Source organism: Nelumbo lutea, chromosome 1, assembly GCF_056320005.1.
Source record: "Nelumbo lutea isolate HS-2025 chromosome 1, American lotus-T2T, whole genome shotgun sequence".
NCBI lineage: Eukaryota > Viridiplantae > Streptophyta > Magnoliopsida > Proteales > Nelumbonaceae > Nelumbo > Nelumbo lutea.
The window spans coordinates 171,136,053-171,280,231 of NC_142684.1; the positions used below are offsets into that span (position 1 = coordinate 171,136,053).

Genomic DNA, 144,179 nt, shown 5'->3' on the forward strand with positions numbered 1-144,179 from the left:
TTGGTTCTGATTTTTACTAGAAAAATCAAATTTAATTCATGCTCACCATCCCTTGCTTGATCTTTGCTGAAGGATTGCAGTTCTTGTTGAAGAACTACACTACTAAACTTGTTTCATCTCAAGCTGCGTCATATTCAGTGGAAGCGGGTTTTGGTATCCTCTTTTAGTGTGAACACCTACTTTGGAAGCTACATGTGTGGATTCCGTATCAGGTATAGCCCTCCCTTTATTTTGGTTCCAAATTTGGTCCGATTTGTTTCAAAAACGATCCTTAAAAAATGTAATTTTTCTAAAACTGGGAATACAATTCCCAAAAGGGAGAAAAGAAATTTTTGAAATTTTGCATAGCCCTGCATGGTTCGGCCATCCATATGATGGATCTCCCTTCCCTTCAGTGGTATTAGAGCCAAGTTCAAGTCTTTAACCAAATTTATACCAGATTTGAAGCAGCACAAATTGACAGAAATTGTTCTACCTGATTTGCGCAAATTTGTAATTTTTCTGAGAATTCAGTTCTCAAATTTGGGTGTTTGATCTGAAATTAATTCTTTATTGTTCTGCAATAATTATGGAATGGTTCTATGATTATTTCTTGAATTTTGGTCTATTTGTGTGATGGAGATCAAATGCTTTTATGGCACCAAGATTTGTGCAGCCTGCAATTTTGTTCTATTCAATTTTGGTCTGTAAGTATTTTTTTTTTTTTTAGACAAAATGTATAGGATTCGATCTGATGTAATTAATAGAAAATTAGGTTTTTCTATTTTTTTACATCGGAAGACATGTTGGGGTGTGTAGAGGAAAAGAAGAAATTTTGCAGAAAAGAGATCTGCAATCTACAATTTGCAAAAAACAAATCTACTATATGTGATTAACCTTTTCTTATAGGTTTGCAGTTTGTCCGAATCATCACACTTACAGCCCCGTGATTATGTTTTCTTGTTGTTCTTGAATGTCAAATTCAGCTGTAATTAATTTTAATTCATAATCTTGAAAATTGCAACATGTTTTTGACAACAAACCCTAGGTCGAATTGACCTAGTTCGATCCAAATTTGTTGGATTGAACCCATGGCTCAATAGGGTCTGTTCTCAGACCCATGGGTCACGTTTTAGGTGACCCAAATTCGGTTATAGGCCAAGGGTTTGATGGCTCATCACATGATGCAATTTGGCCCACACCTGTAAAACCCTGTTTTGCTAAGTTAAAGCAGAATCAACCCATTTTCAGCATAAAAGCTATATGGGCCGAACTGCTTTTTGTAGTCTAGCCCATATACCTAGATGGTATTATTTGATAATACATGGACCTTAATTGGTTGATAATGTATTAACTTTAATTAATTAGGGTTTTATAGATTATTTAATTGATTGGATCAATTTATTCATGTGGATGTGTGTGGTGTGCTAAATGTGATTCGTACATGGGCTTTAAGTACTTGGCCCATGTTTAATCGTTAGTATCTCTCTACGAATACCATGGCTGAATGCACATCATTTCCATGGTGCCCTAAAGATCATTGGATAATCTTCATTTTCAATGTGCCCCAGATCAGCTTTCTCCCCAAGAGGAACCGTGTAGAACCCTAGCCTGTTTTGGGCCCATTTGAATCTAACTTTATGAAAGTCAGTGCAAGCCGCTTTGGTTTGACCTAAGTCAGATCTAGGGACATTTCAACTTGTTCCCTCCAATTATATAAGTGCAAGTGATAGGGAATTTCATATGATGAATTCTCTAAAGGCCTTTTATCATTAGCATGAAGATGGATTGTATTGGCAATGGGGAGATGCACCATAAAATTGAGTTATCCATTTGTTGGTCCAGTTCATTGGATTGCTTCATAAGATGATATGGGCATCATTGACCGATGTGGGAAGGGCCTATCTTAAAATGGAAGACTCTACCACGGTACCTTGGGATCCACAAAATGACGAGTTAGCACTTACTATACAGAAAGGTTTAACCTAAAATGGCAATGAACCTTGTCTAACAGAGGACAAAGGGAAAGCTCATAAGATGAGTGAATATGATCCTTCATAGAAAGTGGCGGGTCTTTGTAGTTGAAACAATTGGCTCCAAGCATCTATGTGATTTCCCACATTTCCAGAGACATAACCAAGTTTCCATCACTGAGATGGGAGAGAAATCACATAAATGAAGAACTGGAAATGGAACATAGATAAAAGACCTTTTTATGTAAATAACATGAATCAATTTTGGTCATGGACTAATTTATATTGTCTTTTATCAGAAATGGCAAATGGACAATTCACCAAATTGTTGGATGATAACAAGCTTAAGGGACCTAATTATGTTGACGGGTCTCGTAACCTTATGTTGGTTCTAACATCTGAGAAATTGGACAAGGTAGCCAAAAACCATGCTCCAAAATTTCTGAGTGACAGGGATTTCGAGGCCCGTAAGAAAGAGTATCAAGAATGGAAGGAGAATAACTCTCTTGCCAGGTGTTACATCATAGCATCCTTAGACAATCCAAAACAGAGACAATTCGATAAGATCGAAGTGTCCAATGATATAATGGATAGTTTGAGGACAATGTACGAAGAGCAAAATCGTTCTACTTGACAGAATCGTTCTACTTGACAAAGGGAAAGCTCATAAGATGAGTGAATATGATCCTTCATAGAAAGTGGCGGGTCTTTGTAGTTGAAACAATTGGTTCCAAGCATCTATGTGATTTCCCACATTTTCAGAGACATAACCGAGTTTCCATCACTGAGATGGGAGAGAAATCACAGAAATGAAGAACTGGAAATGGAACATAGATAAAAGACCTTTTTATGTAAATAACATAAATCAATTTTGGTCATGGACTAATTTATATTGTCTTTTATCAGAAATGGCAAATGGACAATTCACCAAATTGTTGGATGATAACAAGCTTAAGGGACCTAATTATGTTGACGGGTCTCGTAACCTTATGTTGGTTCTAACATTCGAGAAATTAGACAAGGTAGCCAAAAACCATGCTCCAAAATTTCTGAGTGACAGGGATTTTGAGGCCCGTAAGAAAGAGTATCAGGAATGGAAGGAGAATAACTCTCTTGCCAGGTGTTACATCATAGCATCCTTAGACAATCCAAACAGAGACAGTTCGATAAGATCGAAGTGTCCAATGATATAATGGATAGTCTGAGGACAATGTACGAAAAGCAAAATCGTTCTACTTGACAGAATCGTTCTACTTGACAAAGGGAAAGCTCATAAGATGAGTGAATATGATCCTTCATAGAAAGTGGTGGGTCTTTGTAGTTGAAACAATTGGCTCCAAGCATCTATGTGATTTCCCACATTTTCAGAGACATAACCGAGTTTCCATCACTGAGATGGGAGAGAAATCACATAAATGAAGAACTGGAAATGGAACATAGATAAAAGACCTTTTTATGTAAATAACATGAATCAATTTTGGTCATGGACTAATTTATATTGTCTTTTATCAGAAATGGCAAATGGACAATTCACCAAATTGTTGGATGATAACAAGCTTAAGGGACCTAATTATGTTGACGGGTCTCGTAACCTTATGTTGGTTCTAACATCCGAGAAATTGGACAAGGTAGCCAAAAACCATGCTCCAAAATTTCTGAGTGACAGGGATTTCAAGGCCCGTAAGAAAGAGTATCAGGAATGAAAGGAGAATAACTCTCTTGCCAGGTGTTACATCATAGCATCCTTAGACAATCCAAAACAGAGATAGTTCGATAAGATCGAAGTGTCCAATGATATAATGGATAGTCTGAGGACAATGTACGAAGAGTAGAATCGTTCTACTTGACAGAAGGTCCTCAAATTGTTAATGACTACATAGATGTCTGAGAGTTAACAAGTTCATGGCCACTGTCTTAAGATGATGGGCTACATTAACGAACTGGAGGTTCTCGGCTTAGGGCTAGATGATGACACTAAAATTGATGTCATCTTAAACTCTCTGCCACCCTCCTTCAATCAATTTATCATGAACTATAACATGAATGAGCTAAAGGTTAGCCTTCAGGAACTCAGTACTATGTTGCAAAAGGCCGAAGAACTGATTAAGAAGAATAAGATGATAGTCATGCTTGTTGAAGCTGGCAAGCCAAACAAGAAAAAGAAGAAGGTTAAGAAGAAGCCTCAGAAAAAAGATGGCAAGCCTAAAAAGCAAAAGAAAGACAAGGCATCAGATGCATGTCAATTCTACAAGCAGACCAAACACTGGAAGAGGAATTGTCCTCAATATCTAGAGACCAAGATTGTACTGAAAGTGTTGCAATACTGATACATATTGTTGTATGTGGTCCCATAAATATTAGAACACAAACCAACACTTTTATTTTACCAACCTTGTTGAGTTTATTTGGTCTCTAGATATTGAGGACAATATCTAGAGTTTTGCAAGTGTTGTAGCTACGGCCATAGGAACCATAGAGTTAATTTTCAGAGAATGAATAATTGTACTGAAAAATTGTCTTTATGTACAGAATTTGATAAGAAATTTTATTTCTGTTTCAAAATTGTGTGTGGATGAATATTCTATTCTTTTTGGTAATGCGATTACTATTAAAAGAAATAACAAATTTATCACATATAGAGAACTTGAGAATGGTCTCTATATTCTCCATCTTTCTCTTGAAACTAATATAGCCGAAACTATGTCGGTTGATAACCCCAAGAAAAGAATCCGTGATACAGTTAATCCCACATGCTTGTGGCATTATTGAATTGGTCATATTAATATAGATCGTATCATGGGGTTGGTAAATGATGGTTTTTTGGATTTTCTAACTGAAGAAAACCTTCCAACTTGTGAACATTGCCTTCAGGGTAAGATGACGAAACGGCCATTTATGAGAAAGCCTAAAAGATCTATGGTCAAACTTGACCTGATACATACTGTTGTATGTGGTCCCATAAATATTAGGACACGCAACCAACACTTTTATTTTATAACCTTTACAGATGATTTCTCTTGGTATGGTTACGTGTACCTAATGAGACATAAGTCTGAATCTTTTGAAATGTTCAAGGAGTTCAGACGAGGTTGAGAAACAATTGGGGAAACAGATTAAGCCCCTTCAACTAAATCGATGAGGCAAATATCTCTCCGACAATTCAGGGGCTACTTAAAGGACAATGGGATTGTATCACAGTTAACTACTCCTAATACACCACAATTAAACGGTGTATCGGAGAGGAGAAACCGGGCTCTATTAGATATGGTCCGTTCACTTCTTGTCCACTCAGAACTACCTATATCCTTTTGGGGATACACATTGGAGATTGCGACGTACGTTCTAAACCAGGTTCCAACCAAATTCGTTCCTAAAACTCCCTATGAGCTTTGGACCGATAAGAAATCAAATGTAAGCCACTTAAAGATTTGGGGTTATCCGACACATGTTAAAAGAACAAGTGTTGATAAATTGGAATCCAAGACCAGTTGTTGCCTATTTGTAGGTTACCCCAAAAGCTCTATAGGTTATATATTCTATAACCCAAAAGAGCAAAATGTGTTTTGCAGTCGAAATGCCTAATTCTTGGAAGAAGATTCCATCCTAGACAATCATCGTCAAGAAATTGTTTTTGATGAAGAAAGTACAGGAGTAGTGGGAAATGTCCTACAAGCTCCAGATCATACTCAACTTAGAAGATCTACTTGGGCTTCTAAGCCTCTAGTTCGTTACGACTATGATCAAGAAAGTTACTTGATGAAGCCCACGATCAGTGAAGAGGATCCCATGACTTATAAGGAAGCTATGTTGGACATAGATTCCTTAAAGTGGGTAAATACTATGAAAGCCGAGATGGACTTGATGGAAACCAACAAGGTCTGGACTCTTGTAGACCCACCCCCTGGGGTGAAAGCAATTGGCTGTAAATGGATTTACAAGAGGAAGAAGGGCCATGATGGGAAGATTAAGACCTATAAAGCTCGTCTTGTAGGGAAGGGGTACACTTAGAAAGAGATAATCGATTATGAGGAAACCTTTTCACTAGTGGCCATGCTTAAATCCATAAGGATCCTGCTAGCGGTAGTAGCATATTATGACTATGAGATTTGGCAAATGGATGTCAAAACTGCACTCCTAAATGGAGATCTTACTGAAGATATCTATATGTAGCAACCACAAGGTTTCATTGTTGCAAGTCAGGAAAACATGGTGTGTAAACTCAACCAATCCATCTATGGACTTAAGCAAGCTTCTAGAAGTTGGACCACCCGATTTAACTCTACCATCTATTAGTTTGACTTTGAACAAAATCCAGATGAACCCTGTATTTATAGGAAGATAGTGGGAGATAAGGTTATGCTCTTGGTTCTGTATGTAGATGATATTCTACTCATTGGGAATGATGTAGGAATGTTAACTACTGTGAAAGTATAACTTTCGCAGCAATTCTCCATGAAGGATCTTGGAGAAGCCTCTTATATCTTGGGACTTCAACTCTATAGAGATAGATCTAAAATGATAATAGGATTATCCCAATTTACTTACATTGACAAGATTGTCAAAAGATACAACATGGAAAACTCCAAAAAGGGATTTGTCCTTTTCAGACACAGAGTCACTCTCTCCAAGAGTATGTCTCCCAAGACTCCCGAGGAGATTGAGGGCATGAGAGAGGTTCCATATGCCTCAGTCGTAGGGTATGCCATGTTGTGCACTTGGCCAGACATTGCTCAGGTTGTAAGTGTAGTAAGTAGATACCAATCAAACCCAAGACAAGAGCACTAGATGGTTGTAAAGAACATACTTAAATTCCTTCAAAAGATAAAAGAGTTTTGTCTGGTATTCAATGGTAGTTCACTACTGATCCTAGGGTATATCGATGACAATTTCTAGTCAGACCCAGATGATAGAAAGTCTACATCTGGTTACGTCTTTACGATGGGATCTTATGTAGTTAGCTGAAAAAGCAACAAATAAGGGCCGAGTACATTGCCACAAGTAAAGATGCCAAGGAAGCAATATGGATGAAAAAGTTCATTCAAGAACTAGGAATAGTTCCATCTAGCACATCACCCATTCCACTGTTGTGTGACAACACTAGAGCCATTTCTCAGGATAAGAAGCCCTGAGCCTACTCGAAATCAAAGCACGTCGAGAGGAAGTACCATGTACTATAAGAGATTGTTGGTAGAGGGGACATCGAGATTCAGAAGATAGCATCAGCGGAGAATGTGGCAGACCCATTGACTAAGCCACTAACACAGAAAGTATTTGAGAAACACGTGGATAGTATAAAACTCCTGTTTGTACCAGATTAGACCTAAGTGCAAGTGAAAGCTTTGAAATTTTGCCCAATCACCCTGCATGGTTCGGCCATCCATATGATGGATCTCCCTTCTCTTTAGTGGTATTAGAGTCAGGTTCAAGTCTTGAACCAAATTTAGACCAGATCTAAAACAACACAAATCGGCATAAATTGTTCTACCCGATTTGCACAAATTTATAGTTTTTCTGAGAATTTGGTTCTTAGATTTGGTCATTTGATCTGAAATTAATTATTTATTATTTTGGTCTAAATTTGATTTAAGACTTGAACCTATCTCTGATACCATTGAAGGGAATAGAGATCCATCACTTTTTGGAGCTCACAAATAGAAGTTTGAAAGAGAGTCTTTGCACCTATAAAGCATCGAGGGCAATCTTCAAATGACATAATATTTTGTTGACGAAGGTTTCATTTATGGCTAAGTCATTGTTATAGGCTCTCCACAAAAAAGTTTCTCACATTGCAAAGACCTAGAGCTTCCATACGCTTTTCCACAAACTTTGCAAATCAAGGGGTGTGTCTGCAAGTAGCCATGATCTCCAAGAGACATCTCTTTTGCTACATGGTAAGCTGATTCATGGATCAAAATATTGACAATGATATGTCTTGTACTGGTGCACCTAGATATACTTAGATACATAGATATACCAATTTTTAAAATTATTTAAAACAACCCAAGACTATATTCCAACCCTCTAATGAATAAAAAATATAAAAAAATGTGACTATTGATTAATACACCTAATACCAACTTTGGGTATCAAATATATTGATATGTTAATCCTTGGCCTGACTTAAAGATGGCTTTGTCAACTTCCCAAACCTCCAAATGAGCCTTACTTGATTTTTCGTCCAGCTTAGAGGGATGCCAAGAATGGCATTAATCTTCTACCTTGAGAATAGCGACCTAATGACTCCTTAGTTCCATCTTTTGCTATGGAGAAGGATAAGTTAAGTAATGAAGTTATTGCAAATGAGATTTTATAATTAGGGATTACACGCACCCAAGCATGCATTATCCTAGATTTGGATGCTCCTATCGTCTTCAACTTGCTAGACGCAAGCAAGAGATTATATTTCCCAGCCCTAGAGCAGTCTTTTCCTAGCCCAATTTTCTTTGGTGGTAAGGGTGTCAATGGACTAGTTTTGGGGGGTCCAGTCCAAAATCAATTTGTAGGGACTGGATGGACCAACAAGGCATATTGGGTTGGACCATTCTGATCCAAAATATTTATTAGATTGGACTGGACCTAGTCCATTTATAACAAATTTATATTGAATTCGGTTGCATTAAACTAATATCCAGACTATTGATAAAAGATAGGAATATAGATGTTAATGGGCCGGGCTTTGGTTGAAACCAATCTAAATTAAAATGAATTTGAACAGATTGGACGGTCCGGATGTTGAATTAGACTAGTCCAAAATGGTCCAAAATATTCATTGGATTGGATTGGACCTGGTCCATTTGTAATTGACTCACATTGGACTAGTTCGAGTTTGACCAAATCCATTCCAATTGGCACCCTTATTTGGTGGAGGATATAATGTTCCAAAAATTGAGATTTGGCCCCGGCCACGGTGAATTTTCCTCATGCATTAACCTTTAAGCTTAGTGGGCAAGCAGAGTTGCATTGAAGATGTTGCAGTTTTACCAAATTGTTATAAGTTCAAATTTCATAGAAGTTTTTTATTTTTTGGGTAGAAATTTCAATTCATTTTGTTCATGAAATACAAAATCAAATTCACTTTGGATTCATTTTATTAATAAATATTTTGATATTTTTTGTTTAATGATACCTTTTTTATCTATATTATTATAAAGTAGATATTTGCCTTGGTTTTGGTCCATTCATAAAAGTTAAATTTAATATACAATATAAAAGTGTATCTTTATCATTTACTTATATACATGTATAGTATGTGCCCTTATAAAAAAAAACTATACGGTTCATATACTATTACAATCCAAATTTGAATGGATTAATTACTTCTATATACCCAATATATTTAGGAAACTAATTAAATGTATCCTGAACTTTTAAACCTATTTATATATACCTTATGGGATGTCCTCATGTAACATAAATAGGTCATATGTTAAAAAAAAATGTTAGAATTATTTGATAAGTCATTAAATTTTTTTATAATTCCATTTGACCCTTCTTCCTTCTTCTCCTCTCCTAATTGAATGAGCTACCTAGAGCTATAGCTCCACACTACACCTACAACGGTGCCATTGACAAATAGAGAGACTCTACAGCCTCGTACTGTGTGTACATTCTTGTTAGTGGAACAACACCCATTCCATGATTGTTGATGCTCAAGGTGCACTCTAAGCATTGTCACCACCATCTCCAACACTATGTGTAAGCTCTACCTTCATTAGGATCCAAATTGTCCAAAAAAAAGCATCACGACCCTCTTCTCTAGCATTTTGACTATCGTTCCAAACACTAGTCAGTGGAATTGGTGTTGCCGTCAACAACCCAACTGATGTTGCCATGGTTGAGGGTTAGAATGCAAGCTGATGGCCACCTTCCCCTTCCAATGGCACAACTACAAGAATGTATTTGATGCCATTGCGAGAATGCGGAGAAACAAGACGAATCACAAGTTTGTGAGGCGGATCATCTCTCATGATGAACCACACAATGATCATGACTGCAACATAGGATCAGATCAAGGAATCGATCTTGAACCACAGCTTAATTGATGAGGGATGGGCTTGAGGCCCACGTGATAGCAAGTTTAAGATGGACTTCGTGGCCGTAGTGTGCAAGGGCACTGTAGTCTTACCCCAACACATTAGATTGGAACAATGTGGACAGATGGATCCATGGCGTTGTACAAGGGATTCATCCCTATGATCTCGAAGCAAGGGCCATTCATAGTGGTACTGTTCTAACCTTGGAATAAATACGGAAAGATTCTCAAGGATTTTTAATTTGGAGATACGACCGAGGCATGGATAGATGATGAGGAATCCACCAAAATAAAGACGAGGTTAAATATGTTATCGTTACGTTGTTATGTGATTATATTTTTAAAACTTTATAGAGTGTTTGAAAATGGCATGTTTTGAAGATTTAATGAATAATTAGGTATATTTTTATCTTTTACATTTTATATGTTAGAATTAATCTTGAAAAAATCAACATGATACATATAAGTTATTTTTAAAAGTTAAAGGTATATATAAGTAGTTTCTCAAATGTATAAGGTATATATAAGTAATTAATCAAATTGGAATCTAATATAAAAGGAAAATTGTATATTAGTACTTTGTACTTTGGCCTAGTCTATTTTTGATACATGAACTTCATAACATGCCAATCAAGCATTTGAACTCCCAAAATGTCCCAATTAAATCCCTGTCATTAGCAATCCTTCAGTTATTTGTATCACATGATGACATGTGCAACTTACAACTTTTGAAAATGTCAAAATTACGTTTCAAAATAAGACATGTTTATCATCTTCTTCCTCAAGAATCAAGATTGAACCAAAGCAATGGTTAATGATAAAAGGCTTGATGAGAGACTGAGAAGTCCCTCGTAGATTTCTTATTATCCATCTAAGGGCAAGAACAACAAAGATAGAGAGAGCAGTAGAGGAGGGGTAAAGAAATGGAAGCAAAATTCATAAGATTATCAACCAATGTTTTTAGTGGGTGTTTGGCATCGATGTCGTTTTATGAGAAAATGACACCATAGAGGCACCACATTAGAAAAAGCGGTGCTTCAAAAATGACCTTTATTTGGTACCATTTTTTTTTTAGAAAAAAAATGTTGCTTCAGACCATGCCTTGGAAATCGGGAAAGTATAGTCTAAGGCAACACCAGATGTGATGTTTTCTTGGAAAACAACTTGTTGTTGCATGATGTGACATCAATGTGGCATCATCTTGGATGTGGGATAATATGAAAATGCTGAAAATGGTTCTACAACATTGGTACCAAACAAAACTAGTGTTGTTTTCCTAGAAAACACGCTATGTGGCATAATTGCTTTCAAACAAAAAGTAAGCAGTGTTTTTAGCACTGATGCCAAAAACCTACTTAAAAAATGACCAAAAACCAGAACCGTTATGGCCACTGGTTTATGGGTCGACAATTTGGTCGTCTGATTCGAACAGATAATTCATTATGACAAAAAAAGGGGACTAAAAACCATTGAACGGGTCAACGGTTTGACTGCCTGGGTCAATGGATCATTGACTGATTCAACAGTTTTTGGCCAATGACTAGGTTTGGGGTAAAACGAAACCTATTGCCAAGACAATTCCTGGGTCAAACAATCTGACTGTCTGAATCAATGGCGATTCAACAATATACAGTTTCCATGGCTCGCGGAAATAGAGAGAAGGGGGAAGTTGTATGTCTTATATAACAACAACTTTCATGGACATTTCTTTCCTTCTGGGCCACGTTCACTTTGCAAATAGAGAGAAAGGGGGGAAGTTGTATGTCTTATATAACAATTAGCATTGCATTAGACTAGCGTTATGATTCTTGGGTCTTAAATGAAACCAAGTTACAATTGTGATGTTTCCAAAATTGGAGTCAAGGGTAGCAAAGTAATTTCTAATGTTCAAAGGTTATAAATCCTGCTTGCCAAGAGTGAAAAGTCGTTAGAAGCCCCAAGAGTGTTCATAAGGACTAGGACTCCAATGATCAAATTAACCTAGGGCTCAAAATAAGTTAAGGTCACCACAGAAAAATAAGCGATAGATTGTACTTTTAACTGCAGTGTCCCTTTTATAATCAGAGCCTAGGTGACTCTGATGTAGAAGGGACTCGGAGCCACAAAAGTAGCTGTCCTGTACATTGCGGTATGTAGAGGGACTCGCAGAGGCGTTAGACAACCACGACCCCTTAATTAGTGACTCGGGAATAAATGCACGAGGATCGTGTGTATACATTAAATGCTATGGAGGGGAAGTTACCCCGTTGCTCTTGAGGACAATCAACTAATAAAAGTGCCTTTAATTAATGCCACGTGTCAAGATCTAGTGAACTCACCAAATATACCTACATCAAATTGTGTTAAGGGTTTTGTGTTTAAGGACTTTGTTTTGATGGGTATTTGAGTTATAGGGGTGAAGCTTGGCCACCTAGTTGGTCAAAATCCACTATTATGTTATGAGTATCTTTTACCTTCCTCTTCCATGTTTCAATAATCACCAATGGAAACTTTGAGTAAATTCTTTAGTTTTGGATTTTAATTTAATTAATTAATTAATTAATTTTGGTTGAAACAAAGTTTTAGGAATGGTACTCCTAGTCTACAACAAAACTTACTTTCTCCAATCCCCCTTTTCCTCCTTGTTTAAGACCTCGATGCATTATCATCATAATTTCCATTTTTTTACCTATTTTTTTAATTTAAATAAACTTGTTGACATGTCTTTCTTCCCCCATTTTTTGGATTCAGTGGAGATTGTCTGAAAATATGTGAGATAAGGTAGGTAACACAGAGTTGTGTATTTGCTGAAGTCCTTTTGATTGAAGGAAGCTAATCGTATAAGTTTTCACCCCATCATGCTCATAAGACAAATGAAAGAGAGCTCAGAGCATCACCTTGTGATCAAATCCCAATTATAGGAATCCATGAATCCAATTTTGGATATCCCAAAGGTCCATCTCGTCAAGAACCTCATATTACAAACGGTGAACATCACTCTACAACTCTTTCAAGGAACAGAGGTATGTGGAGAGGAAAAAGTGGCCGAAAGGCCGACCAAGGTGATGTTGTTATGCGACCAACTTTCAGGCCCTGTACCATTTCCCATGAGATGATTGTAGCCACTTTAATGGTTGAAGCTTCTAAGTCCACAACAGATCATGAAACAAGACGAGCAAATTGGTCTTCATATCTGGGCACTTGGATGACTGATAAATAGAATTAAATGACACCCGAAGGCATCTTATCATATGCCACTTAACGATAATTAACCATTATGGACTAAATTGGGATGTTTTGGGAGTTTAGATGTTCAATTGGCATATTTCGAAATTTGGATACCAAAGTGAGTTCAGCCCCAAAATATAAGAATATTTTGAAAATTTAGTGGAGTATTTAAACATGATATATTTTAAAATTTTAATAAATAATTAAATATATTTTTATTTTTTACATTTTATCTATCAAATTTAACCTTGAAAAAGGTTAAAGAAATATATATAAATAGTTTATCAAATGTACTAGTTATACAATTAACCCAATTCGAATATAATATAAATCCTGTATATGTTGTGGTTAAGATCCGACTCGAATTGAATATAAATATAATCACATTTGGATCCACCTATATCCGACTCGATCCGATCCGTCTGTACTTCGTAAGCACTAAGCAGTAAGCACAAACGTGTACGCGTGGTAGAGTAAATTGCGGGTCCGGGCCGTCCGGCATCTAACCTTCCGTCACACGACTCACACTGTATTCTTTCTATTTGGTACTTGGTAGGCTTCCATCACACTGTATTCAGTCAGTAATCAGTATTCTTTCTCCTTAAACCCTGCCGGCTAAAACCCTACTACTACTGCTGCTGCTGAACTCCACCAAAGCAGAAAGCCTAGTTATGACAACCCTCGAAGAAGCAGACGTCGGCATCTACAGTTACATCTCTCAGCTTCCTGGATTTCGTGGCGTTTTGAAACAGAGGTCTCAATCTCCTTCATAAATATATTTTTGTTTTTGCTCATTTTTTTTTCTCTTTTTAATTTAATTGTTCAACTTTTTGTACGAAATTTTATGCCAGGTATTCGGATTTTATCGTGAATGAAGTAGATTCCGATGGAAATGTTGTTCACTTGACCTGCTTGGATGCCCCTCAGGAAGTAATTTTAACTTCTTTTGTTTTCTCACTCTTTGATTTTGCGCGTGCAACGGTTTTCATTTTATTTATATATTTCTTGGCGCTGCAACATTCATTCTGTTCAAATTTCCAGAATGAAGAAGAAAAGCAAATGATAAAGGAAAAGGAAGATTCCGTTCAAAAAGAAAAAAATTATACCTCGGAAATCGAATTATTTCGGGCCCTTGCCGGTGACTCCGACGCTGAATCTCTGAAAGCTTTTGTGAGTCAAATCACGTCTGGTGTGGAAAGCGACGTTTCTCCAATTGTTCTCTCTCCGGATTCTGATAAATCGCATCGAACGGCAAGTTTCGACTTCAATCTCATCAGTTTCCTCTTCGTTTTCATTTCAGTTGAGTATTACCAACTATTGATTATTTCAAGTTTTTCAGGCAGTCCATAATTTCTTCAAGGAGCATTTCAAGGTCCTTGTAACGGACACGCTTGACGGACCCGATGATACGTCCAAGTGCATTCGCGTTAGGTTATGCTCGGGAGGGCAGCACAGCAATGGCAGAAACTCCAGAAAACGTAAAGATAGGAATGACAAACCCTTTGACAGCAGAGGCTCGAATAATTGGCCTGAGCATGTCGGCAAGTTCCTGAGGTGAATAGCTGAGGCACTCTTTCTTTGCTCCTTCTTAACTTTAATCGTCTCCTGTGGTTTGTAAGAGGACACATACAAGCAGGGAATTCGCTAAATAGCCAATTTGTTTTGCTTTTTCTAGCCTATCTCGTTTTGCTACGGATAGTGAGTATTTTTATTTTTCTCTCACTTATTTTGTTGTGAAGAGAACTGAAGAATAGCAGAGAATCATGAACAGCTATTATCATGTTTTTTTTTTTTTAATTTTATCAATGTATCATTGGTTCAATCTATTATATAGATCCCTCAACCACTAAAGGACAAATTCTAGATAGTGCTTTCTGTACAAATACATTGGGTTGTAAGGATGTTAGGCATTGTCCTTTGTGTTTTAAAGCTTCCATGTGCCTCCCTTCCATGACAGTAGTAGCTTCGACCTTATTGTTGTAACATACAATGTTAGCAAGTTAGCATTGGCTGTCACTCACTTTCCATCTGAAAATGCTGTAGGGATTAAAAAAATATTCTTTCATTTTAGCAGCATCATTGTATTTAAGTCCTTCCTAGTTCCTACTTTTACCTATTTTTTTGGATAAATGATAAAAGGTGTTGTATTTGAGTCCTTGTTTTTACTTTTTGCTAATAGCCTGGGATGATTTGGTTATTCATGAAAACCTTTGTATTAAGATGGATAGACAACTTGGTTGTGTGGAAGGAGTGGAGAGCTCCCTCTACATCGATTGGTTCGAAGATGAGGAAGTCGATCGGGCTCCAAACAGAGGAAGAACTAGAGGTTGAAGGTGAGGGCATTTTTGGAATAATTATTGCTAAAATTGATAGTGGAGTTGATGGGTTGGGGCTGATTGAGTTTCGAGACATTGGGAAGGTGGAGAGGGCTGACTCGAGGGAGAATTTGATAGAGGTATTGGGTAGTGGGGGCCATTTGAATTCGGCTGGAGAAGTAAATAAAGGTGGCCATGTGACTTAGAGACTATTGTAGTGGGAGGGGAGGTCGGAGTCTAAGGACATATGGTGGACCAAAAACAAAAGGGGTCGGGAGCTGATGAAGGAGTTGAAAAGTTTTCGATGCTATCTTATGAGGAGCGGATTGTTGGTCTAACTGGGGCCCACTTTCAAAAACCCATTGTTTCAAAAGAAAGGAAGCGGGTCAGTGCGTTAGGGCCAAAATTTAATAGGTGGAGTTTGGATTCATTTAAATGTCCAAAAAGGAGGATGAAACTGTGCAATTCCTCCCCAGTTAGAGCTTGAAGGGGAAAGGAAGATCGGTGGGAGTGGGTGACTTTCAGGGTTCCAAAAAGGGAAGAAGGAGGGAGGGTGAGGACAGTGGAGGGGAACACAGGAAGCGATATTGTTTGGAGTCTTGGCATAGGCGAGAAAGCACCTGCTTTCTGCGAGCAACTTGTGCCGAAAGCTGGAGGAGTGGCTCTGACCTAGGATGTTGGCACTCCATCTTCAATTTCTCAGATGATTGAAGTTCTCTCTAGTGGCCCCAATGAGGTCAATAAAGAAGAGAAGGTTGGGTTGGAAGAAAGTGAGAAGGAGGTCTGGAAAGGGTTTGCTGTGTCTGACCCAAGAAGCATTTCAGGAAGCAATGATGGAGGAAATGTCGATCCAGACGTGATTTGCTGCACACCTACCCCAGCTGAGAAAATTGATGCCGTTCAACGGCAATGTGAGGAAGTGCTGGATGGTAGTTTTCGTGTGGATTTGGGAAGGAGGGAGGAGGTTAAGAAAGTTTTAGGGGTGGCGGAAGCAGTGAACGTCTTTGAGGAGGTGGTGGTAGGAAAGTTAGGTGTGGACCTAGGAAGAAGGAAGGCGATAGACTCTGTTACTCTGGTTGAAGAGGTTCTCAAGAAACCACATTGTGCTAGGAATTCTCACAATGTTCACATAACTAAGGTATTTTATTGGTTAAAACATTGTTTGGTTGGAGCAGGACCTACAAAAAATTTAAAAAAGGTTTATAAAAGAAGAGGGGGGAAGTTTTTAGCACCATCATATGAAGAGTTTGGGAAGGTAGATTATCGGGCTCTTTTCAGTTCAGACTCTCACGTGGAAAAAGAAAATGAATCAACTGTCAGTTCTGAAGTGAGATATTCTGATGGTAGTCTTGAGGAGCAGAAGGAGGGGCTTAGAGGAGTTCCTATCAAGAAAATTGTTGTGAGAAGTCGAGATTGGTAAAAGTCTTGGCTTCTGTTTCTGGGGATGCGAAGAGTTTGCTAAGGAGGATTTTGAGGAGTTCGAGAGAAATAGGATGGAAGCGAGGCTGAAGAAATTGGAAGTCAAGGGAAGAGGTGAGATGGTGGGATGAAGAATTTGTTGGGGAAGAGGAAAGTATTGAGGAGGAGATGCAAGGACATCATGTCTGGGTTCTGATTAGGGGTTTTGAGTCTGAAGTGGAATGAAGGTGGTGAATTTGGAGTCTTTTTTTTTTGTTTTGATTGTTTTATGTTTTTTTAGGCAGTTCTGGGTGTAAGTTAGTTAGTGCCTGTTTTCCTCTCGGGTGATTTCTTATCACCTTTCTCATGTAATCTCTTTTTCTTTAATAAATGTTTCTTTATCCTTCAAAAAAAAAACTTCTTATCACAAGGGAACAATCATTGAGGCTGAGCTAACTGTTTATAATCTATTGACTTCAGATAGACATTCTGTTTTGCTCTTTTTATTTTTTTTCCATTCAACAATCATAAAGCCACCATAGTGGTGGAAAGTTAAATAAAATCAGTGTATGGAGTATAAAAGAGGCAGATTTTGTTTTACATATCTGATTGCACATTTCTGGTATTGTCTTTCCATGCCCATGAACAACCAAAAAGGGACCAAACAATGATCTAAGGTAAGCTATATATTTTTTTGATAAATGAGAATAGATTTTATTAATTCTGAAGGTATAAGCATTACAAGCACCCCTTAGAGAGGCACGAGATGCTACCTCTTTATAAACAAAAACAGAACATAAACTATTACAAAAATATTTACAGGTGAGCTCAAAACAAAGATTGTTTATTCACACCTTGTTTGGCAAGGGTATCAGCTAACCCATTAGCCGATCTCCTCACCCATTCTATCCTCAAGTTCATATCCTTGGTGATTCATAAAAACTTTTTTTTTTTTTATCTCATCCCTGTAACACCATATTACAGAATCTGGATCATTTAACCAACCCACCACCAGTTTTGAGTCCCCTTCAATCACCAAATTGGTTATATTCAATTCATTAGCAATTTGTGCTCCTTGTAAGGCAGCAAGTAGTTCTGCCTTGAGAGAGTCCCCAATCCCCATTGGGCCAGAGAACAAGGCTAGCAATTTGCCATCCATGTCTCTCACAACCCCTCCTATACCAGTAGGTCTTGGATTCCCCCTGCTGCTCCCGTCAAAATTCAGCTTCACATAGTTTTCATGTGGGAGTAGCCATACAGCATTTATCCTTTCCCTTTTGGAAGAACTTTTTGCCACTCCTTCCTAATTTCTCCACAGGTTATCAGGAGAAACTTGAGAAAACAGATCCATAGATTTGATCCAATGAATCACTCTAATCATCACACAATCCCTTATTTGTTTCTTGCTTCTCTCCTTCTTATAGAAAATTCTCATATTCCTCTCTTCCCAAATAGTCCAAACCAGTGTTTTAAAAGGCGTGGGAGGTGTCCAAGTGAGGTGCCCCCAAAACGCCCTAAGGCGTATGCCAGAGGCGCTGACATCTCTGAGGCGTACGCCTCATGCGCCTCATGCACACCTCATGTGAAAGGATAGAAAAAAACAAAAAATGAAAAAAAAAGAAAGGAAAGAAAGGGAAGGGAAAGAAAGATAAGAAAAAAAAAGAGAAAAAGAAAGAAAGGAAAAGGGAAGGGAAGGAAAGAAAAGATAAGGGGAAATAAAGTGGGTTGGGGACTAAGTCCCTGGACCCCTTCGGTTGGGCGGTGCCCCCCTTTTCAATGCAGCCCAATGTGTGTGTGTGTGTGTGTGTTAGGGGATCTTCATTCTTCTTAATAGAAAATATTTTTATTAAAAATAAAGAAAAATAATATCCTCCTTCCTCTTCTCCCCCCTCCTTCCTCCTCATCCCCTGCCTCTTACGTTTTGAACTATGCCTCATGCCTTTAGGTAGTGGAACGCCTCGTGTCATGCCTCCGCACTTTAAAACATTGGTCCAAACCAAGGCTGCTCTGACACACCTCCACATTATCCTTCCCTTTTTTTTTGGCCAAGTAAACATAAAAGGACCAAACAACAAATTAGCCTCTGTTGGTAAGGACCACCTGCACCCAAACAATGAAAAAAATCAATTCCATATATCTGCAACAAAAGAACAGGAAATCAGTAAATGAGAGCAACTCTCATTATAAGATCTGCACAAGACACACCTGTTAGGAGAGACATATAAATTGGGTTTCCTCTTCTATAGCAATTCCAAAGTATTAATTTTCCATGAATTACTTCCCAACAAAAAAACTCTTATTTTAGGGGTAATGGGTTTGCACCAGTACTCTTTCAAGGCGAACAGAGGAGAGGGGGAATAATTACAGAGAGACTTGAAGAAGGAGGCACATGAAAACAGATCCTTGGGTTGAGGGGCCCGAATATGCTTGTTTGAGTTATCAGGATCAAGGCACACATTTTGAACTAATTGAAGCAACTCTGTACAAGCCCTCAACTCCCTTAACCCTCTACGAAAGCCGAAGTCCCAATTATGGTCCATTGGGAGAAATGGGGGAGCAATGAATTTGGCAATACATTCATTTTTGTACAAGGAAATCGAGTATAAAAAATGGGAAGAGATCCTTCAACGGGTAAGACCCGATCCAGATATCCTCCCAGAATTTAATAGTATCCCTTGAACAAGCATCATACCTGACAAACTGGAGGAAAGTGAGCAGAATATGATGAATTGTCTTCCACGGAGATTCTAACGTAGCCTTGTTGGAGACACTTGCATCCCAACCATTCCCCAACCTTCCATATATATTGGCTATTACTTTATGCCAGAGTCTATCCCGTTTCCGTAGCCACCTCCATGACCATTTTCCTAGCAATGCCAAGTTCTTTTTATCAACATACCCAAATCCCAATCTTCCTGCTTCTAAACTTCTACACAACCTCCTAATTAACCAAGTGATCTTTTTTACCTTCTCTTGATTCCCACAAAATGTCCCTCATCAGTTTCTCCATCTTATTTATCTCCTTTTTAGGGATCCTAAAGATCGACAAATAGTAGATTGGCAGGTTAGCAAGTGTGGACTTAACCAGATTAACCCTACCCCCAATAGAGATGATGTTTCTTTTCCAAGTTGCTAGTTTCCTGGCGCACCTATCAAAGATTGGAACCCAAAATCTAGTCTCTCTAGGGTTTGCACCTAGGGGAAGTCCTAAGTAAGTCAGAGGCCAACTTGAGATGGAGCATTCTAGGACATTTGCAACAATTGTAAGATCTCCTTCCTCCATGTTAATTCCCCCAATACAGCTCTTTTGAAGATTAATTTTAAGGTTTGAGACAAGTTCAAAATTCCTCACCAAGGCCTGATTTCTTGCCAAAAGTTGATCTCCCCCTTCACAGAAGATTATAGTATCATCTGCGAACTGTAGGTGAGTAATCGATACCCTATCCCTACCAACCTTCCAACCATTAAATCTGTTCTCCCTTTCAGCCTTATAGATCATTCTACTCGAAACATCCACAACTACTCAAGGGTGAAGAGAAAGGGTGATATGGGGTCTCCTTGCCTCAAACCTCTACAAGATGGAAAGAAGTCTCTCACAATCCCATTGACCAGAACTGAATAATGACAAGTCTTAACTCTTAACGCATCCAAAGATCCAATTACACCACCTCTCCCCGAAACCACAAAATTCCATTACCTTAATTGAAAACGCCCAGTCCACTAGATCATAAGCTTTCTCAATGTCCAACTTACATTCAAAGCCTTTTTTCCTAGATCTTTTCATTTCTTCCACACATTCATTGGCAATGAGGATTTGATCAGCTATTTGTCTCCCTTTTACAAAAGCCCCTTGTTGTTGGCTGATTAAGGTAGGAAGAACTGTCTTTAACCTTGCGGAGAGGACCTTAGCAATGATCTTATACAAGCTGGTACTAAGCTGATCGGTCTGAAATCCTTTGGGTGGCAAGCATCATGCTTTTTTGGAACAAAAGCTAAAAAGGTCACATTTATCCCTAGACTAATGAAACCCTTTTCCACAAATTCAATGAACACTTCAACTAGATCTTGTTTCACAATTTCTTAACAATCTTGATAGAAGGCCATAGTGAAACTATTTGGCCCAGGGGCTTTTGTTCTATTCATTGAAAACACTACCCTTTTTTTTCTCTTCTTCAAAATTTTTTTCCAACCAACAAGTTTCTTCATCTTCTAGGCAAGTCCAATCAAGATTCTCCATAATCACTCTGTCATTCTAGGCCTTCTAAAGATGGATTTAAAATGGTCTACAAAATTCCTAACAATCTCACTTCGATTGGTTATCTCTTGCCCTTTTACTTCCAATTTAGCCACATAGTTTGTCCTATTTCTCCCAGGCATGAAAATATTTTGTATTACCATCCCCTTCCTTTAGCCACTTGCACTTGGATTTCTGTCTCCAATTGATCTCTTCCCTTAGTAAAGTTTCTTCTAGCTCTCTCTTCAATTTGGACCTCACAACTCTCTCCTCAACAACAATAGACTCCTGTGCTTCCTTCTTATCTAATTCCTCTATGCTGTATACTAAATTGAGTTTTTTCTCCTATAGTCTTCCAAAATGATCCTTATTCCATTCCTTGAATTTTCCTCTCTCAACTTTTTAACTTCTTATGAAATTTCACACCCTTACATCTCACATCACCTATGTCCTCCTTCCACCATGATTCTACTTTCCTTACAAAGGCCGGGTGGGTGAGCCACATGTTTTCAAATCTAAACGGAGTGGGACCACTTAAGAAGGTTTTGAGACCTAACTTGATAGGGAAATGGTCTGAAGTGACTCTAGGTAAGGTTCTGGAAACTAGGTTCTCCTCATAGTTTTCCCATTCTTCATTAAACAGAAACCTATCCAGTTTTGAGCAGTGGGGAGCTTCTTGAGGATTGGACCAAGTGAATCTAGCTTGCAATAGTGGGAGTTCCTTCAGCTTACATGAATCTTTGAAGTCATTGAACTTCCTCATACTGGAGGTCACCTGTTGGATTGGGTTACTAGATTCATTTGAGAATTTCATCTCATTGAAATCCCCTACAACACACCAAGGTCCTTCCCATAAACCCCTAACATCAAACAATTCCTCCCACATATCATTCCTTTCTCGATAACTGTTTGGTCCATAGACATTGGTGAGAACCCAAAAAAAGCCATCTTTCATGTTTTTAAACTTCAAAGAAACCGAGAAACTACCAATCAGTTCCTCTACGGCTTCAACCACTTTGTCCTTCCACATGGTCACAATTCCCCCTGAGGCCCCACAAGTAGGGGAGTCAATGGACCGGTTTTGGGTTGGACTCTGTCCAAATCAAAATCCATTTGTATGGATTGGACGGACCAATAAGACATACTGAATTTGAACGGACTGGACAGACCAATATGACATATTGGATTGGATCATTGGACCTGGTCCGTCCATAATGAATTTATATTGGATTGAGTCAATATCTGGTCCATTGATAGAAGATAAGAACATAGTTGTCACTGGACCAGGTTTGAGTTGAAACCAATCTAAATTAACAGTAATTTGAACAGAGTGAACAGTCTCTGGACTGGTCCAAAATGGTCCAAAATATTCATTGGACTGGATTGGACCAGGTCCATTTGTAATGGACTCTCATTGGACTGGACCGGATTGGACCAAATCCAGTTCAATTGACACCCCTACCCACACGAAGGACTAGAGGACCATCTAATTCCTCTAGAACCCCAAATACTTCTGATCCAGATTCTATCCAACTCGAAGATTTTTGTTTCTTGTAACATGACGATATCTGGGTTCTCTCTTCTAACTAGGTCTTTAACAACTCTTCTTTTCCTTGCACTCCCCAAGCCTCTGACATTCCAACTATTCAGCTTCATAATTCTAATTAGGATGCAACCCTTGTTTTCTTCAAATTCCTTAGACTCGAGTTTTCCTTCTTTCACCCCCACCACTAAACTCTAAGTCCCCCTCAATGTCTGATTTCAGCCTCTCCACTTCTGATCTCTTCTTCATTCTCTTTTTCTTCTTTTATTCACTCTTCCTGTGATAAACCTTTTGTTGGTTCTCTTCTTTCCCTGTTTTCCCACTCTCCTTGTCCCTAGAGATCATTCCTTCCTCCTGGCCTAGATCTATCAGCTTATCCCTCTCTTCTGATTCCAGATTCCAGCTCCCTCTCCTTAAGCTCCTCGATCTCAGAGCAAATCAGATTCCAAATCCTATCAGCCTCCTCTCTGACCCCTAACCTGTCTTCCACTTCTCTCTCTGCTTCCACATCTTCCTTCTCAGACCCACAGGAATCTACACTACCTACTGGTTGGGAGAATGGCAATGTTGCAGCTGCATCTGTAACAGGCAAAGAAGCACAATCAGTAGCACAAAACAAATTGACCATGATACCTGGTAACAAGGATCCGAGGATGTCTCTGGGCTGAGAGATTGTAAGACAGGTTCAGGTGCAGTTACCTTATCCCCTAATGCAACCAGTTTTTAGTGTCTAATGTCTACAAGTTGAGTGGTATTTTTTTGTCAGGGATTTGTATATGCAACGGTGCTGCAAGGTTGCAATCACAAATGATGAAACCATAAAGTCATAAACTATATTCTGGAACCTACGTTTCCCCAGGTTGAATGTGATTGAAATTTTTATTTTGAGAGTTGGCTACTTAAAAAGGAAATTTGCAGCCATGGTGGCAATTATAACAAATCACATTAGCAGCAGACCTGATCAATGTTTTTGTTCAGAATGAGCTATAAAACAGAGGTTTGTAGTTTCAAAATAGATCCTAAACCTTCTCTTTTTTAGTTTTTTTGGAATAAATAACTGTTACTGGCATTTAGTCATTAGATAAAACTTCTTTCCCTATTTCAACAGTGTCTCAATGTAGAGAATGAACTATTTTTTATTTAGTTAATAATAGAGGCTATAAGTTATGGAAAAGGAGATTTGGTACCAAAGTTTGGTGCTGCAATGGAATAAAACTGTAGGAGGAGATCAGTGATCAATGAAGAAGAAGAAGAACTGACCTTTCTTACTATTGGAATGCTGCCTTTCTTGCTATCATTTGGAGCTGTGACCTGTGACAGAAAAGGAAAAGAAAGGGTTAGGGTGAGATAAGGCTCAAATGTGAGAATAATGGAACAAAGTTAAATAATGCTGAAAAAAAAATCCAACAATGTTTAGAGGTTTGGGGATTAGACATTATTTCAGAATTCAGAAGTTTTATTCAGAGGTTTCACCAAATGGTTCTCAGCCTATGAGAGGTAATTTTTTCAGGCTTAAGAGGTTGTTCAACTGCTTAAGTGTCATCCTGTTCAGCATGGAGATGTGGTGAGATCAGAACTGATGGCAGCAGTTTATGGAGTAGAAAAAGCTAAAGAAATGGGGATTGGCAGGCTGATTATTGAAGGGGATTCAAAAATAGTTGTAGGTTGGCTTAAAAAGGGGGAATTCAGAGACAATCCATGTTGAGCCAAATAAAGTGAGTTAGGAGATCTGCAAACAGTGTGGCTGATGGTTTAGCTGAACAAGGAATTTAGAGACAATCCATGTTCTGGGCTGTTTTGTAAATAGTGGGATAGTTTTTCTTGGACTTCTTGTTTCTGCCCACAACTTCTTGTTGTATATGCTCTTTTTAATCTAATGAATTAATTTTTGTGTTGCTGATAAAAAAAAATGTTCCCCAAGGTTGATGGTTTGCCATTGTAAGATCTGTGATATGTCTTTTAGATATTTTGGCTTCTAAGATCTGTGATATGTCTTTCCCAACCGTCATAAGGTGGATACTAATATTATTGTTACACAGTGTAGCCAAAGTGGCTAGGCAATGCCTAGCACCTTGACATAGCAAGGTGGGGCATTGCCTAGGTGACATAAATGGATATATATATATATATATATATATATATATATATATATATATATATATATATATATATATTTGAGAATATATTTATTAAAGTATAAACTATTAAACTGCAAATTAAGGTGTCGTTTGACAAGTCTTTTCTGAAAGATCTTCTGGAAGATCTGACAGCTAAAAGATGTAGTGGGCTTTTACATGAAGATCTTGGTAGCCTACAGACCATTTGGTTAGAGGCACATCTTTCTGTGCGTCTTTCAACGTGAAGATGAGACGAAAAAAGGCGAGAAGCTCCATTTCTAACTTCCTGAAATAAGCTTGAATTGAGCTTTTCACGTATTTTTGGGGCGCAGTCTTTCGGTGGCTAGATCTTCCCCCAATCAAGCGGGAAAAGACGAAAACATAGGCTGCTGGACTTCTAAACAGCCGACAGCCTGGACGGAAAGACACACCAAATGGGGCCTGAGTCAGTAAAATGATGAAACGAATCAAACGATGACTTCAACTTTATTAAATGAATAACAGGTCAATAGAAATTTTATTGCAGAATGGAAGAGAAAGAATGTGTAGCTAATTCAGCGAGCAAGCCCCACACTTCAACTTTATTGTCAGATTGTTTTTGAGGCATTGGGTATTTCCTTGGTCTTTGGCTGTTCTCCTTTCTTCTTGGAGAGTGGTGGTTTTTCAGCTAAAGAGAAAATCTTATGGTAACAGCTGCCCTTTGCAATCTGCTGAGAGGTGTGGAAAGAAAGAAGCAGGAGGGTGTTTCAAGGGATTATGGGAAGGATTGAACAGGTGCTTATTTGGTGGGCTAGAGTGCTACAACAGTTTTTTGGAGTTACAGTGGCTGATTTCACAAATGATTGGAGATCAATTATATTGTGATAGTTTTTTGTATATCACTGTAAATGATATAGTGATACTTTTTTAGTAGTTCTTGATGCAGGTTCCTTTGTACAGCAGAGGGTGCCTTGCATCCCTTCTCATTCTCATACTATTAATACAATGCTTTTTGCCAGCTTATCAAAAGAAAAAGAAACTGAGTAAAACCTTCATATTATAAATGCCCAAGTCAGGACCCTGTTGAGTACACAAAAAAACATAAGTCAAGACCCTGATAAAAATCAGTTCTGTTTGCCCTTCTAGAAAGTGAGTCAGCCATGAATTTGCAGTCCTAGGGATCTATCTACATTAGATGTTCAATTTGCATACTAAGGACCTTGCTTCCCTCATATGATGGATATAGAGCCAAGGAACTGGTCTGACACCCATTAAGCAGCCATTTATAACATTGAAACAGTGTTTTGAAAGGATATGGAGGCATGCACCAAGAAAATGCCTGGAGGTGCACCGTGGAGGTGTTGAGACACTTGGGGTGTCCACCTCCAGTATAGAGGCATATGAGGTTTACGTCTCACACCTTGGGATGGTAGAATGCTTCACATCATGCCTCTGCATTTTAAAACTTCGCTTTTAAATCCCCTGCCAACCTCGGCTCTTGTATTGGAAGAAAGTAGTTCAACACAAGCGGGGTTACAATTTCCAGTTGGACTAGTGTAAATTGCTAGGGTCTCACCTGAAGTCTGAAGAGTTTCTGTTTCTAAAAGTCCCTCAAATTCCTGGGTTCTCATGGTTACCAAAATGCTTATGTCTATACTACCTGCCTAGTTGGCAATAGACATCCAAAACACCTAGATGATCACCTATTTGATGTCTAGGTGGCATTTTAACTACAGTGATGATTTCTTATGTAATATCAGTGTCGTTAAAGTGCAACCTTGGAGGGAATTGTCATTACTTTCTACTTGGGTCCAATTGGAGTTGGGGACTCTCTAAGGGATGAAATTATGGCGGTTATGGAAGGGACTCAAAAGGCTAAGGAGCTGAACATTAGGACATTGTTAATTGAAGGTGATCCGGAGCTTGTAATAAGCTGGCTCCAAAAAGAAGAGGGGGATGGATGGTGGTGCTATATATATGAGAAGAGGAAAATCATTAAATTGCTTCAAGGGGTAGAGGTGGCTTGTAATTGGGTCAGAAGAGATGCAAATGGCTTTGCTGATACATTTGTTAAACAAGGGGTGAGAAGGAATAGCTTATTTTGGGCTGTGTTGTAATATTTTCAATTGAGGAGGGGCTAAGAGAGTTTATTCCTCCCCCCTTCTTTCTCTTCAGTTGTACTAATTTTATTCGTAATGAATGATGTTGATTCATTTATTGATAAAAAAAGAAATCATCAATCAGGAAATGTCTGTACAGTCCCGTCCTGTTATAATGAAAAACTGCTAAAATTGAATGAAGATGCACCCAAGGTTCAGAGGGGCCGGTTTAAGCTTTTAATTATTATTTTTTTTGTTTTGGTTCAGAGGGGCCGGTTTAAGTCCTGGATACCCTCTGAACCAGGCCCTGACCCGATACAACTCCTGTAGGGGCATATCGGGAAGGGCCCGATACGATATGCATCAGCCGACACGGGTCGATACGTAACATTTTTTTAAACCTTGGATGCACTTTTTTTTATTTCTGTTTTTCCTGGAAATTGTTATGTGGTATATATGTATGCATGTCATATATATATATATATATATATATATATATATATATATATATATTATTGGAGGGAGGTCAATAAGTGAGCACTCGGTAATTGGTATAGTAGGCAATCTGAAATGAAATATGACTTCTATTTTGTCATGGTTGAGTTCTCATTTTTCAGATTACTATTTTGTTCATTATTTAGGGCATGAAAGGTTTATTTGCTCTGTTCTTGAAAATGCACCATATTTGCACTCTTACAGGTTCCATCTTTATAAGGAGAATAAAGACACGCAAGAGGCATTGGGACTCATAGGAAAGATGCTTGGAATCCAGGTGCATTTACTTTTTTTTGCTTTAAGATTTTTTTCTCTGGTTACTAAGCATTTCATCATCTTGTTATTTCTTGCCATTTACTGGTATATAGGAGTAAAGGGGGAAGTAAATATAACAGAGCTATTTTAGTTTTCTTGCACCACATATATTTTGGACATTTGTTGATTTTCTCATGTAAATATAATTACTGGAAGCTTACATATATATAAAAGATGAAAACTTCTGAATGGAGCCATTGCCTGGTGCAATGGTAAACAAGTGTGAGAACACAAGTTTGAGTCTGAAAGCAGCCACCTTGTGCAAAAAAGATGCCAAAGGTTAGGCCTGTATCCAGTCCACTCCTCCCAAGACCCCGGATAGCTTGGACCAACATTGGGTAATGGCCCTTCTAACCATGTGTTCCACTATTTCTCAATTTGTTAAATCTTTTTAGGTTACATTCTCTTCTGAATAGATATGGTCATCATACTTTCAGACTGTCTGCTCAGTTAATTGGCTATATATGTGTTTTTGGCAGCAAAGATCTTTTGGATTTGCGGGTACAAAGGATAAACGTTCTGTTTCAACTCAGAGGGTAAATCTATTGCTCATCTTTTGTTCATTATGGGCCTTAGTTATAATCTTTTTGATCATTAACAACATCATACAACATGCATTAATTGTAACAGTGCAAAGTAATGCAAATCCTCCTCCTTATTCTGGTCATAATTTTATGATAGATATTGATCAAAAAAATAAATTTATGATAGATATAAAAAATGCATAAACTAGGTTAGCAACCCATCCTCCAATACAATGACTACAACTATCATCCTGTCCCTTGCCATTTGAATGAGTTATTTATTTATTTTTTATCAGTATTCAGTAAGTGCTAAGCACTCACAAAGGTAGCTATCTTTGGCTAGCCACCTTAAACATAATTTTACATAAGATTACAGATTTCTATTCTGGGGGATCAGGCTGCAATACATTTGGCTTCTTTTTATCCCTCAATTTGCCAACCTATCAGCAATATTGTTAACTGATCTTGGAGTCTACCTGTACGTTTTCCTTATCCCTATTGCTAGCTTTGTGATTTTGCTTAATATGTGTCTACGTGGATTCTGCTTCATTACTTAGCCGTCCTATAATGAAATGAGAGTCCCTTTCCATCAACATTTCTTTGTAGAACATTGATTTGCCAACTACAGTCCATGTACAACAGCCAATCTTTTAGCCTGAGGAGAATCTCCATAACCAATTGGCCCTCAGTGTGGGGCCAGGAAAATTCCCTTATCCAACAGGACCACATAAACTCAACAAAATGGTGCCAGTGTGATCTCTGAGCACTCCTTCCACCCGAAGACTTAGGGTTACCATACCTAGAAAACTACTTTTGAAGTTAAGCTTGATCATCCCAGTATCTGGTGCAGTCTGCTCTTGAATCGCTGCTGGTCATTGTTTAGCTAAATCAGCCACTTCTTGCCAGTATCTCGAATAGTCTCTATAGAGACACCTTTGAATCTTTATCAAGACCTATAACGAGCTACTCTGGTTGTAATTAGATCAATTGTATTTCTGTCATCTGCAATCATTGAAGATTCATTTGTCTCTCTTGTACCAAAAACTATGTAGAATTGCTGCCCTTGTACACTTTCACATGATCAATTTTCTGAATTGACTGCATCATTCCTCTATATGTCATCAAAATAATGTATCTCTTCTATTGAATAGATGTAGCTAACCAGTTCAGAACCTTTATTCTACTATATTCATTTTTGTTATTGGTAATTTATTTGAGCATTTATAAATTAGATTTTCTATTTCTTATTTTTAATTGAATGTTTATTTCTATTTTTTTGATCTGCAACACAGAAATGATTCATTAATAAGAAAAAAACATGGTTACAACTAGAGGTTGTGAAAAAAATGAACACAGCTTTAGAAAAGCTGATCCAACCCAAGAATTACAATTGAGCCCAATACAGATGAGTACTTTATACCCCTTGCTTTGCTAGACCATCTGCTAAGCTGTTGGCAGTTCTCCTCACCTATTTAACTTGGATTGTCATGTCCTTTGATAGCCATTTAAATTACCTGAATTCATTCCTCAAATGCATGACACCTCCCCCCCCCCCCCCCCTTTCTTCAACCATTTCACAACAGTTTCTGAGTCTCCCTCAATGATCAGTCCATCAATACCCAACTCTTTTGCCTTCTCGACCCCATATGCTGCAGCCAATAATTCTGATCTTGCCACATCACCTTGTTCAGCAGGTCCCGAGTATAAAGATATGATGTTTCCTTCATCATCCCTAATGACCCCCCATGCCTGAGGGGCCCAGATTACCCAAACAACTCCCATCAAAATTCAGTTTCTTCCAGCCACCTATTGGGGGTGATCACTTCTCAGCAGATTTTTGTCTTCTAGATGATGAGGCAGCAATGACACCTCAGTCCCTGAAAGTCTTTATTCTTAATATCTGAAAACAGTTTCAGACCTTTTTCCTAGTGTGCCAGTTATTCAATGATTTTTTTTTTTGATGAATGCCACTTATTCAATGTTTATTACTTTATTTCACCAAAAATGGATTATATGCAGCAAAAAAGAAACAGTATTGATATCTTATATTATTAGTTTATCTGTACATTGTACACATGCTTACTAATTAAATAGCTTAACAAAGATATCTAATAACCCTAAATTTTTTCTTGCACAGTTGACATGGATTAAGAATTGAACACACAACCACTAAAGTCCCCTACAAGTGGTAACTGCCTAAAGAACTAGTTTAATAATTATCTCTTCTAGGAAAGAACAAAGCACTAGGCAGCTGTTATTGTGTGATTTTTTTTTTTAAATTCCATTTCTTACGTTATGTTTTCTCTGCCCTGTGATTAGATAATTTCTATCTCCTTCCGTGCTCCTTACTCCAACAATCAGTATCTAGTTAAACTGCTGACCTTCTTTCCTCCCTTTGCCATTTACCACCTACTTTCCCCCACAAACTTGGTAACTCCTGCAAGAGCACCTATGCTATTGGCTTTATCAGGCTGGCTGGAGCTTGTCATTTGTCCTTCTCATCTTTTCACGCTTTTGAATTTGAATCCCATTCCCTTTTCACCTAACCAGTGTTTTAAAAGCGCAAGGTGCAAAGAAAGGCGTAGAGGTCAGTTTGTGCTTGAGGCGCAAGGTGAGGCACACACCTTTTTGAAGCAAGGCACAGAACTACAAAAAAATGCTAAAAAATAAAAAAAAAAGTGTCAGAAAATTCAAAAAAAAATGCTAATGTTGTTCATTCATTCATCCTAATAAAATATTTTCTTAAAAAGCAATTAGAGAACTAGTGATTTAAAAGGTGCTCCTGAGGTGTGCCTAGGCGCATAGGTGAGGCACATTTCAGGGTATGCACCTTACCTAGGCACAACCCTTTCAAAAGGCGCATGCCTGATGTGCCTTGCGCCTCAGCCCAGATGTGCTCCTTTTGAAAATTTGATGATTTTTTGCTTTTTTTGAACCGCTCACTGAAGCTCAAGATCCCCCAATTTGGTAATGTTGTTCATTCATTCGTCCTAATAAAATGTCTTCTTAAAAAGCAATTAAAACTATAAAATCATTATTTTTTTTGTGTGAAAACTAAGAATTTAAGACCTAACATGGACTTGTTTGGGCTTGCCTCGAGGGGCATGGCACAAAGGTGGCTCGTAGAATCTGGAATGTAATATGTTTTACATTACATTAGTTACTTGAAGTAATGCAATTGAGTGAACAAAGAGATTAGAGGTTTTACATGCTTGAAAATGTTTTTTATGTTTGATTTTATTTTTAAATTCTCATTTGAATATGCTTTACATCTTATGTTTATGTATTTTAATTTTAGATAATAGTTTTTTTAAAAAATATTTTAAAATTTAAGTTTATATTTTTTATTAATATTATGTTTAATATTTTTTATTTTTTTTGAAAATTTTGGCATTTTTTTGAAATTTCTGACATTTTTTATTTTTGTATTTTTGCTCCTTGATTCAAAAAGGCGTGCGCCTCGCTTTGTGCCTTGCACCTTAGGTGCAAATTGACCCCTACGCCTTTTTTGTGCCTTGTGCTTTTAAAACACTGGTGAGAACTAAGAATTTAACACCTAACATGGACTTGTTTGGGCTTGCCTTGAGGGGTGTGGCACGGGGGTCTGGGGGCAGAGCCTTCGGCCCAGCCACTATGTTCAAAAAAAGCAAAAAAGTGTCAAACTTTCAAAAGGCGCATCAGTCGCACGCCTAGGCGCACGCCTGGTGCGCCTTTTGAAAGGGCTGTACCTAGGACCTAGGCGTGGTGCATGCCCTAAAATGCGCCTCGCCTATGTGCCTAGGCACGCCTTTTAAACCACTGCACCTAACTCGGCTTTTTGATCTTTGCTGGATACACTGACTGGGAAACTTGTCAACTTGCTTTGAGCTTTGTCCATGTGGGTACTTGTGTTTCCCTTTTGAAATTACAAATCCAAAGAGATGTACTCAGCAGCCATTTTCCTTCTAATACCCTTATTGATGCACCTTTCTAGTTGTCCTGTTCCCCATTTCCTTCTCACCTGCAATCTAATGTCTTTCCCTTCTTGCCTTAAAAAAGGGTATTTCAAATAACTATGTTGCTAATACCATTGGGCCATTGGCTTGGTACTAGGGTTCTTGACTAACATAATGCCTTGAAGAACGATTCATGAATTGATATTTATTTATTATTAGAATGGGTAAGGTATATGATACATATTAATTATTGTCAAGTAAGGGAACTGTATAGATCAGAACCATAGTTTTCAAGGCGAGGCTAGGCGACAGGGGGCGCCTAGGCGATGATTTTTTTTTTAAGTAAAACCATATATCCTAGGGTAGTTCCCTAGGTTCCATAACTATCTTTCCTTAATAATTATTCATAATTTTCATAAGAAAAATATAAGTTTCATGTTTAAGTCTAGAAAAGCAACATTTTATTAGAGGAAAAAGAACAAAGTAAAGAAAATTCAGAAAATGTAGGGGATGAACCCCTACTTTTGTTATAGGAAAGAAGAAAATAAATGGTGGAAGAAGAAAATGTGTTGATTAGACAAAATTTTAAGTTCTTCCTTTGCTTATAGGTTCAGGTTTTGAAAATTTTGAGGGTTCAATCAAGGATCAAAATTTCGATATGGTACGCCCCATATCGGGTGTATTGTATTGTATTGTATTTTTGGGGTCCTAATACCTGTTTACAGCTGTTTTTGGGGGACCATTTTTTTTAAATAATATATATATTTAAAAATGAAATTGAAAACTAAAGAAAAAAAATAGGGGGAGTATCGTTATAAGTACCGATGCACCTCTGCCAATACACAGAGGTGTATCAATACTGTGAACCATGGGTTCAATGCAGCAGTTAGCAATGTTGCATTGATTGAACCCTAAGAAAATAATAAAAAGAAATTAGTATAGAAACACATAAAATGAATATTCTAGTTTAATAATGTCTATTTTACAATTATAATGTCAAAAAATTAAAAACATAAAAGTATTTTAAAACCCAGTGCACAAAACCGCTAGGCGGCTGGGCGAGGCGAGCCTCCAAGGGTGCCTTGTCGCCTAGGCGTTGCCTTGACAACTATGATCAGAACCAATGTACACTAAGGCACTGTACATTGGAAAAAACCCATATACACTAAGGACATGGTTTATTGACTGAATGAGTTTTTGTTAATGGAGATGGCATATGCATCAAAAGAGTTCTTCTTTTATGCTATGATGATGACCATTCTTTTGGAGGACCATACCCTCTTAGATGCTTATTTTCCTTCTTTTCAGGTAACTGTTTTCAAGCAACATGCGAAAAGGTTGGCTGCTCTCAACGACAGGCTGATTGGTATCAAAGTTGGAGACTTTTGGTAAGCTTTATATGTACAATATTATTGTTTTTGTGTTCTGCCAAATTATTCTGTGATGTCAGCATAATTGTAAATGTATTATTATTCCAGTCATGTTGATGAAGAACTTGTTCTTGGGCGGCTTCATGGAAATCGTTTCACAATCACATTGAGGTAAGTTGCTTCGTCACGTTAATTTAATTTTGATTTTGAGCATCACTTACTCAAAACAGTCATTATGATTTCTTTTTTAGGTTGTATATCTGTATGGTATGAACTCACTCACATCTCTTCTCAGAGGAGTTGTTGCAGATTCTGAAGATACCATTAAAGCAGCAGTAGATGCTTTGGGAAAAAAGGGGTTTATCAACTACTATGGTTTGCAGGTAATTTTTTATTTGGTTAACTTTTATCACTTATCATTACTCTGCTTGTAAGCACTGGAAGGAGAATTTCTCCTTGTGGCATGTATGTGGCAGACTCATCAACACATGAGGTGGGATGCTCCTAAGATACATCTGAAACTATAACTTCATTTGGTAATATGATTTTTTTATCAGCTTCAATTGTGATTATCCACAACTAAAGGTTCAAACTTTGGTTTCTTAAGCCGATCTGATCATTTCTCAAGTTGGTCTATGACTGAGAAGATCCTAGCTTAAGAATGATGGTTCTATTCCATTTTAGCGTGGATCGTATTAAGGCACAGGAGAGGAGGATGGTGCCTCTGGTCCTCCCTTTATGATTATATCTTCTTTTACACCATGTTCTTTGCAGCTTTTTTCCCTGTTGAGGTGATAATGAATCTATGAAGTTCCCTAGTTTCTCATGTGACTTGAAGTTACCTTGTTGAATTGATGTTGCAATGTCTTTCAGCGCTTTGGAAGTGGTTCAGTGCCAACTCATCTCATTGGAGCAACATTACTTCGAGGAGAGTGGAAAACTGCTGTAGGCATGATTTTGGATCCAAGAGAAGGGGATATCCTTTTTGAAAGGGAAGATTTGGCACCTTACATTAAAATGGTTAGGTGCATTAGAGGTTGATGCTTAATAAGAACAATTAAATTCTTGTTTTCAGTAACCTTCTTGATAAACAGCGTGAAGCAATCTGGAAGGCACGTGAATATTACAAGGAAAGTGGTGATATTGATGGAGCTCTTAGGCAATTACCTCGTCATCTAGTTGCTGAAAGGGCTATAGTAAGTATCTCATAAGATGCTCCTGTGTGCATTTCTTTTAGTTATTATTCCCATTATATCCTTCTGCTTAATTCCTTTGTTCACTTTTTGAAGAAGATCATTGATAAAGTTTTAGACCTCTGAGGAACAATATTTTATGATCTTTTGATCATTCTAGTTAGAACAATGTAATTCATAAATTAGTAATAAACATTCCTATACTATAATATTTTGAGCTTCTTGTGGTTTGGCAAGATTCTATTTTGGAACCAAATTGCAAAATGTAGAAGGTAGTCCACTGGGTTTTATTTCTATCCCACACATCCTTTTAGTTCACAACCCAAGCACAGCCTTAGGGGTTTCTCTTTGCTTTGCATTAGAAATTCCTAACTGATTCATAGAATAAACAAATTAGTACCCTTTGATCCATATGCATTAAGGTAGTGGTCATTGGCCCACCAAGGAGTTGTTCCAAGAGAGCAGATTGTCTTTTATTTGACATTGAGGTTGCCTTTTCCTTTTCAAATCTCTATATATGGCTTTGGCAAGTGGCAAGTTTATTAAATTTACCTGTTTTTATCTTTCCTTTTTCTCTATTTCTGTAAGCTAGAGAGAGGGGGGGGGGTTAATGTACTTATATAATTCCACTGTCTTACATTTTCAAAATTGAACATTCCTTTTTAGGGGTGGAGGATAAAATTTAGGCATTCTTCCCTCCTTTGACACACCTATTTCAGTGGTTTGGACCTCCCTTCTCATGTTTTCAACATAGTGAGGTTTTCTTAGCCAAAGCTGACCCTAATGGATGACCCTTGCCATGTGAAGTGTCTAATTTTCTAAATGCTCTACCATAATTTTTGAAATTTCATGTGAAGGCAAAAGGTAAGGTAGTTAGGCTTGGGCTAACTTCCTGGCTCCTTTTGGGTCTAACAAGCTCTTTGGTGGGACCTACTTAATTTTCATGGATATACAGGGAAAAGGCCAAAATTGATGTTTTGGGTCCAAAGGAACTCCTTTTTGGTCTGGAATAACTCCTTGTTGCCTAAGTGCTTAGGTTAGGCTTTTATTTTTGTAGTTTTTTTTGAAAAATAGGATCTATAATTGATTGGGTATGATCCATGTTGACACTTGGTTTTCATTTTCTGATTATTATGTATTGAAAGGTACTAAAATAGCCAACAATTACAACATAAAGACATTACATCACTAATTACACGAGTTAATATTACTTTTAATCATAAATTTCAATATTCTATATACAATATAATCAATTCTATTCAGCAAAGTAGCAGGGCTTATTGTCATGGGTTTGTTCGTGGGTTTTCATGTAACAAGAATCCAAACAAATAAAAACACATTGAATTCGAACAAGTTAATAATACAAAAAGAATCCAAGCAAATAAGTATTCTTTGATTGTTAACCATGACATATTTTATTAATAACAAAGAAAGGATGAAGGGATTCTCCTCATCTTGTTAACCAGGATATATTTTATTAATAACAAAGAAAGGATAAAGGAAGGTAGGAGTGCATACATTCAACAAGCAAACAAGTAATGAGCAGCATACCAATATGCATATTGTAAATTTTGTAGAGCATAAATGATATAAACATAATATTTTTGTTTATCAATATGATATAAACATAATATACATAACATGAAAAAGTGCCTGCCCTTCCTAAGAGGCAAGGTGTAATATAAAGGTGCTAGGTGACTGCCTAGGCTTTGATTTAACCATGGAGGAAACCTAAGGCTTCGTTTAGTTTGTGGGATGGGGGTGAGAGAAAGGGAATATTCCAAAAATATTCCCATTTCTCTTGTTTGTTTTAAGGGAAATAGAGGGATGGGATGAGAAAAATGTGGGATGCTAGGTCCCAAAATCGTGGAACTAGGGTCGCACCAAAACAATGTGACCCCAGTGGAAAAATTGAGAAACCACTGTTACTTCCCCTTCCCCGTTTGAACCCAGAAGCAGAGCAGTGGCGGTGGCACCCCCTCTCAACCACTCCCTCCCTCTTTCCTCTCTTCTTCTCTTTCTTCTTCCGTGTTTTGTTTTTCGCCCCAAAAAAGCAATGTTCATTGTCTTCTCGACAACGAACACAGGAAACACTATTCATCATCTTCCTCTTTCTTCTCCCTTCCTTTACATCTTTGCTTTCCACCGACGAACTACTATTTGCCTTCCTCTTGGTGAAACAGAGCACCCCACAACGGGCTATTCGTCTCCGATCATCCTTTATTACAGAGAAAGTGCGAAGAAGGGGGGACCACCGCGCAGTGGTCAATTAACCATTGCGCGGTGGTCAATTAAGCACCGACGGAGGGGGGATTATCGGTTAACCACTGCACGGTGGTCAATTAAGCACTGGCGGAGGAGGGGGGATTATCGGTTAACCACTGCGCGTTGGTCAATTAAGCACTAGCGGAGGAGGGGGGATTATTGGTGCCGGAGGACACGAAGCTTCAATCATGAAGTTCTCTGTCTCTCCCTCTATCTTCCTCTTCTCTCTTCTCCCTTGTAATAGTGTTTTCCTATTATTTTCCCATATATAAAACCAAACAATGGAAAGGTAAGGTTTTACACTTTCCCATCCCATCCCATCTTTTCCCATCCCATCCAAATCTTCCCACAAACCAAACGGAGCCTAATGTTTTGCATGCAATTTCTTGCTTGTATCTTGTGCTTAATTTTTTGTCATTTCTTTTCTGATCCAGCTCCAATGTTTGAAGAAGTGCCCTGGCAACTACTTGCAAGCCCTGAAGGCTATACCAAGGACTCTGAGAATGATGTAAGAAGTTACTCTAAACACATAATGTGATTCTTCTTAATTTCTTTTCCAGCAGACTTCCTGTTTGTGGTGCTAAATAAATATATTTTTTTAAAGGAATATCTGCATATGCTTTTGCAATTGGTGATATTTTGATTGATGTCTTAAGCATCAATACTCTTCTAAGTTCCTTGAGGGTTAAGATGCAAGAACTTTAAGTTATATAATTGCCAATTTACAGTCATAGTGAAATATATTTCAATTAAAGACATTTTGACACAATTGTAAGCCTGATAAAACCCAAGGACTACCAAAATTTTAATCTCCTTTTTTTAAGCTTTCGGCTTGTTTAGGAGGAATTACTAGCTTAAGTTGTTTGAGATGAAACTTGTGTATATTTATTTCATTTAATAAATATGATATCATTGCAATTATTGATTTTCTTGTTGCATAATGATTGAAATTATTACTTTGGAATCCCCCCTCTCTCATCAATGTTTCATGTTATCTAATCCCTTCTTGTTTAAATAATTTACTATGAAATTCATGCATACATGACATTAAATATTTTAGACTAAAGATAAAAACCTTGTTGAGAATCTAGAGATGTATGAGAGCTACTATCTTATGGATTTCGTGGGAGGTGCTACGATATTCAATCGGAAAGATTGATTGGATGAAGAGCCAATAGACTTTATTTCAGAGTGGCTTATTGGTCTCAAAATAGAGATAATTTTAGAGGTTTTTATAGAGATGCCATGATAAAAGGTTTGACCCATTTTACAAGCCCATCCAGAACTAGACAGATAGGGGTGCTCACGGTTCGGTTATCGAACCGTGGGGTAATTTTCTAGACCGAATCGATAGGTTTGGTTTTTACATTCAACTGAACCGATACAACCGGTTAACCGCGGTTCGGTTTTTCGGTTTTTTTATGCCCTTAAAATTAAAAAAAAAGGAAAAACATGATAACTAGGATCGCCAGTGTCACCGAGATGCATTAGCCTCTAACCCGCAGGCCAAGCCTCCAGTGTCGCAGATCGCTGGTGTTGGAGGCCGTCAGTGAATCGGTCGGAGGGCGGAGCGCCAAAGGCTAGAACTAGAGAGAGTCCGAGAGGCGAGAGAGAGAGAGTTCAAAGAGAGACTGAGAGGTGAGAGAGAGCTCAGAGAGAGATTGAGAGGCGAAATAGAGAATTTAGAGAGACTGAGAGGTGAGAGAGAGTTCAGAGAGACTGAGAGGTGAGAGAGAGAGTGAGGGAGTATGAGAGAGTGAGAGTCCAAGAGAGAGAGAGAGGGAAAAGAAAATGAAGGTGCAACGGCCAGCGGGTGTCAGTTTGTCAGACAACTCAGACCGGCAGCCAATGGGTGCTTGACTGGCGAACCTGTCTCAGCTCTCAGTTTGGCAGTCTGAACACTCTCAGATTGTCGAACATTTTTATTTGATTTTTTTTTTTAAATTAAATATAAATTTATATAAAAATATAATATTATATTTAAATGGTTAACCGAAACTGAACCGAACCGAACCTGAACTGATCGGTTCAGTCATCCGATTTTTCGGTTCGATTTCAGTTTTTTTTCAGTCGGTTTGGTTTTTCGGTTTTTTTGCTCACCCCTATAGACAGGTACTCAGTCTTGGGTTCTCCCAGTTCAAGGAGCAACTTATCTACATATGATGGCTGCTCCATAGGTAACTCGAGACTTTTGGGGATAGGAATACTTAAGTTTTATGGGGGATATTGTTTGCCTATTCAGGACTGATAGACTTGGGAAGCCCTCTTATGGCAGGAACAAAGGCATTGAAATGGAAATGCTTAGTATTCAGCATGTGAAGGTGCAAGGAGTTTATCAGGCAGTAATAAGTTGGCTAAGAGAAGGCAGTGAAGCCCCATGGAGGTTCAAATATTTCTTGAGAGAATCCGGAGCTCTGTTTTCTAATGTGAAAATCTCGTTCAAGTGAATCTGTGGAGTCAATGGACTCACTGGTTGATAACCTAGCTAGAGATGGTGTGGGATGGCAGAATTGTATTGTGGAGAATGAATTACTCACTGGTTGATAACCTAGCTAGACTACATTCACCTGTTTCTTTATAGCTTGCTTTGGCCTTTCCTTCTAAGAAGGCTTTGTATTTAGCACTTTCAAATGTAAGATAGTTGTTCTTGTATGCTCTTTTAGTTTGTTGTTTTATGCTAATGTTGATTGAGAGAATATAATATACATCTAGGTTAATTATCCTAAATGCATTATACAGCATGGTTCTCTATGGCTAGTCCTGAGGAAAATATTTTAGTAAAGATATTTCTTACTGAAGGGCTTAATGTGTTATTTGTGCCTTAACAAAATTTTGTTTTGTGAATTTTGAAATTTATGATAATGGTTGAATTTCTATCATGTGCTTAGGTACGTGCACAGTTACCAAAGTTACTTGTGGAACCATGCTGCAAGTATGCGGGTGCAAAAACACGGTATATGGTCTTTTCCCCTTGGTGAATAATTTTTTTGGAACTTGTTACATTTTTTTATTTTTTGATTGGAACAGAAAAACAGATTTGATAGTTTTTCCATCACATGGAAGAATAATAGTGTTGATAGGGTGAACGGTATTATAGGTTATATAGAAAAGAAATTGACAGATATGATTGCATATTTTTTTGGACAAAGAAATAGTCATGATTGCATTTACCCATTTTTTCTTATCTTATTTTTTTTATCATTCTATTAATAAACTAACAATAGATCCCTAATCAAGTACAACAGTGTAATGCTGCCTTATCAAACTTGTTTGGATTATAACTTGATGTTCATGGTCCGTCATGTTAAATTCTTTGATATCATTGAAGCTACAATTTGTATATGTGAATTTGATATTTTATGGCAGTCCTAATGCCATATCTTGGGCCCATAACTTAAATGGTTCACATAAGATGCTCTGACATGGGGTTGGAAAGCATATTCACTTGTTGATGTGCCGACACCTAAAGAAATTTATTGTAAAAACAAAATCAACCATGACATGCACATTTCTACTCAAAAAGAGTTTTTTTAGCTCATATCTATACAAATGTATAATGGGATTACGTGTCACAGACTAAATGGAAGTGCACGACAAGTGCAGAAGATCCCAACTCGAGTATTTATGGGGTGGTTGGCATGGAGATGATAAACTGAGTGCAGGATTCACAGTTATGTTGCATAAAACATCATAATCTCATGGGCAAAATATTTATGATGTTAACTATATTCTTTCTCTTCATTACTCCAGTTGCATCCTCCTAGTACTCGGGACTTCTGTCAGTTGTAACTTTAGCCTTGCTTACTCTTCTTCTTTCTTCTTTTGCTTTTGTTTCCTTTGTTCAACTGAACTTGCTAGTAAATAGAAGATAAAGCATTAGGGCGATTATTATGATCTACATGCACCACCCTGAAGAAAAGGTCTGTAATTTTGTTTTGAACTTTTCTGTGTATTTGCTTCCTGACAAAAGTTTTATCTATGATAGGAATTGATCATGTTGTGATAGGAGATTTGGTATATAACAAAGGAGGTTCTACTGGAATGCCAACTGAAGCTGTTAACATTGAATTTGAAGTTGATAGTTGTAATGAGGCATTTGATTCTAGCCACTTAAATGAAATTACTGAATCAACACTACCTAAAGAACAGGATAATAATGTGAAGGTGAGCAAATCCAATTCTTTCCTATCTAGAACTTTATTCAGTCAGAACTTGAACAAACTCGTACATGTAATGCAAATATAAATTGAGGACATCTCTATCTCCACTCTTTTTTTTCACTTTATTTTCTTTTTTTTTTGTTGTTCTTTATCTTTTTCATTTGATTGTAGGTTTAATTGGACTTCTTCATTTGCACAAATGCTTCTATTAGAAAGAGTTCTGGAAATAACTTCTCTTTCAATTATAAAGATGAGATTAAAATGATCTTATACTTCTGGTGAATTAAAGGTGAGGAAGATGGAGGGAAGACAGTATGAAACCATAAATATCTTTGGTTTTCTGGAGATAGATGGAAAGAAGAAACTCTCTAGAAAAGGAAAAAGAGCTCCAAGTATTTCTTTTTTCCAATTTTATATTTAAATTATCACTAGTTAGAAACCTCTATAACTATAATTTTGTTGTACCCTTAAATATTCTTTTTTGAATTTAACAAACGTCTTCTTTAACACATGCTTGCTTAATTATGGCCTAGGTTGCAGCTGACTTTGATAGGCTAAAATGTCTTTTAGTCTTCTAGATTGTTTGATTACACTGTTTAGTCATTGTTTTGGTGGGACCATGCCCAAGCAAAAAGTTCATGTGGTAGTTATTGAAACTACATGTGCACTTGATTTGGGAATTCTCAGATGGCTTTCTATCTTGTGGCAGGCTGTAAATGCAGAGGACCTCCAAAGTGGAGGTTATACAATTGCTGATGTCACACTTCCTTTGCCTGGGTAAGAGCAATCTAGACATACCTGGTTCATAGTCTTTTCTGATGTCATTTTGAGGACTATGCTTAATTTATCCCCACTCTTGCAAAACAATGCTTCTGGCAGTTCAAGAGTACTGTATCCAACCAACGATATTGCTCAAGTTTACCATGATTTAGCAAAGAAGGTGTGTTGATTGCTTTCTTCTTTTATTACTGAATTCTGCACTGCAGTGCATCTCTCCTACCGTCACCCCCCTAATGGTGTGTTTTGCATGATAGTTCTTTCTCTCTTTCATTTTTTATGCTTTCTTGTTATTATTTCCTTAATTGGATTGGGGGTCGTACAGCAATAGAGTGGGCTGTGATGTGGCCTTCGTAATTCTACTTTAGTAGCAATGAGAAAATAAATGTATACAATTATTGAAACTTCTATTTTGTTTATAGTAGGTAAGCAAAAGAAAGAAATGATCTCTTACATGTCTTGGAAGTTGAGACAAGTCTGAGTGGTTATGCACTGGGAATAGAGATTTTGATATTAATTATTGGTTAAGTTTCAAGATGTTTGACGAGACCAAGAAAAAAGGTGGACTACCTTTCTGTTATTTTTCAGTTATTAACAATGAAAGAAAGGGGAAAAGAATGAAGATCAAAAGGCTTTAGCTGCAAGGGAGTGGATAATTCATCTCCCGTGTTTTTTTTTTTTTTAAATTATCAGTGAAAAACTGAACTGAGTGTGGATAAATTGTTGGTGGTAGTAGATGGTGTTAATTGAACATGGAACTAGTTGTTTTATGATTTTATGGGTTTTCAATTTTCTTAACTTTACTGGCACCTTCCTTTTGTTGAATGTCTCAGGATGGCATCAACTTGGCTGAGTGTGTACACAATGTCAAGTATGTAACTCTGGCTTTTTAGTTTACCAAATCTTGCAAATTTTTCAATCTTGTCAAATGACATGTTTTCATATAAATGAACACCTGTTTAGGGAATTTTCGATAACCAGTATGACTGGAGGCTATAGGCAGGTGTTCCAGAAGCCAATTGACTTTGAATGGTACACACACCTTTTTTCAACCAATCCCGTATCCTAGGAATCTAGTATCATTAATGGTGATGAGATCTGGATCTCTATGTAAATTTCAGGGAATTGCTCCAGTATACTGATGGTAATGTACCCCTGGCGGAGACAGATTTGGATGCTATTGCTAAAAAGAAACCTGCTCATAATGTCAAGGAGGAAGGCTTCACTGATTCAAGTCAGCTCAAGATTTGCTCTGTTGACCATGAGAAGCAATCAATGAATTCAAAAGATGAAAAAATACAAACATGCAACAGTGAAGCTGAAAATGGTAAAGAGACGGGATTGTCAGAAGGTGACTCTCTTCATATTTGTGATGCTCAGAAACCCCAGATGGCCCTAAAGTTAGGCTTTACTCTTCCAGCTTCATGCTATGCTACGATGGCCATTAGGGAGCTGCTGAAAACATCAACTTCTGTATGTACTACTGCTGAAACTTCTGCAGATGTCCTGTTTTCATTTGGGTTTGGAAGCATTGCATGATGGATCTGTCTTTTCACGTATAACCATGCTTGGGATGCATCTTTTCAAAGGGACTTTATGGTTGCATCCTTATCGAGTAAAACACTAGAATATGCAATTTGAGCACACCCGTGTGCATTTTTCATGGAGTCTAGATCTGCTAAGCTTCAACATTAATGTGACTAGTGTAAAACTCTGTTATTCTCACATGTACACGTTACAGATGTGTAATGTAGCAATTGTCAGCAATGACTTGTGATATAGCAATTAGCAAGTCTAGGAAGAAAGTATAGCAGATCTGGGTTCTTTTTTGAGTGTCTGACTGATTTCCTAATATCCACTGTTTGTTTTAGCAATCCTGTTTCTACAATGGTTGGAGAAAGAGAGTGCATATTGATTTAAAAAAATAGGGAAAATTCCCGATTAGTACCCTGCGCTTTGGGCCTTGTACCACTTTGGTCCTCAAACTTTAAAATGCGACAATTCGGTACCCAAACTTTCAAAACATGACAATCCAGTACCTGCTGCTAACCAGCTGTTAAGCGGCATTTGAAAAAGACACAAATGCCCTTTGAGTGTCATCTAATTTTCTCTATCAACCATCCAAACATTGACAAAAAATTAAATCTCAAATCCTAGCATCTTCTATTCAAGAAAGTTGGGGTCACCAGAATGCCCACTCAAACGTGAACCCAACTTTCTTGAATGGAAAAGGCAAGGATTTGGGACTTAATTTTTTGTCAATGTTTAGATGGTTGATAAAGAAAATTAAATAACACTTGAAGGGCATTTGTGTCTTTTTCAAATGCCACTTAATGGCTGGTTAACAGCTAGTTAACGGCAGGTACTGGATTGTCACGTTTTAAAAGTTTGGGTACTGAATTGTCGCATTTTAAAGTTCAGGGACCAAAGTGGAATTAGGCCCAAAGTACAGGGTACTAATTGGGAATTTTCCCCCAAAAATATTTGAGATAACCTCTTTCTATTTTCTGTATGACCTGTGGAAAGCAGAATCCTGTTTTTGGAATGGCCCAAAGTTGTCTTTAATCATGGGTTGGGGTATTCAGTTATTCACTTAATGTTCACTACATCAATTCTTTATTGTATGCCTGGAGTTACATTCATGTTTCCATTCATATGCAGGTTGCCTTTCACAAAACACTGAACCAATGAATTGTCACTGTAGTACGTCTGGAATTTGTAGATGGTGTTTTTTTTCTTGAAAAAGATCATGTGGGATACATGAACAAACGAAGCATGAAATAAGACCTGTATTTAGAGTTTATCTTCTTCAAAGGAATTGTGTTGTAAGTTGGAATTTATTGGGAATAGAGGAGAATAATGTTTCTTTTCAATTAATGCCTAACATGTAGTTCACTTGTTCAACCGAGCTCAAGTACTCTTCCTTTTATGATAGGTAGGCTCCCTGCTTGTTCAAATACTGACCTTGAACTGCTATACAATGATATCTGCCATTTGCATGCTTTTGTATAGGGATACCTTTTTGGATGTAAACGTATAAGATGACTCTAGATCTGCTAGAAACAAGCTGTGTAACAAGGACTAGTACACTGAATCAAAAGGAAAAAAAAGTCAATTGCTGATAAGCCTGATATAACAGGTAAATTGATTGCTGATTTGTTTGGGTGTCTTTGCCTCATCGCCTGTGTTACTCATCTTGTATCTAGCAGATGTAGACGACAATGTAAGACAGATTCTTGGGCGAGGAATCAGGGTAGCATGTGATTATAGACTGCTAGCAGCCTAGCATATACGCCTAATGTTTCGCACGAGTATTGTTGCACCAAGGAAATCTCCCATTCAATATATCTAATATGATTTGGTTTACCCCATTAAATATAATTTATTTGATTCTTTTGCATATAGAAGTATAATGAATGGTTGAGAGATAAGTAGAACAACTTGGATGGTAGGAAGTTTCTTGTCAGGTTTGTTTCTTGACAGGGTCGATGGAATTTTGGGTCTGAATTCTGGATCTATCCTATGTCAAAATTTCAAGAGATACAGCATTGATGGCAGTTGGCACACCAAAAATTAAAGACGGTGGGAAACTTGGAATTCGGTACGTGTGGTAATGCATGGAATTTATTTATTCTCCTTGGTAACCCCACTTTTCTCAATTATGTCGCTATGTAAATGCAACTGGAAAAAGTGGTCCAAATTGGTCAGTATAATTATCGGGCCATCTCTTCATTGGTCATCACTTGATGTTGTTTGAGTGGAATATGATGCACAAGGGATCGTGTGTGGAATGGTAACAGTTTAACAGATATTCCTCAGCGTGAACATCAAGGTGTCTAGAAACGAATCAGTTAGGGGTCCGATTCTCGGGTCAATTAGTCCAATGGTCTGACCATTTGAATCGAACAATGGCTCATTTTGATAAAAAATAGAAAAATTAGAAAAAAATAAAAAGGCAAAAACTGTTGGACGGTTCAAATGCCTGAATCAGCGGTTTGCTGATTAAATCAATCAATGGTTTTGGCGAAATAGCGGTTTTGGGGTAAAATGAAAGACCGGTTCCCAGTTTTTCTGGTCCGATTTTACAAACCAAGGTGAACATAGATGTTTTTACGTTTAGCTGTGATGCTATACGTTGAGAATATGGCTGTTGAAATGTCAAACAAGGTTTGAAATATAGCGTACTTTCAGCCTTCAAACAAGGTTTGAAATATCAAAACTAGTGTGAGATCACTCGCTAGCACATGTTCAAGTAGTAATCATACATGTATGACCAGTAATGAAATCAAGCAAGTATCGACTTTATATGGTATAGGACTGAATTTTTGCATATCCAAAGTATAGATAATTTTGATGGCCAAGTTGGTTCGGTAACTCGGTTTTAGTCAAGGATGTAAGTAAGGTTGTAACTTGAGCTGGGTTGGCCCAAATCCAATCCTAACCCAACCTAAAAAAGTAGGGTTGTTTGCCACCAAAGCTTGCTGCCCATAAAAGATCTATTATAAGTCATAACTCATAATAAAATATAGTCATTACTTTTTTTTTCTGAATTTTGTATTTAAAGAACAAATAAAAACATCAATAAACAAATAGTAATAAAACATAGGATTAATATATGTAGTGAAAGTTGAGTTAAGATCTGAGATTAAGAAGTTTTACGAAATTTTAGGGGATGGGAAGAAGGTTGGATTGGGCCTAACCAAGTCCAGCCCAACCCAAAGTTGACTTCGATTTGGGTTAGGGTTGGGGGTTTAAAACTTAGGGTTGAACTAGAATTGGCCTCAATCCGACCTAACCCAGCCCGACTTGCAGCCCTAGATGTAAGTTTTCTTTGTAGTTCTATTCGTGGCTGAACATATTGTATTGTATTGATCCATATTGGTCAATTAGATTGATGTGTATTCGTAGGGGTTCGACTATGATATAGAAAAGATATGATATCTGAAAATTTTTTAACTAGTAAACTGGAATCATAAACAACAACCAATCAGGTGCTATTTATAAAAATTCATGAGTGGGTTTTGGTTGGTCAAAACTCTTCCTATATCATATCTTTTCTGCATCATAGATTTTCCTGTATTCGTAGATACATTTCCAAATTCATTGCAATATCAACTAGAAAATCAGAATAAGTAACAAACAATTAAAGAGAATAGGTCAATTGATTATAAAAATGAGCTTTTTAAAGTAAAAATGAGATTTATATTGATTTCCTATGTGTCCATGCATTTAATGTTTTTCACCATTTCCAATTTTTTAGTGTATGTTGTCGATAGTTCAAACTTTAAATAAATTACTAAAACACATTTTCTTGAGTTTATAAGTTATTCTTAATTTCATGTATTTATAAAACATTTAATCATTTCATTCTTAATTTCATGGCAACGGGGCAGGGATTATATTCTCCGTCTCCAACCTTGATCCTTGTTGGGGATAAAAATTGTCCTCCATGCCTGACCAAGGAATCCCAAAAATTATTGATTAATAGATTTAAAAAAAAAATAAATTTACTCAAAATAAAAGAAAATTTTAAAATATAAATAATATTTTAAACATATTTTGATATATATATATATATATATATATATATATATATAATATAAATAAAATCATATATATAGTAATATATATTTAATACAAATAATATAATCCGGGTTGGGACTGGGCGGGTACTTTTTTATTACCCATCCCCAACTCTAGTCGAGAATATTTTTATATTCCCATCCCCATCCCCACCCCTGCCAAAACAATCCCAATCCTCGACCCCGTCGGGTTGGGTAGGTTAAGTACCCGATCTCCCATATATACATAAAATCATCTTTTCAATACCTTTTGGCCTTTTTCATTTGTAATAGTGCAATTTACCTAGGTAAGTGCACTTACCGGTAAATGTTTTCTAGGTAACATTTACCTAGGTAAATGCACTTACCCATGTTCTTTTGATTTCTAAATTCTTAGGTAAATAATAAAATGATATTTTTACCTACAAAAAGTAACTATTAAAATGGGTAAAATGGTCCCATCATGTTTTGTTAAAATTTCTCCGAGGTGAGTAACTTACCCACCTAGGAGATGGATAAGTTTTACCAAGGAGAGTATGGGTAACTTTACTGTGGGACCCATTGCTTAATGTAAAAAGAATAGGGGAAGTTGGTCAATAAGACCAACTTTCCCATGCATATTTACCTACAAGCAAATGGGGCCTTTGTAATATCTATGCTTTAAACCTTTTGTTTTTTTTTTTCGTAAAATGGCATTTCATTAGACAAACAACACAAGGTTGGAAACGAGAACAACACTCAACAAAAAAACAAAACAGAACCTACAAAAGATAAATCTTTGATCTACCTCCATCGTTGGGTTGAAAAATCCGTATGGTATCTGAATTTCAATGCTTCGACTATGACTCTCGAACTTGTTATTGGGGAGTAGACCTGTTCATGGGCCCGGCCGAGTTGGGCTTGGGCCGAGCTTTCACTTGTCACTAATGAAAATATACTAGGCCCAAGCTCGAGCCTGAGCCCGGCCCGACCAACGGGCCTATAACTTGGGCCCAAGCCTGGCCCTGGTAAAAAGCCCGAAACTTGAGCTCGAGCCCGAGCCCGAAGCCCGACCTAATTGAAAAAAAAACAAATTTCCCTATTCAAATTAGAATTAAAAATTCAGATGGTATTTTTTTTCTATTTAAATGAACAATGGGCCTACAAGATGGTATTTTTCCCTTTCTTTTATATTTTAAACACAATTTTATATTCTTAAATCAAAAAATTTATTCAAATGGACATAATCACATAACTAATTTTAAGTTTAATATTACGTCGGGCCGGGCTATTTTGACAAAACCCGAGCCCGGCTCGAATTTATTGCAGGTTGGGCTTTTTGGCTTGACTTTAAGCCCGCGGGCCCTATAAGCATGTTCAAGCCCGTCCAGATCGGGCCGGGCCAGACCGGCCCGTTAGGCCACCCAGCCCATGAACGGGTCTACTGGGGAGTTTGGATCTGCTGACCACAACACACTACTAGCTTCCCTCATCCAGCCACACGTTGAAAATACCGGTAACCACCGCACAACTAATGTTTCATATATGTGGCTGAGTGAACGTGGCCAGCAATGTGTTGTGATCAGCATATCCAGACTTGCTACTGGGAGCGTGGTTTGTCTGTTTCTTTAGGACGCCCTTTTTGGGTTTCTTTCCTTCCATTCCATTTAGTTCGTAGTTCTCTAAAATTCCCTTGTTGGAATGGTGTCGACTTCTTTCAGGCAAACCTGTGCCCACACCGATCTAACAGCCTTTCCATGAAATAAAACAGAGATATTCTCAGGCAGTAAAAGGCTGTTCTGCCCTGACAGAAGCCCAATTCATCGAATCCTGCCTGCACCTAGTTTTTTTCGGGAAGGGTGGGCTTACCCCTTTTCTGTGTAGCCCTGGAAAACAAACCTCTATTGGGCCGGTCCGGTTCAATCTAAAATATCTGGACTCTGGACTCTTCAACGGCCCACATTCTTCATGGAGATGAGTGGGCCGTAGCTCATATGTTAGGCCAGGTTTCTAGTTCACTGCCTGAGTGCCGGTCTGGTGTCTGCCTCTACTCTCTCGGAAAGCCTAATAAAACTTTCTTCTTTGGTCTTTTCGTTAAACAAGTGCTCCTCGTCAAGTCGTCAGATCAGATCCCTGCTCTCCGCCTAGATCCAATCAATCCAAAGCCGGCTAACCGCTAACACAGAGAGAGAACGAATCAAGAGAGTGAGGGCGAGTTTCTACCCCCATTTTCTCTACTTTTGCTTACTGCAGCGTTGAAAGAAGCGGCGCTTCTGTAATTCTGCAAACATGGTGGGGGCAGTAGAGGAAGCCCAATTGAACAGGCTTGAAAATCAGGTCGATAATGGCGGAGGCGGCGCTTGGGAGTATCTCTGTCTCGTTAGGAAGCTCAAAGTACGCCGTTCAGAAAAGGTTTTGAAGCACGGGTTATCGATTTTGAACGATCCAAAGCAGCGATCCAAACTCGGTGGAGAGGGTAAGTCCGTTTTCCTTCCTCAAATTCGTTTTTTTTTATTATTATCTGTGGGGGCGACTGATTATTAATAAAAATAGTATTCCCTCGAGTATTTTAGAGATTGTAAATTGAATTTGATCTTGTTACTGAAGAACACTCTGACGAATTAAAACTGTTAATTTTGCAGTTGAGTACGCAATTCTTCTCCTCCTTTGTTTTTCTAGATTAGTTTACTCCCACTTATGTCTTTCTAAATTTAGAGTGATTTTCTTTTACGTTTTTTTGTTCCCTGGGGACATGAAGCTTTGCTTGTTATATAGGAGCTTGGTTTGAGGAACCTTTAGGAAATATTAGAAATGTTTATTCCTACATCATTACTTTTATCAATTGCCCATGGCTTTACAAAATATTTGGTTCCGGTCATACTTTTATGTCAGCTAGCTATTTTAACTCCACGCTCCTTTCGTTTCCTAGAACTCTAGCTCTTCAAGCAATATTAGAAATGTTTAGCTTGAGTACGTGGCTGCTTTTCTTGAATCCCTGAAGCATGTCTTGTGCTTGCCCTCTAAGGGCAATGTCAAATAATTTTGTCATTGAACTCTAATATATCTATCATGTATCTTTTATATAATTCTGGTAGGTAGTGATTCTCCTTCAATGAAGTTGCTGGATAAACACATGTGAGGGATCCATATTTCTTCCAGGACACGAACTTTTTGTCTGAATAGGGTTTAGAAGAAAGTTAGCAGTTCTGCTATGCTTGCTTCTGAAGGGAGTGAAAATAAATGCATATTGCCTTCTTTCCTTGTGCATGTTATCTGTAAATCTGATTATGAGATCATCATAGTCTTGTTCCTTGCCTATAAGATTTCTTCATACTACTTCCTTGGTTTCTTGAATTGGTGTTCTTGCTGGATATTATGACCTTGCATTTTTTTTTTTTTTTTGATGATAAGGAATCACCTGAGAGAAAACAACTCTACAATCACCACTCCAAAAAACACTCCCGCATGAACAAATAAACAAAACTCTCACCCCAAAAAAACAAACACCACCACCCTAATAAAAGTACACCAAACCGTAACCAAACAAAACATCTCTACCCAACCTTTGACAACAATCAATAAACTAGAACCCAAAGAAACAACATCCCTTACTTTCACAACAAACAACCCAATCCTGCTTCTTATGAAATCACTCCACTATTCGCCTCTTGAACCTTTGATCTCTAATTCTGCCTCTTCATTGACTTTATTGAAGAGCTCTTTGACCCTTCTCAGCTTCTTCACCTTATTATTAGGACCAACCCCAAATAGACCCTCTTTCAGCCTAACAAAAACCTTCAAAACTTGAATTGCACTTTGACTTTTTTTGACTCTTAAAATGTCTAAAGAAATTTGTAAATTTCTCTGAATTCTCTGCTGGACCCTTAACAACTTCAGCCTCATCTGTCTTTTCAGACCTACCTGTCATCTTTGATATCATTTTCCAAAGACTCCTCTCTAACATCATTCTTTCTTGCTTCATTTTCAATTTTTTTTTTTTCAAAAGATCTCTGGTTCTCTTTGACCTTCTTTGACTCCAAATGAATACGCTTCAAAAGAAAAAGAGTTTCATCCAACACCACATCCTCGCCTTGATCATGATCTTCTTCTAAACCTTCATCATCCTCATCACAAATCTTCTAAACTATAATGTCTTTTTTATTAATGATGAAAAAAGATTTAGTATGTAGAATATGCTGACCATCCCATTCAATGGTCATTTTGACAATTAGGTGTTAGGAGGGATGATAAGGATAAAATCCTTTTACAGAATCTCAGAACTACTTAGTTGGAACGATTTTATTATGGGTGAAACATATGCTTTGTTGGAGGGGCGTAAATCTTCTAGGTTGCTACTTAGGTTTCATCCATTCTTGTTGAAAGGAACTCAACCACTGCTATTGGCTTGGTTGCTTCTTAGGTTTTGTCTCTCAGCAACTCAAACCATTAGAGAATTTTCTTTTGTGCCATCCTTATTTAACATCTTGTTGTCTTATTTTTCTCATTAAACCAATGGGACAGGTAGATCTCTTACCAGAGGCGGAAGTAGGAAATTTTGGTCGAAGGATTTATTTTAGTAGGAATCTTCTGGTGCCTTGTTTTGGTTACCTTTCTTTATTCTTGCATTTGGATTTCTATTTTCCTTTTTTTTCTCTTTGTTGATTGGAGAATATGAAGAGTATTTTAATGGAAAGGAATGGTGAAGACCAGCACTCACTTTAGAAATAAATGGAGGAATGGATAGCACAGTACATGATGTGGCCAAAATAGGACCGTGGCACTTTTTTCCTTTTTTTTTCAAAAAAGACAATAATTTAATCATGTTACATTATGGAAAAGAAGTATCATACACATAGAACCCATGTACATCAAGTCTGTGTGCTGAAAGAGAGAAAAATAAGTTGTACATCTCCATTGTGATGTCTAAATATATTCTCAAAATCTAAAAACAGCTGCAGAGGTTTTCTAAAATTGTTATTATAATGCTCTTTTGAGTAGTTTCTTTTGATTTAATTTTGTTGGTTTTCTTAAATTGATTTTACAGTTGTTTTTTAATCCTTCTAGGTAATTTTTATCTGGGACTGGATGGGCTAGGGACAAAATCATGCATACTGGACTGGGCAACCTATTATGAGTGAGCATGCAAATGTTCTGCACACATAGGGCCCATGTGGGACCCACACCTTATGTGCATGGAACACCGGTGTGTTCACTTGTGATAGGTTGCCCAGCCTGGTGTGCATGCTTTTGTCTCCAGCCAATCTGGATGCCTTTTATCACATATATAGTGCGGAACTTTCCTATTATTTCACAAAGTATGTGGTTAACGTTTTTCCATTACTTGATGTAGAGTGGACACTCTATGAGCAGGTGGCCATTGCGGCTATGGATTGTCAATGTGTTGATATTGCAAAGGTAGAATTATTTCCCCTTTGATCTACCATTTGAAGTGTCTTCAAAGTTTCTCCATTTGGAAATCATATTTGAAGTTGGATTCTATTGGTTTATCTAATATTAAAGTCTCATTTCTGTGGTTCAAATGCACATGTAAAGGCAACTGTTTAAGTAAAGCCATAATATCAATATCTATGTCTTTTATGAAGCCTTTTGACTGCAGTCTGTAAATGATCATTGTTATCATCTTTAATTATGTGCTTGCCTTGGTTACACAGAAGGGCACATCCCCAAATGAGACTGAGATATAAACATGTTTGTGCCTTTGAATAAGAAATTGATGATATTATTCACAATAGATGTATTGGCATGGAGAAATTTATCTGCCACATCATTATGTTAACCAACTTTTGAGTATTTAATGCATTCCTAATGTGTTTACCTGAATATGTACATGTTTCAAAATAGTGCTCTTTAACTTGATAGAGATGACTTATATAGCTTTTGCAATTGTATCTTAAAGGAGTATGGGGGGAAACTAGTTCCCCCAAGGGTGGAGGCTTTTGTTTGGCTCATTTCAATGGGAAGTATCCCGACCAGTGTTTTAAAAGTGCAAGTCACAAAAAAAGCGCAAGGGCCAATTTGCGCTTGAGGCACAAGGCGCAAGGCAAGGCATGCGCCTTTTTGAAGCAAGGCGCAAAAATACAAAAAAAAAAGCTAAAAAGTGTCAGAAAATTCAGAAAATGCCAAAAAATTAAAGAAAAGGCAAAAAAATCAAAAAAATATTAAACATAATGTTAATAAAAAATATAAACTTAAATTTTAAAATAAATGTTTTAAAAAACCTATTATCTAAGATTAAAATACATAAACATAACATGTAAAGCTTATTCAAATGAAAAGTTAAAAATAAAAGAAAACATATAAAGAATTTTCAAGCATGTAAAATCCACAATCTCTTTTTTACCTCAATTGCATTACTTTAAGTGGCTAATGTGATGTAAAACATATTACATTCTTGATTCTATGAGTCACCTTTGTATCACACCCATCGAGGCAAGCCCGAACAAGTCCATGTTAGGGTCTTAAATTCTTATTTCTCACATAAAAAATAATGATTTTATAACTTTAATTTCCTTTGAAGAAGATATTTTATTGGAATGAATGAATGAACAACATTAGCACATAGGAGGTGGTTGGGGGTTTGGGGGCGGAGCCCCCAGCCCAGCTGTTAGACTAAAAAGAAAAGAAAAAAGTGCAGAATTTTAAAAATGCACACACCTGGGCTGAGGTGCAAGGTGCACTAGGCGTGCGCTTAGGACTTGGGCGAGGCGCATACCCTAAAATGTGCTTTGCTTGTGCGACTAGGTGCACCTGAGGCGTGCCTTTTAAGTCATTGATCCCGACTCAAGACAATCTGAAAAAGAAGGCCATCAGTTTCCGAGTAGATGCCCTCGTTGTTTGTTGAAAGAGGAGTCTATTCTTCACCTTCTAATACGTTGTAGTTACATTAGGAGTATTAGGGCCTATTTTTTCAAGCCGTTCAACATGGATGGATGGAATCCTAGTGTCTGCATGGAAATTTTTGGGCATTCGTCGAGGATAAATGGAAGCATCAAAGTGAAAATCATTTGGAGTTGTGTTCTGTTTGTTGTATGTTGGGAAGTTTGGAAAGAAACATAGTTTTCAAGGCACCAAGGCGAGGTTAGGCGACAGGGGGCGCCGTGTCACCTAGTTGCCTAGGCATCGCCTTGGCGATGGATTTTTTTTTTTTTATGTAAAAAACATAGATCCTAGGGTAGTTCCCTAGGTACCATGACCATATTTCCTTGATAATTGTTCATGATTTTCATAAGAAAAGTATAAAGTTCATGTTAAAGTATAGAAAATCAACATATTCACTGATAAAAAAAAATCAACATATTCATGAGAAGAAAAAGAATAAGAAAAAGTAAATTTAAAAAATATAGGGGCTGAACCCTTATTTTTGTTATAGGAAAAGAAGAAAAAGAAAAAATAGTAGTAGTAGTAGTAGTAGTAGTAGTAATAGACAAAATTTTAAGTGCTTCCTTACTTATTGGTTCAGGTTTTGAAGTCTTTGAGGGTTAAATACAGCATTTAGCAATGTTTATGTTGATTAAACCCTAACAAATAGGAAAATAATAAAATGAAATTAGTATATAAACACACAAAATGAATATTTTAGTTTAATAATGTCTATTTTATAATTATAATCTCAAAAAATAAAGAATCAAAAAATATTTTATAATAGAAAGTAGAAAACTGCTTGACGATTAGGCAAGGCGAGCCTCAAAGGGTGCCTTGTCGCCTAGGTGTCGCCTTGACAACTATGGAAATGTAAAGAGGCTGGGCCAAATGGGCCCTAACAGCCTCTCTTGTAATATCTTTTATTTTATGTTGATGGGCCACACTTAATGGGCCTGTTATTTATTCTTGTTTATTTCCTTTATGTAACTGCCAAGCTGGCCGCCCACTTAAGGGCATACTTGTCATCATTAATTTATAGATCTTAAAAAAATAGGGTCAGAGGAGAATGGAGAATTGATTCAACTCCTTCTCTTACCTCTTCTCTTCGCCATCTTCTTCTCTTATACAGTTATTCAGACCTGTTTTATTCTGCTAATCACTGAATTTAAACATTGATATTAGAGGACTGATTTACATCTTGATATCTGAGCAGGTTTAGTTCCTCTTCCTTCTTTTTCTTCATTCCTGTACACTCTAAAATTAAGAGGGTGTATGGAGAAATAGGTTCTCTATAGTTTAGAGAATCACTTGCCTAGTTGGTAGAAGGGTTTGGAGAGTTTAGTTCTGGCCAGATTTTGCCAAGAAGTGTTGCTGTTTTGCTGCTGCCCGAAATCCTAGCCGACTAGAGATTTTTGAGGTTACCAGGAAAGGTGAAGCTCGGGTGTGGCGCTCTGTGCTTGGAAGGTGTCTTGTGACTGCTAAAGGAGGGTGGTTAAGGTTTGGAAGAGTTTGGGTTAGTCTGGTAGGTGCGGCAACATCTTCTCTCTTCCTTCCATCTGTTGGACAGAGCAAAACCCTAGTTTTTCAAGCACCCAAGTTCTGGTTTGGCTTCAAGAAAGTTTACATAGTCAAAATTTTTTGTTCTTTGATTTCCGTTTGATTAATGGAGACATACGGAAGTGAGTTCAAGCAGGTGCCGGTTTCTGGACCTGCCTCAGTAGATTCCGTTTTGACTGGTGTGACCACAATTAAGCTATATGGGACGAACTATCTTGTTAGGGCACAGTTTATAAAAATCTATGTTTGTAGTAGAGGAAAACTTGGGTATCTCACAGGTAGTAAGGTGAAACCCGAAGAGACAGACCCTGAATTTGAAAAATGGATGCAAGAGAACTACATTGTTTTAGGATGGTTGGTTAACTCTATGCAACCCATATAAGCCAACACTATCTCTGGATGTCTTCGGGCAAGGAGATATGGGACAGTGTAACTGAAACCTACTCAGAAACTGAATGTAGCCAGAGCGTACAAATTGAAAAGTGATGCGAAAAAACTGAGACAGGGGGAGAAGAGTGTGGCAATCTACTACTCTATACTAAAATCCGTATGGCAGGAAATTGATGTTATTGGAGACAGTGGTATGGGAGAGTAAAAAGGATGCTGAAATGTATAGAAAGCTAGTGGAGAGAAATAGGGTGTTTGAGTTTCTCACTAGACTCAACCCTGAGTTTGATATTATCAGACAGAATATTTTGGCCAGGGATGAGGTTACTCTTTCACAAGCATATGCTATGATAAGTAGTGAGGAGAGTAGGCGACAGGTTTAGTTGTAGAGTCCACCTACAGAATATCTTGCATATGCGGGAATGAAACCAAAGGGCCCTATTGAGAAGAGAGAACAGGTGTGTGAATATTGCAAGAAACCACGACATACAAAGGACACCTGTTGGAATCTTCACCCTGGACTTGTCTCTGATAGGTTTAAGAACACTAATAACCCTAAGAAGGGCAGTCAGGTGGGAAAACCCAAGACTGCTAATGCTGCTATAGTACCTGAAAGGGGAAGTAAGGAGAGAAGAGAAATCAACCATTGAACAGTTGGCTGCAATGAAGCTGGATTTTGAGAAGTATGGGAGACTCCTAAATCACTTGGAAGCTACAGTTTCTTCAACTCACCCTTTCAACAGTACATCATCCTCATTCGCTTTTGCTCACTCAGGTATTCGTGCTTCTGCAAATCATGCTTCAGCTTTAGGTAATCATAATATCCCTTGGATTATCGATTCCGGTTTATCAAACCATATGACCAGTCTATCTAACCTTTTTTGCTCATATCACTTTCTCTAGGAAAGAGAAAATATCCCTTGCCGATGGGTCCCTTGCCCCCATCTCTGGTAAAGGTGATGTAAAGACCTCTGACACCCTGTTCTTATCTTCTGTTCTTCATGTCCCTAAGCTTAACAAAAACCTCTTATCTGTTAGTAGCTTAACAAAGTCCATGAATTGTAGCATAACTTTCTTTCCCACTCATTGTGTTTTTCAGGACTTGTAGTCTCAGAGGATGATTGGGAGTGGCCATGAGGCAAACGGAATATACTTGCTGGACACACCAGATCAAGCTTTGGGACCACCTCATGGAGTTGCCTTAGAGTCAGTCGTGTCAGAGTCTGTTAACAAAATTTTATTATGTCATTTTCGGTTTGGTCACTTGTCTTTTTCTGCTTTGAGTCATCTGTTCCCAGATATGTTTAAAGGAGTGTCTTTATCGAGTCTTCAATTAGCAATAAAAGATCACTTTCTCCTTTTCATATTGTTCACTCTGATGTGTGGGGGCCATATCACATGCCAACCATGGGAGGTTACAGGTACTTTATCCTTTTTATTGATGATTATTCACGTTACACTTGGATTTATCTCATGAAATCCAGGGATGAAGTACTAGCTATTGTGAAAAATTTTCATGAATTCATCCTCACCCAATTTAATACTTGTATCAAAATATTCCGCTCTGACAATGCTAAGGAGTATTTTGAGAGAACCCTCTCCACCCATCCTGAAACTTTTGGGGTTATTCATCAAAGTTCTTGTTCCTACACTCTACAACAAAATAGGGTGGCGGAAAGAAAGAACAGGCATGTGGTTGAGGTTGCCAGATCCCTCTTGTTTGCATCCCATGTTTCTGTAAAGTTTTGGGGAGATGTTCTTCTTACTACTACCTTTCTGATCAACCGTATGCCCTCCCGGGTTCTTGGCTTTAAAACTCCTTTTAGTATTTTCTTCCTGGATGAGGATCTCTTTTCTCTTTCTCTCCGTGTGTTTGGGTGTACTTGCTATGTGCATATTCATAGTCACCAGAAGCACAAGTTTGAACTTAAGGCTCATAAGTGTGTGTTTCTAGGATATGCCTCCACACAGAAGGGTTATTGTTGTTTTGATCCAGTTCATGGCACCCGCTTTGTATCTCGGGATGTCACCTTTGCAGAGTTGACTCCCTTCTTTAGTATTCCTCTTGAGGGGGAGAAATCTGATGAGTCCTTTGCCGTGTCTCCAGCCGTTCCTCTTCCCATCCCTTGTGAGTTCGATCATGGGGTGTCCACCTCTTCCACTGGACCTAATACCTCTGATATCCCAGCTCCTCCTCCTCCTTCTGCTCCTGCTCTTCAAAGGTGGTACCAAAAGCAGAGATTCAGACATGTGCAGGTTGTTTCCACTCCTTCAGAAGAGTGTCTTGCCACTCCCATCATTCCTGAGGAAACAGGTCAGCCCTCTACTGACCCATCTCTGACTTTCCCAGACCTTGACCTTCCTATTGTTCTTCGCAAGGGCAAGCGGAAGTGTACAACCCATTGTATCTCTAAACACTTGTCTTACAGCCTTCTCTCCTCTTCCTACTACTCCTTTCTTGCCTCCGTGTCTTCCCATGTGATACCCAGGTCTGTACCGAAAGCATTATCTCAACCTGAATGAAGGGATGCTATGATGACTGAACTTGATGCATTGCATAAGAACCATACTTGGGATATTGTGGACTTGCCAAAAGGGAAGGAACCAATGGTTTGTAAATGGGTGTTTACCATTAAGTATCACTCTGATGGCTCTGTTGAGAGATTTAAGGCTCGGTTGGTTGCTAAGGGTTACACCCAAATGTATGGCATTGACTATCTTAAGACATTTGCTCCTGTTGCTAAGATGACTTCAGTCAGGGTTTTACTTTCTCTAGCAGCTACTTTTGACTGACCCCTACACCAGTTTGATGTTAAAAATGCCTTCTTGAATGGAGACCTGCATGAAGAGGTCTATATGTCTCTACCTCCAGGAGTGCATGGGAAAGAAATGAAAGGCAAAGTGTGTAAACTACACAGATCTATTTATGGTCTCAAACAATCTCTTCGGGCTTGGTTTGAGAGATTTCAGGCTGCTCTTGTCTCATTTGGCTACATTCAAACACAATATGATCATACACTATTTTTGAAGAAAAATGACTCTCTAGTGACCTTCTTGGTTGTTTATGTTGATGACATTGTGGTCACGGGTAATGGCATTGAAGAGGCCAGCAAACTAAAAGGATTTTTTCAACTCTGAATTTGAAATCAAAGACTTGGGAGATCTTCTGTATTTCTTGGGCATTGAAGTTGCTCGATCTAAGGATGGTATTTTCATATCTCAGCGCAAATATGTCCTTGATCTTCTTGCTGAAGTTGGTAAACTTGGCGCTAAACCCATATCCGCTCCCATTGATCCTAATCATAAGCTTTTTGCCACAGATGGTGAACCTTTCCTGATAAGGGAGTGTTTCAGAGACTACTTGGGAAGTTGTTATACCTTTGCATGACTCGGTTAGATATTTCCTATGCAGTAAGTGTTATTAGTCAGTTTCTGCATTCTCCCAGAGATACTCATTTAGTTGCTGTAGAAAGGGTTCTGTGCTACTTGAAAGGTACTCCAGGGAAAAGTATTCTGTTTGCTAGGCATGGTCACATGAAACTGGAAGCCTTTACTAATGCAGGTTGGGCAGGATGTATTGATGCCAGAAGGTCCGCCTCTGGTTATTATGCTCTGGTTGCTGGGAATATTGTGTCTTGGAGGAGTAAGAAACAATTAGTAGTTGTTAGATTCTCAACTGAAGCTGAATACAGGGCAATGGCTCATGGTGTGTCAGAATTACCATGGCTACAATCCCTTCTAGAGGAATTGGGGGTAGACTATGAGAAACCAATGATGCTCTATTGACAACCAAGCTGCTATCAACATTGCACATAATCCTGTTCAACATGATAGAACTAAGCACATTGAGGTTGATAGGCATTTCATAAGAGAAAGAGTCTCTTCAGGAGAAGTTTGTTTATCATTCATCACATCAGAAGAGCAACTGGCTGATATCTTGACCAAGGGAGTTCCCAGGGGAAAATTGACATACTATATAAGCAAGCTGGGCATGATTGACATCTATGCTCAGCTTGAGGGGGAATGTAAAGAGACTGGGCCGAATGGGCCCTAACAACCTCTCTTGTAATATATTTTATTTTATGTTGATGGGCTACACTTAATGGGCCTGTTATTTATTCTTGTTTATTTCCTTTATGTAACTGCCAAGCTGGCCGCCCACTTAAGGGCATACTTGTCATCATTAATTTTTAGATCTTAATAAAATAGGGTTAGAGGAGAATGGAGAATTGATTCAACTCTTTCTCTTACTTTCTCTTCGCCATCTTCTTCTCTTATACAGTTATTCACACTTGTTTTATTCTGCTAATCACTGAATTTAAACATTGATATTAGAGGACTGATTTACATCTGGAAAGAAACAAATAAGAGGATTTTTTAAGGCAAATTGAGAAGCAAGAGAGAGTTAAGAGCTGTCATCAGTTCCAGGATTGTAGGGTGGGTCTTAGTTCTGCCAAAATTTGAAGGTTTAAGCAAAGCAAATTTTGGAGATGACTTCTAAAACACCTTGAATGCTTTAAGCCTAGCTGTATTTTCTGCTTTTTCATAGGCAATGGACAAGGTTGGAGTGGGGAGGAGAGAGGTTCCAGTGGAAGTAGAGAATATTGGTAGACTAGGAGAGAGGTTATTGGTGCTGAAGGCGAGTCTGGTAGACAGGTTCGTTGGAGTAGAGCCGGGTGTAGAGAATGTTGAAGTGGGGAGGAGAGAGGATTATGGGAGTCAGAAGACTAAACGGTGGCCTACTTCTCTTCCTGTTCAATATGAGAGAGTGGGCGGAGAAGGTGCTAGAAGAGGGGTCGTGTAAATGTAGGGAGTTGGACTTTTGGCTTGGGTGGTGGTTCCCGATGGCTGGAGCGTTGAGAGGAGGGAGGAGGAGGAGAGTTGCATGGGTTGTAGTGATTGGATCCCATTACATGCCTGGAGCATTGTCATGTGAAGAAATTGGAAAAGCTTGTGGAGGTTTTCTAGAATTTAACAATAGGAACAGGACCTAGAATAAGTTAGACTCTGCTAGGTTGCTGGTTGAAGAGTGGGATGTTTCAAATGTATCGAAAAAGTCATAGTTGTTTTTTGATGGGAGAAATACAATCTGAGATTGGTGGTAGAGGGAGAGGACGGAATTTATTTTGCATCGATGCAGCAGAGGGATAATTGGAAGGAAGGAAATGAAGAGAGTAAGGATGAGGGATGCTGCAACGGGTTTTAGGAGAACAAGTTTCAAGAAAGGAAGGTGAACAGTCAGTCGAAGGAGGAAGACAAGTCTGAGGTGGATGTTGGGAAGGGCAGTTCTATAATTTTCCAAGGTGAGAAAGGTTCAGTGATGAATGGTGAAGGACATATGGTGAGGGAGGAGGGTATAAAGGTGGAGGAGCCTGTTTCATACGTAGTAGAAAGGGAAGTTAGATGGACACAGGTGGCAGGAGGATGTAATTTTGATCCTCTAGTAGGTGGGGCCCACAAGAGGAGGGGAATTGGGAGGAAGATTGCAAGTCTGGGTGTAAAGAAAGGTAGGGTGTTATTAGCAAAAGGCTGATTAAGAGGGGCTTCTTGAAAAATTTATCAAGAGAGGAACCAAAAGGAAGATTGGATTTGGGTGGTTGCCAAATATGCAGAAGGTAAAAAGACGGTGGAGTTTCAGCGAAGAAGAGGAAGCAGGAGCATTGCAAGAACTTCAAGTGCTACCCGAGGTGCCTCTTTGCCAGGAGAGGAGAGAGATCGTCAAGATGATAGTGTACAGGTGTTGAAGTTTGGAGAGGAAGAAAAGCCAGGGACAGATTTGTTTGGAGACAACAAAGTGCGGCATTTCCCAACAGGCGGCCAAAGACTCCCCAACTTCAGCAAACTTCTCATCGGGGGAAGAAGATAGGATCTTGGCACCCTGTATTTCCATAACAGAGGACAGGGAATGGGTTTCTGATGATGCTACTGCTCTCAACGAAAGCAGATTGACTAGGAGGTAAACTCCCTTATCTCGAAAATTGGTCAAAGCTTGAGGAAGAGAAGTAAACACAGGTCGAAGGAGGGAAAGGAGTTTAGGGAAGAAGCAGAATCTCCTGGGAGATGAAAAAAAGACCTTTCGGAGAGATTGGAGGGAGTGAGTGGAAAGAGAAGGTATACAACAGAAAAAGAGAGTTGTAGCTCCTTCTCAGGGGGTGGAAGGAGTGGGAGTAGGGGAGTTAGGATGAGAAGTGTGCTTGGAGGGGGAGAGAGGGAAAGGACAGGAGGAGGGAGGAACAAAAGGGAGACAGTTCAGGCTTCTGATGTGGTCCGAAATGGCTAAGTAAAATTGATAGATTGGTTGAGAGGGAAATCTATGTTGGCAAATCCCTGGGTTTGTTTTTCTTGGGAGGGAAAGAATTTGCAAGAAAGGCTTTCGAACGCATTGAGAAATTTAGAAGGGAGAAAAAAACAGAGAAAAAGAAAATATTGGGAGGAATAGAGCCTCCTTCAATTTCATTGTCAGGCAGGAAGAGCAGGATGAGGGTGATTAGTTGGAATGTAAGGGTTTGAGAGAAAAGGAGAGGAGGGGGATAGTGAGAAACTTAATTAGGAATCATAGCCCTAGAGTTGTGCTGCTTTAGGAGATGAAGCTGGAATCTTTCAATCTGGGTTTGAAGGAGGAGATTTGGGGAAGGAATGGCTGGGTGTGGCTGGAGCTGAGTGCAGTGGGTTTGTCAGGTGGTTTACTCATTTTCTGGGATCTGGGGGGTATACAGAAAGGTGGGTGAGAAGGTAGGAAAGTTCTCTGTGTCAGTTTGTCTGAAAGAGGTGAATGGTGATTGATGTTGGGGTTTAACAAACGTCTATGGCCCAAACTTGGAGGGAGAAAAAGCTGAGTTTTGGGAAGAATTGGAAGAGTTGAGGGGTTTTTGGGGTGGTCCTAGGGTGGTAGGAGGAGATTTTAATGTGGTTAAGGAGGAGCGAAATGAAAGGAGGAAGGGAGAGGAGGTTATCTGTGGGAATGGGAAAGTTTGGAGAGTTTGTTGAAGGAAATGGACTAATTGATCCACTGTTAAATGGTGGGAAATCCTTAGAAGGCTAGACAGGTTCTTATTCTCAGGAGATAGGGTGGAGTATGTGGGGGAGGTGGTTCAAGAAGCCTTGACTCTAAGAATGTCAGACCACAAACCAATTTTTTTAAGAAAGTTTGTAGCTGTAAATGGAGTGAGACCTTTCATATTTGAAAGAGTGGGCTGAAGAGAGGTGGAGAAGTGTGCAGGTGGAAGGCTCAGCAGCTCCCAGGAGTTTGAGAAAGTTTCAGGTTCGCGTGCTAGCGCGCTACAACTAGCAGAGCAGCCGGCTGAAAAATGGAAGCGTGCGGGGCTTAGTCAAGTCAAGCTGTTGCTTGCTGCTTGCTGTCTACTTTGCGAGCCTTCACTGCCCCATTCTGTAACTTCCCTTCTTTCGTCCGCCCACGAGGCTGTAAAAAGAGAGAAAGGGGTGGTGAGGGGTAGAAGATCAAAGGTGTTTGGAGGGTCTGAATTGAGGAAAAAGGAGGTTTTGGAAATTCTAGCAAAACTGGATAGGCTGGAAGAAGAGGGGAAGTTCTCAATCTCAAGAGAGGCTCTAGTAGAGAAGGATTCCTTGGAAAGAGAGTTGGAAAGGTTAATTTTGAGGGAGGAGGTGAGCTCGAGACAGAAATTGAGGGCTCGGTAGAGTTCTACACGAATTTATTTTCAGAAAGGGGTTGGAGGTGGGTGTCTTTGGGGGACTTGGAATGTAGGAAGTTGAATGATAACTCAGCAGTTTGGTTAGAAAGGGAGGTAGAAATTGGGGAGATCAGAGAAGCTTTGAGAAGGATTGGAGTAGACAAAACTCCAGGGTCTGATGAATTTAACTTTAGCTTCATTAAGGCTGGTTGGAGCTTCTTGGAGGAGGATTTTGTTCAAATGATTAAGGAGTTTTGCGACACAAAATAGCTGGATAAAAGGTTGAATGCCACTTTTATTTCCTTGGTTCAAAAGAAGGTTGGGGCAGTGAATATTAAAGATTTCTTTCCAATCAGTTTAAAGCAGCCCTTATAATCTCTTGGATAAGTTGCTATCACGGAGGCTGAAAGCAGTCCTGCATTAAGTGGTGAGAGAAACCCAGATGGCATTTGTGGAAGGAAGGCAAATTTTAGATGGGGTGTTGGTGGCTAGTGAATGTATTGTTTCTAGGCTGAGAAGTGGGAGGCCAGGTCTGGTTTGTAAGGTCGACATTGAAAAGGCGTATGACCATGTGGAATGGGGTTTCTTGGAGGAAATGCAGCATTTAATGGGCTTTGGGAGAAATGGAGTAGTTTGGTGTATGCTTGCATACCTTTAGTATCTTTTTCTCTTCTTCTCAATGGAGTCTCTTCAGATTTTTTTCAAGCATCTAGAGGTTTACAGCAGCGAGGTCCAATTTCCCCTTTGCTTTTTGTTCTGGTTATGGAGGTGCTAAATCTGCTTATGGTGAAGGGTGTTCAGATGGGGTGGATTGAAGGCTTTAGAGTTGGTTTGAGGAGCCCTACATCTCTCATCTTCAGTACGCAGATGACACTCTTTTTTTACATGCCTCAGTGGACCAAGTGCTGAGTTTAAGGGCTATATTTGGCAAACTTTGGGATGTTAACAGGTTGAAAATTCATTTGTCCAAGAGTCTACTTATTGGAGCAGGGAAAGTAGAAAGGGAGGTGCTGGAACAGTGTGCTGCAGTGTTGGAATGCCAGTTAGGGGAGTTACCTTTCCTCTATTTGGGTCTCTTGGTGGGGACCAAGATTTTAGAAGTAGGGGTATGGAGGCCAGTGCTAGAAAGGGTGGAAAAAAGATTGGAGAGGTGGAAAGCAAAATACTTGTCTCTTGGGTGCAGAATTACTCTCATTAGAAGTGTCCTTTCAGGTCTACTTATTGGAGTGAGGGACGTAGAAAGGGATCTGCTGGAATGGTGTGCTGCAGTGTTGGAATGCCAGTTAGGGGAGTTAGCTTTTTGGGTCTCCCGGTGGGGACCAAGATTTCAGAAGTAGGTGTATGGAGGCCAGTGCTAGAAAGGGTGGAAAAAAGATTGGGGAAGTGGAAAGCAAAATCTTGTCTCTTGGGGGCAGAATTACTCTCATTAAAAGTGTCATTTCAAGTCTACCAACATACTATCTATCACTATTAAAGGTTCCAAGGGAGGTGGCTGACAAGATCGAAAAACTACAGAGAGATTTCCTTTGGGAAGGAATTAGGGGCCAAAAGAAGTTCCATTTGGTGAATTGGGACAAGGTATGCAGACCAAAAGGAAAAGGGGGTTGGGGGTTTAGAAGGGCAAAGCTGTTCAATAGGGCTCTTTTGGTAAGTGGCTATGGAGGTTTTGAGCTGGATACAGAAAAGGATTCGTTATGGAAGGTGGTAGCCAGGAAATATAGGGTAGTGAGGTTTGGTTGGGAATCAAGGGAAGTTTCGAATTCCTATGGAGTGAGTGTGTGGAAGGGGATAGTGAGTTTTCATAGAGAGTTCAAAGCTTTGGTCAGTTTTAAGGTGGGGATGGAGTCAAGAGTGATATTCTGGGAAGATGAATGATGTGGGGTTGGGAAGTTGAGGGAGCTCTGTCCAAGACTTTACAGACTCTCAGAGCAGCAGGTGAGGGTAGATCAATGTTTTGAGGTGAAGGAGACCAATTGGTGTGGAGCCCAAAGTTTAGGAGGCCATTAAGGGATCTGGAAATTAAAGAATGACTACTGCTGTTAGAAAATTTGCAACAGTCAAATGTTTCTATCTCTTCTAGGGATGACTTGTGGTGGAAAGAATGCAAAAATTGATCTTTTACTTTTAAATCCTTTTACTTGGCACTGATAAGGGAGCAGTTGGTTGCTGATCAAGTGGAAGGAGTGTGGGGGAATCCTATCTCACCTAGAGTGGAAGCTTTTGCCTGGATAGTGTCTATAGACAGCATCTTAACTTCAGAACACCTGAAGAGTAGAGGTTTTTGTATGGCAAGTTTCTGCTCTCTGTGCTGCTCCGATGAGGAAATAGTATTCCACCTGTTCTATTCTTGCAGGATTGCTCATTTCATGTGGAGTTTTTTTTTTCCTTCCTATTTGGAATGAACTTGTTTCAGCCTTCCACAACAGAGTTATTCTCCTCTTGGCCAAGATTTAACAGGAGCAAGAAAGCAAAAATCGTGTGGACTGTGGAGCTGCTTCCCTTTTGCAGTTTGTTGGGTTTTATGGAGAGAAATAGAAGACTATTTGAGAACAAACAGAAGAACATTGGAAGGATGTTAGCTATGGTTGAAAATTTGGTGTCCAATTGGATTTTGGTGCATCCATATTTTCATCAGACTAGCAGAGCAAAGTTAGGGAAGAATTTTTGGAATTTTCTTGAGTTACAGGCTTGTAATCTTGATCAGTTCCATGTATCTTGATTGAACTTTTGTAGTGTAAACTGCTTGTGTATAAGGCTGCGGCTGGGTGTCATCTTAACACCCCCCGGGCAGTGTTTTAAAAGGCATGGGAGGTGTATGCCTGGAGGCAAGGTTCCCCCAAAATGCCCTGAGGCATATGCCAGAGGCGCTGGCACCTCTGAGGCGTGCGCCTCAGGTGCAAGAGGCGTATGGGTTTTTTCATGAGGCGTGCTAAAGGTGTACGTCTCATGTGCCTCATGCACCTCATATAAAAAGACTGGAAAAAAGGAAAAAAAAAGGGAAAAAAAAGGAAAGGAAAGAAAGGGAAGGGAAAGAAAAAGAAAGAAAAGAAAAGGAAAGGAAAGGGAAGAACTCTACCATCATTGTAGAGTTCTACAATGATGTATTGTGTGCAAAAATTACAATATGGAGCAAGTGTTCAGAAGGGTACATCAGTAGGCATCTGGAACAGTCAAAAAACTCCATTTTACTTAGCCAGTTAGCCCCCAAAGAAAAAAGCGCATTTTAATGATTTTTTTTTTCTTTTTGAGAAAACCCAATAGATGTTTAATCAGAGAAGAAAGAACAACCCCAAAAGAAACAAAAATTTGTTGGGAAAAAGCTAAAGTAGTAGCTCCATTTATACTAGAGTAGTATTTTCAGTTTCAGGGTCAACCTCAGTAGTGACCAGGTTTTCAAAGCGTGTCGTTGTTGTTATTGTTACTATTGTTATTATTTGGGAAATGGGGGAGCAGATTGTGCTGATCTTTGTTTTTAGACATTTATTGATAGGTTTTAATTCATCATATGCCAAATTCGGGAAAAAAAGTTTCTTGATAGCAAGTTATCAGTCAATTCATCATATGCAAAACCTGAAGTCCTCTGATGAGATCCCTTTGAAATAATAGACTCCGCCTCTATGTTTTTTGTCCTCAAGATCCTTGAATTTCTTTCTTGTCCAGCATTTAGCTAAGGGGGTGATTTTCCAGAGAATACTTCTTCTTGGGCTCAGACCTTTCATGGGCCATGTAGATATCATCATCTGGAGATCTTAACATTGGACTATTTGAAATCAAGAGGTTTCAAGATGTTTGTCTTTAGACATTTATTGATAGGTTTTAATTCATCATATGCAAAATTTGGGAAAAAAGTTTCTTGATAGAAAGTTATCAGTCAATTCATCATATGCAAAACCCGAAGTCCTCTGATGAGATCCCTTTGAATCCCCCAAGTATGCAGACCCATTGCTTGAGAGTTCCTTTTACCTTTGCAATAATAGACTCCGCCTCTATGTTTTTTGTCCTCAAGATCCTTGAATTTCTTTCTTGTCCAGCATTTAGCTAAGGGGGTAATTTTCCAGAGAATACTTCTTCTTGGGCTTAGACCTTTCATGGGCCATGTAGATATCATCATCTGGAGATCTTAACATTGGACTATTTGAAATCTAGAGGTTTCAAGATGCCAAGTATATCTATTTTGAATAAGGAGGAGCATGAGGAAGATGTGAGACATTTATTTGTTCATTGTTTCTGGATGGAATTCATTTGAGCATCTTTCTTTGATATCAAATATTGACTCCAGTCAAACCAGTGGAGATATTTTCCTTATGGCCAAGCTTGGGAGGTAAGAAAATGGATAACCGGGAGTATTATACATTATTAGAGTTTGCAGTTTGTTGGGGGCTTGGGGTATATGGAAAGAAATGAACAGATGCATATTTGAAGAGAAAAATCAGTCTAAAACAAAATTAGTTGCTGAAAGTTATTCTTTGATTGTCCACTGGTCTTTAGTTCATTTGTAATTTAAAAAATTCAATAGAGGCATTTGGAGCTAGCTTATGAATAGAATTAGATTTGGTTAGCAGGGGTGTTTGAGTTATAAATGGTTGTTTTGTATTTTGTTTTAGATGTTTTCCCTTTGTATGGTGAAATCTCACTGTCAATGTATTTTTATCCTTTTCCTTTAATAAAATTTTATTTCTTATTATCAAAAACTAATAAGAAGTTAGCCCATACTTATGGAGAAAATAAGCTGGGCGACCATGCCAAAAGATTCTTTACCTCTGGTTTTAAATTACAAAATATTTAAGACTCTTAATTGGTTTTTGGTCTAAGGGGCTTTCTAACTGGGATCATTTCACCCTTCCCATGGCCCCAGATAACACTTTTTTTTTTTTTGTATTTGGTGCCATGCACCATTGGTAACTTTCCCTTGACCCCTTTTTTCCCCAAAGTGTTGGTTGTGGGATTCAGTCAATGCTGGAACAAACCAGCTAGCACACCAACGAGCCAGCCCTCAGTTAGTACCCCCAGATAAGACTAGGGATGGCAGTTTCTACCCTACCCGGTGGGTACCTTCTCCTGCCCTCCCTGACGGGGCAGTTTTTTTGCTCGAGGGATGGGTATTGGGGCAGGGACAGGTTTTGGGGTTCTACAACCCGTATGGGTACAGGTAGGGTACGGTACCTGCCCCTGCCCTCCCTGACGGGGCAGTTTTTTTGCTTGAGGGATGGGTATTGGGGCAGGGACAGGTTTTGGGATTCTACAACCTGTATGGGTACAGGTAGGGTACGGTATTAGGGTAAACCTTACCCTCCCTGACTCGCATATTGTTGGAAAGCATATGAACTTTATGTACTAGGTGTTGAATTTAATAATATTTTGAAATTTATGTAAAGGATAATTTATAGTTTGTGTTTTCTACATGTCTTAATCAGATAATTGGAAATTTTGTTGTTTATTTGTGTTATTTTACTTATTTATTGCTGGAAATAATAAAAAATTAGATGTGGGTTCTAAACCCAACCCGCCCTTACCTTTGAATGCAGGGAGGGTAGGTTTGGAGAGGGTTTTGCATTTTCATATACAGGGAGGGTTTGGATGAACAAAATCTAACCCGCTACAGGTTTTGTGGTGGGTATGGGTTGGAAAGTTTAGGGAGGCAGGTAGGGTCTAGAATTTACAAAACCCTCCCCGAACCCACCCCATTGTCATCCCTACATAACAGGGACCAACAAGGCAACAACAGTTGTGGCCATTAGTTGGTTTAGGGTCTTTAGACGAAGACTATACAGAACTTCCTATGCATTATTCAACATCTCCTTAAACACGGATAAAGGCCATAAAACGTAAGGTGGTTACTGCTTTATTGTACAAAACATGAATATTGAAGTTTTTGGAAAGGACGTAACATTAATCAAAGTTAGAAGAAAGCATGCTGTGCACCAAAAGACCAAGTGAGCCTATGAGCAGTTATTGATACTGCTCCTAAGAGGAATCTAATGTAGGGTGTATGTGCAGCACCTAGTTACCTGTGGAACCTTATTACATGGCTGGCCTTTCTCTGAACATTGCAGGAATAATATCTTTGCTTCCTTCTTTAGTTGAACCTTATTATTCATGAAAGTAAGAATAATATTTTCGCTATTACAGAGGTAAATTTGGCCTTTTCCTGAAAGTTTTTTGTTGTTTCTGTCAAATCTTTGCTTCCTTCATTAGTTGAACTGTGTACTTTATTAAGCTTTTCTGCTTGTGTTCATTTTCTCTTTTAATGCTATATGATTTTTTTTTTAGTTGGTATAATTTTATTGTCTAGCAGATAACAAAAGCTTTGGTATAATTTACTTTCTCACATCTTTATTCAGGACTGTATAAATGCTCTTCAGAGGAAATTTCCTGAGAGCATGAGGGTTGGTGAGTTCAGCAAACCTAAAGTTACTGTACAGGGGGATCTCCTAATTTTGAATAATTTCTTTCAAATGTCTTATGCTTGTTTGTTGTCCTTGCTTTGGCAATAATCAATAGGTAGGTTAAAAGGGATGTTGCTTGAAGCTAGGGGATCATGGAAGGATGCAGAAGTAGCTTACTCAAGCCTTTTAGAGGATAACCCACTCGATCAAGTAAAGTTGCCAGCATGGTCTTCTTGACATTAAAATTGTATCTATGATAAAGAAATTATGCTACCTTTTTTTGGCAAGAAACTATGCTTCTATGTTCCCCAGAAATGCAGAAAAAATAAGCCTCATTTCATTTTTTTTTCTTTTTCACTCACCAGGTAATCCAGAAGAGGAGAGTTGCCATGGCAAAGGCACAAGGCAATATTTCAGTGGCCATTGAGTGTCTCAATAAGTATCTTGAAATGTAAGCCAGCATGGTATTCCAATATATGATTATTATTGCATTTCAATAAGTATCTTGAAATGTAAGCCAGCATGGTATTCCAATATATGATTATTATTGCATATGTTTTTACATGCAATGATATTTGGCCATAGAAGCATCTCTTAAATTCCTACTTGTTTTTGGGTTACAGATTTATGGCAGATCATGATGCATGGAGAGAACTTGCTGAAATATATGTTTCACTACAAATGTGAGATATTTGTAAATGTTATTTTATGGACAACCATACCAAGCAGCCTTGGAGTTTCTGATTTCCAGTGCTGTAGATGCCACAAAACTTGATGTTTGAGCTATTATGTCAGACGGATCCAACAGGATTGATTGTGGTGTTTCCAGCAATGGAAGTTAGAACCTAGCAGATCATTTTCTATATATAGCGACAGATATAATTATCTTTTATTATCTCAGCATTTCATGCCTTATAGGTCCTGCATTTTGTTAAGTTTCTTCTTTTACTTGCCGTAATCAGGTACAAGCAAGCAGCTTTCTGTTATGAGGAGCTAATATTATGTCAACCGTTGGTTCCCCTATATCACCTAGCATATGCCGATGTGAGTAATTCCAGTTTAGTGTAAATATGTGATTACACGAAAACATATACTCAACCGTAGACTTAACCCCTAATTACATACACATTCACCCCTGTAAAAGTATTTTTTTTATATTAAAAATAATCTGGAGCATTGAACATGCAGCGTAGACATGTATGCATATTGTGTATTTTACAGTTTTGGGAACACTTGAAATTGAACTTGGTAATGGACCTTAATACCATTGTCATGATTCCCACCTGCATTGTGATCTGTTCCCTATGAAAACCCTAGAAACTGAAATTTTTATCCGAGAAACCTCCAAGATTAATATTTTTTACCTAAGACGTTGGTGTGTATATCTCATACTTTTTAAGAAAGCTTGAATTAAGCTCCTATTTGCTTCCTTGCCTCAACAGGTACTCTATACACTCGGTGGGCTAGAAAACCTTCAGATGTCTAAGAAATATTATGCATCTACCATAGACTTGACTGGGGGCAAAAACACCCGAGCGCTTTTTGGCATTTGCTTGGTTCTCTCTCTCTCTCTCTCTCTCTCTCTCTCTCACACACACACACACACACACACATACACATGCACGTGCACTTGCACAATGGTTCCCACCCTAGCATCAGCTTAGCCTCATCACCCCAATTACCTGAGTACTGGCTAATGGGTGGTGTTGATTCTGTTATCCAGTGTAGTGCCGCCATTGCACAGCTTTTAAAAGGGCGGAACAAGGAGGACAAGGATGGCTCAGAACTGCATACTCTGGCTGCAAAGACCTTGGAGAAAGAGTACAAGCAAAGGTCTCCCACCAAACTCCCTCTTCTCACTGCAACCTTGAGAAACTTGAAGCTTCCTTCCTGACTCTTCTACTTGCATTCCTTGGGACTGATTCTTACACCTTGCTCTTGGCAAATTTGAAAATGTTCAACAATCTAATGATAATTGACTCCAAATCGCAGAAGCCTTTTTTGTTCCATATTTTATTTCCTTCTTTAATGTGCTTATTTATTGATATCAGGTAGTGTATTTCTCGATATCATGTTGAACTAAGAAAAATCCAAGTTTTTTTCTGAATTAGTCCTCTGATTTTGTGTTTAGTTTTTTGTCTTAAAATCCGTGTGGATATGATGTGAAAGAAAGAATGGCGGAGTGATCTAAGCTGGCATGTTTTGGATCCTATCTGCCCTTCCGACATTTTTGTGTTTGCATTACTTGCTGTAAAAGTTCCTGGTGGAGGATACATACAGCTCATTACATCTTCTTTGCCTTGAAACTTGGAGGTGAGGTGACGGAACATAATCTGGTCGCTTCTGTGCGTTTGGGTGGAATGATAAACAGGTGACAAACTTGTGTGCGTTGGCAACTTGGCATTTCAGACTCCAAAGAGTTGACCCGGCTGTACTTGATCGAGCCCAATCGCGTGAAGTACCTGTTGGACATTTGCCGAACTAAGATCCAATCACGTTATCACCAACTAATGGGCATTTGCCGACCTACTATCCGAGATCACATCTCCGCCCCACAACGCCCCACAGTACGTCCCCACCGTGTCTTGGAAACATCTCCCGCATGGTCCAAACAATTTCACCTGGCTTGGCCAAGTGGTGGGTGGGGGGGGTGTTTGAATGATCAACTCGTGAGAACTGTCAAATTTTAGGACCCGGAAAGGTCACCAGGTTACAAAATCAATGGTTCACTTGTTGGGTCCATCTAATCCGAGGCTAACAACATCGGTGGAGAGTGAAAGTATGAAAATATGAAACTATAGAATAGTAATCGAGTCCGCAGTTGATGATCGTCATATATTGAATTGTTAGATTGGAATCATTGGAATAGTAGTTTCATAAAAGAAAGAGATAATGATGTCTTTAGAATGTTCTTTTGAAGGCTGCAGGTAAATTCATACCTAGGATGTAGGATACAACAGAGGTTTTGATAGGAAATGACAACCAACAAAATTGAATGTCAAAAAAGAAATCTTCTAGAATTAATGGTATCAACTTTGGTTCCAGAAAAAAAAATTAATAGAGAAAATAACTTGAAGAGGAATGTGTTTTGTTGTTTTTTAAAACCTAGACTCCATTTGAAAAGTACAAATGCAAATATATAGTGTAAAACCTTGTATTTTGTATTATTTTATATGTATTTATATAGTACATATTTATATTTGCATTCAATTTGGAAGGAGTACAAAATATAAATATGTAGAGTGCAAAGCCTTGTATTTTGTATTATTTTTCATATATTTGCACAACACATTTTTATATTTGTACTCTTTCCAAATTGAGGCTAAGGTTGCATGTGGAAACGATGCAAATGGAGTGTAAATACCGATTTAGGGTAAATTTGTACTTTGGTTCACTTTTGTCTGTTTGACAACATTACATTTATGCATTGACAGATGACAGACCAATGCATATTTACATTGATAACAAGATGTAAAAGTACATCAATAAAAAAGTACATTTGCATTTAAATGAGCTTTTGATTAAAAAGAAAGTATATGTTTTATTGAAATTCATGTTTGCATTCATTACAACTAAGTTTGTTTGGTGAGAATGTAAATTTGTTGGTGCAAAATTAACCCAACTTTGCAATTTATATGAACTGTTTTACACTCTACATATTTGCATTCACACTTATTTGCATTGTTTCCAAACGCAGCCTAAGGTGCAAATTTCATTGACAAATGCTCAGGATACAGCTCAAGAAGTTACAATCAATTAAAAAAAAAACGAGAAAGCTCAGTTTGGAAGCAATACAAATGCAAAATATGCACAGTTCAAATACATATAAAATAATATAAAATACAGAGTTTTGCACTCTACATATTTGTATTTGTAGACTACTTATCAATATGTTGAAGAAGATGCATTTGTGTAGTCACAAATTTAACTGAAATGACTATTTATAGTTTGACATAGTTAATGACGTTTGAAGAATTTAAAAAAAGTCATTCGTACACTTCATCAACAACTACTAGTGCAAAGTGTTGCATCCATGTTTAATAAAAAAAAGTCATTTCATTAAAATACTTCCTATAGTTTCATGGATTTACTAAAATCTATCATGTTTTATTAAAACACCCCCTATAGTTTTGCAAGATTAATCTTCCATTAGATGGCAATGCAAAATGACAATTTTGGCCCTAATGTCCATTTGAATATATTTAACAAAAATGAAGAATATCATTTTTGCCCCTAGTAAAACATGAACAACCACTCTATTTGGCTTTATTTGCTCTTTTTTTTTGCAAGAAATGTTAGAGATACTCTTGGAATAAACAATCATGGGCCCATGCCCTTGAACATCTTCCATTCAATTTAGATGATTATGTTAATATTTTATATGAAAAAAACACTTCTTAGTGAAAGTTCATTAAGCAAATAGGTTGCAAACTATAGGGGTGTTTTAATAAAATAAAAACAATAGAATAGATTTAAATAAATATATGAAACTATAGGGGGTGTTCTAATAAATGACCCAAAAAAATTATATAGGCAACATTATAAACAAGAAAATTAAATAAAATTACCAAATGATGAGTGGCTTAGCTGGTGCCTTGGTGGGATTCCAGTGGAGACTTGGGATGATATACGTATTCCTACAAGACAAACAAAACACAACAACTAACCAAAAAAAAAAAAAAATGCTACTTAATTAAAGACAAAAGCCAATCTGGAATATCTTCTTCCAACCGTAGCACTGAACGAGCACCAATCTTCGCAAGCTTATGAGCAGCAGCATTCCCACCTCTAGGACACCACAAAAAATCAACAGCCGTACCTTCACAAAGCTTACACTAGATCAGCTGCACAAAAGGGAGAAGAGTTGTTGAGGTAAAAAAAGAGTTACTGACAGTCCAACTCAAAGATCACCCGGTATAGGCTCTTCCTCTTGGCTATCGCCACAGCTTCCACTAAGGCCATGGCCTCTGCTAATAGGGGAAGTCAGTTGAAAAGGAGCCACAGGCAGCCCAGCAGCAAAAGTCAGCTGAGGGAACCAACAAAAAGAAGGGTCCCTATGACCCTCAGCTGAAGAGTTTCCCAATTTCTGCTGCAAGAACAGAGATGTCTCTGTTGTCAACTTGTTTATTGCATTAATTACATTCCTAGGATTATTTGATGAATTTTCAAAGATACCTCCATTCCTGTCCTTCCAAATCTCCCAAAGACCAGCAAGCAAAGTAATAGTATTTTCAACGTGAGAAACTAAATCAGATTTGAAAGATAAAGCAAGCCAATAAAAAAAAAAAAAAGTGAGAGAAGGATTAATCCTATCAACCAACAGGCCCAAACTTGAGCCAAACCATACACACTTGCTTTTTTTCTCACAAAGTAACAGTCATGCATTGGCAGTTTCATTTTCTTTCTCACACCTGGGGCAAAGAGGAGATTGTACAATCTTTCTTTTATAAAGATTTTCGTTCACAACTAGACTGTTAGTACAACATCTCCAGAGAAAAAATTTTATTTTTTGGTCTACAAGAAGGTGCCAAAATTTGAAACAATTCCTGGGAGGCAAAGAAATAAACTGATTTTAACTGTAAATTGCCTTGACTTTGATCCTAACCAAATGGGTTTGTCCTCCCAAGAATTTAGAGAAATCCTTATTTGTAAAATCTTTTCAGCTGTCTCATCAAGAAACAGTTGTTTTACTGCTTGGATATTCCATGACTTGGAAGAAGAAATATATTGATATTTTCAATAGAACCCTAATTTTTATGTGCACTGAAGGCATTTTATTGCCTTCATATTTGGCCAACTTCCTAATTCATAATCATAGGTAAATTATATATCCACTTATCCCTAAAAATGGCCAAAAAATTTATCAAAGAGAAAGTTGAATTTCTTTGAGCCCCGCACTTCCCAAAAAAAAAACTTCCACATTGACCTTGACCACCCCAAAAACTTAACAGGCAAATGAACCGGCCCAAAGCTATTTTACACAGCACAGAAATTGCTTTTTAATACGTGGGACGTGGTGGCTAACACAGGAGTGGTTTTTTTAATTCTGAAAATGGGAGTGTAGATGTTTGCTGCATCATCTTTTGAGTCAACAGTCTTAATCTGCCACGAAGTCAGCTCTGTGGTCACGTTGGAATATGATTACGGGCTACGGGGTCACTAAAAATTCTATTTGGTGCCTGCGTGGCTTATGTTGTCCAGGACCAATTTCGTCATTTTGTCGAAAGGCATTTTTGTAGTTTCAGTTTAAAACAGTGGTATGGGTTTGTTGGTACTGGAGTGGAGGAGCCGAGGAGGTATTAGGTATATAGAGTTATAGACGATTGCAAATTTTAGGGTTTGAGGATTAGGGTTTTTGGCAATCAAGGTAGCCGTGCTCTCCTCAAGCTACCGACAAATCTAATCTCTGTCGACAATGGCGGTCGGGTATTTCCCTTTCTCATTGTCCCTCTCAATTGTAGTCTGTATTCACACCTATTGAACTTGACTTGTTCGGTTTATTTGGCCATTTTTTAACAGGAAGAATAAGAGGATATCGAAGGGAAAAAAGGGTGGAAAGAAGAAGGCGTGAGTAGTAAACTGTTGTATTTTTGTTTTTCATATTCTGTTTTCTCATGGAAATCTGATCTTCGTTTTACAGAGTCGATCCCTTCGCGAAGAAGGACTGGTATGATATCAAAGCGCCTTCAATCTTTACCACTAGAAATGTCGGGAAGACCCTTGTTACCAGAACCCAAGGAACCAAGGTCTTTTTTTTTTTTTTTCTTTCGCCAAATCTGGTTATCTTTCATATTTGGTGATCTCGTTCTGCAATCTCCATGTTTTAGTGTGTGAATGCGTATAAAACCAAATAGTTTAAGCTTTCTTTATTGGAAAATTGATGTTAGAATATGAAGAATCTACAATGGAAGTTTCAGTTAGTAGAAAAGTAACAAAGAAAAAGAACTTGTAGTATGTACTTTCATTTTTTGATCTGAGCTTGTTTTTCCGATTCTTATGCATGGGCCACTCCTGCTGAACTGAATCTAAATATAATTTGTACTTTCATTTTCATGTTCTGAATCTAAATATACTTTCATTCTTATGCATGGGCTACTTGTCGCTGTTATAATTTTGTGAACTGAATCTAAATACAGTTTAGATCTCTGGTGTGGGAATATTGTCACTTGCATTTTTCAGGAACGGTTGTCCCCTGTCTAGTGTGGTTTGGTCACTAGTAGAAGTTTTGGTTTTTAGTTCTTCTTGTTATATCTCTTTGTTGCACAAATTGCCTTTAATTTATGAACCATTGGACCCTCATATTCCATCCTTTGTTGCACAAATTTTAATTATGTACATATCCCAGTCTTACCTGTTATGAGGAACTTGATTCCATAGTTGGGATACTGTGGATTACATGCATAAGTGGGAACTTAAGCCTGATGTTTCTCTTGCCAAGCATGGATTTTCCGGTTTATTCTTTTGCTTTAAATTTAAAACCAGAGTACAAACATGAAAATTCCACCCACTTTCCTAAAGAATCCAGTCTCCATGTCTCAAGTTTAGTTGTGAACTGTAGCATGAAATATAAACAGCACTTCTGTTCTTTCTCTTCCCTGCTCTTATGTGTTTTGGTGGAATCAGATATCTGCCATTCATTTCAGAAGGGTTTCAAGTTTTCAGCTTTATTTGTTCTCTCTCTACAGATAGCATCAGAAGGACTCAAACACCGAGTGTTTGAGATTTCCCTTGCTGATCTTCAGGCCGATGATGATCAATCCTACAGGAAGATCCGACTGAGAGCAGAAGATGTCCAAGGAAGGAATGTCCTCACTAACTTTTGGGTAAGTCTAAAAGTTTCCAAAGTCCTGCTTGCAGCAAACCTCTAATGTATAAAATTGAAACATTAGAAATTCTAATTGAGTTTGGTTGAGTCAGGGGATGAATTTCACCACAGACAAATTAAGGTCTTTGGTGCGGAAGTGGCAGACATTGATTGAGGCACATGTTGATGTCAAGACTACAGATAACTACACTCTAAGGATGTTCTGCATTGGATTCACCAAGAGACGCCCTAACCAGGTTAAGAGGACCTGTTACGCACAATCCAGCCAGATCCGGCAGGTAGAACTCATATTTACAAATTACAAGTGCTAGTTCCCACTTCAGATATTTCTACCACATATTTTGCTAAATCTAAGTTCATGGTTGTGGTTTTCTTCTTTTCTTAGACAAACTTTACATGTATAAAGCTAGAAACCAATGTCTATAGAATTTCATTTACATGCAATCTCTTTTAGTCATACTTGTGCAACAAAGTTGATTTTGTAACTGTTCATATTTGTCAGATTCGCCGTAAAATGAGGGAAATCATGGTAAACCAGGCAACATCTTGTGATCTGAAGGAATTGGTGCAGAAATTCATCCCTGAGGTGATCGGCAAGGAGATTGAAAAGGCTACCTCAAGCATTTATCCCTTGCAAAATGTCTTCATTCGTAAAGTTAAGATCTTGAAGGCTCCAAAGTTCGATCTTGGCAAGTTGATGGAGGTATGTCTCCCCCCCAACTAATGCAAACAACTTGACCTAAGAAGACACAAAACCCCCAATTTAGCTGATTAATTTTAAAAGATAAATTGAAATGTTTAGGGGGTAGGCATCAGGAACTAGCCTAAAACTCTACTTCTACATCATTCTTTGTCACATTTCATGCATTTTTTTTTATCAATAACCACAGAATTCATTAATATTGGAAAAAAGTTACAAGGAAGAGGAGCTAAAAATTCTTAACTCTCCAGTACAGAAATACATCTGGGGCCGTGCAGTGGTTGATGGCTCCCATTGTTTTTCACCAAAGATTGCTTTTTTGGCTTCTGTGCCTTAATATCTGTGAGAAACAAACAGCAGCAGTGTGGGGTAGCCCTTGACAATAAAATGTGGTATGCAGGAAAAAAAGATGTAAGACCTGCTTAAGGAGAACTTAGCTGCCAACTGAGGGGTGGCTTGGTACGTTAGCTGGTTTGTTCCAGCAGAGACGTGAGTCAATTCCTGCAACCACTGACTTTCGGGAGGGGGGTTATAACAAATAAGGATAATTTAGCCCTGTATCGACCTGTTGTTTTGTCACCATTCTCCATGTTTGGCAACACTGATGCACTATCCCATTCTGGAAAAAACATGCCTAGTAGAATATCATAACTGATTGCAACTAGTGTAGATAGCTTATAGAGAGCTTCTTTTTGTTGTTCTGATTATATGCCTTGACTAATTTATTGTTTATTTGGATTTGGTTGTAGGTTCATGGCGACTATTCAGAAGATATTGGTATTAAGATGGAGAGGCCAGCAGAGGAAACAATGGCAGAAGGAGAGACTGAAGTTGTAGGAGCTTAAATGATGGTTTTTCTTTAATTTTCAGTGGAAGTGTTTGGTATCCTTTACGTTAATGAGAGAGAAGTTAATTTAATTTAATTGGTGATATACCCAGATAAACGGTAATTTTTTTTTTTTATTCATTTAGAATTGTGAGCAGCAGAATGTTTATGACATGAAGAGGAAATATTTAAATGAGATGAATTGTATTTGTCTTAAACTAAGCCCATCAAGCTCCCTTAATATTCTCTTTTTCAATGAATCCTTTACAATTGAACGATTGATTTAAATAGAACAAGCGTTTCTTGGTTTACGTTTAACCTCCCCCAGTTATTGTGGTGGAGGATGTCATGGCGGCATGGCTCTCATCTTTCAAATACCAAAATTGATCATAGAGATTGCGAAATGGTGATGGGGATTTGATGTTAGATTGTAGTGGCTCATTTCTCATGGTGTACCCAGTTGCCACATGCGTTTATGCAAAACCGGCAACAAAGCTCACTCGGTAATGCTGATTTGCAGAAACGATGGTCCAATTATCCATCGTCATGCCTACAATTTGCGTAGGTGGATTATAATAACAATTTGGGTAATTACGAAGACCCCTGTACTGGGGTCTGTGACAAAGACCCCCTTTTGTTTTATAATGAAGGCTCCCCTGTACTATGACTGGGAGATAGACCCCTTTCCGTTAGATTTTTGTTGAAATCTGCCATTGCAATATTTTTTAATCTCCATACTATTCTTATAATAACTATTCGGATAATAGGGAGAAAAACATTGTTCATCTTCCTGATTTCAGGATATGCAAACAGCAGTGGTGGTAATCCCTTTTATTTCAGATTTCTTCACATTTCTCTTACTCCCTCTCTCTCTCTTTCGATCTCTCTTCCCCTTTCCCTTTTTTCTACTTCAGGTTTCTTCACATTTCTCTTTCTCCCTCTCTCTCTCCTCTGATTTCTCTTCCCCTTCCCCCCCTTTCTTCTTCCCGCATTTCTTTATTCTGTCTGTTCTATCCAAACTGTCTAATCTTCAGACTTTTCTTGGTCTTCTCTCTCCACCTCCTGAGCTAAGCTGCTGGTTCCCCACCATGAGAAAAATCAGAAAAAGAAGACAAGAAAAGAATTTGCAACTTAAATGAGAATGGATTGTTAAACCTCTCAATCGTGACCAAGATATCCCACAACCACCCAATCCAGAAAACTTATCTGCCCTTGTTTATCCTAAAGAAAACCAATCCATTATTCCGTGACCAGTTCCTCATCTTTTTGGGAGTTGGGAGTGCCAAGTGTACAAGATAGTAGGAGAGAATAAGAAAAGATGTAGTGATTGGATACGATCAATCTGAATCATCCGAACCAAATTGATTTGCTTGCAATAAAAGCTGGTCCAAATAGGTTCCACACGGGCAACAATAGATCCTTACCTCATCAGGTTAACAAGTTCATGCTCCTATTCATTTGAAACTGGTGATGTATCTTGTCATTGGACCTTCAAATTTGTCGACCTCTTTTTCAGTTCGATGTCGTAGTAATAGTGCAAAGAATCTAGATAATGTGAAAGTTAGAAAGCAAAGGCAGAGGTGGGGTGGGGTGGAACTGGGCAGTCCCAGATGAGCTGGAGACAAACTAATACACACCCGGCTGAACTATTTATCACGGTTGAACACACCAGTACTCACTGTGGACCCATCTGGGACCCAGTTGTATTGAACACCGGCGTGTCCAACTGTGATAGGTAATTTAGTCAGGTGTGTTGTTTTTGTCTCCAGCTAATCCGCCCCCGGTACTGGGATTACATTAATTGAAAGTGGACAGATATAGATAAACGTGGAGTTGTTGATGGATGTGTTGGTTCATGATTTTAAAAGGGGTTAAGTGCAGAGCCAGAGTTAACAAGGAAGAACTATATATGTGACAGACAACCCTTTGGTGGTCGTGCTTCACTGCTCTGCTCGTCCCTTTATTTTTGATAAGCTTCAGTCGCTGTGCCGTAAGATGGCTTCACCCCCTGTACTTACATTACTTGCTTTTTGACTTTAGTTATATGTATAGTTTGATTGTTGCGTTGGACAGTGACTTCTTTCCAATTTTTGTTTGTAATTGTAAACGTGGGATTTTTTTTTATTTTCTCGTATCATTTGGGAAGGATAATCTAACGATGTCAAAATTTCAATTCTCCCTCCGGCTGTTTTATAGGGCTGAAGCTTTTTGATCGATCAGTTGCTTTGCTTTGAAGAAGAAAAGGGAAGAAAAGGGAATTTGAGACAGAAGGGATTATCACCGCTATTATTCTTGTATCATAAGTTGGAAAAGATGAACAGAATTTTTCTCTCAATTATCGGAATAGTTATTTTAAAAGTAATATGAGAATTACAAAATATTACAATGAAGGATTTCAACTGAAAACTAACGAAAGGGGTTTTCTATCTCAGTCATAGTACAGAGGGGTTTTTGTCGCAAAACAAAGTACAGGGGGTCTTCCATACATCCATTCGTTCACAGCTCCCGCTCAGTCAAGGGACTTATTCTACATGTCAATGTCTTCATAAAACCAACAGTCACAGCCCTAACGGTTTCATCATTCTCAATAAGATGGAAGTCCTCCATCTCGTTACCAAAATGATCAACGAGTTCTCTAAAACTCAAGACTCCGTTGCTGACTTGCTGGTGACAGAACTACTACTATGTTGCTGTAGTTGGTGCCCTCTTACAGCAGTTACGAGGAGGATGATAAGTAGTACTTGTTTACACGATGTCCCTATAAGGTTCAAAGTATCGGCTTGTACCAGTCGATATGTATCATTTCGGGAGTTTTTTTATATGTTCTTCCATGGGGTGTATAGGGGTTCTGACTAGTTCAGGGGATGAATTGAGCCTTAAATCGCTCCCTGAACTGGTTTTGAAAAAAAAAAAAAAGTATTGATATGGCCCGATACACCCCTTCTGATGTATTGGGCGTATCGATATTTTGAACCTTGTGCCCCTATGCGTTGTCAAATGTTTGTTGAACCTGGGCCTATTAGACTGGTTCTGGTTTTAGAATTTGTCCCGATGGGTCAGTTTTGGTTTCAAATATATTTTCTCGATTATTATCGGGTCAGAACCAGGCCCATCATGTCCCAAAGCGATTAGGACCTGAACCGAGTATTTATATATATACATATATATATATATATATATATATATATATATATGTATTATTAAATATATAATATATAATAATTAATAAATTATATACATGTAATATTTAAACAAAATATGTCTAAAATGGTCATTTCGGCACGATTTCTTTCCAAACCCAACCAAAACGCCATTTCACATTTGCTTGCCCCTTTCATTTCTTCTCTTCAAAAGGCAACATGGGAAAATAGAGAAAGAAAGGCCGACATCGTCCATCCATTCGTTTGTCAGCAATCTCTCATGGTCAAGGCTAGGGTGGATTCCAGCGGAGCCAAGCCGAATAGCATGAGGCTCGAGCTCAGCTCGAGACTATTCTACAAGGTTCAAGCTCGATTTGAGCCAATATTTTTAGGGATGTCAATTTTCCCCAATCCCCATGGGGATATGCCTCGAATGGGGCGGGGATGGGGACTATTTTTCCCTGCGGGGATGGAGATGGGGAAATTTTCATCCCATTGGCGGGGATGACATGGGGACAAGGAGAGAACTCCCTGCTCCGCAGGGACCCTGATCCCCGTCTCATGGGATTCCCACTTATACACACATACACACACATGTTTATATATATATACATCTATATGTTAATATTTTTAAAAATATGGTATAATATGTTTGAATCTTTTATAATAGGATTGTAAAATTTAATTATTTTATTTTTATTTAAAAAAATAGAAAAAAAGCATAATGGTTGACATTATAAAGAATCACGGGGAGTGGAGATCCCCATGGAGATAGGGATGGGGAGGAGGCTCCTCATCCCCACCCTGCCCTGTTGCCATTTCTAATCAAACTAATGAAATTGGCCAACCCAATTTCTAGTATTTTCAACTAAATTTGGTTCAACAGTTTTCTAACCCAAATGGGTTGGATTAGTTTTGCAACACTTTGACTACTTGTAAACTGACTAAAACCGAATGACCTAACCATAAATATATATTAATATTTTATATTTTAAATATAATTTTTAGGAAAGTGGGAAATTTCTAATATTTCCTAGGCTAAAATATTTCTACACTTCCTTGTTTTAATATATATAGATTGTCTAATATATTAAATTATTATTAATTTCAATATTATGTTATAATTATTTTTCTACTTTGAAGAAATTTTTAAATTTATTACATGACTCTGTTATTTTAACTATTTATAATCTAGTTATGATAAATATTTACATAATCTATAAAATGTTTACTTTTTTTGTTATTTGAATTTTATTTCTTTAAAGCTATTACATATTATTCAATATTTAGAAAACATTTAAATTGATAATCCAAAAAATATAATTTAAATTGTTAGTACATAATTTCGTGATATATTTTGTAAAAATATAAAATTATTTTTTGTGTTTTTAATAAATATTTTAAAGTTATTATATAATTTTGTTATAATATTTAAATAATTCTTAAAATTTTAAATCTAAACTTTCTTTAGATGGATATAGATAAAAAGTAGGGGAGAGGATAAATAGGAATTAGAAATAATTTAGGAGAGAAACTCTCTACTAAATTAGAGATAATTTGGAGAAAGTGGGGGATAGTGGGAGAGGTAGTTTATGATAAATTTTAGGAGAAGAGATTATTTAGGTTCTGGTATTCGGTTGTTTAAAAAATGACATGGAATAAAAAAAATAAAAAAATAAAAAAAGAGAATTTCTTCACTGCCTTGTTTTAATAATAGAAAGGGTCACTTACTAAAATGCCCCTTATAGTTTCATGGATTTATTAAAATCTACCATAAAGTTAGCATAATACTAAAACACTACTTATAATTTGCAATGGATTTAATCAATCTTCCATTAGATGATAGTGGAAAATGACAATGTTGACCCTAATGTTCATTTAAATAAATTTAATCAAAAGAAAATATAACTATAAATACCATTTTTGCCCTTAATAAAACACGGGTAACCACTTTATTGGTTATATTTGGTCAATTTTGTTTTCTATACAAAAAAAGTGTTAAGGGTATTTTTGGAATAAAAAATCATGGGCCTAATGGTAAAACAAACACTCATTAATGAAATGTTGGTTAAGTAAATAAGTTGTAAAATATATGGGATATTTTAGTAAAATGGAAACTATAAGGTAGGTTTAAGTAAATATGTAAAATTATAACGTGTGTTCTAGTAAATGACCATTATAGAAACACATAAAATTAATACAATTGTTTTATTTTTTCAAAATTTTAAATAATTAATAATAATTCATATTTTATATGCTACTTTTAATAATTCTTTATAATACAAAAATAACAATAATTAATTTCAATTAGGTTTATTCATCAAACAATCAACTCGACCTGAGTTGGTTGTTTACTAGTATTTTAGGTTTTTGGTTCAAAAGTTTTCCAATTTGACCAAGTTGGATCAATTTCACTTTGGCCACTTGTAAATTGACCAAACTCGAACGACCTAACCATGGATATCTATTAATATTTTATATTTTAAATATAATTTTTAATATGAAAAGTGGAAAATTTCCCATATTTCTTAGTCTAACATGTTTTATAACATAAATCTAATTTTTAAATTTATTTTTATTAATTGCACTATAATTTTTAAAATTAAATTTAAATTTTAAGTTTAAATCTTTTGAACTGACTAATCAAACAAAAAATTGACCCAAGTCGATACAACCTGAGTGGGTCGATTTTCACAAAAGGTCAACTAGTTTCAACTGACCAACCCCCTAACCTAACCAGGTCAATTTGGTTGGCCAAATAGCCTAGACCAAACTAAACCAACTCATGAACACTCATAATTTCAGTTAAATTAATAGTCTCATCTCTGATAAATAATAATAGTTAAATCTCTAATAATTATTAGAAGTTTTCTATTAAATAACAAAACAAAATAAATTTATACATAATCATTGAAAATACATTTATAACAAAAAACAAAAAAAAATACTGAATTACAATAAATATTGATTTTAGTATATATAATTATATAACAAATACAGACTAAGAGTTTAAAATTATTATTAATAAATATTATTTTTTTGAAAGTTATTTTCTCGAATTATTACTTGATATTAATTGAAATTAGTTATTTACAATATTATGTAAAAATATTAAATTATTATTAATTTCAATGTTATGTTATAATTATTTTTCTATGTTTCAGATTTCTTTAAATTTATCACATAATTTCTTTTTTTTTACCTATTTAAAACCTAGTTATGTTAAATATTTTTCTATTTAAAATATTTAGTTATTTAAATACTTAAATAATATGAAAAATATTAATTATTTATCCAATTTAATTATCCATAAAATCATAATTTATACTATTATTACATAATTTTATTATTAATTTTTAATATATTAAACTATTATTAACTTCAATATTATGTTGTAATTATTTTTCTACTTCGAAGAATTTTGTTTTAAATTTATTATATAATTTTGTTGTTTTACTATTTAAAATTTAGTTATGATAAATATTTAAATAATCTATAAAATATTTAAATTTTTTTGTTATTTGAATGTTATTTATTTAAAGCTATTACATATTATTAAATATTTGAAAAACATTTAAATTGATAATTTGGAAAAAAACATAATTTAAATTGTTAGTACATAATTTCATGATATATTTTGTAAAAATATAAAATTATTTGTATGTTTTTAACAAATATTTTAAAGTTATTATATAATTTTGTTAGAATATTTAAATAATTCTTAAATTTTTTAATCCAAACTTTTCTTTAGATAAGTATAGATAAAAAGTAGGGGAGAGGATAAATAGGAATTAAAGATAATTTAGGAGAGAAATTGTCTACTAAAATAGAGATAATTTTAGAGATAAATAGGAATTAGAGATAATTTAGAAGATAAGTAGAAATTAGAGATAATTTTGGAGAAAGTGGAGGATAGTGGGAGAGTTAGTTTAGGAGAAATTTTAGGTGAAGAGAGTATTTAGGTTATTGGGAAAATGCATCTGGTTATTTCAAAAATGACATGGAATAAAAAAATAAAAAATTGAAAAAAAAGGAGAAATTTTTTACCGCTTTGTTTTAATATATATACTAGCGGGACCCATGCGATGCATAGGATTTATTAAGCGAAAGTTAAATAATAGAAATTGTCATTTATTAAAGTACCTCTTATAATTTCATGGATTTACTAAAATCTACCCTGTAGTTAGCATTTTACTAAAACACCACTTATAATTTGCAATGGATTTAATCAATCTTCTATGATATAACAATGGAAAATGACAATGTTGACCCTAATGTTCATTTAAATAAATTTAGTTAAAAGAAAATAAAAATAAAAATACCATTTTTCCCTTAATAAGACACAAGCAACCACTCTATTGGCTATATTTGGTTAATTTTATTTTCTATACAAAAAATGTGTTAAGGGTATTTTTAGAATAAAAAATCATGGGTCTAATGGCAAAACAAACATTCCTTAATGAAATGTTGATTAAGTAAATAAGTTGTAAAATATATAGGATGTTTTAGTAAAATGAAAACTATAAGGTAGGTTTAAGTAAATATGTAAAGCTATAAGGTGTGTAGGAATGGCAATGGGACGGGGATTATATTCCCCATCCCCGACACCAATTCTAAAATTAACACCCATCTCCAATCCCCGACGGGGATGGATTCCCTATGGGGACCTGAATCACTAAAATGTTTTTAGATATAAGTATTTTTTAAAATAAATTTATTTAAAACAAATAAAAATTTTAAATTATAAATAATGTTTAAATATATTTTGATATATATATATATATATAATATAATAGTATATTTAATATGAATAACATTTAATATATGTATAATCGAGGTCGGGGTGGGGTGGGGACCTCAATCCCCATCCCCGATCCCGATTGGGATTCCTATTAATCCCCGTCCCTGCCCCGATCCACCAAAACAATCCCCATCCCCAGCCCCATCAGGTCGAAGAAGTTGGGTTACTGTTGGGGATGGGGAAAATTGCCATCCCTAAAGGTGTGTATAGAAACACATAAGAGTATACAATTATTTTATATTTTCAAATTTTTAAATAATTAATAATTATTCATATTTTATATACTACTTTTAATAAATTTTTATAATACAAAAATAACAATAATTAATTTCAGTTAGGTTTATTCATCAAACTAATGAAACCAACTAACACAATCAACTTGACTTGAGTTGTTCGATTTTCTAGTATTTTAAGTCGGATTTGGTTCAAAAATTTTCCAAATCGACCAAGTTGGATCAATTTCACTTTGGCCATTTGTAAACCGACCAAAGTCAAATGATCTGACCATGGATATATATTAATATTTTATATTTTAAATATAATTTTTAATATGTGAAAGTGAGGATTTTCCCATATTTCTTAGTCTAAAATGTTTTATATCATAAATTTAAATTTTTATTTTATTTTTAATAATTATACTATAATTTTTAAAATTAAATTAAAATTTTAAGTTTAAATCTTTTGAACTAACTAACTAAACCAAAAAATCGACCGAAACCGATACAACTTGAGTGGGTTGGATTTCACAAAAGGCCAATTGGTTTCAACTGGCCAATTCTCCAACCTAACCAAGTCAATTTGTTTGGCCAAATAGTCTACGACCAAAGCGAACCAACTCACGAATACTCATAATTTCAGCTAAATTAATAGTCTCATATCTGATAAATAGGAAAAGTTTAATCTCCAATAATTATTGAAAATCTATAGTGAAAATACATAATTATTCAAACTATATTAATAATGAAAAAATACAATAATTACAAAACTACAATAAGTACTAAAAACATATTAACTTATTCAATAAATAGTATAATCTCAAATAATAGTTTAATCTCTAATAAAAATTATTCAATAAGTTATAACAAAAATATAATAAATACAATAAGTACAATAAATTAAATTTAAAAATTTCAATAATAGTAGTTTAATCTCCAATAATTATTAAAAGTTTTTCGTTAAATAGAAAAACAAAATAAATTTATACATAATCATTGAAAATACATTTATCACAAAAAACAATAAATAATTACTGAAATACAATAAATATTAACTTGAGTATATATAATTATATAATAAATACAGATTAAGAGTTTAAAATTATTATAAATTAATAATATTTTTTGAAAGTTATTTTCTTGAATTATTACTTGATATAATTTAAACTAGTTATGTACAATATTATGTAAAAATATTAAAATATTATTAATTTCAATATTATTTTATAATTATTTTTCTAATTTTTAGGATTTTTTTTTAAATTCATTACATAATTTCTTTATTTTAACTATTTAAAATCTAGTTATGTTAAATATTTTGGTATTTAAAAATTTTATTTATTTAAATAGTTAAATAATATGTAAAATATTTAAAATTTAAAATATGAATTATTTATTGAATTTAATTATCCTTAAAATCATAATTTATACTATTATTACAGAATTTCATTATTAATTTTGTAATATATTAAATTATTATTAATTTCAGTATTAAATATTTTTCTACTTTGAACAAATTTTTTAAATTTGTTACATAATTTCATTAACTTAACTATTTAAAATATAGTTATGATAAATATCTGGTTATTTAAATATTTAAATAATCTACAAAATATTTAATATCTTTTGTGATTTGAATTTTATTTATTTAAAGCTATTACATTTTATTAAATATTTAAAAAACATTTAAGTTGATAGTCCGAAAAAACATAATTTAAATTGTTAGTACATAATTTTGTGATATATTTTGTAAAAATATAAAATTATTTTTTGTGTTTGTAATAAATATTTTAAAGTTATTATATAATTTGTTAGAATATTTAAACAATTCTTGATTTTTTTTAATATAAACTTTCTTTAGATAGATATGGATAAAAAGTAGGGTAGATGATAAATAGAAATTAGAGATAATTTAGGAGAGAAACTCTCTACTAAAAAAGTAAATGACATGGAATAAAAAAAAGTAAAAAATTCAAAAAAAGGAGAAAATTTCTTTGTTAGTTCAGTAATAGGGATATTATTATCTTTTTTTTTTTCAAAAACACTTATTATAATCAGCCCCATCAGGTTGGACCCAATTATCCCAAGAACCGATCGATTCGGTTCTTGGGATAATATTTAGTTTTTTACACTAAATATTCAAAATCTTAATCTAGGTATTATAATTGAAAGTTATTCAGTAAATATTTAAAATATGTTATTAATTGATTTAAAATATTACTTTTAATATTTTCTTATTTAATATATTTAGTTATTAAAATATTTAAATAATATTTCATTTTTAGTGTGATATTTTTATCGTTTGAATAACATTTATATTGAATAATCCAAAAAGGCATAATTTATATTGTTTGTACATAATTTCGTGATGAATTTTGTAAAAATACTTAATTATTAATAATATGAATATTATTAAATCGGTTATAATTATTTTTGTCTTTTTAATAAATATTTTAAAGTTATTATATAATTTTGTTACAATATTTAAATATTTCTTAAATTTTTTAATTCAATCTTTCTTTAGATAGATGTAGATAAAAAGTGGGGGAGAAGATAAATAAGAATTAGAGATAATTTAGGAGAGAAACTATCTACTAAATTAGAGACAACTTAAGAGAAAAATGGGGATAGTGGGGGGAGTTTGTTTAGGAGAAATTTTAGGATATTAGATTATTTAGGTCATTGGAATGTGTGTGTGTGGGAGAGAGAGAGAGAGAGAGAGAGAGAGAGAGAGAGAGGTTTAGGAAGATTTTTTTTGAGAAAGTAGAGTTTCTAATTGGTGGTTTAAAAAATGACATGGATTAGAAAAATTAAAAAATTCAAAGAAAGGAGAAAATTTCTACACTTCCTTGTTTTAATATATATATATATATATATATATATATATATATACATATAATTATTTTCAATATTATGTTATAATTATTTTTCTACTTTGAAGAAATTTTTTAAATTTATTACATAATTCCATTTATTTAAAGCTATTACATATTATTAAATATTTGAAAAAAATTAAATTGATAATCCATAAAAAATATAATTTAAATTGTAAGTACATAATTCCGTGATATATTTTGTAAAAATATAAAATTGTTTTGTGTTTTTAATAAATATTTTAAAGTTATTATATCATTTTGTTATAATATTTAAATAATTCTTAATAAACTTTCTTTAGATAGATATAGATAAAAAGTAGGGGAGAGGATAAATAGGAATTAGAAATAATTTAGGAGAGAAACTCTCTTCTAAATTAGAGGTAATTTTGGATATATATATATATATATATATATATATAAAGTTGGTTGCTTTTAATTTCTTTGTTAGTTCAGTAATAGGGATATTATTATCTTCTTTTTTTCAAAAATACTTATTATAATTGGCTCCATCAGGTTGGACCCAATTATCGCAAGAACCGATCAGTTCGGTTCTGGGTCCCAAATTATAGACCTATAGGGTCTGGGTTGGTTCCGGGTCCATGAGTTTTTTTGTTGGTTCGAGAATGGTTCTACTAGGTTTCAACCCAGAACCGACCTGTTGACAGTCCTAGAAAAATGATTAGATGCATCCATCAGGGGTATTTTTAGGTTTTTCATTTTTAGAGGTCACAGATTTATAACCAAAGATGGATTAAATAAAGCAATTGCAAAATATAGGGGGTGTTTTAGTAATACACAAACGATAGGGGTGTCTTAGTAAATGTATGAAATTATAGGGAGTATCTAAGTAAATGACCTATTTAGATATCTTCCAATGTTTTGCTCTAGTGGGAACGCTTTCTTTGCGGGATAGACAAGTGGCAAGATATTGAGGTGTATACCTCAACTATCGGACAATCGGACTGAAACAGAATGTACCTTCAACCTTTGTGTATACGTACCTAACATATTTCGGCTATTCACGTTGGTTTCTTCTAGTGGTTCTGGGTCCAATTATGATCCCGAAAATCATATCATATCTAAAACCTCTGCTACTGCCACGTGTACAGCAGTTACACCGGTAATTATATTTTTTATATGTTAATTAAAATTTAATACTTTAACCAATCCGTTAATCTCTAATCTTCCGTTACCCATTCTTATATCCTTCGAGTTCCCTCTTCTGGTCAACTTCTTCGAGCTCCCTCTTCTAGTTGAACTTCGAGGGAGCAAATTTGCTCTGAAAAAAATTTACAACATGTTTTTTGGCCTAAAGATCAATGGCTAATTCATTCTTAAGAAGTTTTGCCCTTTGATTTCAGGTTCAAACATTTTTGGCTGAATAAATGGGTACTTAAATTATTCAGTATTTGATCATGACAAGTTTCATCCTGAAGGGTATAGGTACTAATGAATTTCTGTTCTGTAAACTTACTGCACATTAACAAAGTATGAATTGAAGTTTGACAACTGCATGAAATTGACATTAAACGAGCAATGGAATTCATTTCCAAGCTGCCAAAAAGCAACCCTAAGAATCAAGAATCAACCTACAAATATACAGGTATTCCAAGTTTCTTTTTCATTAATTCCACCAATACCTCGTTGTGTAGATCCCTGCTGCAAGTTCTGTCACTCCAGCACTTATTCTGATCTGTCAATATGGCCCGAAAGCCACCTACAAGAGAACAAGACTCTTGATTCCCACTCCAACATATACACAAATGCAGAGAAGAGTGATCTAATGACACTGTCTAGTGAATGAGATAACAAACCTAGAAATGTGTTTGCCGTTGCCGGTTGGTGTCGTCCATGAAAAACATAAAGAAAATCAAATATGATATCGAATACAGAGAGAGAAGGAGAGAAAGACAGAGAAAGAAGAGATAGAGATTTACCGGTGGTTAGATGTCGCCGCTGGTTCCATCCTCGCCGGTGATGTGAAGTTTAAGTAAGAAAGAGAGAGAGAGAGAGAGAGAGAGGACTGTGGGAGAGATTCACCCGAGGAGGAAGAATGTCTTTATTATTTGAAATGAATTTCTTTTTTTTAAATGTGATTTTAGTTATTGTTGAAACCGGTTACCTACGATACCCTGTATTTATCGAAACAGAAAGTCGAAGGTGATTGATCCATCTCATCCGATATGATATGGAAAAGATGCTTTTCCCCCCTCTAGTGGCACAACCTTCGTTCGTTCCCAATGATACTGTGATTTATAGGGTTTGTTGGAGATTTTTTTCTTTTTTAATTTAATATTATTAAGGAGCAGACTCTTGTGAAATTTTCGGAGAATTCAAAAGAAAGTGTAGAGAATTAATGGCCACGTGGCCCACATTTAGCAGAATTCAATGAAAGTAGAATAGCAAAAAAAAAAAAGAAGACAAGTTCCTGGAATTATCGATATATTGCAATAAAGTCTGCTGCTGGGTTGCTCCTTATATATGTTGAAGACTACGAACTTCCCAAGTTAATCTCTTTTGCGTCTCCCATCTGTCGACAGTTTTAATGCGTTGTGACGAGAATTAATCTTCTTTGTTCAAGCCACGCAGTCTCTAACCTTGACCCTTGATAAAATGAAGGCCTCTCTTGCAGGTTGCTTTAGTAAGATGGGAGATTAAGAAGATGTTGACACATTAAAACTGCTGATTGTTCACATCTTCCATTAAGAAAATTGGCTACTTGAGAAACAAATGCATTCGTTGGATTTCATGGACGATAAGGATAGTCGGAATGAACAAAAATATGGAAACAGAGAAATTGAATACCCTGTTGAAGTGTGAAGCTGTGAAAACAACCATTTTCCCGGAACATTAAGTATTGTTAACCACAGCTTATTATTATCATTATTATTATAAGGGAAGCCAACACATGAAAATAGATCCTTTTGATTAGATCAGGCTGGCATATACAGCTTCTCTACACTAAAATTGGACCAGTAACTTGCTAATTAAACAAATAAAACATACTCTGGGTGTCATGACACCATCTTTAAGAAGAAAATGTATAGACAAAATGAAAAGATTTCACTAATTCATGTGGTCTACATGTTCTACGCTAACATAAATGGTGCATCCATTACTCTTCCTTTGTTCTGACACATGCACAAAATGGAGGCTTCTTTCTCTTGGTGTTATTTTGTCCACTACTACTACCACCATAGAGATAGTCCCTCAAGAGAACTCTCACTTTTCTGTCACCAGGTCTAGTTTTTCCTTTGCTTCCCTTTTCCTCATCAAGCTTCAATAAAAGGAAATGGATTTTTTGCAACTCCAACTGCAACCTGCCAATCTTTTCGGATCCTCGCCGTGCCTGTTCCGTAATTCTCCTCCTCCGGGTCTTAGCTGTCTCTTCCAATTCTGTAACAGCTTTACCATCTGAAGATAATAGGCTCTCCTCAGCATTCTTCATCAATTTTGCATTCATGTCAACCAGCTGCATGATGGTCTCATCAATGCCTTGTAACTGTTCCTTCACATTATCATATTCAGTGACCTTTGAATTCTTGCTCTTTACAGACATCTCTGCCTTCTTTTTCATTTCTTCCACAGTTATTTGAAGATTTGTCAACTTCTGGGCATCAGAAGCAAGTCTCTCCAAGATTTTCCTCTTGTTCCCTTCTTGACGTGTCTCTGTTGTTTTCTTGGATACCTCTAGCTTGTCCACACCCAACTCCTTCTCTACCTGCAACTCTGAGGATGGATACTCACTCTTTTGATCATCCACTGTTTCAACTTGATGGCACTCTGTGTTAGCCTGCATAGAAGATACTGGTTTGGGTATCAGTTTGACTGTTGGGTCGAAGCTAGAGTCCCGCTCAGCAGTTTCCCATAACTCAAGCATCTCATCATCTGTCTCACCATTTCCTCTCTTGCTTGTCCCATATGAGCCAATTCCATGATCATAGGATGAACACTCAGAAACCTGATCAAGTGGAATATCTCTCATTGTAAGCCCATCCTTGACATTAGAAATTTCAAGTTCAGTTATCTGTAGCCTAGCATCATTACTGCCATCCTGTGTACTCTCTTGTGGCTGCATTAGAGCATCTTTTGTTGATAGATCCTTTTCTTCAGGGGGGATGCTTTCTGATTTTAATTCTTCATCCTCTTTCATTTCTGCTAATAGTTCAGCTTTTGTGTTTGAGCTTTCCAAAAACACAAGCCTTTCCATTTCTATCATAGCCTTTTCAATTGCCTTAACCTTAATCTGCAACTCTTGCAAGCCTGAGACTCCTGGCACAGCAGCACTATGACCTTCATTCAACTCTTCATGGCTTTTCTCATGTATCTGGGTTGTGAGTGAAGCATCCTGGAAAATATTGTATACTAGTAAGCATGGGTATCAGAAAAGATAAATTTTACTAATCTCTTAAGTATCCAGCAAATGGGAGCATAGATAGGTATCAATCCTTTGGAGTGCCTGAAGTAAAAAGCTCTGAAGTTTTGGACTGCTGATGAACTGTGCACAATACATTGATGCATTTATGCACATCATCGTATAATCAGTTTACAATAAATTAGAATAATTGTTTTAAGAAATAATGTTATTTTATAAGAGATTACAACTTTTATTGGGTTTAGGTAGCTTGGGGCAACAGGTAGGGGGGTTGTGGGGCACTGGGGCTGATGCATGGGGTGCAGTTCTTAGGCACTTAAATAAGTTTACTCTCATACATTACATGCAAAATATTCAAAATGTATGTTTCTTCCTTTTTATTTAATCTATTTAGCACATAACATGTCCAGGAAAAAAAGTATTTTTTTTTTCAGTTTTCCATGTAGCCAGACAAAAGCAATACTAAATCAGACAGGTTTGAACAAGCAACAGAATTTTATGCCTTATTCCTTTACGCAAGCAGCATTATCTGCATATAATGGCTAATGATTTGAGAGGGAACCTTTTTATGGTTTGGCCCTTCCAGGCTAACAGTTTGAAACTTTGAATGATATTTTCTGCATGTCTGTACTACAGTTTTTCTTTCCTTTTTTTTTTTTTTTTTTGTGCTTCAAGACTCAACAAGGAAATCTAGTCAGATGCACTTGGCCAGTCAAATACTTTGACGACATGACCAGAAGCAATGGTCCCTCTGGTTGAAAATACCTTTCAGTATTTTCCCAAATCAAACATTGACTTAAGACTCCAATCATTCATTGAGGCTGAATCAAGTTTTCTCAAAGGATAAAAACATGTCAAGCTTTTTCCGATACATATATCCAAAGCTTCTAAGAGCCCATATTATGTATTATCTACAGATCAGGAAAAAATCAACTACATGAAGCATGGTCTCAATTTGCTAATATGAACATTTATTATTATATATGAACGAAGAATGTAGCATACCTTTGGTTCCTGACCATCAGCCATGAGAGTCTTTGTCCATGAAACAGCATGGTCTTCAAGAGATGTTATGCTATCTCTCAAAGAAGCCATGACAGGCAAATATGCAGCCAACTCAGCTTTCAGTCCTCCATTTTGATTTTCCAAGACATCAAGTCTTTCTTTTAGCAGTTCATTCTCCATGGCTTTTGAAGAACTTTCATTTTCAAGGGTCTCACATGCTCCAATAAGCTCATGAACCTTCTCTCTAAACAGGGCTTCATGGACACTAGAAATTTGCAGGTCACCATAGAGTGTTGCAGTTTCAGCCTCCTGGAATTTGACTTCATCTTTTCTCTCTTGCAGCTCCTGACTCACAATCTCTTCTCTGGTTCTGAGTTCAATGAGTTCTCCATGTAATCTACCCACATCAGACTCCAACTTATTATTTGCTTCACAAAGGCTCACTATTTCCTTGTTTTGATGGGTTTTATCTGTGGAAAGTTCAAGAATACACTTTTGTAGCTCTTCAATTACAACCTTTGTCTCATCCTGCTTCCTCTTCAGACCCTCAATATCCCTATGTAACTCTGCATTCTCACTCTGTGCAATCTTGAGCTTCTGCTCTGCATCTGAAAGCATCATTTCCTTCTGAGAAAGTAGATCCTTTTCTGTTGCAATTTGATGATTCAACATGTCACTTGCATTCTTGACTTTGTTCAGCTCAATCTCTAACTTCTCAATTGATTCCTTGAGATGTAATTTTTCTTTTTCTACAATTTGCAAATTATTTGCCACTTCTCTAACCTCCTTTTCAAGGCCTTTGTTAACCCCAGTAAGACAGTCCAGATCTTCATTAATCTCTTTTAGCTCCATAGATTTCTCAGTGCCAAAGGCCTCAAAAATCAAAGAAAGGTTACCCAAAGACATTGCTTCATGGACGACAACACTATTTTCCTCTTCTAGAATGCACATCTCAGCCTTCAACTCTGATAATTCCTCCCTCAAGGATCGGTTTCCTTCAAGCAACTGCGAATTTTCATTTTGCAACCCCAGGTAAGAATCCTCAAAACCTGTTAATTTTGCCTGTAGACTCTCAATTTCAGCCTTCAGCACTCCCTCCTGGTGGTTCTTTGACTTCACTTCCAATTCCAACTTGCTATTCATCTCTAGAAGCTGAAAGTCCAATTTCTCAACTGATTGCTTCAGATGTAAATTTTCTTTTTCTACAATTTGCAGCTTCTCTGTCATTTCTTTAACCTCCTTTTCAAGGCCACTTCTAACCGCAGTAAGATGGTCCATATCTTCATAAAGCCCTTTAAGCTCCACAGCTTTCTCAGTGCCAAAAACCTTGAAAATCAAAGAGAGGTTACCCAGAACCATTGCTTCATGGAGAACAACAGTGTTCTCCTCCTCAAGCATGCACATATCATCCTTCAGATCTGACAACTCCTTTCTCAAAGATTTATTTCCTTCAAGCAACTTGAAATTTTCATTCTGCAGTCCAAGGTAAGCATCTTGTAAACCTGACAGTTTTACCTGTAGGCTCTCAATTTCAGTCTTTAGTATTTCCTCCTGGTGGTTCTTTGACTTCACTTCCAATTCCAATTTGCTATTCATCTCTTGGAGCTTGTGTCTCTCATTTTTCAGAAACAATAGCTCCTCTGATTTGATTCTGAACTCCTGATCAATGCCATTTCTTTCTGATTCAAGATCTGCTGCATCTAATCTCAGTTGCCCTAGGAGAGTTACAAAAACTGATTTCTCAAATAGCAACTGTTGCTTCTCATCCTCAGCTTGCAGAAGAGAAATTTTCAAATTTCCAATTCTTTCCAAAATATGCTTCAGAAGCATGTGGTCCTCTTTGATCATGTCTTGACACCTATAATCTGGATCAATTTCAAGTGACATCAAGACCTGATGAATCCCCATTCTGAGCTTCTCAATTTGGTCAAACAAAAATTTTGTTTCTGCCTTAAGTTTGAGTTTTTCTTGCTCCAATACAGAAATCAAATCATCTGACAACTTGCATGCCTCAAAGTATTTCTGACATTCAAGCAACAAAGAGAAATTCTTTTCTTCCATATCCCGAATAAATCTCTGCAAGATGAAGATCTCGACCTGAGCATTCATGGATTTATCTAGCTCTTCTTCAAATTCCTTCTCCCTCCTCTGGCCGTCTTCTTGCAGGAGATGAACCTGCATTTGTAAGGCAGCCAGCCTGGTCTCACTTGACTGTGTAAAACTTGCACGCTCTTGTTTTTCTAGATCCAAGGAGATCTGTAGCTCTTCCACTTGACAGACTGTGTTATCTTTCTCCTTTTCCAGTTCCAAGTACTTTCCTTCTAATTCTGCATGTTTTTTCTCCAGGTCCTCCAATCTCGGCTGAATACTTTCCAACTGAGAAGCCAAATCATCTCTTTCAGTAAGAAGGGCAGACTTCTCATTGTCAAGAGATCGGCAGGATTCCTCTAAGCTCTTTGCCTTTGCCTTCAAACCTTCAAGTTCAATATTTGCATCAGAGAAAGAATTCTCTAATAAGGTGTTCTTCTCTTCGAGCTTCTCCATGCTCTCTACCATGATATCAACCTGGGAAATCAAACTGGCCTTCTCAGCAACAATAGAGGATTTTTCCCCCTCAAGCAAATGGCATACTTCTTCCAAAGCCTTGACTTTATCCCTTAGTCCTTCTAACTCAGCATTCACATCTGAGAGAGAATTTTCCAAAAGGGCATTTTTCTCCAAAAGAGCTACTCTCTCATCTTTGTCCTTCTGGCAGATTTCTTTCAGCCTTGTGTTCTCATTCTGCAAGTCCTTCACAGATGATCCAAGGCATTCTGGATTCAAACCAACTGATGTCACTTGTTCCATTATAACAAGGTACCGCTTGTTCAGGTCATTTATTTCCTCTTTCCGACAGTAAATCTCTTGCTGAAGTGCATTTCTTTGGTCCACACGGAGTTCAACCTCCTCTTCAAGTTTCCCTTTCATCTCCCTCAAGACAAAATTCTCCTCCTGCAGATTCTTTATTGACACAGCAGAAGATAGGTTCTGTTCTGTCAGGCTAGTATTTTCCTCCTTGGTTTGCCTGATTTCATCTTCTAAGCCCTTCTTCTGGAACTCCATGTCCTTTAACATTTGAACTGTATTTTGGAGATCCAATGTCATAGCCCTCTGTTCTTCCTGGGACCGAGCATGTAAATTCTGCAGAGTGTGGAGTGCAGCCTCAGCCTGCAGGAAATGCAAGTGCTCTTCTCTTATGCAGATCCGGAGTCTCTCCAACTCCTCATGCTTCTCCAAAAGTTCTTGGTTTTGCCTCCCGACCTTCTGCACTAAATTTTCCACTTCTAACTGCAGAGCTTGCTTTTCTGTCTTCAATATAACACATTGTTCTTCTACACTGTTCAACTTTGTGGCCTGCATCAACACCTCACTGTTAAGCCTCTTGGCCTCCTCTAGTGAATGTGATAGTTCAGTCTCCAGATTAGATATTTTCTCCAAGTACTGCTGGTACTGAAGAGCTGCAGCTTCCTTTTCTGCATATAATTCAGCAAGATCTTGCTTCAAGGCTTGAACTTTGTTTTCAGCATTCTCAACTCGCTCAATATGCTTTCTGGCATCCTCCTCAGTATGAGATACTTTGATCTCCAGATTAGATATTGTCTCCATGGAGTCCTTATATTGATGAAGAGCTGATTCCTTTTCAGCTTCCAATTTAGTAAGGGCTTCCTTTAAGAATTGTACTTCAGTTTCAGATTTACTTGCCCGCTCATTTAGTCCCCTGGCTTCCTCTTCTGCATAAGTGATCTTGGTCTCAAGACTAGATATCCTATCCAAGCACTGCTGATACTGAAGAAGACTGGCTTCCTTTTCAGCCTCTAATTTTTCAAGGGCTTGCTGCAGGGTTTGAGCTTCAGATTCTGCTTTACTTGCTCGTTCTTGGAGCTGTGTAGCATCATCTTGTGCATGAGAGACTTCGGCCTCCAAAATAGATAACTTCTCTAAATTCTGCTGATATTGAAGAAAGCCAGCTTCCTTTTCAGCTTCTAATTTTGCAAGCACCTCCTTAAGCTTTTGGACCTCAGTCTCAGCTTGATTTGCTCGCTCAGAATCAGAGATGGCCTGGTTCTTGAGATTCTGGTTCTCAGTTGATAATTGAGACACCTTCTCTTGCAGGATTCTTTCTTGCTCTTCTGCCTCATGAAAATTTACGTCCTTTCTTGCTCTTCCTTCAGAAAGTTTGGTTTGGTTTGTTTCCACTTCTCCAGATGCAAACATCTCATTGAGCTGTTTCAATCCCCTTTTACTAGTGATTGAATCAGACTCTTCAGAATAGGCCCCATTCCTACTTATGGCATGGAAGTGAGGTGACGAGAGCCCCAAAGCATCATTGTGCAAATCATCAGGATCAAGCAATGCTCGTATTGGGTGTGGCATCTCAGGTGTGTGAGGCTCAGCCTCAGTGGTGGAAGGGCCTGCAGGTGAATCATCAACCAGCACAAAGGGAACTTGGTTAGGGAATGCTTCTGCCATGGTCCGTTGGGCCTGGCGGAGTGCCCCTGTTGCATGATCATATCTTTCTGCTAAAGCACGGTATGCTCGGTAAAATTCCTCAACCAGTTTCATAAGCTCTGGGCGTTTTTTGTAGTACATCTCTGCCCTCCTTGCAAATGAATCTGCATCTTCCTCGATAAGTTTGATCATTGCTTTGACTTTGGTATCCATATCTGGGAAATAAAATATACAACATTAATCAGTCAATGATGTAATACCATGACAGTTATATACCAGTCAGAAAGCACATAAAAAGGATCAGAAATAATATTACAGATACACAAGGTATAAACCGCACCATCTGATTTTTGCATTAACATGCAATGCATGAATCAAATAGAACATGTCATGACAATCGAAACAAGTCATGATGTAAAAGGAAATTCACACCAATGGCCCACTTATTCATCATTGTAAGTGGTCCAAGAATAACATAAAAGGACAGCCCAGTGTACGAGGCTCCCGCCAACGCGGGGTCTGGGGAGGGACAGATGTATGCAGCCTTACCCTTGCACATACAGAGAGGCTGTTTCCAAGATTTGAACCCTGGTCACCCGGGTCACAATGGAACAACCCAACCATTGCGCCAACGCCCACCCTCTGATCCAAGAATAACATGGACTAGATAAATCCAGTCCAATCCATCTGCCCCACACACCTGCTTTTATTTACTTTTTCTTTTCTGAAAAATTGCCATGACTCCATGAACAGATACAAAGTGAGCAATTGATCAAATGGTTAGGATTTCGACTTAAGTAATTTTGAGCCATGTGGAATACAAAAGTGGAGCAGGCTTGATAGTTCAGACCAACGAGCATGTACTACATGGAATACAAGAGTTGAGTCATTTTTTGGGATCTTGTGATCCATCTTTTTGCCATTTCCCTGCTAGCACTTATCAATAAGGAGCTTTGCTGAACCTTTCAGTATTAGCTCCTACCAGCAATCCTGTTTTTCAATTTGTCAATAGTCAGTATTTTATTTCATACACCAGCTCTGTGAATAGGAGATTAACAAACTGGAAGCTTTTCTATGCAACAGACCATGTTTCTTCCACATGGATATGATGTGGCACATACAAACTGTTCTCTGAGTAAGGGACACTCTGGATTAGCCACATGCTTAATTAATCACCAAGACCTTTTCTCATAAACACATGCTTTTCTACACAACAGACCATGTCAAAATTGCATGAAATCTACCAAAGCACACCAATTTGAAGCATTCTATAGTGTTTCATTTAGGGACAGTGCAGAGCAGGTAATAAATTGCCTGACTTTTGCTCTTTAAGGAGTTTTTTCAGGCCAAAGCACATGAACTTGTGTGCATTTCCTTTTTGTACAAAGTTGAATATTACCATAATGTCCATGCTTTACCATCGAAGCTGATACTATTGTAGTAAAACCCCATGTGAAGAATATCAAATTTACCACACTGACCTCTACTCTGTTGCATGGACACCCCACCTTTGGAGGGAACTCACAAGTCGAGTCATGTCCCTGAGTCAACTCTTGTCTAACTCTCCAAAATGCATGCTAAACACTGCTACAGTGCGAATCAGGTGGAGTTACCAAAATGCCTGCAGTGTCTGACTCTCCAAATTACAAATCTTCACTTTAAACACATGTATTGATACTTGATAGTGGTCCAACCATTTAAATTGTTTAATAGGTTGCTCTAGTATTTGTAACTTTCCAATTTATGCATGACTTATAATCCACTGTTTGTTGAATCATTTCCAATTAACATTGAAATTAGGATAACAATGAAAAATAATGTGCGATCACGTGACAAATAGGCAAAGGTCGTGACTTTAACTTGTCAATTATATTCAAGTTGTTATGCTTATATAGATCTATATATTTTAAAAATAATGTTAAAAATAATAATAATAATAATAACATTAATAATAATTGATCAATAATAATGATGATGATGATTATAGAAGCTCAGTTGAGATTTACACTCATATTGGGGTAAAAGAAATTTATTGAGAGAGAGAGAGAGAGTAGGTCACTCCTATGAGATTTTGAGATTTTGAGATTTCTCTATCATCTACAACAGAAAGAAAACAGTAATTCTAAAAAAAAAAACACCTAATTTGACTCAGCTAAGAAACAAGTCCATCAAATGTGTTAGAGATGTCAGTGGAACTGGACTTAAACAGCATTCAGTTCTTTTTTTTTTTTAATGTTTCGTGTATGTGAAGGCAATGATTTGCATTCCTTGGAAAAAGATATGCAAAACATGATAAGAAGTCAGCACCTCTTACAACAATTAAGTGAAAAGCAATTATTTTACAAAATTGAGCCCAAGGAGGACATCGAACAAGGTGAATCAATATAGACAGTACAAATTAAGTATTATGTCCTCTCAACAGAAACACAGACACAAGTTGCACATTCTACTCTGTTTTTTTTTTTTTTTTTTTTGATAGGCACCTTCTACAATTGTCACACTACAAGATTCTACAAAGAAAATCAAATAAGAGAAAATAATACATTTTTAGCCATCTAAGAATGAAACAGGAAAATAAAATCCTTCTTCTAAACGATGGCTTCACTCTAGCACAATGCATTGTGGATAAAGTTCCACATGGAACCAAAATCCCATAACATAGTTTATATTTCAATTCAACCAGGTTGGGAGGCACTTTAGGTAGTTCTGTATTTCTTTTAATTTGTTTTCTGGAGCAAGAAATGTTAACTTGCTGGTCTTCACCTGAACTGAAATTTTGATATAAGCTCTATAAAAGATCAGATTGGATCCAGCCAGCATTTTTCACCACCATTACTGATCTGCATGGTGAAAATGTTCACACCTAATGCAACCTAAGATACTTCCATCATAGTGTAACTTCTGATGCCAAAGAACCATCAGGAACTTCCTACAGTGTTTCAAGAGAGTCCAGAACCTCATGGCTGATGTGCTATCTTTCACTCCACACAACACAACAATTTCATACTAAACTAACAATGACGATACACTAATTTTTTTCTTAAGAAACCAGAAACACTAGAAGTTAGCAAGATGGATTTAATTTTTTCCAAAGAAAGATATAATACAGATCCCAATTCATCAACAAAGCAAATTTTGAAAAGAGAAAGCAATACCTGTTAGATTTTCTTGAAGCCATTTTGAATTCTTTGGGCTTATATGACTGTCCCACCACCAGGAATATAGGCGTCTTGATTCGGATTGTAACAAAGTTGTCATGACTCCAGCCAAAACCACTAATTCTACCTCTTCTGATCTCACAAAAGGCTGATCCTTGTACCGGTAATAAAAACCCAGGTAATGGATCCAAGCCGGAACTAGACCTGATTAGGTATGAAAATGCAAAATTTGACACTGGAAAAATAAGTTGAAGCCTTCAACTTACTACTTGTACCTACGCTGCAGAAATCTGCAAAAGAAGAGTGGTAAAATGAGATGAGTTACCGATGACTAAACAAAATCAGCTAATTAAGATCACAGTAGAATAATTGGAACTTCATAAGCAAAGCGCCCAAAAACCATATGAGTAAAATACCATTCTTTTCTTGCAAAACCTTGTAAGCTACCTGATCAAAAACAAACTGCGAGATCTAAAACAAACAACAGTTGCAAAACCTTAAAAGCCAATACTGCACAGAAGTTAAAGCATACCAATAAGTTAAAAAGGCCTACTAAATCAAAAGCAGATCAGAATTACCTGATCACGCAAAACCCAGGAATAAAGATGCAAATTTCTCTCTCGTCTAACTTGATCACCCGGCACGCAACAAAATTGGGAGAAACCCAAAAACAGAACCTTTACAGCCTAAAAACTGGGTGATCAAACAATTCCCACATCAGAAAACCAGCATGAATGACTCTAGAAGCAGGTACTTAGAAGAAAAGGATAAACTAAATTGATGGAACCATATTAGTCTAAGAGCTGAATCTAAAAGTAGAAGAACGTAAAAAAAAAATTAAAAAAAAAAAAAACATGGTTTTAAGCAGATGGTTCTGAGACAAAACATAGAGAGTTTGATTAGACATTTAAGATGAAGGAGATCAAGAACTGACCAGAAAATCCAAAACTGGTGTTGCTGTTTTGATCAGCAGCTGTGTTAAAAGACCGCAGCTGCTTTTCCTCTCATTCACCCCATTTTGCTAGATTCCTCTCTGCCTCATTATCACTCTGTCCCTCTCAGTTTTTGCTTTGTGCTTTTTATTCTGCGTCTTGTACCGTATGCAGACTGTAGAACAGTTGAACTGTCAAAAAGATAATAAAAAAAAAAAAGAAAAAAGAGACACAAAGAGCGAATAGTATTAGCGAAAAAAAGAAGATTTCCATTTTCTAAATTTATAATAGAGGAAAGAGACGAAAAAGGAAATAAATTTGAAAATCGTTTTTCTTACCGGCCGATCCGTAAATCGTCGAACTGAAGCTATGGGTTGCGCCGGTTCCGGTCTGACGGTACGAAAGTCGTTCTTTCTATAAAAGAAAAGGATTAATTATTTAACGGAAACAAAGCATTAAAACACTGAGTATCTGTCGGTAATAGCGTTGCATTTATAATCACACTTGCTCATGCACAAATTCCATTTGTGTTTGCATTGCGGTTGCGGGTGTGCTGTCTTTTGTCGTTGCCTTGCCTGTTGCCCCGGAAGATGTGCCCGTGAAGTAAGCTCTGAAATGACATAAATAGCCTTAGCTTAGCATCTCCATAATGTTCTTCCTCGGGTTTCTGTTTGTTTGACTTTTGACTACCACCTCAGCAACAGGCCAACTGCAAGCAACTTGTTGGGTAAATAACGGAGGGGTGCCCCGAGTCATCTGGGTGGTGGTTTAACCGGTTAAACCAGGAGAGTGTCAGGCCAAATTTCGCATATGGTCAATTTACTTTCTTTTTTTTTCACGAACCAAATCAAATGTACTTTCATCTAACAGTATTTACGGCAGAAAAATCCAAATGGAAAACGAATTAGATGAAATAGTTTTATCTAATTATGGTGATTACATGTGGTCATTGTAAGGATTTTAGGAATGGGGCCCACTGGACCAGATATTCAATTATAGGGTCCAGTAGGCCTTGCGCCCTTGTTTTTAACGGGCATCTTTGGGCCTAGTTCCGACCTCCTTATTGCTTGAAAATGCCACCTAACACCTATACAAGAGCAGAGGTTAGAGCTAGGGATAGGGTAGTTGTTAAATGCAAGGAAAGCAAGAGATGATGCTTATTTGTATGCGTTTGCAAGGAAGCCTGGTTGGGATTGGGATTATGGTATATGTTTGGCATCGATGGAGCACCGTTAAAACGTTATTATTATTATTTTTTTTTTTGTTTGAAAATGTTTCTATAAGGTAGGATATTTTTTCGAGCAATAGCATTGTTTTCTTTTTGATATCAATGCTTCAGGGAATGTTTTTAATACTGGTATCTATTATCCAGTGTCATGTCATGTCTATATCACTCAACGGGATGCAAGTCCAGGAAATGTTAAATTCGATATTGTTTAAACCACCCTTTTCGATTTTTAAAACATAGTTTGGAATACCACATTTTATGAAAAAACGATTCCAAACAAATAGGTATTTCCTGGAGCACCATTTTTTCTAATATAATACTAATGTATCACCATTTTCTAGAATAACGGCAACAACACCAACCCAACCCAATCTGAAACCTAACCCGAGTAATTATAGACGAAATGGCAACATTGCCCCGATTTGTCCCATATATATGTGCAACTGTGCAAGTAAGCAAGCAAGTCTTTATATTATATATATAAGCATCTTAATGGTGCAATATCAATAGATTGGGTTTAATTAGCGCGGGACCCAACCTGAAATCCGATCAATGCTGACTCAAGTCACTCAACCCTAACCCAATAGGTCGGGTCAGTGTTGGTTTACCACTTAACCGACCAACTGCAATTCCTACTTATTTGCCTATTTTGCCCTCCACTAGGGCTATTTCTGTGTTGGTGGGGTGGTATGTGGTCACACAAACTGCCAGTAAACCCATCAAGATCATCAGTGGCCGACAATTGAATTCAGTTGGCAATCTCTAACGAGTAAAGACAAAAGAAGAAGGGTTAGAGAACAAATGTAAATACTAAATATAATATAAAAGCCAGTCACACCCTGTTTGTTTTTATAAGCATATTTATATGTAGAAAACTAAAAGTAAAGATGTAAAATTGCATTAAAATATTGATAAAACACTAATAATAATAATAATAATAATAATAATAATAATAATTAATTAATTAATTTAGGGCGATAAATAATATGGAAGAAAAGAACCTCTTTAGCCTGGTGGTGCCATGAGTGTAAAGGTAGTAACAATGTTGTTGACTTTCAACAGGGAAGAGAGGTTGCTTGGTTGGTAGAAAAAGGTTTCGCTTTTGATAACTTCTCACGCTCCTCCTCCCTCTCTTCTTCTGTCTGGTTATATACTTCTCTATATATAACTGGTTCATGCCACACGTTCAACTCGTGGGGACATTCTTGTAAGTTATAATGAACTCACTCAACTTAGGGACCATCATTCATCATTCATCATCATCATCATCATCTTCTATCATCCATCTAAGCCTAAAGTCTTACCCAATTAAATTAAGCAGATGAGGTTTGGCAACTGGGTTTCACCATTCCTTCTCTTCAATCTCATATTATAATGACTTTAGGGATAATTTAGTAATTTGGGTCTATAACGGATCTTGTGGCCCACTCGTTTTAAAGGTAGGCGGCGTCTGGGCGGTGGCGCCACTCGTCACTCGTCAGTCGTTTCTACTCTCTACAGCGAAGCAATTCGGAAGACAAACTGAATGGACGAGTGAATCACTCCATCACGTCCATTCACACCTTAGTCTATTAGTCCTATTAGTCCCCAGTCCTCTCCTATTTAATATTTATTAAATTAAATAAAATAATAGTAGTTTTAATGTATAATTTTTAATTTATGAGTGAAGGATATAAAAGAGGATTGTGGATTGATCACGTGATTTGTTAATTATATATTTCCAAGCTGTATGTGGTTATCATGGGTGCTGTCGTGGTTTTGATGAGAATGACAATGACAATGGAATTATTAAGTTTGATGTTTGGCTATGAGCCCAGGGTTTCCCACCTAATTTTCTTTGTATTATTTTTCATTCTTCAATGAATTAAAAAAAAAATTAAGTTTTCCAAAAGGAACGGTTTAGATGACATCATCTTTTTTGACTTTTTATGGCCGTCCAAAAGGTGGAATATGGCCCGCTAATGAGTCTGGTTCATTAATGCATGTCTCCCCCACCCCACATATACAATACAACCTACTAGGCTGATGTCCGAAGTTTTTAAGGTGATCAGTATGCTATGCAGACCGTCCAGAAAGATCTACCTGTTATACTGTTATAAAAGTAAACCAACTATTCAATGCTCTCCCATAAACTATCTACCCAACACAAACTTTTCGAAAATCAAACCGGGCCGTCCGGTTGATTCAAGGGCAACCAGAAATCGGGAACCATTCTCTTCTCATTCTAGGTCATTGAATGAATAAAAACTCAAAATCTTTTCTTATAAGGATGAAAAAATTTAGAATCTTGCGGGTGGAATTAGAAGATCAACTTTTCCATAATCATGCAATTGAATCGAGCTTTAATCAAATAGTTTGGGTTTGAGCTTGATTAGGTTCGGTTTGAGTTAGATTTTAATTAAATTCAAATTAAAACTTGATAAATCAAAAGTTTAAATTTAAATCAATTTCAATTTAAGCTTTCGAGCTAAATTAGAGTCATCGAGTATTTAATCAAATAGAGTTCGAACCGAAAAATAAAATTTGAACTCAAGCCCAAACCTAGAAGTATTATAGTTGAATCAAATCAAGACGTATCAATGCCAGCTCAACTCGATTGGACCCCTAGTTCCACTTCTCTAATAAATTGAGATCATCATCACCAACCTCATTCTTCTTCTTTCTTCTAAATCTAACTCCAACTATATGGGGTAAGCTACATAAATCATATTAATCATGTTAAGTTATCCTATTTATGTGTTGAGTATCATATCTATTTTTTAATTATAAACATTTAAATCATTTCTTCTTGCTTCAATTATACTCTTTTTTTAACCTGTCCTTTAGTCTTTTTAATCCCTTCAACTTATAACAATTTGTTTTTCTTACAAATGTTATAGATGGTTTTCTATGCATATCACTAAACCATCTTTAATCTATTTCGTTATAATTTATCAGGGTTATTCCTAATTCCTTGGAATATCTTACGAGCAAGGTTCAAAATATTGATATGTCCGATATATCAATACGGGTGTATTGGGCGATATCAATATTTTTTTTGTTTTTTGTTTTTTAACCGATTCAGAAAGAACCAATTTAAGATTCTTCCACTTCTTAAATCAGTTAGAACCCCAATACACCCACCATAGGGATGTATCATAAAGCTCGCAGAATGAATGCATATCTACCAATACAAATCCATACATACCAATAATTTGAACCTTGATTATGAATTCTTCTTTTTCCCCTTCTAATTTGTAAGGAGAGAAAAAACCCAAACTCATAAGATGTATGGTAAATTGGTAATCCAACATCAGCCACATTTGGCTGCACGATTTGGCAGTTCCGGTTCATGGGTGTATGGTATATTGGTTATCCAACCAATCTAGCTGTCTATACCCCTTTATGTCATATAAATCAAATAATTAATTGCGACCCATCATAGGTCATAGCAATCAATCGACGCTCACACTTCTATTGATTGGACCCTTTTGACCGTTAATCCAGTTCTCCTTTGAATGGGCTTCTGGCTACATTTATTATGGAAAGCCGCACACATGTCATGTGTTGGGCCATAAGGGTTTTCTTGATGCAATGATAGATGCATGCATGGCCCGGATTTAAAGTTGGGTTAGTACTGTTAACAAAGCCCAATTTGTTATGATAAATAAATCTATTAATTAAATCCAAATTTGCTAAATAGAGTTTAGAGTGTAAAGGAGCTCTGATCTTATCGTCTCCATTATTTGCCATAACAGGAACCAAGTAGGCAAGAACCACTTGGCACATTGAAGAGAAATTGTACATCAAAATTTGTTAGACAGAGAGACAGACTGAAAGTGGGGGGACGCTATTTTTGGACTTTCTTATGAAAAACGACATTTGAAGTAGAATTATTGAAGAAAAGTAGGATAAGGAGCCGTAGAGTTCTTGGTTGAATTGTTTGGTAGAATAGCTTATGACTCTAGGGTCTGATGCTGATCATGGAGTTTGGAAATAATGGGTGGTTCAATCAACAGCCGTTCAGGTATAAAATTGTAATTAGATAAGGCCAGAGAATTTGGAGGCCGTTGATTAACAAACAATAAAAAGGTAACAAATGAAAAAGGTCACAGATGTGAGTTTTGAGTTTTGTTTTGCACTGGAACATGTGAAAAACAAAAAGATATCTTAGAGATGTTGTAATAATCAATAAAACCATGGGCTAAAAACTTCGTAGGTGGGGTAGTTGCAATGCAATTTGCAGAGACATGAGATATGGATTCGACCCCTAAAGGTGGCTCAGCCGGTCCAACAAAAGTGAAGCACAGAAATAATAACCTTGGAATTTATTGTCCTTGTGACCCTGCTGCAACTATAAATGAGAAGAGCTGTCTGAGCCTCTGAGGGGAAAATGGAAACAAGTGATGATCAGGGACCCCTAGCTAGAACTGTTTCTTGAATATAATAATTTATCAAGAATAGAACCCAAGTATGTACCAGTTGGACTTGAGCATATATATCATGGAAGTGAGTTAACTCAGCAACAAAACGAGTTTCACTTCACCGATAAAAGATTAAAAGATGAAGAGGCACTTAACTACTTACCAATTAATCCCTGTACTGCCATTCTGGTCTAACTAAGACACTAGGCAACTGGGACATTCTTTTCAATAACCTTTCGGCTTTCTGATAGTCAGCTACACTTGTTTTTAATGCAAGTCATAATCATCATCTTCTAAGCCTTAACCCATATGGGGTCAGCTATCTCTTCTGTTTAATATTGTTGTGCTTAATTAAATAATTTCTTGCCATTTAGACCTAATATGTCCTTTTTGAGCCCTTTCTATACTTGTAAGGGATCGCTTTTTCTATACATGAATAAAACTGGGAAACAATCAATTTAAGTGGAGAGAAGGAGGTTGGGAGGGATGGAAGGATAAAGGTAGTTTTGATAGGGAGGAGTAGGTTTTGGTATTATTATTTTTTATTTTATAAAGCCCTTAGGTTGAGCCTATTTAATTGATCAAGTCACGAGTACAACTTTGTTCCTCAACTTTTGGAACTGGTCATTAACTCAATTCAGCATCATTGCGTGATTCAATTATATGGAATCAACTATGAGGGGGATATCTCCATTGTTGAACTGTGAGCCTTTGATGTTCTTTCACTACCTCATCAACTCGTGTCCTTCCAGGCTAAGCATTCTAATCGTGATTGTGGCTCCATTCAATGCATCATCTGATCATTTTGAATTCGATGAACTTGGTTTCTATGAGCATTTTAAAATCTACTCCATGAACTGTCCAAGTTTAAAGGGAAACATTGTAGCTTATAGCATATATGATTTCTTGGTAAGGATCCAATCAGTGGTGCCCGAATTAAATAGAAGCCTTCTGCTTTAAAGAAATATTGTCAGATTTAGGATTCTCAAGAAGGGAGTATGTGAAGATTGGTTTTTTCGACTCTCAAATAAATTTCTTTTCTTCAAAAAGAAATTATTTTTACTTTAGATATGTGTCTCAGAAAAGAGTAATTCCCTCCCCTTTTTAAAAAAGTAATTACTTCAAATGATGTGAAACCTATATTAATAATGATCAACATTTCGTTATCAACATCATCATCTAATCCCATCCCATTCTGTTTTGTTCATTACCAATTACCAATATATCTAGTTAAACTTTATTAAACTACAATTATATACAAATAAGACTTGATTTAATCTAAGGTTTTTAAGGCCAGATCGGGCAAGAAATCGTTCTAGGGTTTAATTTCTAGGTCAAACGGTTCAATCATTCGAACCAAATAAATGGCCCATTATAACAATTAAAAAAAAAAAAAACTATTATCTGATTTGACAATTTAACCACCCGGATCAGCAGTTCACTGATCAAATTAATAGTTTATAACCAAAAAACGGTTTTGGGGCAAAAATGGGACCGATTACATGACTGATTCTCAGTTTTTTCAGTCTGACCATCCAGTCCAATCTGATTTTAAAATCAGTGATTTAATCTCTTAAATCAACCATAAAGTTTAACTTAAATTGACCATATAGATGATGGGTGCCCAACAAAATATGTTAAGATAATAACGTCGTACAAAGGGATCATTATCCATCACATGTTAAAGTAATGCCCTTCTTCGACCGAATAGTTTCTCATCCAAACATGTGGTTCCCTCTTCCTTCATAAAGAATTATCAAATACGTGGTTACTGTACTTAATTCGGAGTGGTCATTAACTAGTTATTAAAAAGAATAAAGCAAATCTAGCGAGCCTCTTGAATTTCAATATAGATTCTTCTTTTCATTTTTCTTTTCTAAAGTGGAGATGGTTTAAACTTTAAACTTAAAAGCAGGTTCACGGGATTAAACCTTGTCAAAAAGGTTTGAAACGAGGTTTTAAAAACTGGACACGGCAACATTGGTTCCCACGTCAAACGATTCAACTATTTCTGATTTATAAAATAAAAAATAAAAAAGTAGTTAAAAAATCGATGATTTAACCCCAGGTCAGCAGGTCATTGACCAAGTCAATGATTTTTTTGGGTCAAGAACGATTTTAGAGTTGGGGAAAAGAGCAAAAATCAGTTAAAATTATGAAAAGGGCCTGCTACATCTGCCACACATGTACTGGTTTTTTATCAATTGCAGCCCCATACCAATGAATTTTGTCTTTGCTCTTGCTTGGATGAATATTAATTGCTAGTCTTTTTGACATTTTGAAAGCAAATGTTCTCTTTTTGCCATGTCAAAAGGCGTAATAGTCCAAATTTTGCCACATGGAAAGAGGCTGTTGCCAGAAATAGAAGCACCCGGACCCCTTTAACTTTAAAGCTATAATTTCATCTTACACGTGTCAAAAAGTATAAATCATAAACATCTCTTAAAAAAAAAATAAACAGTATCATTAGCTGAGTTGTTATAATCATGTCTTGTTTTTATATAGATGAGGGAAAAGAGTGGCCATATGTCCTCTAAGGCTCCACCTGTTCCTTTCTTTTCTTGTCTCTTTCTCTTGTTAACGAAGGGGGTCTGTTCCTTTTCATTCATGCAAAATTGAAAATGAAAATGAATTTATTTAGAAGCAAATTAGATGACTGAGCCTAATTTAGGTTGGACAACAAGATAAATCATAAATGAACTATACTAATATAAATTTCCAAGGAAAATTCTTTTGGTGCTGGGGACCATCCAATAGAGACCCTGTAATTGTAGTCTACCAAACCTTCCAAATATAATCACAAGTTGGGCCATCTAAAGGGGATAAAGAACCAGGAACTCTTCAAAGGCAGAGACCCTGTAATTGTAGTAGGACATGTGAGACCAGAGTTTCATCACTACTGCTCACAACCCCACGGATCTATAGCAAGTATGGCCAAATGCTACGGTTAATCAAGTTGTTTGGACGCTTATACACGTTAGCTGTTCTTGAGATAACCATCTTTTATTCCTTTTCTTTCTTTATTTATTTTCTCTGTCTTTCATGGTGCCACTGGATTGTAGGTTTGAAACCTAACCCCTCCGACCACCAAAAGAAAGAAAGTAAATTTTAGTGATCTGCGTTACCACACTGTTGCTCGTCAACTCAAGCAAACTTAGAAAGGTATCGTTTTACTTTTAGATATGCTCTTTCCAATATTAGGGAATGCGTATCTTGTCATCCAAGCACCCAAAACGAATTTTGTGGTTGTGAATATGTTTTACAGACCGACCCCGAATAGGAACTGTTTTGGCCATTGGTTTCTGGGTCAGTGGTTTGACCATTGGTCGTGAATAGATTGGTTCATTACAATTTAAAAAAGTAAAATAAAATCATTGTTTGGGATAAATGGGTTGACTGTTTGACCTCCCGGATCTGTAAATTGCTGACCAAGTCAACTGTATTTGGCAAAATCACATAGTTTAGAGTGGAACAGAACCGATTGCCTGGCCAGTTTTCCAACTTATATTATTGCTTTTTGTTTTTCAACAAACTTTTCTAGAATATAAATTTATATTTATATACAATTTTTAATTTTGACTTTATTATATAATGTCAATACTTGGCTTAGCTTCACATTCAGGCCATAAAACTTAAACCAATATATATATAGGGACCCAGCACCATCAATGACTACCAAAACCCTAGGAATAAAGGGGAAATGCATATATTAAAATTTAATTTCAATTGGAGTGTTAATTAGGGATAATCATTTCCAGTGATCGTTATCATCATCTAAGCTTTGTCCCAACTCCCAACTATATGGAGTCGCCGAGTTGGCCACATGAATCATGCTTTGCTATTTCGTTCTATTTATTGTTATATCCATCGTTCAATCATGGGCACTTGAATCATTTCTTATATTTTCACCAAGTCCTTTTTGGTCTGCCCCTATTTGTTTTAACCTCTTCAACTTGTAACTGATCATCACTTTTCTTAATAAATGTTGTAGATGGTCTTCTATGCAGATCATAAAAACTAATGTTTTAAAAACCAACCTAGAATTAGAACCACTTTTGACCACTAATTTTCGAGTCAGTGTTTTGATCATCCAGTTCAAATCGATGGATTATTTCAAATTAAAAAATAAAATAAAATAAAAACATCCAAAACTGTTGTCAGGATCGATTGGGTCGACAAGTTCGACCACTCAGGTCAATGGGTCACTGACCAAGTCAATAGTTTTGACCAAAAAAAGGATGAAACAGAACATGTTGCCTAGACTGTTTATGAGCCAATCGTCTGGGTTAACAACGATTCAAAAACCATGATAAAAACATCTCAGCCCCGGCCTAGTCCATGATCAGCCCTATTGTTAATGTTAATTGACCATTCAAAGTAAAATAACCAACCCTACGCCCCGTCACACCCACACCTATTGACCTCTCAGAAACCTATACATCTTAAAAACCACAAAAGTAGCCACCCACAAGTCCACCACCATAACTTTGGAATTTTGGATATCTCACCTTTTTTATCTCCCAAACCTAGAAAGCAAAGGAGAGGACATGAGAAGGGCCCTCCACAAGAACCCATCCAAATCACAACCGGGGTTTGTAGTGGAGCGGCCATATCCCAACATCGATCAAACATGTTAATGAATCAATTCCAAGGGTTTACTCTTCTTCTTTTTTTTTTTTTTAATGTTATAATAATTCTGTTGGGTTGAGAGTAAGCAGGTGTGAAGCTGAATAACCACAGCCATGCGTAAGAGGCAAACAGAAAAAGTTATGAAGAGTCCCACTAGAGCCATGTGCGCCTCCTAAACTTGAGCAATGACCGACCGACCAGTACCCTCCCAGCACTCCCCCTTCCTTCATCTTCATGGATGGCGGGGTAGATAGATCATAGATCATTAGACGTAGAAAGTTGTTAGCTTTTCTTTTTGTATCAATTCATTGTTTTCACACACATGCCAACATCAATACAAGGGACTAAGCTAAGAGGCATTATTAATAAGCATTGAGATCCCACATGCGACTGTATAAAGTGTATATGATATGCCCAATGTAGTTGGGGGAGTAAGAGTTGGTATACATCATGTATGTGGGGTCACTAACTCAATCGTTGTAAATTGTAATCAATCCAAACCGTTCAAATAATGGACCATCACTCGGATGGCCTGTTGAAGGATTAAAAACTGGGGTGGAGAGAGAAAGAGAGAAATCATTCGATTTGGAGGGTTGGACCATCATCATCATCATCAATCCATCATCATGTTTGAGGTCAAATAATGAACTACAACCCATGGATGGATGACTTGCCAAACAAGGTTGACAAAGTCATATATAAGTATATTGAAAGTCAAGAATGAATAGCTTCTTTCCTCCAACAAAGTTAATCATGGCCATAAATGCAATGACTCTCTCTCTCTCTCTCTGCTTGCTGGATCAGACAAGTAAGCGCTCCTGGGCCCTGGCTTCTTAATGCTAAGTGGGCTCTGTAATAAGAGCTGGCATTACTCCAGTACCAAAATTAAAGCCCATTAAGATATTAGAGGTAGAAAACCAACTGGCCGTTTGATAGCAAATTAAGTAGTGGAATTGAATGAATTATTGCTTTATCTTTTAGTAAAATTAAGAAAGTTGTTATCTTCTTAATGGCTGAAGCTGAAGTTGGGTTGATTACCGCACATTCTTTCTGTTGGAGAAGAATGGGTTCACTGTAACTTTGGAGGAGAAGTTTTAAGGCGTGTTTGAAGACACAATCTTTAAAACGTTATTTGCCTCCACTCAGTTTTACTGAGTTTGCTGTTGGGTTACAAGTAAATTCGTTCTCAGGATACAACAGAGCATTGGGCGAGAATCTGCAACCAGCAAAGTTGAAGAATCTCCAGAGAAACCTTCTGTGAGACTATAGCAAACTGGACTGTGAGGGAGAGAGAGAGAGTGTGTGAATTTCGAAATTGTGTGTTTTTGGAGTCTGATTCATGCTCCTTAAATAATTTGTGTAGAGGTATGAAGAAAAGGCAGGTGCTGTTTGGAGAAAGTACCTTGAATAGTCACAATTTCAAACATTGTGATTGTTTAAAATGTAGTTAACAGTTAGTGACTGTTAACTTTGAATTGTGCCTCTTGATCACACCCGATCGAATTGTGACCGTTGACCTCATCAACGGTGATCAACGATCAGCAACGCACCAAAACCAAGGCTACCCATCATGAGCCACGCGGGTGCAAGCAAAGTGCGCCTCTAAAGTGCCTCATTGCGCCGCACACACGCACGCACGCACATTGCACAATATTGAATCCTCATACTCTCCTCTACTAATTCTAAGGAGTGTAAATCAGCTCCTATTGAAATACTGAAAACAAAACTTATAATTTTCCAATGCGGGACAAGTTCAAAACTGAGTTTTATAAGAGAAAAAACTAATTATTTAAATCAAATGTGTAGGTGCAATTTCTTATGTAATTAACCAATCAAACCCATTGAATTTTAATCTCTTATGAAATCAAAATCCAACACTTTCTTTTTATGAAAAGAACAAGGCGATAAGTGATTCGACTCAGCCACTTGAGCTTGTTATTAGATGGGCCCCAACTGTCCTGTGGGCAACCCCAACAATGAACGACAGTCATCTGAACAGAACTTATGTCTATACAAAATTACAAATGGTGAAGGGTCCCCCATGCAAACAAACAGTTAAAATATCGCTAACAGTCTGATGGAGCAGATGTTGGAATTAGACTATTATTGAGTTGAATAGCATTGGTGTCTGGTGACCTGTGATGCTTCACCTATGACAAGGATAAGTTCTTACGGATTCAATCCCTAGCCCAGTTTCGCAAACCATTGCCCAGCTCAATTTGGGCTATTGACCGACCCTTGGCCCAGAATTAATTGCTTTTTCTCGGCTCTAGTCCATTTGCAGAAATGATTTTAGCTCAGTCTTTACCATAGGGCAAAAAGCCCAAAGTTTGGAATTCCCCTAACACACAACCCAAGGAAAAGAGTCATATTCTCAAAACGTCCAAGAGTAGGGCTGCAACTCGGGTTGGGTTAGTCCGAACCCAATCAGGTTACGGTTAGGGTTGAGTTTTTCGAACCCGACTTTGAAACATTATTTTTTTTTCATTGAGGGATTTTATAAGATTTTAAGATGGGAAAAGGTTGGATTGTGTTAGGGTTAAGGGATTTTAGATTGGGTTGTGTCGAAAGTTGGATTGGGTTGGCCTCAAGCTTACCTAACCCGGCCCGACTTGCAAATGTACTCCAACTCCATCTGAATCCAGTCCTTCAATTATTTGTAGATGAACAACCAACGCAAAGCGTTTTTGTTCTTTTTGTAATGGTATTGACAGTGACAAAGAACGAGGTAGATCAAATTCCTGAGACCGAATCAGATCCCAAAACGTCCCACAGCACATTCCCGCTGTGTATTGAGAACATCTTTCATTCTTAGTTTATCATCGCGAGATGTGCGGGGATGTACTGGAGCTGAAAAAATAAGAATAAGGTTCATTTGCAGCCATATATGCTTTGCCAATTGCCATACTGGGCTTCTTCAGTTCCATGTTGTAATGATCTAATAAATTAATCAAGAAAAAGGTTTATTGGACTACAGTATGGAACTTCCCTACAAAATACTGCCAAATTTCTGCCATGTGGAGATCTGATGTGGCCATTCCAGTTGTCCACCAAGTAGGAAACCCATTGCCCGTTGGATTGACAGCCTGTGCAACCCTCCAGTACCCATCAGTCCTGTGTAGTGTGTATTGCCTTCTATTAGTAATTTTGTCTGTCTCAAGTTTTAATATTTTAAATTAAATTGGAGTTTTGTCACAGCTACATAACATGGCAGTGGTTGTTTGCCTCAATTTTGTCCCATTTTGGGCCTGGAGTCAAGATCTGCTGCACTTATCCTGCGCTTCCATTCTGTCAGTGGCAGGTTTCCTATTAAACGTGCATGAGTACCAATGAATATGACTATATGAGAAATACATGTAATGGAGCACCTCACTCACAGACTATTGGGAGTGCCAGATACCTGTCCCTGCATATAGGGAAAGGGTTTTTTTTATTATGTTCAAATAGGTCACTCGTGACCTGCCATATTTTGGCCACATGGAGGGATGATGTGGCCAATTTGAGGCATCCAGAAGGGACCTGATGGATTGACCAACTGTTCAATCTCTTAGTTGGGGGTGTTCACGGGTCAGTTTGGTTTGGTTACAGGGTATTTGGCCAACTGAGCTAGTTTGGTCAGGTTAGGGAATTGGCCATCCAAAACTGATTGATCAATATTGAAAACCGGCCAACTCAGGTTGTAGTAGTTTGGGTTGGTTGATTCAAAAGATTTAAATTTAAAATTTTAAAAATTACAATAATATTATTAAAAAAATAAATTTATAATATAAAATGTTGTAAATTAGGAAATATGTGAATTTTTTCACTTTTCAATATTAAAAAAATTATATTTAAAATATAAAATATTAATATATATTTATGATCGAATCAGTACAGTTTTGGTCAGATTACAAATGACTAAACTGAAACCGACACAACCTGGTCAGGTTGGAAAATTACTCAATTGAAGTCAACTGAAAATATTAAAAAACCAACTATAATGGTGAAATCAATTCAGAAAAGGTTGAATTACCAAAAAAAATTGAAGTTCAATTTTATTAACTTTAATTAATAAAAAAATACAGGAATTTGGATATACCGAGAAAAAAAAAAACAAGTAAACTATTGAGGAAACAATTAAAGGGCACATTAATCAAAATATCCTTAATTATGGTGGAGTAAAGTACAAATATTAGAATCGAAAAAATTACAAATACGTACCCTATAATTTGGGGATAGTGATACTTAGGCTATGTTTGGTTTGAAGGAAAAGATAGGAAAAGGAAGGGAAAGACAAAGAAACCAATACAATGGTTGTAAAGGTTTTCCTATTTTTCCCTTCCTTTCCTTACGTTTTCCTTCAAACCAAACATAGCCTTATGGCTCAACTTTTAAGTGGGACAACCAAGTACCTTAAACTTTCAAGAAATGAACACTCAAGTTCAGTTGTCAGCATTTCATTAGTTATCTGCATGAGATTTCATATGCACCTTGAAACATTTCAAAATCCCAATACTACCCTTTGCATATTTTATGAGACCATTTCACAAGAGGCTCTTTCAAGTTCTACTAGAGTGACTTTGCTTTAGAATTTGACCATTCTCCCAAATCAGTTCAACAAAAGGAACTTAAAATAGACAATTGAATAATTTTATCATTCACTAACGTAGTTAACGTGCTGGACATGAATGAAGGTTGAGGACCTTAAGTGTCACTGGCCCCGAAATTACTGGATACTTACCTGTAATTTTCCCATTTGAATTTTCTTACTGCATTGGGCCAAGCATTTGTATTGCATATACCCAAATACAGTATTATGTAAATTATCTTTTTATTGAGAACTTTGTTCACTGGCTGAGTTTGGAAGGAGTATAAATACAAATATATAGAGTGTAAAACCTTATATTTTGTATTATTTTGTATGTATTTAGGCTGTACATATTTGTATTTGCACTGCTTCCAAACCTAGCCCTAGGAAATTTCAGAGTAGGTAGAAAGGTCCGTATCAGCAGTTCTGTTTCTTGCCAAAAAAAAAAATCATCAACTCCCCTCAAACTGGACATCCCATCAAAAGGCTGTCCTTTTGGCAGTCACGAGTGTTTAAATACTTGGCAAATTACCAGTCAATGAGGCCAGTGAAAGACATGCAATTTCTGCATGTTTTTGTTTTTGTTTTCGGTACAAAAGTTATAACAAAGAAAGAAGGGTGCAAACTGCAAATCGACATTTTCAATAAATACAACAGAAGAAATTTTTATGAAGTATAAGATCATGGAAAATTATCAAAGTTTTGAATATGAAACTCATCTGTTTTTTGTTGTCCAATGAACTTTGTGTCTTATTATTCATCCAATGCTTTTGAGAAGGTGGAAAACATGGTGGCATGTTTGAGATAAACATGGGATCCAACAGCACAAATAATTCAATGAATTAAGAGAACATGACATTGAAATACAATAAAAAGATGCTTTTACAGTAGTTGTATAATATTACAAGGCATTGAAAAAATACAATATTATTATACAGGTACCCTAAACAGATCCTAACTACTAGTACCACTAGACAACATATCCAGCACCATGATTGGAAGCACTTCATTTAAACTTCAATTGAAAATCGCGGCTTTCATGGTGAGGAGTGAGAGGTGGAAATGATGGAATAGATTGCAGTATCAACTTCCGGCCACTCTTTCGAGTAGGGGACAAACCAAGGTGTGGAGGTGAGACCCTCTTGCAGTTGGGAGAAGTAATCTTCACACCACTGATGGGTGAGCAATCACCTTTGAGAATCTCGGGAGTGTCATCTTCAGGGACGACTTGGAAATGCTTTTCAAATTTGTGTTGGGAGTGCACAATATCTGACTTTCCAGGCTTTTGACTGGCATTCAGCCCAGGAGATGACCCAATAGCAAGTATTGAAGATCGGGGTGGCTTTCCACTGGAGGAAAATGGCAGTTGTACCGATGACCTAGTGTATAACATAGACTTCAATATTCAATAACACAACAGCGACAACATTAAATACAATCAACAATCATTAGAGTATCGAACCTGCATATCTGGAAAGATGGAGTTATAGGCAAGACAGAATCTGAATGTTGCTCTTCTTTTTGAACATCATTATTCTGTACACTTTGATCTACACCATTCTTTTCACAAGTTTCTGTTTCTTCCTCCTCTGGTTCAGCTTCTTCTGTACCTATTGGAGCAGGTCCTGCATTGAAAAAACAATAAATATTTAAAATAAGAATTAAGATTAACTTAATCCACTAATACAATAAATCGGAAAGCAAAGAAGTTAAAGAACAATTGGCAATCTCATAGACAAACTTTGCATGGATGAAAGAATTCCAAATTTGATAAAGGAAATAAACCAATTGTCTAACGACAGAAAACTACTATCGACAAACTCCAAAATTTGTAAAAACAAGAAGCTGCTGAATATTTTCAGATCTTTATTGACTTAGAGACATCACATAAAGCACTCACCATCCTTTCTACCAAATGCATTCTTACATCCTTCGCATCTGCAGTTAATGGAGCATCCAACACCACCCTTTAAAGGCAAACCACCAAGTCTAAATCAGAAACTATAAAACATTGAGAAGCATACAAAATGAGCCACAGAAGCAAAACCTGATAGCATTCACAATATTTCTTTAAGCAACTTGATTTCTTGCAGTTGCATCCTCTTTTATGTCGTGCAGAAGCTGGAGTTTTGTTAGAATCATCCTGCAGGAAGAAGGGGGCAAACAAATAATTGTTTAACAGCAATTCAAGATTGTCAGGTGAGTAAAAAAGAACAGTTCAGATTTATTTTCTAACCCCAGTTTCTGAAGTATTCTCAGAGGTCCTAATAACTTTTGGAGCAAATGCTAGGGGGTTGCGAGATTCGATCTGTTTGCGAGTTGCTAGAACAGTATCTTCATGAATGGGCTTGTTAAAACATTCTTGACATGAACAAGGCTCCACACAGTAGACACCAGCAGCAAAGCACTCACAGTAACTACATGAGAAAATTCCATTTGTTAAAAGATGAGCACAGTTTAGTAGGGAATGAAACACAAGTTCCTAGCAAAATCATTTAGGTACAAATAAATAAACAATAATATTGCTGATGCATCATCCAATTCAAACTGGACTTTATCATCCAATAATAAATAAACAATAATATTACATGTGGCAGAATTTTGAACATAAGATCATAGGATCCAAAGAACTTTCCACTTAAACAATGAAGAAATTGCCTATGTATCTCCATCATTAAGCACATAAGAACTGACGTCATCAAGTAACATAATTTTCCTATGTAACAGAAAATATTAAAGAAAGTAAACATGGTTCAAGATTATACAAGCCTAGCAGGCATAAAAGTAAATGCAAATTACATGCAAACGAAGAAGCCTCCATAGAAAGTTGAAATGTATAGTAAGAAATCATAGCAAACAATGTTTCTTGGGTGCTTCAGAAGAGACCTTGTTGGCTATAGTTCCTTTTATTTCCAAAAGGTAACTGAATCATATATTAACATGTCCAAAGACATGCATAAATGAAATGATAAGAGGAAGCACAGAAATTTGCTAAAAGTAAAAGAAGAGAAAAAAAAAGTACAGCTCCAATCCATCAATCAGAATAATCTAAATTTGCATAGAGTTTTAATTATACAAAAAAACTCCCTTCTCATATCTGATCTAGCTGAGATATAAGGTTGTGATTGGATTGTAGTTGGATCGGATCCAGCTACATCTGAATCCAATTCAATTAGCAAAGCTTCAGATTTAACCCGCATCCACCTTATTGTGTTTAGAATGACAAAGATTTGGCTTCACTCTTGAGGTGTCTAAAGAAACAAGGCCTTCAGCTAGAGAGGCCATTGAATAACTGCTTTGAAATCCCTTCTGTTTAATTTCCTTCAATACCCAAGGCAAAGCATACCATTATCTAAGAAAACATATTTCTATCAGCAAATTTCTGCTTAAAGAAGCCAAAGACATGGGAGGATGTTCTCTGAGCCCATCCAACAGACAGAAATGACTCATTGTGAAACTTGGCCAAGACTTGAAACTGTACAAATAGCAATGCATCTAAGTACTTGACAATATCAGGTAGACAGCAAGCCATCCAAGATATCAAACTCTCAAATACTAAAGCTATGAGACGTCTCAATTACTTAGAACCATCAGGTATACAAGGAAAATGGTTTGTGCTGAACAATAAGTAAGCAAAGTTACCCCGAATCCTTGAGTTTTTTAACAGCAAACAAAGTAGATGTAAGAAACTTACAGCTTCAAGCATTTTGACTTCTTACAGTTACAGCGCTTGCAGGCGTCGCTTTCTCCCACATGTTCTAATCTGCGCCTGCATGATATTAAACCTTGAATTAAAATCCATAATTCGAGGAAAAGGAGAAAAAGGAAGTTGAGCCTGAGCAAACATCACAGATATCAAGGAGAAAGAGGAAGTTGCACCAAGAAAAGACACATGCCTCTTCTTTTTGGGGCTACTCTGATTAAACTCTTCACTAACTCCAAATGCAGATGCCTGAGAAGCATCTTGCTTGACTTGAACTTCTTTGTCAGATGGACCTCTGTCTCCCTCCATGGAATTCAGAGCAATGGGTTTTAGAGGATTTGAAGGTGGAAAAGAATGAAAAGAGGCAATGGAACTTGGCATGCTTATAAGCTTTCTTCCAGAAGGCAGAGTTTCATGCTTGACAACTCTACAGTCCTTTGATGTAGTTGCCAGTGCATTCAAGTGCAAACCAATACCAGGAAGGATACATGGTGAAGAACCACTTCCAGGCTTAATAGGAACCAGCTGCTTATCATCGGATACATTTTTTCCATCAGATTGAGATGAGATTGAATCACTGCTATTGGAATCATTGTCCAGTTTCTTTTTATGAACTCCTGAAATCTCAAAAACTAGACAACGCCTTCGCATACCACGGTGGTGAATAGAGTTGACCTACAGAAACAAGTAAACCACTTAATGCCTTATTATAAAATAAAAAATGTTATTCATAAGCACTTCTTGCATATAATCTAATGATACGAGAAAGATTAAATCAAGGTTTGGAACTGCAAATTAACCTTGCCCTAATTGAACATCACTTAGTTGAAATGGAAAACAAAAAGAATATCAAAGAGGTTCCTGAGGTGGAAATAGTACTAAAAAGGTCAGTCAAATAAATTCCCAAAAACTATTTAAAAAGTGACCTCATAAAATTTTCTACATTACTCCCAAGGTGACCCTAATTATCCATATATTTGTATACAAACATTTTTCACCGTGCAACAATTTCACATCAACTTTCATAGGAATCACAACAGGAAGAGACGACTAATTCTGTATTTGCCAATGAAACAAGCAATAGAGGCAGTTAGGTCAAAGAGCTTCTCAAGTGCCGACCAACAATTTAATAGGGCTTAGCTGTTGGCCTACAGGCTACAGAGCCATGTTCCCATCATTGGAAAGGAGAAAAGGGATCAGTCTTCCGTGCTATCTAGTAAATTTATATATTAAATGGTTTCTTATCTTAGTATATCCATTGATGTGGAATCGATAATTCAATATTCCCCCAATTCATGTTACCATTGGTTCATCACTTAATTTCCAGGTGTCACTTGTTTTTTAGTGCAGTCAACAAATTGGACAAGCAAGAATTGACATACCAATTTTCCCTATACTAAATCATAATTTGACCTACAAAATACCATGCGTCCTGAACAGACAAATCATAATTTGATTCATCACTTTTGATTCATCACTTCAACAGTTAAATCATAATTTGACCTACAAAATACCATGCGTCCTGAACAGACAAAACACATGAAAACAGTATGTGATCATTAATGACAGGGAAGAAATCAGCTTTTATATGTGCCCGTCTTTCTATAATATCAAGTGTTTTGACTCCAGAGTTTGAGATCCAGGTTTAAGGGCATTCATTTAAAATGTTCTAAATGTGCTTATGTTAATTTGAGCATTATTAGTTTACCGTAACTATATGGCTGATCAAAAAATACAGTCATTGTAAGATCACCGCAGGCATTTCAGCCTGACCTCTAATTCATTAATTTATAAAGTAATTTCAGTTATTGGAATCTCCTCCTGCTGTTATGTTTTTAGAGACCTCAACTCTTCCAGTAAAAACATTTTGAGGAAAAAAAGAACATGCCGGAAAGAAAATAACTCACAAAAGAAAGTGTACACAATATGATAAATGTCAATATTAGATACACAGTGCTCAAAAAATAAAACAGATCAATCCAAAATCAGAATAATTCATTAACACCAACAATGGACAAATATTTTCCACACAAGTTGGAAAACCATTACCAAATTGAACCCCTGTAATAACAAATAAAGTTAAGAATGAAGGTAAAAAACAATTGTTGAACACATGCAACATAACCGAAGTCACATAACCAACCTAGTTGGAACATTTACCTTGCAACCAAATGGAATGATACTTCCTGCTTTGTCATCCATTTTCTCACTTGAATCACCATTTGCTTGCTTATTCAAAATTGTAGTTGAAAGGATATGCGGTGTTTGCTCTGTTTCCTTCTGCTCTACAACTTCTCCCGGTTGAGTTGAAGGATCTTCCATTTCATTTTGTTCATAGGAGCCAACCAGACCAACAGATTCGCTTTTATGCAAATCATTGGTAGTATCTTGTGGAAACTTTGACACAAGAGAAGTTAAGGAATTAGTGACAGGATCCACTAATTTCTGATCATGTCCCTTAGGAACCTCTGTATCAGTGGAAGAATCAAAAATTAATAGATCTGTAGCATCAGATATCAAATTCTCCCAATCACATCCTGGACCCTCTTCTTTGTTTTGATCAGCCTGACATATCTCCTGTAAGTTTGCTTCAGTTTCAAATGAGCATCTTTCTTCTGAGAACTCTTGGACAATTTGAACCAGTGATACTGGTGTTCCAGCAATTTCTGGCACAGGGTTGGTTTTAATACCATGGCAAGGCATTAAGCCATTGTCAGGGCTACCACAATCATACCTCAATGTCCTTGGCAGCTCAATAGCTAGATTTGAATTCTCATCTTGTGGCTCCATAGTGACCCCCCTAATAGGACGCTCTGGAGCAAAACATCCTTGTTGATCAGCTGAGCAATCAGACAAATCAACATCTTCCAACACGCCTGCACTTGCTCTGCCTCCAGTTCTGTTGTCGGGAAACTCAGATTTCAAAGGGTCTGAGAAATGATGCCTGAAGACAAATGGAATAAATTTGTGAAAGAGTAAATCAACAGAACTGGGATACAGAATGGCTTTAATTTGCATAAATACATCCAGAAGTACTTTTTACCTCCTCAAGAATCTTGATTCCTTCTGAGAACTAATATGTGGTGAAGTAAATACAGATGGAATGGATGCAAAGTTCAGGGAGTTGAATGTGTGGGTAATATGTACAGACTTAACTGGTTTAATGGGAGAAAGGCTGTTGATATAGTTGAAGACAGGAGAATCCTGCACAAAACAGAAACTTTATTTCAAAACAGCCTTCCAACTTTGGAAAATATGGGAAATCAACAACAGAAAACAAGAAAAGAGAAATGACATAATATGAAAATAAGCAAAGAGGAAAAAAATTACATAGGAAGCTTAAAACAATATGGACAGCCTGCCTGTTAAGGCTTAAGAATTTTAAAGGGTACCATGCAGAAAAAGTAAAGACGTGGTAAACCAAGTGATTAGAATAAGGCACAAATGGCACACATGATAATACAAATCATAAAAAAGAAATTTAGAAAATGCAGAGAGTTGTCCTAAGAGTGCAAGGAATGTTGAAGATGCTTATCAGAAAGACGTTAAAATATTAATCTGCCTCGCAAAAATCTATCCCAGAGTTTACAGAAGTCAATAGGACTCAATGGACAACGCTAACATGTTAACGAGCAGAAAACTTAAAAGAGGAACTTCCCCTACTGGAAAAATGGCATAAAGTTGGCTTGGAACTTAAAGCAGGGTAAAACATTTACGAAATTCCACCAAAACTTAAGTTCCAGAAACATAAGAATAAAAGTTGGAAAATTAAAAACAAATCAGTAGAAAACCTCAGTGAAGATGTAGCGGGGACACGGTAAGAACTGAGTAGAGATTAGAGAAACCTCTAATCAAGTACATGCAGTAAACCTTAGAGAGATCAGATAAAAAAGGAAAAGAGGAGACAAAAATGCAATACTGGATCCAAAAGTTTCACAAGCATCAGAGGAAGATGGAGGAGTAAGAAAACCAGACTACAAATAGAGATAATTACAGCAAATTGACATTGAAATAATCTCGTCTTCCGACAAATGAAGAAGGAGACGGTTGGAAAATCAAATACCATAAAGCATATTCGGCATGCATTGCTATGAAGTAGAAGAAAGCACCTCATACTAGGAAGGAAAACCCTAATCCCACTTAAAATCTCCACGGCCTGAACCAACCCGAACGCATTGAAAGAACACGAGAAAAAACAATCAAATCTTCAAAATGCATCACATGAACACATCAAACGCCATGAAAACAGGCACCAGGTAACAGAGATCCGATCGTTATCACAAAAAAGAAATCCAAAAATATCAAAGCTGCATACTTTGACAATTATTTCTTTTTTGGTAAAAAAAAAAAAAAAAACTCTGAAATTAACCAAACTCAAAGACGAAACAATACCGAGGAGCTCAAACAGCTTCATGTCCCAAATCGAAACAAAAGAAAATCCAAAAACCAGTGTAAACCAGTAAGTAGAAAAAGAAAAAAAAAAAAACCAGAAGCAAAATTAAGAGCACCAAAAGCCATGGAATCACCTCGAATTTGGAAATTGGAGTGCCGATCTGGTTCCTATCGGGCGTATCCATGGCGAGGGATGCTTGGAGAGCTGGGAGAGCTCTTCCACATCGCTCTGTGGCTCTCACTCTCTTTTCCCTCTCTCTTTCTCGCTCGCTTGCTATTCACTATACAGTGAAGATTCAAGCAGTAGCACAAGGCGGGAAGATGAAGATTTTCTCGTGGTAATAACCCGACCCTACCACCATATTAAAAAAAAAAAAAAAACGATTTTTTCTTCCAAGTGGAAAAAGAAAACTCGGTGGTTCTACTTCTACACTTGTTCTTACTTCTCTCTATCTCTCTCATCATCGTAACTTTTACCGTGAGCTTTGCCACGTTGGGTGCGACTGTGTCATCTCATTTCTGAGGACCGTCAGCTTCCCGCATCCCGCTTCTATTCTCTTTCTTTTTCATTTTTTAGTGTGCGTGGAACGTTGCTTTCTAACATTAGCTGTAATAATGATAAAATAATTTTATTTTAATTAAGATGACAATCGTGTGTAATAATTATTATTTGCTTCTTTTTTCAGCACCAGCCCAGCGTTACGACCTTATGACAAACGATAATGATTTGGGGCATTACAGTTACAGGGGTAAATGAGAAATGAGAGGAGTGCTCAAATCATTGGTCATACACTCATACAGCATATTCTGTTTATGTCATTTCTCAGATTGCGTCGTAAAATTTAGGGAGTTTAGAGTGCGGATTTTCTCGTCACAGGATTGTTCAAATCATTGTAGGTATTATGGGAGGTGTTAAAAATTTCATGCTCGAACGTGTTGGGACAGTTTTTTGTTGGGAGGAAATCTAGACTCTCCAAAAATTTGTCAAGAGTACATTTAACAGGGCCATTTTGGTGAGTGAATTAAGTTGATAGTGAGAATGGGAACTTACCGTATAGGGGTCATTTTTAGGTTTTTGGAACCAGAACTTATTCTATAAATGTCCATTCTGGCCTTAGTTGTTTTATTACTCTTCTTCTTTCCAAGAAAAATTGAAACATGTTCTTTAAAAAACTTGATTTTTTATAATCATAATATGGGGTTTTTACCGTTCAATCCACCCCTAGGTGGAGTTAGTAGTAGACTAGTGGTAGACTGAATCCTGCCCGTGGATTGTTGTTAAATTCACGGGCAGGATGCGGTTTATAGGGGAGTTACTAGTAGACTAGGAGGGGGCTGCAAATTCGATTTCTGAGTGGGATTGTAGTCCAAAAATCCCTAATATATACTTCAAAACTTATATTATCACTGTTGATTAAGTTGAATAATATAATATAGATTATGGTTCAAAACTTATTATTGCATGTAATTTAAATTTTGTAAATATTACATTATATATTATACACATTCAAATATTATATGAAAAAATGATCAAATCACATAAGTATCTCAATGGTCGGTCAGGTAAGACCATAGCCTTTTGTAATCACGAGTGCTTTCATTCAAATTTTCACATTTTTAAAAGTATTTTGGGATTTATTTCAAGGCATATTTGGTTTTAAAGCCAATTCCACCAAGGCCAACCAAGGGTAGTTCATTTAGGCAGTTTGGGTGAGGTAAACTCCTACACCCCAAAACTGACTTGGGTGGGGATTGGTTCCAAGAATTTAGAATCAGACCCTACTTTGTAATAGAGAGGGTAAGGTAGGTTCAAGGACAATTCAAAAGGTTGGTTCCATTTAATTCCAGGTAGAACCTATCCATTTGCTCAACCTAGGATATAGTCGTTTTCAAGAAGCTACCTACAATAGATTCATTGGAAATTTAGTTTTTGGGCTCATGTAAGCCTATTTCCAATTTTTCGGATTTGACCAAATAGGACTTTACAAATTTTTAGGTTTCTTAGCTCATACAATGCCAAAAGCCACTACATGAAAGCCCTTCCCAATAAGCACTTAGAGCCCATTTGGAAGGGATTCTATGTTCGTTGAGTTGCGCTAGTGGAGCCACTTTGGAGAAGCTATATATGTGAGATAGCATCACCAAAAAGTGGATTTTACGGCTTTTATAAGTGTAATTCTAGCTTTTTGAGTTTTTAACAAACACAACTTTATGGTGTTTTTGGTTTCTCATCTCATGGAACATTGGAAGCCACTACTTATATGTTTGGTATAGTTTCTGTTTATTAAAAAAATGGTTGTGGTTGATTTGTCTTCAAAGTAGAGAAAAGTACTTGATACACCACTTTTTGACAACTAAGTGCCACTAGGTGCCATTAGGCACCACATCAACAGAACAGTGAATAAACGCTCAACCGTTGGGGGAAGCGTTAAAATGAAGCTTCCCCCAACGATTGGTGTGCACATAAATCAAGACCAACTTTTGTGAATGCGTATGTTTGGTTCCCCAGGTGTTTTGTGATAGGCATTTTGATAAATGCCGCCATGTCATCATTGAATCATTATTTTTCTCATCATGTTCATCCGTACGCATAGATATTCACTAAAGTTGGTCTTGATTTATATGCACACTAACCATTGGGGGAAGCTTCATTTTAACGCTTCCTCCTATGGTTGAGTGTTTATTCATTGTTCTGTTGATGTGGTGCCTAGTGGTGCTTAATTGTCAATAAACGGTTTATCAAGTACTTTTCTTGGCTTTGAAGACAAATCATGTACAAATGTTTATTTAATAAACAAAATCTATACCAAATACATACAACATCTATGAGTACGAATGCATATGATGAGAAAATTGCTGATTTGGCGATGACATGACATCGTTTATCAAAACACCTATGGAGCCAAACACACACTACATGAAAGCCCTCCCAAGCGAGTACTTATTTTGGTTAAAATAGTGCCTGCATCTATTGGTTAAAATGGGCTACATAACCAATCAGGACTGAACAAACCAGCATTGATTGGTTATTAGCAATCTTACATGGATGCATTTGTAGCATATTGCAACGTGAATGATTAGATTAGGTGTAAAAGATCTTTACTCATATAATACAGCTTAGGAATGGCAACAAGGCGAGGTGGGGGATGGGTTTTCCATGCCCCATCCGAATTTTCCTCTCCCCACCTTGGTCCTTCTTACTTTAAGAATTTTCTTGTAAGAGTTGCCGTACTCTTCAATAAGAATGGAGACTCTGGGTTGCAGAGAAGTGAAAAGGTTTAAGAAGAGGCGTTTTAGGACTTGATAGACTTCCGGAGGGAGGAAGTCATGAATTGCAGTTCGGAGGTGGGTTGAGATCTGCCGCTGCAATTGGTTGCAACAACAATGACGGAAAGAGAAAAAAAGGGGGGAAGAGGAAGAAGAAGAGAGGAGAAGAGAGAGAGAGATCAATCGCAACTTCTGGGTCCTCTCCGGCTCTCCCTTCAAATGTGGGTTCAGATCTGCCACTAGAAAAAAAGGGGGGAAGAGGAAGAAGAAGAGAGAAGGAGAAGAGAGAGAGATCACTCACAACTTCTGGGTCCTCTCCGGCTCCCCCTTCAAATGTGGGTTCAGATCTGCCACTACAACAGCAGTGGCAGTGACGGAAAGAGAAAAAAGGGGAGGGGGAAGAAGAAGAAGAGAGAGAGTGAGCGAGCAAGCGAGAGAAGAAGAAGAAGAAGAAGAAGAAGAGAGAGAGAGAGAGAGAGAGAGAGAGAGAGAGAGATGTAATAAATACATCGAAAATTTTGACATATTTATATCGATTATCGATGTAATTCAACGGTAACATGTAATTTTACATCAATTATCAGTGTAAAATTACATGTTTACCAAATGCTTGCAAAATCAAACCAGTGTGTAAAGTTTACCCCGCTTCGATTTTACACCTCTTCCAAACGCAACCTAAAAGAAAAATAAAGAAAATGAAGTTTTTTTTGGATAAATTGTTGAAACCTCCCCTAAAGTTTGGTAATTACAAGTAGATTCCCTTTGTTTAGGGGTGATCATGGGCCGGGCCGGGGCTTTGCACTTATGATAAGGGCTATAGCTTAGGCCCAGGCTTGGGTCGGGCCTGATTCCGTACCAATTACATGTCTATAATATTTTTATATTAAATGACATAGCATGCATATAAACTTTTATTTTATATATTATATAATATAAAATATCACATATAATATAAATTATACATTATATATAAAATATAAAATATAATGTAGAATGACATGTATACATATGTATACATTATACACAAAATGTGTAAGTTTAAATATATGCGGGTCGGGCTTGAAGTATTAAGCCCAAGCCTAGCCCTAAAATTTGTGGGCTTGATATGGGCCTAGGCCCGGGCTGGGTCTGAGCACAAAACCCAGGCCCAAGCCAGTAATTTTCGGGACAGGCTGAAATGATCACCGCTGCCTTTGTTAGAATCCTCTTAAAAAAGACATGAAAATGTCTAAAATACCCATACCATTATTTTTTGACTAAAATGTTTATTTTCCAAATTTTATCTTCATATGAATTTCTCCCCAAACCCCCGTCCAATATTGATATATTTTTCAAATTTGCCCTTCATGTCAATCGCTCAAAGATAAAGCTGCAACTTTATTTATTTTTATTATTATTCATAAAGTTTGCTTTTTTTTTTTTTTTTACAATTATCAAACTTCAAGAAATGTTTCAACAACGTCAAAAACTTTAGGGGAATTTTCAGAAATTTACCCTTTTTTTAAGCTTAACAAGGCATAAAAGCAAATGAAGTTAGTTAGCATCAAAATCAAATTAACAATTAATTATGAATGAAACTTGAAGGTAATAAAAACGATTTCCATCATGATCTAGTACACATCCCATATCCTTGGGTTTGGTGGTCACCCGCTCACCCTTATCACTTAGGCTATTGAGACCAACAATTAAAACCACTCAGACTCTAGTTGATTAATTTGTGGTGAATATTGATCCATTAAGGATAGAGGGATTTGTTTCATAAAAAACCGTACAATCGAACCAAACTGAAAAACCCAGTTAATTAAAGATATTGTTTCCGTTTTGGTAAACCATATTAAAAAACGGTGATTTTTTTATAAGCCCGTATACAATTTCATTGCGTTGTATCTATATATATGCAATGAAAATTATATAAATATATATAATATTATATATACTATAAATAAATATAAAAAACGGAAGAACCAAATTGGTGAAAAACAAACTGATCAATCAGTTAATTGATTGGTTTCGGTTTAATTGTGATTGATGATTTTTTTAAAAATCGAAAGACCAATTCAAATTAGAAAAAACCCACGGTTGAACCATATTAGCACCCCTAACCAAGGATCTGATAATACACCATCAGCCTGATTCTGGGATGTCTAATTTTCTTTTCACTTTTCTGGCCTACAGCCGGCCGGTTGCAGACCAGGAAACAAAAAGTTTAATAGTTCAAGGATTACATAAACATCAGAATGGATCAATTGAATGGATTACGGATAACCGTTGTAAAAGCCTAAAGGGATAAACAATATTGGGTAGTTTATATACTTTTTAAAGTTCCGAATTCCAGATTCCCGCCATTGGAACAGTATTAAAATAAAATATTTTGTCCATAAGTTTCTGTTATTATCTTTCGGATCATCTTATCCTGAATCCTCTTCTCTTCTTTCTCCTCTCCCGCCACAGCTTCAGCTGTTATATATACAGACATTCCTCATAAACCGGTCCACCGTGAAGAACCACTCTCCCCTTTAATTTTGTTCATACAAAAGTAAAAAGGAAAAGACTAACACCTACTTAATAACCACCTTACCTTGACTTTTTCGTCTTATAACAATGACATATTATATGGATAGAAAATGAGGGTTTATCTACCATTTTATTCTACGAACTACTGACAATGCCAATTGTTTTGGTGCGTATGTAGGTAGCTTTTCTTTTCTTGATAATTAAAAGAAAAGCTATATATATATATATATAATGGAATGAATCCAACAACAGCATTTATTCAATTGGACGTTGATGATCAATTAACTTGACGGCGCCACGGGAACAGTGAAAGTAAGAGGATTCATGGTGGACCACATCCAGCCCATCATGTTGTACACATTCCCTACCAAAGAGGAAAAACATGAGCAACAACAAATTACTTGTTTGCTAGTAAGTAGTAAGATTTGGAGAGACTTAGTTTTCATATTTGTACAGTTTCTACCCAGAATTTATTCTCCATCAATTGGACTGGCTTGGCTGATTTTTACACTATTGTCAACCCTAATAAAATATTGGCCACAACTATTATATCTTCTATAAAAAATAAAAAATAACATTCCTTCTCCAAAAATAAGAGCGACTACTTATTCAATCATGGACACTTTGATCCACAAGGGATCGAGAATCCGTCACATGGAGGAACTCTTTTCCTATCATCAAAATTAAAAGCACCGGGTGACCCAATTGGCTTGGATTGTCCTAACTCCTAGCCCGACGGACGGGCGCTACCGTTCGACATTCACAGTCGCAGATGTATCATGTAGATGTAGTGGAACTCTCTTAGAACTTACGTCGAACTTGTCTGATGCATGGGACTGGGACATCCCAACTCGGAATCAATGTAGTCAGTCAGTCCGGTTAAGAAAGCAATAAATGGGTAATTGCGGTACGCCGCTTGGGCGCTTCCCATTAAAACCCCGCAACAAGCACGTGATCTCCCGCTACCAGATTACCTACCCTTTTTTATTCATTACTTTCGATCTTAGAACAACGCACGCCAGAAACCAAATACAAATAGTTCAATCAAATCAAATCAAATACATACATATCAGCTCGGGTTTCTTGTTTCTCTCCCTAACGCCTTCTTCCATTGCGTTTGCGTGACAGCTGCCAGGTTGTCGGTTTGGACCTGGAGTGGGTCATTGATTTGAGCCACGTTTTCGGTAATTAATATCTCAACCGTTGATCAAATAATCAACATTGCCCACTCGTAATGATTACTATTATTTCTATATACGCGACATTTCACTGAACAACTGGGCCCAACGAGGATTCTAGGACAAACGTACACGATTCTCAAGGACACGTGGATTACTGCCTAATGACCCACGTAAGCCTTAGGTACAGTATTATGTGTCCCCCACACTTGACTCTACGAATTAATTAATATTGTTGCGTTGCTAAGTTTCAAACTTACCTTCATCTTTCGGCAATTTCTTTACCTTTTTTCTTATTTGGAGATTATTACTGGATTTGTCTTTTATGTCTTTGTGTCATTGGGCCCGTGGTCCCCTTTGCATAAAAAGGTCATCAGCCCAGCCGATCGAGTCCACACCTCAACAGGCCCAAACCACCTAACCGGTGGCAGTATCCACTCCTTCGTTCCTTCCAAGTTCCAATAGTGAGATGTCTCCTCTTGTTACTTGTTAGTTCCCACCCTTTGGAGTTTGCAAGAGTTCATGTGAACTGTAAAGTTATAAACTTATAATATCGAGACTCTCTTAGCGCTTTAGCACGTGCCTCGTGACACTGCACCTGAGTGAGAATGCAAGATGAAACTTGAATCGGAAATTCGGAATATAGAGGATCAAAGCAAAGGAGTGAGTCGACAGTCGCACTGAAGCAGTTGACCCAGGCGTAGTGTTTCGAAACTGATGATTCCACAATTGCATCACAAAAGTTTCCACTCCAGTAGTCCACTACCCATGGCATAATTAAATCGGACCCACCACCGAGTTACTGGGTTTGCAATTCGAGTTTGTTCAGGAACTCGGTCCGAGTCTTTCTGTGCTTCTTTTTTGATGAAGGTCAGGGGGAGACTGGAGAGATGTCGGAATGGGGTTCATAGGCCCATCATATAATAAGAATAAAAGATCTCTGAATTTGAGTTGGTCATGTCCCCTCATCCTTTAACAGAGTGTGCAGATTCCACAAGTTCAGTTGAGTAAAGGAGGGAGTCTACACATATTCTACAATCTACACTGCCTAGTTGACCGCCTTCTACAATCCATCCAACTCTATGCACATTATTTTTATTTTCGCACTCCAAAAAAAAAAATAATTAATTAAAATAAGGATGAAGACTGTGACGATGCTCGCCACGGCCCCGACCATATTGGCCCAGGCCCACCTCCCCGTCCGTCCCTGAGCAAGATTTTGGGTTGTCCAATTGACAAGTACAATGAGCCAATTCCCACATCAAAGCAAATAGCCAGGCTGGAAGTTTGATGTTTAAAAAATAATAAAATAGTGTTCCCGTGAAAAAAAGTGTGCTTATTCATTGGTTCAATCAAAGCCGAATCAAGACTCAATACCAGGTCCTGTGTGGTTCCATCTGCGGGAATCAGGCCGTTTATGCATCTTATACCAGTTTTCTCAAACCTGGATCCGACCAATTTCTTCACTAGCTGGTTTAACCATTGGTTTAATGGTTCAGCTTGCAAAAATCGACAAAACCCAGGTTTCTGAAATCTGAAAACTCACCGGGTCATCAATTCACCAGTTCCACCGTCCGATTTGATCCGAGTCTGACAACACTGCCTTAACAAGTTGGTTAATGGCTACTAGTTCACTAGTTGGTTGATACAAAAATCAATCCGCGATTGGAAGAAATTGGCCAGCCACTTTACCCAGTCCACGGTAGGTTATAGGTAAAGTGGTTGGGGTTAGGGGTAAGCATTTGACCTTCTCAACCACAATTATTGTTCAAGTGCCACTCTTGGTGATTGTGGTTAGGGGTAAGCATTTGGCCCACCCAATTTCGGTCCAGGCCCAACTTTACTTCAATTCTCTTTATTCTCATGTGGGATCCGGATCTAGACTCAGGTGGCGTTTGACAATATTTTTTAGACCTTTAAAGTATGAAAATGTTATTCTTTTATACGCCACTTGTGTTCGGGCTTGAGTCTGAAAGGATGAATAATTTCGATAAGACAATGTATGCCCCTGTTTTAACCCCAAAACTATTTCATTCGAGTTCTTTCTCTTGAACGACAAAGGGACTTGCCGCACTGCACTTTCAATCCAAGTTTTGACAAAGTAAAAAAGCATATGCCACATTTGATTTTTTTTTGTCGTTCTCTTCAATTTGATTTCATAATCTTCCTCACTTCTATTTGGTTTTTTGTTGACTTGTTTTTACTATTTGTTTTTTTCGATTTGGGTTTATGTTGTCTCTCTTTGGGGGAAAAAAGGATTGATGAGCAATGGTGATGTAATTCCACAATTTTTTTAGTCATGATCGTTGTTAATTATTAATTATTAAATATTTTAATAGTTTTTAAGATATTAATTTGCTAATTATTAAATATTATCTAATGGATTCATTGAATTTATTTGTATTTTTCAATACTATTTTATTTTAATAATTCATTTTTTATTTTTAAATTTATACATATTTTACAATTTTATTCTTATTTTAATAATTTATTTTTATTTTTTAATAATTTATTCATAAAATTTCATATTATTTTGAATTTAATAATTTTTATTTTTAAATTTGTTATTTGTATTAATTATTAATTATTTTATTTTTTATTAATTATTGATTATTCTAACTATTAATTATTAATTATTATTATTTATTCATAATTTTCAATATTATTTTGAATTTAATAAATTATTTTTATGAAATAGTGCAAATTGAACTCAAAATTACCAATTAGTATATTCTATGGGTAAAGTAGTAAAATTAGGAAGTTTTAGATGTTGAAGGATTGATCCAACATAAACAACCTTAACTAGGGGTGCAAATGGATCAGATCATGATCCGATCCGATACGATGTGTTATATATTTATAAATATATAATACATATATATGTTATTTATTTATATTGTAATTTTATAAATTTGTTATATTATTTATTTAAAAACACACACACACACACACACATATATATATATATATATATATATATATATATATATGATAAAAATAATTAAAAATACTTGTATTTGTTTTTTCTTTATTTAAATTGGTATATATTACCTTTTCTTTTAATTATTTATTCATTTTTAATGAAAATAAGTCAGATTAAATCAGATCCGAAGATACGATAGGATTCGAATTCAGATCGAGTCCTATCAGATTCGATCAGATATTCGGATCAGATCAAATCCGACATGTACATTGTTGGATTGGATTCGAATCCACCCTAATTCAAATCCGATCCAATCCATTTACATTCTTAACTTTTACTATTAAGAACTTCTAAAAAGTAGAAAAGCATCATGCTTTTCAGATTTCAAACACAAATACTATATTTTTAACTTTTAGATTTCAGATTTATCAAATGCCACCTCTGTCCATGCTTCTTATTCAAAGCCCTCAAATTGGCGTCAATTGACAATACCTATATTACCAACTTCTTAGGATGCTTATTTTTCCACATTTCTTATTCACAAATACCAACTTCTTAGGATGCTTATTTTTCCTCAGTCCATCCTTAATCCTTATCATGTCTAGTGATGGTGCATGATCTGGTCACTCCTACCAGGCGGCGGCTGTGCTCCTAACTGGCGACGAACAAAGTACCTGTGAGGAAGAAGAAGGATCCCCGGGGAGCTCTCTCGGCGGGAATACTCCGATGCTTAAGTTAGTACTCGAGTTGGAAGCTGGGAGAAGAAGAAGAGAATTATAGAGAAAATAAGAGGGCTAAGAGTGAGGATCACACCAATCCCTTCTCTCTTGGGGATCTAGGCCCTTATATATTAATCTTCTAACATATCAGGTGTAACCACCTCCGAATCTCTGCTGCGGCAATCTGCTGTCAGATAACGACTTGGCGTGACTAGCTGTTACCAGTCAGAGTTGAGCTATCGGGCAAAGGTGGTCGCTGCAGAGTACGACCTTGCTAGACAAGAAATGACCTTCAGTGATGACAGGCACGACGCCGCCAAGCGAGAGACGTGGGTGCAGTCTGGCAGGTATGGTTGTCAGGCGACGAATCTCCTACGATACGTCGAGCTGCTCTGCCGCAAGCTACCTTACACCGAGCTACTGGTGATGTGCCGAGGTGTTTTTTTGAGGCAGATCTCTTAAGGAGTCTAAGTTTGGGCGGGAGCGAGCTGATCCCAGTTAGGGGGCTGACAAGCTCATCCTGAGGTGTCTTCAGCTCAGGATGCTTCCTACTTGGGAGAGTCCTAGCTCAGGTCGTCAGAGTATCATCTTGCTGCGAGTTGTCACTTTAGGCGAGCTATCAAGCTAAGTTGTATCGAGCTCGTTATGCTGAGCTGTCACTTACGTTAGGTCATGTCCAGGTGTCCCCTTATTATGAGGTCGGGCTGAATCACCCTCCATTAATTGCCCCCCACTCCCCAGACCAGAGGTCCTGACCTGGTGTGGGGAGTTCACGACGTGACGGGTGGATTTGGCTCGAAGTCCAGGTCACTTAGTCAAATAGTTCGCTGGTCGGATCAATTCGTTGCTTGGCTCAATCAAGAATAACCCGAGTTGCGTACAATTCATGTGCGAACACGCAATCTATAGACTCCGCGAACGTCAAAAAATGCACTAAACTGATTTCACATCGGGAGTCGTGCAACCAGTTTCCTTGAGCCATTGGATCATCTTGATCTTGACCGTTGATTCTCGGATATAGTGGCTATAAATAGGGGGGGGACCCAAGTCATTTTATCCGCTATAAGTTCACTAGCGTTCACTCTGAGGTCGTGCCTAAATTCCTCAGCTCGGGTTCTCCAGCTCATCAACTTCCTAGTTCGGTCACTTTCTTTTGGTGAGTTTCCCTAGCTTCTTTTTCAGTTCGTTGTTATGTCAGGCCATAGTTTTGATAGTCTTCTAGATGAGCCCGAGGTAGGTACTTCGACTCAAGTAGGTGCCTCTTAGGCACAACCAACCTATGAGGCGCGGGAGGCCTCGGATAACCCAGCGTCTACCTCTCCTCGAATTTGGGTACCGGATAAGTTTGGTCCCTCCACTATGACCGTAGAGAGACTTAGGGCCTTGATCCGTCAATATAATCTTCCGAGGGAGTATACCTATAATCTCCCCATGGGTAACTTCCCTTAGGAACACAGTCACGATGAGATCGTGATTTTTGGAGAGCAACTCGCGGCTGGGCTCCGTCTTCCTCTACATCCTCTGATCATAGAGGTCTTAAAGTTCTTCAACGTCACCATAGACCAACTCCACTCGAACTCCATTCGAAATGTGGTCGGGACAGTTTTCCTATGCTTCGACTATGCCCTACTCCTTGATCTCGAAATTTTCTCCTCTATCTTGTCCATAAAGAAGAATGCCTCTAGCGTTCTCCCTGAGCATAGGTGGGCCTACTACCTGTCCCCTCGCCCGGGCTATAAGTTGTTGTACAAGCATCCTAGTAAAATCTCGGCCTGGAAATGGGATTATTTTGTAGTCTACAATTCCGCGAGATGGCCCTTTCCTACTCATTGGAGGGTGGTTGTTCAGGACTCTGGTATTAGGCTGAACCTGAAAACAAGAGAGATGCTTCAATCTTGGGCGGAGCTCGGGTTTGACTACAAGGACTATATCACCAAGGACAAGTTCATAGAAGTCGGCTTGAGCCCTACTAGGTCGCTTTGGTCTAGAGTTAGTATCTTATTTTAATAGTTGCCATCTTTTTTTGATAGCGTCACTGACATTGAGCTTTGTTGCAAGCCCCATGGAATGGCTCAGTGCGGACAAACTCTTCAGCAAAATGAAGGGGAAGAAGAAGTGGGCTATCAAAAGAGCTCGCGTCAAGTCTCCTCGGGCTCCTACTCCCGAGCCTGAACAACCCTCTATTGCTCCGGTGATTGACTTTGAGGAACCGGAGAAGGCCCTACCTCAGGAGCCCGAGACAACTGCGGAGCCCGCTCCTAAGACTACCGTTACTACTTCGGGGAGCAGGGGATCAGCCTGGAGTATTCTGAACCCACAATATAGCCTTCGCAAGAGGAAAAGGGCTGCGTGCACCGAGGAAGTCTCCAACTGGGCCAAACTATCGCCTGCTTAGCTCGGAGCTCGAGTAGCTACCCACTGCATGGTGGTAAATCTTGTTTAAGCTTCGACTTCTGCATTTGTAGCCTTACTGGTACTAACCGGTACTCTTGGCAGGTGAACAACGCCGTGCACGCCCTGACCTACCAGTCTGAGCAACGCTTAAAGCGGCCTCTAGCTGCTGAGAGTTCGTCTCGTGAGGCCCATACCGAACTGAAATTAGGTTGTGGCCAGATTCACCGTCTAAAGAGCAATGTGCTAGCTCAGAAAGAGTTAATCAAGTCACTGATGTCGAAGAAGGAAGATCTGATGCGCAAGGTGGAAAACCTTGAGACAGACAAAGGGGCTCTGAAGTGCCAGGTAGAGAACCTCGAGGCCGATGTCAAGGAGCGAACTGAGATTCTCCTTAACACCATGGAGGAGGCCAAGGTCAAGGCCGTCCAAGATTATAAGGGCTCAGAGGAGTTCGAGGGAGAGCTGGTTGAGGCTGGGGTGGAGGGCTACCGCAAAGGCTTCAATCTTAGTAGGTGGCTGATCAAGCGCATGTTCCCGCAGCTCGATGTAAGTGCCATCACTACCTCGTGAATATCAAAGGAGGTAGCCCTTGAAGCTGCTGAAGACCTGGACTCGGAAGCGGAGAGCGACGTTGACGACATTGCAGAAACCAATGCCGATGAGAAGGCTGGCTCCTCCGCCGAGGCTTCGAGCAAGAGCAACAAGTGCCCCAAGTAGTTTTGTATTGTGAGCTCGTGAGCTCAGCTTCTTTTTCTCCTTTCCCTCTTTTGTAATGAACTCTTTATAATGAAATACATTTTTTGTTAAGTGTGGTGCAATTGATCTTCTGGCCATGGTGATTTTTTCCGAATTGTTGAATTATCAAGCTAGATGACCGGAGTAGGGGTTCCTTAGCTATTACTTCGAACTGTCACTTAGTGCTTAGAGGCAACTTCACAAGGTGTATACCAAAGTGAGCGACATTGTAGGGTGTATGCCCGACCTATCTGCGCACTGATTACCTCGCCTATGTCGAACTGCCTGGTATGCCCGAGCTATCATAGGTGCTCATACCCGAGCTGTCTATTCCTTAGGCATTTTTAGAGTACTTTGCCTATGTCGAACTGGCGACTAGGTCTTTGGTGGTGTCGAGGTCTTTTGTTAGCTCAACATTTTAGCCCTTAGGCTGGGGGAGCGACTCATAGTCTACTCTCTTTTGGAGTTCGCCCAGGCCGAGGAGGCGATTGGGTCTCGTATGGTGCCGAGGTTCTTTTATTAGCTTAGCACTTTGGCCTTTAGGCTCAAGGAGTGAGTCGTGGTCTACTCACTTTTGGAGTTCGCCCATGCCGAAGAGGCGACTAGGTGTCGAGGTCTTTTGTTAGCTCGGAATTTTAGCCCTTAGGTTGGGAGAGCGACTAGTAGTCCACTCTCTTCTGGAGTTTGCCCATGCCGAAGAGGCGACTGGGTGCCGAAGTCTTTTGTTAGCTCTGCGATTTAGCCCTTAGGTTGGGAGAGCGACTTGTAGTCCACTCAACTCGGTAATTACAGGTAATATTGCCTTAGATTGACAATATTCTATGCTTGAGGTACCTGCTTCCCTTCTAGGGTTTCGAGCTCATACGTTCCTTCCCCAAGTACCCGCTTTATTCAGTAGGGTCCTTCCCAATTTGGCCTGAGCTTACCTACACCGGGCTCAGGTACCATGACTTTACAAAGAACTAGGTCTCCGACGTGGAGGTTCCGCTTCTTGACCATGGCGTTATAGTACTGAGCTATTCTCTACTGGTAGGCCACGGTCCTAATGTATGCAAGGTCCCGTACCTCATCAAGTAGATCGAGGTTGGTGCGTAGTTCATCCTTATTTGCTTCATCGTCGTATGCTTACAGGCGTAGTGTAGGGACCTCGATCTCAGCTGGGATGACTTCCTTTGTCCCGTAAGTGAGGTTGAAGGGGGTCTCACTCATCGCGGTCTTCACAGTGGTTCGGTAAGCCCATAGTACACTGGGCAGCTCGCCTACCCATAGTCCCTTAGCTTGGGCTAGACGTGTCTTTAGTCAACGGAGAATGGCTCTATTTGTGACCTTCGCTTGACCGTTTGCTTGAGGGTGTACCACCGAGGTGAAATTTTGTTGTATCCCCATGTCTTTACACCAGTTATGGAAATTGATGTCTTCTAAACGACAAACTATATTTTTCCAGAAAAAGTTCTGAACACTTCGCATCATGATTGTTGTGAGAGGTTCGGCCTCCACCCACTTGGTAAAATAATCAACTGCTACCACTAAGAATCTCCTCTGTCCTGTCGTTGGTGGAAACGGTCTGAGTATATTGATCCCCCTCTGTGCAAAGGGCCATGGGCTCGTGAGGTACTTTAGGTCAGTAGCGGGCTGATGGTGGATGTTGGCGTGCTTCTGACACTTGTCACACCTTCTAACGAACTCAATCGCATTTGTCTTCATCGTTGGCCAATAATATCCTTCTCGTAGTGCCTTCTAGGCGAGGGCCCTGCCCCCCATGTGTCTGCCGCACAGACCCTCATGAGTGTCGTGCAGCATGAGCTCGGCTTCAGAAGGTCGTAAGCAGCACAGATAAGAGAGTGTGTAAGATCTTCGGTACAGCCGTCAGTCTATCATGACGTATTTGGTTACCTGGTGCTCTACCCTTCTAGCAACATTACAATCTGCAGGGAGGGTCCCGTGTAGCAGGTAGCTCACGAGTGGATCAACCCAGCTCGGCTCTGCTTGTATGACATGAGCGACCTCCTCTACCCCTCTGAGAATGCTAGGCCCAGGCAAGTTCTCTATGTACACGGTTCTCATGGTGTTGTCGCTTGTGCTAGCTAATCGGGATAGAGCATCGACCACAGCGTTCTCGGATCTTGGGATATGCTTGATGAAGTAGGACTGGAAGTTGAGCAGAGCCTCTCTGACTTTGGCTAAGTAGGCGACCATAGTTGGCTCGCGAGCTGCGTATTCGCCAGTGACCTGGTTGACCACGAGCTGGGAGTCGCTGCATATAACAATATGCTTAGCTTTCACTTCACTTGCTAAGGCCTGCCCAACTATCAGCGCCTCATACTCCACTTCACTGTTGGATGTAAAGAACTCGAAGTGTAGTGCATATTCCAATTTCACACTGCTTGGCCCATTCAGAATGATTCCAGCCTCGCTATCCTGTTGATTTGATGAGCCATCCACATGGAGGATACAGGGCTCCTCATCCTAGGTCGATTTCGGTTTATCCAAGAGAGAAGCCGCACTAGTTGGAGCTTCCTCGTTGTGTTCGGGCTTGACTAACTCAAGGACCTCGGTGTTGAAAGTGCATTCCGCAACAAAGTCAGCTAAGGCTTTGGCCTTAATGGCAGTTCGCGGCTTGTACTGGATGTCGTACTCGCTGAGTTTGATGGCCCACTTTGTCAATCTACCGGAGAACTCGGGCTTGAGCATGACTTGCCTCAGAGGCTTATTGGTGAGGACGACGATTGTATGAGCTTGGAAGTACGGTCGAAGTTTTCGATCTGCAACAACTTGTGCGTACACCAACTTTTTGATCTTAGGATACCTCGTCTCTACTTCCTGCAACACTTTGCTAACATTATAGATGGGTCGTTGGACCCGATCTACTTCTTTT

General features: G+C 37.4%; 5 protein-coding genes and 1 long non-coding RNA gene across 10 annotated transcripts; 3 read left to right on the forward strand and 3 right to left on the reverse strand.

Annotated features, from left to right (window-relative positions):
• The first annotated feature begins 13,696 nt into the window (after window positions 1–13,696).
• LOC148879161 (Pseudouridine synthase family protein) lies at window positions 13,697–44,814 on the forward strand. The gene is made up of 20 exons (XM_088960589.1): window positions 13,697–13,945; window positions 14,043–14,121; window positions 14,233–14,446; window positions 14,535–14,745; window positions 27,576–27,648; window positions 28,166–28,222; window positions 33,454–33,533; window positions 33,624–33,686; window positions 33,811–33,898; window positions 34,389–34,491; window positions 34,608–34,711; window positions 37,408–37,481; window positions 39,862–39,926; window positions 40,959–41,137; window positions 41,843–41,910; window positions 42,013–42,073; window positions 42,744–42,781; window positions 42,874–42,942; window positions 43,032–43,383; window positions 44,572–44,814. Exons 1-20 carry the CDS (start codon window positions 13,863–13,865, stop codon window positions 44,599–44,601), a joined length of 2,091 nt encoding a protein of 696 aa, XP_088816715.1. The 5' UTR covers window positions 13,697–13,862; the 3' UTR covers window positions 44,602–44,814.
• Window positions 44,815–49,023: 4,209 nt separating this feature from the next.
• On the forward strand, window positions 49,024–72,441 carry LOC148879162 (Protein prenylyltransferase superfamily protein). Its single transcript, XM_088960590.1, has 9 exons — window positions 49,024–49,926; window positions 52,801–52,865; window positions 70,267–70,315; window positions 70,427–70,521; window positions 70,677–70,762; window positions 70,935–70,994; window positions 71,274–71,355; window positions 71,754–71,867; window positions 72,035–72,441. The coding sequence occupies exons 1-9, from the start codon at window positions 49,740–49,742 to the stop codon at window positions 72,203–72,205; spliced, it is 909 nt and encodes a 302-aa protein (XP_088816716.1). The 5' UTR covers window positions 49,024–49,739; the 3' UTR covers window positions 72,206–72,441.
• A 3,899-nt stretch (window positions 72,442–76,340) lies between these two features.
• Window positions 76,341–79,880, forward strand: LOC148879163 (small ribosomal subunit protein eS1z). The gene is made up of 7 exons (XM_088960591.1): window positions 76,341–76,737; window positions 76,831–76,878; window positions 76,952–77,057; window positions 77,997–78,134; window positions 78,229–78,414; window positions 78,639–78,839; window positions 79,586–79,880. Exons 1-7 carry the CDS (start codon window positions 76,727–76,729, stop codon window positions 79,679–79,681), a joined length of 786 nt encoding a protein of 261 aa, XP_088816717.1. The 5' UTR covers window positions 76,341–76,726; the 3' UTR covers window positions 79,682–79,880.
• A 12,268-nt stretch (window positions 79,881–92,148) lies between these two features.
• Window positions 92,149–92,752, reverse strand: LOC148879164 (uncharacterized). The gene is made up of 2 exons (XR_016094936.1): window positions 92,509–92,752; window positions 92,149–92,411 (listed from the first exon to the last, which is right to left on the reverse strand). It is a non-coding gene; the product is annotated as an uncharacterized LOC148879164 (long non-coding RNA).
• An 851-nt stretch (window positions 92,753–93,603) lies between these two features.
• On the reverse strand, window positions 93,604–107,005 carry LOC148879165 (protein NETWORKED 1D-like). 2 transcript variants are annotated; one of them, XM_088960592.1, is made up of 8 exons: window positions 106,882–107,005; window positions 105,157–105,262; window positions 104,991–105,066; window positions 104,655–104,843; window positions 104,299–104,413; window positions 103,718–104,010; window positions 96,075–100,777; window positions 93,604–95,042 (listed from the first exon to the last, which is right to left on the reverse strand). In XM_088960592.1, the coding sequence occupies exons 6-8, from the start codon at window positions 103,818–103,820 to the stop codon at window positions 93,810–93,812; spliced, it is 6,039 nt and encodes a 2,012-aa protein (XP_088816718.1). In that variant the 5' UTR covers window positions 103,821–104,010; window positions 104,299–104,413; window positions 104,655–104,843; window positions 104,991–105,066; window positions 105,157–105,262; window positions 106,882–107,005; the 3' UTR covers window positions 93,604–93,809. The 2 variants fall into 2 exon arrangements, with proteins under 2 accessions (XP_088816718.1, XP_088816720.1); XM_088960594.1 differs by lacking the exons at window positions 104,299–104,413; window positions 104,991–105,066; window positions 105,157–105,262; window positions 106,882–107,005 and having other exon boundaries at window positions 104,655–104,829.
• Window positions 107,006–120,292: 13,287 nt separating this feature from the next.
• On the reverse strand, window positions 120,293–128,120 carry LOC148879166 (protein tesmin/TSO1-like CXC 2). Of its 4 annotated transcripts, none has more exons than XM_088960595.1 (10): window positions 127,709–128,120; window positions 126,226–126,386; window positions 125,343–126,126; window positions 123,376–123,857; window positions 123,174–123,248; window positions 121,716–121,896; window positions 121,527–121,622; window positions 121,380–121,446; window positions 120,942–121,104; window positions 120,293–120,858 (listed from the first exon to the last, which is right to left on the reverse strand). In XM_088960595.1, exons 1-10 carry the CDS (start codon window positions 127,757–127,759, stop codon window positions 120,486–120,488), a joined length of 2,433 nt encoding a protein of 810 aa, XP_088816721.1. In that variant the 5' UTR covers window positions 127,760–128,120; the 3' UTR covers window positions 120,293–120,485. The 4 variants fall into 4 exon arrangements, with proteins under 4 accessions (XP_088816721.1, XP_088816723.1, XP_088816724.1 ...); XM_088960597.1 differs by having other exon boundaries at window positions 128,018–128,115; XM_088960598.1 differs by having other exon boundaries at window positions 126,339–126,386; window positions 127,709–127,955.
• Between the last annotated feature and the right edge of the window lie 16,059 nt (window positions 128,121–144,179).

Coding starts and splice junctions, on each gene's coding strand:
- LOC148879163 (XM_088960591.1), top strand. Junction 77,058..77,996: donor CCAGAACCCAAGGAACCAAG/GTCTTTTTTTTT, acceptor CTCTCTCTACAG/ATAGCATCAGAAGGACTCAA. Junction 78,135..78,228: donor ATGTCCTCACTAACTTTTGG/GTAAGTCTAAAA, acceptor TGGTTGAGTCAG/GGGATGAATTTCACCACAGA.
- LOC148879165 (XM_088960592.1), bottom strand. CDS start 103,820: ATGACAACTTTGTTACAATCCGAATCAAGACGCCTATATTCCTGGTGG. Junction 100,778..103,717: donor GCTTCAAGAAAATCTAACAG/GTATTGCTTTCT, acceptor TTTATTTCCCAG/ATATGGATACCAAAGTCAAA. Junction 95,043..96,074: donor CTGATGGTCAGGAACCAAAG/GTATGCTACATT, acceptor AATATTTTCCAG/GATGCTTCACTCACAACCCA.
- LOC148879166 (XM_088960595.1), bottom strand. CDS start 127,759: ATGGATACGCCCGATAGGAACCAGATCGGCACTCCAATTTCCAAATTC. Junction 126,387..127,708: donor CTCCAATTTCCAAATTCGAG/GTGATTCCATGG, acceptor TGTTTTGTGCAG/GATTCTCCTGTCTTCAACTA. Junction 123,249..123,375: donor AGTAGCCCCAAAAAGAAGAG/GCATGTGTCTTT, acceptor AATATCATGCAG/GCGCAGATTAGAACATGTGG.
- LOC148879162 (XM_088960590.1), top strand. CDS start 49,740: ATGGTGGGGGCAGTAGAGGAAGCCCAATTGAACAGGCTTGAAAATCAG. Junction 52,866..70,266: donor AATGTGTTGATATTGCAAAG/GTAGAATTATTT, acceptor ATCTTTATTCAG/GACTGTATAAATGCTCTTCA. Junction 70,995..71,273: donor ATATATGTTTCACTACAAAT/GTGAGATATTTG, acceptor TGCCGTAATCAG/GTACAAGCAAGCAGCTTTCT.
- LOC148879161 (XM_088960589.1), top strand. CDS start 13,863: ATGACAACCCTCGAAGAAGCAGACGTCGGCATCTACAGTTACATCTCT. Junction 14,122..14,232: donor GCTTGGATGCCCCTCAGGAA/GTAATTTTAACT, acceptor TCAAATTTCCAG/AATGAAGAAGAAAAGCAAAT. Junction 28,223..33,453: donor GTTCTGTTTCAACTCAGAGG/GTAAATCTATTG, acceptor CCTTCTTTTCAG/GTAACTGTTTTCAAGCAACA.